The 139,763-nt window shown below is 53.7% G+C and overlaps 3 protein-coding genes across 4 annotated transcripts; 1 reads left to right on the top strand and 2 right to left on the bottom strand.

Moving 5' to 3' along the window:
• Positions 1 to 11,055: 11,055 nt before the first annotated feature.
• LOC143828347 (transmembrane protein 229B-like) lies at positions 11,056 to 12,015 on the bottom strand. Its single transcript, XM_077318711.1, has one exon. The coding sequence runs from the start codon at positions 12,013 to 12,015 to the stop codon at positions 11,533 to 11,535; it is 483 nt and encodes a 160-aa protein (XP_077174826.1). The 3' UTR covers positions 11,056 to 11,532.
• Positions 12,016 to 26,276: 14,261 nt separating this feature from the next.
• Positions 26,277 to 36,927, bottom strand: LOC143828259 (transmembrane protein 229B-like). The gene is made up of 2 exons (XM_077318541.1): positions 36,853 to 36,927; positions 26,277 to 27,399 (listed from the first exon to the last, which is right to left on the bottom strand). The coding sequence occupies exon 2, from the start codon at positions 27,387 to 27,389 to the stop codon at positions 26,895 to 26,897; it is 495 nt and encodes a 164-aa protein (XP_077174656.1). The 5' UTR covers positions 27,390 to 27,399; positions 36,853 to 36,927; the 3' UTR covers positions 26,277 to 26,894.
• A 28,407-nt stretch (positions 36,928 to 65,334) lies between these two features.
• PLEKHG2 (pleckstrin homology and RhoGEF domain containing G2) lies at positions 65,335 to 134,337 on the top strand. 2 transcript variants are annotated; one of them, XM_077318419.1, is made up of 19 exons: positions 65,335 to 65,574; positions 84,570 to 84,643; positions 85,277 to 85,641; positions 92,253 to 92,353; positions 97,699 to 97,765; positions 98,066 to 98,112; positions 99,364 to 99,514; positions 100,023 to 100,154; positions 101,712 to 101,894; positions 103,782 to 103,874; positions 104,782 to 104,868; positions 106,872 to 106,905; positions 107,281 to 107,376; positions 107,790 to 107,891; positions 109,832 to 109,870; positions 111,928 to 111,944; positions 113,060 to 113,335; positions 114,261 to 115,749; positions 127,382 to 134,337. In XM_077318419.1, exons 2-19 carry the CDS (start codon positions 84,595 to 84,597, stop codon positions 129,442 to 129,444), a joined length of 5,391 nt encoding a protein of 1,796 aa, XP_077174534.1. In that variant the 5' UTR covers positions 65,335 to 65,574; positions 84,570 to 84,594; the 3' UTR covers positions 129,445 to 134,337. The 2 variants fall into 2 exon arrangements, with proteins under 2 accessions (XP_077174534.1, XP_077174535.1); XM_077318420.1 differs by lacking the exon at positions 107,790 to 107,891.
• Positions 134,338 to 139,763: the final 5,426 nt, after the last annotated feature.

The following is a 139,763-nucleotide window of genomic DNA, read 5'->3' as shown; positions in this document are numbered from 1 at the left end:
TTTTAACCGTTAAGTTAAAAGTAAACCAGAAACTCTAAGAGCTTCTTGTGGCGCAGAGTGGTAAGGCAGCAGACATGCAGTCTGAAAGCTCTGCCCATGAGGCTGGGAGTTCAATCCCAGCAGCTGGCTCAAGGTTGACTCAGCCTTCCATCCTTCCGAGGTCGGTAAAATGAGTACCCAGTTTGCTGGGGGGTAAACGGTCATGACTGGGGAAGGCCCTGGCAAACCACCCCGTATTGAGTCTGCCATGAAAACGCTGGAGGGCATCACCCCAAGGGTCAGACATGACCTGGTGCTTGCACAGGGGATACCTTTACCTTTAAACCAGAAACTCTACTGAAGACAACATGTGTTCTATTGCAGAGTCTTTTTAGACTCTAGGGAGAATTCAGTGGGTTTGTCTGAAAAATACTTTGTGTTCTTTCTTTGGGGGTTTTGCTTTCATCGCTGCTTCTGTATTCTGGGGTGGATCTGGGGTTGTGTGTGCTGGCTGCTTCGGGCTGGAATGGCTGCTCTGATAGCCGAAGCGCACAAACCTAGATCCCACCCACTTTTCAGAAGGGACACCTTTGACCACCCACAAAAGACTGTGTTGGGAGCAGACCTGCTGGAACAAAATCCATGCCGGCACGGGACAATCTTAAATGTTATTCCATAGACTTTTTTGATGTGTAAACCTTTTGAGATACGTAATGAGAAATCCAACAGGAACCCATTACGGAAGCAATTGCTGGCTAGGAAAATCGAAAAGGCACGGAGATGAAGTGTGTGCTTCACTCAAGAGCCATCCTCCATACGGCACGGCCTCAGGCCGCAAGCATAACCCTCCAGCCTCGCATCACGATATCTCCATTCCTTTTTGGACCGCTTCAAAAATTAAAAAAAACAACCGTTTCATCTCATTAAGATTTTTCATCTGACATAAAAAACAATTGGACCTTAGGGATTGAAAAATTTAAAAACTAACATTCAAGAAAACCGGAGTTCTAACGTTTAATGTTTTGACGTACGTCTGGTACAACAATTGAATTATTTTTATTATTCATATTCTGTCATTCTCACTTGGACTCAAGGCGGAAGAAGAAGAAGAAGAAGAAGAAGAAGAAGAAGAAGAGTTGGTTTTTATATGCCGCTTTTCCCTACCCGAAGGAGGCTCAAAGTGGTTTACAGTCGCCTTCCCATTCCTCTCCCATTGAATCATTCAGTTTAGCAAAAGATTCAAATGGGTAGCCGAGTTGATCTGAAGGAGCACAATAAAATCAGAGTCCAGCAGCACCTTTAAGACCAACACAGATTTATTCTGGGCATGAGCTTTCGAGTGCAGGCCCTCTTCCTCAGACCATGACTTTCTGTTTAGCAAAGTTAGAAAAAAGGGGAGTCGATGGGGTTACATGGGAAAGTGGGTTGGATCCACTCATCTGTCTAGTTTTCATAAACGTCACAGTGTGTAGTTGTGGTTAAGAGCGGCAGACTCTAATCTGGAGAGCTGGGTCTGATTTCCATCTCTTCCTTCACATGCTGCCAGCTGGGTGACCTTGGGCCAGTCACAGTTCTCTGAGAGCTCTCCTCACCAAGCAGAGCTTTCGCAGCCCCACCTGCCTTACAGGTGTCTGTGGTGGGGAGAGGTGTTTGTAAGTCACTTGGGGACTCCTTTAGGTAGGGAAAAGCGGGATACAAAAAGCCCGCTCTCCTCCTCCTCCTCCTCCTCCTTCTCCTCCTCCTCCTCCTTCTCCTCCTCCTCCTCCTCCTCTTCTCCTCCTCCTCCTCCTCCTTCTCCTTCTCCTCCTCCTCCTCCTCCTCCTCCTCCTCCTCCTCTTCCTCCTCCTCCTCCTTCTCCTCCTCCTCCTCCTCCTCCTCCTCCTTCTCCTTCTCCTCTACTTCATAGTGATCCCATTTGAGTCGGGATCTTTCTTTCCCTCTCATGGATTTCGATCATTGGTGATTAGATGTCTCCTGAGTCAAGAGTGAATACAATTTAAGGAACTCAAAGCAAAGCGAGGGCTGGTCCCAGGGTACCTCCACGCCTCTTTGGCTGCTCCTCAGTCAGCACGCGATCAGGAGTCACTCCCAACTGGATTTTCCTGTATGAACCGGTCTGCTCAGGGATGCAACTGCAGCATTCAGGATCCAGCCGTGTGGAAATCCAAGGGGAATTTGCTTGCAGGGCTCTGAGCTAAAGCCCTAGGTATGCTCCTAACAAGAAAGGGGAGGCAAGCCAGACCCACCAGGATCCCTTTGCAATTTCACACTCCTTGACGAAGTGCCTGCCGTTCAGCGGCGTCTCTGTTCTGTCTGCGAGCCGGCTTAATAATGCCGCTTTCGCTCTGGGATATGCGGAACGAATTCCTGCAATGATGTGACTCCACGTGCTTGTGTCTTAAGTGCCACCAAATCACTTCCCAAACTGTGGTGACGCCAGGAATTACTTGTGGGCAGAATTTAAATATGCAAAGGGACAGAGCACCAGACTGCTCAAAAATTAACATAGTTTTATTAAGAGAAATAACTTCATATAGATTCAGGTGGGTTGTCGTGTATTGGAATAAGCATGTGTGCACACGAAAGCTTATTCCCTGTACGAAGCTTGGTCATAAAGCCAGCACTGGTCTCAAACTTTGTGTAAAAAGAGGAGAGAGAGCACACAAATTGAAAACCTGTAATTCTGCATTGATTCTGTTTGTTGAGGAGACAAACAGGGAGAAAGTGATTTCAAAGGAGCAGGAAGTCTTCAACTGAGGCAATCAGGGCTGATTCTGCACTTACTTAATTTTTTCCCATTGTGGATCCTGTTGAATTCAGATTGATTTGAACTCAGGTCTTCCTCTATTCCCCCCTCCCCAATTGAAACAGAAAGTGTTCTGCACTTGATTGGGGAAACTCGGAGTGGGGAGGGGAGCCAAGTGCAGCAGGAGTCTCTTTCTTTTCTTGAACGGGGGGGGGGGGGAGAGAGGACTGAAGACAACAGAGGAGGGGGAATAAATCCAAGAGGCAAATCTCTCCTGAAAGACGTTAGGGCTTCTGGAGCACAGAAACTTTAAGACAAGCCTTGCAACCAGGAACCAGGAAGTCTTTGAACTGATGCTCTGGCCAATCAGGGAAGACTGCTTTGATACCAGGCATGGAGAAGGAATTCACAAAAAGGAGAAATCTTCACATTTACTGATGGAAAATTTTCAAATATCGAGGGTTATATCCACTCCAGGATATTGCAAGGGTAACTACAGTAGGGTAACTCCAGATCAATCGTGCATGTTGCAGAGGGAAAATTTAAAGCCCCCCAAATCACAACGGAAATTGAATTCAGTGTAGAGGGAGGGATTTATTTGAACTGTATTTGAATTTTGGACTGAATGACCATAAATAAATATTGATTGATTGATTGATTGATTGATTGATTGATTGATTGATTGCCCAGTGCAGACTACACCCTGGACACAGGAGGAGGTTATCTGAAAAATTCCAGGGGCTATTCCGCACGACTTAAATGTAGCAGAAGTCTTACCTTTGGTAAACGCTACTAATTCAACGTTCCACATGATGTCGCACACAATCTGCAACACTCCTGCAACACTCCCGCAAAAATCGCTTCGTTGTAGTGCTTTTCGGGAAATCGGGAAAAGTGGATTCGCTACACTTCTGAGTACAAGCTGCAACACATCAGCGAAAGACATGTGCGTTCTCAATGTAGCGGTAGAAAGAATGTCTCTCCCCCGCTCTCGCCCCCGAACTTCCGGAGAAGTGATCGCCATTTTTTTTCCTTTGACCGGTGAAAGCAATGAATGAGCGAGGCTTCTCCAGCTAAAGTCCCTCCACAGAAGTGATTAAAAGTTAAACATAGCTCCCTACTGCAAGTGTCTTTGAAGTTTCCAAGCATAACACAGCCCCCTGTTCGGCACTGCCCGTAATTTCGGCCACAAATCGCGCCCATGGGCGATTAAACGATTAATCGCCAGCTCCTGCGCCAGCAAAAAAGTCTTTCTGAGACAATGAATGAACACAGATTCGTTGCTACGAATGAACACAGATTCGTTGCTACTGGTGTTTTCAGCTTTTAAAAAAACAGTTCTTAAAGGGAAAGGGGCTTTTTGGGAGCACGAACATAACAGTTCATTGGCTGTTCCATTTGATTGACGGCCAGGGGCGGGAAGAAGCACAGAAAAATATCGCTTCCTTTGTTGCGATTCCAGCAAGATCAGAAACATGTGGGGAATGAATACAACGCTACTGGGACTTCTATATTCCACTAAAAATAAAGGTGTGCAGTATGACGAAATTCCACTATTTAATATAGCATTGCTGCATTCTGAAAACATTTGGCAACATTGGTCCTTGTGCGGAATGGCCCCAGGAAGTTCCTTGTCTAACTATGCCAAATACACAGCTCCTCCAATGCCCCCTGCAGGACATCCCCCAAATTCCATTCAGTCGTGCACACTACAGATCTTGCATATTCCAACATGAATGACTTCGAATATGTCCTATCATGAACAGCCTTGCATGCGTCTTGTAAACTCAGCTTCCTTGACAGAATCCATCCCTCTCCTGTTCCATTTGTCCCACTGCCTTCAACTTTTCCCAGTATTATTGTCTTTTCTGGGGACTCTTTTGTTTATGTCATCAAAGTATGATAAACCTCAGTTTAGTCATTTTAGCCTCTAGGGAGATTTCAGGCTTGAGTTGGTCTAGGACCCACAGATTTGTCTTTTTCGGCAGTCCGTAAAACCGTATCTGTAAAACTCTCCTAATCAGTTGTCTTTGTTGGCCCACTTTCACACCTGTACATAGTAAAGGGGAATGGTGGGGCACGAATTAACTTGGTCTTTGTCACCAGCAGCACATCCTTACACTCAAGAATCTTTTCTAGCTCCTTCAGGGCGTCTTTTCCCGATCTCACTCTCCTTCTGATTTCTTGATCTTTGCTTGAATGCTTTTGTAGTCCTGATTTATAGCCTGTGGGAAGGGAAAATTAATTTAATACTCTTATTAAATATTACAGCAGTTAGCTTTCCCATCGCTTTTAGCCATCGGCTTAGAAATCCGGGCTCTCCGTTCAAAGTTCTGTCTTGAAGCATTTGCTAGGGGAGAGGAAAAACTACTATTCACCGTGACTTGAGGTTTGTAGATAGCCGAAATTGTGCAGCTAAGTCCCTGTTTCATTGGTCAGAAACATGCAAGAATGAGAGAAAACAGACCTTGGCTTATGAACTTGTAAAACCCAAGCTCATTATAATAGTAAAATACACACTCTCAGACCCAATGTAACACACACAACCCTATAGTCATCTTGGAGAGTGGTCCAAGCGGCTTGTGGGGGGGCTGGAGACCACCTGTGAGGTGCCGTCACTCTGAATGGTATAGGGCAGTGGTTCTCAGCCTGGGGGTTGGGACCCCTTTGGAGGTCGAACAACCCTTTTGCAGGGGTCGCGGCAGGGCGAGCAGCTTGGCGGGGGCTCTGCCGCTGTTGCTGCCCCTCCTGCAGGCACCCACGCTTGGCCACCAGCCGCTCCTGCAGTTCCTCCAGCACAGCGCAGTCTCCTGCCAGGCGCTCCAGGGGGCAGCACAGCTCGGGAGGACAAGAGGCAGAACTGAAATGAGAAACCCTGGAAAAAACCCAATTTCTATACAATCAGGAATGATGGATCTTCACACCATTGGTCAGTTTCGGTTTAATTTCTTTATCAAAGTCAAAGTCAAACACCTTTATTGGCATAATCATAGCAAAACATCTATATAAAAGACAAAGCAATTCAAATTTATGTGAAAGAACACTTGCATAGTTTTATGGTTGGGGGTCACCACAACATGAGGAAGGGTCAGCATTAGGAAGGCTGAGAACCACTGGCCTAGGATCTATCCTGCTTGAACACCTGAACACCTCTGCCTGCTGGTTTTTGGTAGGCGCCCTTATTTCACAGCTGCTGAATAAGAATGGCCTATCTTCTCACTCACGAACCTAATAACAACTGTTAACACTCCCAGTTTCTTCTCCCAGCCAGTTTGTTGTAGTGGTCAGGAGTGCAGACTTCTAATCTGGCATGCCAGGTTCGATTCTGCACTCCCCCACATGCAGCCAGCTGGGTGACCTTGGGCTCGCCACGGCACTGATAAAACTGTTCTGACCAGGCAGGAATCTCAGGGCTCTCTCAGCCTCACCCACCCCACAGGGTGTCTGTTGTGGGGAGAGGAAAGGGAAGGCGACTGTAAGCCCCTTTGAGACTCCTTCGGGTAGAGAAAAGCGGCATATAAGAACGAACTTTTCTTCTTCTTCTTCTTTGTCCACATTAAAGTTGTGTAATTCTCCAGGAGTGGAGAATTTGGGACACCATCGGGCAGAGAAAAGCGGCATATAAAAATCAACTCCTCCTCTTCTTGGTGTTCAGCTACAATTTCTGCTTTACCCTCCAGCAGGGGCTGTTCCCAATTCTTCTTCCAGCAATGGGGAGTCACCCGTCTATCTTGCCTTGTGACTGTTCCTTCCCCCAATCCTCACTCTCCCGTCATCTAAACCTAATCCAGTTTTCCTTATGATACATTCCACGCATGCTTTTGGGTTTGCAGTGAGAATTCCTGTGCTGATTGATTGGACTCTGGCGTGGGCCTAAGAGGAAGCGGTTTGCTCACCCCTGTGCACCAAGTGCGTTTCAGTCATTGGTGTGTGTGCAATCTGTGATGGATTAACAGCGGGAGAGGCCCCCACCCTCTCTAATTTGGTAACCTTGACCATTTTGGGAGGACCTTGATTTTTATCTGGGCTGGGCCGTGCAATAGACACACCTGTGGCAAGGTAGATAGACCTTTTCTGTCCCCTCCCAGTGAAAATTTCTCCCTCCCTGCCCTTCCCGTGTCTGTGTGTGTGTGTGTGTGTGTGTGTGTGTGTGTGTGTGAACACATAGTGCTGGTTCAGGGGGCCAGGGCACAACCCATTTTGGAGTCCTGCTTGATTAAAACAAAGCTGCTGAGGTTAGTTTCCGGACCCCTCTCAGTTACATCCTGTGGGAACGGTCTCCGGGTATCTGAAGTGCAGCTCCAACAACCTGGCCTGATTCTGCACTTACTACCCCCCTCCCCCTGCTGTTGATCCCGCTAAATTCAGGGTCTTTCTCCTTCCTCCCCTCCCCCACAAATTGAAACAGAATTCCTTCTGCACTTGATTGGGGAAGCTCAGAGTGGGGAGGGGAGTGGTGGTCACAAAGCTGAACTACCTTCCCTTAACTGGTGAGGGGAGGGGTTGTGTGAAGTCCAGCTGGCACTAGTGCTTTATTCCTTCTCTTTTGATTCCTGAGCCAGCAGCAGCAGTTCTCTCAGAGAACAAGGCAAATCTCTGCTGAGAAAAGTGTGGGCTTCTGGAGCGCAGTCACTTTAAAACAGGGAGGGAAGCCATGCAACTGGGAACCAGGAAGTCTTTGAACTGACACCCTGGCCAATCAGAGAAGACTGCTTCGGAGCAGAAAGTTAATTCGCAAAAATCTAAACTTATACTGGTGGCAGTTTTTCAAATATCGCGGCTTATATCCTGGATATCGTGGGGGAAAGGTGGGGTCACTGTGGATCAATCATGCATGTTGGGAGGCAAAACTTAAGGTGCCCAAAATCAAAATGGAAATCAAATTCATTGTAGACGGGAGGGATTTATTCAGGCTGGGAGTGGATAAAAAGCCCTGTGCAGTCTTGACCCAGGTTTCCAACGGGTTGCAGATGCAGGGGAATGCAATGTGGGGTGTTGTTCTGTTCAGTTTTGACAGTTTGTTTTTGAAAGGATAGCCCCCCATCCCATCATTCAAAATGCAACATTTAGCCAATGGATTAGTCACTGGAAGCTGAAACTCAGGGGGGAATAAACGGAGATGGGCTGCTCTTATTCACAGAGATGGTGAGTGATGTACATTTAATTTTTAAAGCAATATTGTGGCTCACAGCAAAGCTAACAGGGCAACATCTCACCGCACCTTGTGGGCCCACATGCTGGCAGGGGCTCATGGGAACTGTAGTACATGGAGCCCCAATTTGGCCACCCCTGCTCCGGGGGAACCGATCTTGGTCATCCAAAGATCAACTGTAATCATGGGAGATCACCAAGAGCCGCTGGGTTCAGAGGGGCAAAGGAGGTGCCTTAGTTGCCCAATTCCCAACCTTTGTCAAATAGTTTACGGAAAACAGGAAACAAAAACCTCTTTGAAACAAATAGTTTATTGATCATATTTTATTAATAGTGAGCTGTGTTGCTACAAGGGGGTTCCTTGGGCAGAACAGGAAGCTCTTGACGTGACCCCACCAACAGCCCCCTCCTCTTGTCCATAGCATCCTTCTTCCATGGCAAATCCCAGGCAGAGAGAACGGGGACATTCTGTTCCTTTCCCCTCTGGGATTTTTTTTTAAATGGCAGTCAAACATATTCATTTTTTTAAATTTATGTATTGAATTTGTATACAGCCCTCTCGTAAAGGCTCAGGGCACTAGTAGCTTGGCTTGGCGTAGGTGGCAAAAGGCCTGCCGTGCTACTTTCGTAACCTGTGCATCCATGGAGAGGGAGGCATCCAGGATCACACCCAGGTTTCTGGCAGAGTGAGCTACCGACAGCTGCCCCGTCCAGGTTGGGCAGATGCACTTCCTCACTTGGTCCCTTCTTGCCCATCCACAGGACCTCCGTCTTTGCAGGGTTGAGCTTCAGATGGCATTTACACTGCATGCCATGGGGACCAGGACAGTTCACAAGGCATGGCTTGTGCCCCACAAACAGGTTAAGAATAGATCTCTGGCTCGTCTACCAGGTTGGCTCCCAGAGCCAGGCAGATATTCCAAGTTGTTCCTTTTCCCAGAAGAGGCGGTCTGACAGCTCTGGATTGGGAAATACCTGGAGGTTTGGGTGGTGGAATAGGCAGAGGGTGGGGCTTGGGGAAGGGAAGGGCTCTGCCCCCATAGACTCCGCCCCCCAGGGCAGCCATTTCCTCCAGGGGAACAACTGACCTCTGTGACCAGGAGATCTCCTGTCATCTCAGGAGAACTCAGCCACTATGCGGAGGTTACGAGCAGACAAGGAAAAAACTTGTGTCTCAATAAATACTATCAGTTTCCGGAGAGTTCACACGCAATACAATGCAGAGTCTGTATTGGCACAAGGAAAGGAAAAGTTTCAGCCGCAATAAAATTCAATCGTTGATAATAATCACCAATTATTGCCAAAAACCACATATAAACAATTATTACAGAATAAAACTTTTAATGTTCCTCCAATTAAGATGTGTAAGAGGGGTGTAAAATCAAGGTCTCGATCAGCGTATCTGAATCTTTCTCTGGTTCTCCACGTGCTCTGTTATTTCGGGGATTTTGTCGGCTAATAAATACTGTGCCACCTCTATAGTTAGTTCCTTTGGGGCTTGCAAAATGAGCCCGATTAGGTGTGACCGCTTTTAGAAGAGTGGCGGAGAAATTAATAATACACGAACCGTCGTTTCTGGTTCACCAAGATGGCAGGCACATGCCCTTTGTCCCATGGGTCTGTTTTGGTACCTCCCTTTAACCACAGTTAGTATCTTTAGGTATAAACTCATTTTGTTGTTCTTCCTCAGTTGTATATTAATTGCACCTGAGCAAGATAAATTCTGAGGGGCTTTCCGCACCGGGATCCATGTAGCAAATTGTTTGCTGAACGAAAAATCGCCATTTAAAATAGTGGAATTCGTCGTTTTGCACACCTGGCTTTGTAGTGGAATCAGTTGCGTTTTTTAGCGTTTCCCACAGGCTTCCGGTCTCGCAAAAATCGCTAGAAAGGAAGCGCTATTGCCGAGCTCGTCCCGCCCCTGGCCGTCAAGCAGCCAATGGGCGGCCGTTAGCATGCTCCCAAACAGCCCCTTTCCCTTTAAGGAAGGTTTTTTGTTGTTGTTTTTTAAACACACCCGTTGCAACGAATCTGCGTTGATACGTTGCAACGGAGAGACCCATCCAGCTAGCGAGTGTGTTTGAGCTGCCGTTTCATCATTGCCATGCTCCCCCCGAGTGGAAAAAAAAAATCCCCCCCTCACAGGCACGATTTTCGGCCGAAAACAGTGTGAAAAATAAAGGGAAAATACATCAGCAAACGGGCTTCTGTGTTGATTGTGCTTAGTGACTGTCAACAGAGGGACTGCAGCCAGGGAAGCCTCACTGGCTAAACGAAGGCTCGCCGGTGCGTTGATCTCCACTCGCTCGGAGAAAAAAAAAGGGCGATCGCTTCGCCGGAAGATCAGAGGAGAGAGCCAGGGGGAGGGACTTTGTAGAAACCGCAACAATGGTAACGCACAGAACTTTCCCGCTAGTGTTGCAGATTGGTTGCAGGAATGTAGCGCTTTCCGGAGGGTGAATCCACTTTTTGGGATTTCCCTGAAAGCGCTACACTTTTTGCGGATCGGTTTCAGGTGTGTTGCAGATTGTCAACGACGTTGTGCATAATGGCAAAACTGTAGCGTTTTCAATTAGTAACCATTGTGCAATTTTGAAGGAGTGCGGAAAGCCCCTGAGAGAGCTCAAAGTCTCTTAAGCAGGGATTTCCAACCAGGGGATTGTGGACTCCTGGGGGTCTGCACAACTTCTGTAGGGGTCCATGGAAGCTCTGAAGTGACGTGGAATGGAGGGGGGGGGAGTCTGGACTGTCTTCTCGGCTCTTACGCTTTTTTCTGGCCTACATGAGGCAGAACCGCCATAGTAGTAGTAAAGGAGGGGAAAGGGAGCATCTCAAACCAGGGCCTCGCATGCCGTGAAAAAATCCAACAATTTGAAGAGCAATTAGTGCTCCAAACGGCTGTAATTCATCCGGAGACTCTTCCTATCCTGCCAGGGCCAGCACCTGTCAGAAGAAGCAGTCCCCAAAATGTCCACAGAACCTCAAGGGGGACATTGAGCTCCACTACACCCAGTTCAAAAAGGTGCAGGTGGTGATGTCACTTCCGGGGGTGTGGCAGGGGACATGTCCAGCTGACATCACTTCCAGGACTCCTCGAAGCCTGAACACTTATTTTCAGGGGCTCCTCTGCAGTCAAAAGATCGAAAAAGGCTGTGTTTGAGTAAGAGAAAAGAGGTCGTTGAAATGTAAGACTATATCACCGCAGTGGAAATGAATCCTCCGGAAGTATTGTTGAGCCATGTGTTGTTCTCTTGCCTGTGCTTAGCCTTCCAGTTGGCTGTTTTGATTTTCGCTTTCTGGAGGTTGCCAACCCTACAGGAGACGGAGAAAAGGAGGCTGCAAGAGAGAGAGAGAAAACACTCCAAGGAAGAGATACACCCACCCAAAACAGAAGATGGGTTCCAGAGAGGAAGGAAAGGGCCTCACTCCAACTCCTGACTCCCCCCCCCTTCCCCTCTGCTTCCCGGACCAACCCAGTTAAGCCATTGGGGTTGCCAGCTCCAGGTCAGGAAATACCTGGAGATTGGGGAGTGGGGGTGGAGCCTGGAGAGGGCAGGGTTGGGGGTGAGGAACTCCAGTGGGGGAGAATACCATAGGGTCCGCCTCCCACGGTCCCCGCAGAGCAGCCGTCATCCCAAAGACCTCCAGCCACCCCGCTAGGCGTCTTTCCGTTCAAATCTGGGCATCGTCCTCCTCTTGGGCTTCGACTCCTCGCCCAGCAGGAGCCGCAGAGCGTTACAGATGACCAGTTTCTCCATCAGGAGGGCGCCCACGAACCAGAAGAGGAAGAACTCCAGGGCGATGAGGCCCTTCAGGCTGTAGCTGTACTCGCTGTAGTCCCAGGGGCAGGCGTCGAAGAGGGACAGGAGGCTGCCCGTCCCGAACTCCCACGAGTAGATGCACAGAACGTACAGGACGCATCGCGTCAAGAGGCAGCACTCCGTCCGCAGGCCCAGGTAGATGGACTCCATGCTCAGGCCGCAGCAGGCGTAGACCAGGAAGGCGCTCAGGCTGCCGGCTCGCTGGAAGGGGCTGTCGTCACCCACCATGGCCGAGAAGGTCTTCTCCAAGAAGAAGCCGTGGATGGCGTAGATGTAGGCCCTGCACAGCCGGTTCAGGGGCTCGGCCGGGCTCCCCATGGCCGGCGACCTGCATGGAGGGAGAGGGAAAGGTTCAGGGGCCCTGTGGGTGCTCTCTGGTCAAGAGACCCCAAGAACAGGGGTAGTCGAACTGCGGCCCTCCAGATGTCCATGGACTACAATTCCCAGGAGCCCCTGCCAGCATTCGCTGGCAGGGGCTCCTGGGAATTGTAGTCCATGGACATCTGGAGGGCCGCAGTTTGACTACCCCTGGGCAAGAAGGACTAGAGGTCCCCAACGGGGACCCCCGCCGATAACTTTAGTGGCAACTGCCATTTTCTTTTTTAAAATGGGCGGAGCTTCTGCTCAGCAAGGTTTCCGATTTGCTGTTGGAAGTTTGATTGGCTGTGCAGATTGGTAAAATCACTGTTTTTGGCCCAAGGATCTTGGCTGGGTGACTGAAGGGAAACTGTAGCAGCCGTTCTGTGCCTCCCTCTGATCTGGCAGCTGCCGCGTTCCCAAATTCCTCAGGTTCAAGAGGCCCAAGAGGGTTGGGGATGCCTATCTGAAACTTTGGGTCATCATTGCTGCTAAGGGAGGGAGTAGGGAATCCTTCCCAGATGAGGACTGCATTTGCGTCTCTGACAAATTTTGGGGATCTCTGAGCTGCACGTTGGGGCTTCCTGTTTCCAGCAAGAGAAGTCTTGCCAAGGAGGAATTGTCAGGCTTTCTGGGGGGAGGGAAGATGTGTGTTTTTCTTGGCCCTGCCCACACTGGACCCATCTCCCTTCTGCCAACCCCTGGCAGCCATAATTTTGAAGGCCCATCTCCTTGCTTGAGACCCAGTGACTCTGGAGAGCCAGGTTTGATTCCCCCTTCCTCTTCCGCATGCAGCCAGCTGGGTGATCTTTGGCCAGTCACGGTTCTTTGAGAGCTGTCCTTGCAGAGTAGTTCTCTTAGAGCTCTCTCAGCCCCACCGACCTCACAGGATGTCTGTTGTGGGGAAAGGAAGGGAAAGGTGCTATGGGTAGTCAAAATTGGGGTACAGAAAACCAGCTGGTTTTCTTCTATCTAATCTACATCTGTAACCATGAGTGTCTAAATAAAAGGGGTAAGGGGTCATGGGAGGAGTTTGGTGTTAAGATTAGAGAAAATTCCCCTAGAGAAAATTGATGTTTTGAAGGGGGAACTCTCTGGTACTGTAATTGGGGATGCCAGTCTCCAGGTGGGACCTCGGGTTCATCCCTCGCATTGAGTTGGCACCCAAGAGATCCTGACCTCCCTTTCACCCTCCACCGCCAACTGTTCCCTCTCAAACTTGCATTCGTCATGACTATCAATAAGTCACAGGGCCAAACCCTTGACAGAATTGGCCTCCATCCCGAGGTGCCTGTTTTCAGTCATGGCCAACTGTGTGCCACCATGTCATGCGTCAAACGCTTCCAAGACCTCAGAGTCCATGTTCCACCTGGTCCAGAACAGGGCATGCTGCTCCCACTTTCAGACCTCACTGGTACAAGAAACATCGTCTACCCTGAGATCCTCCTGTGAGCTACGGAGAAAACAACTATGCCACGGTTGCCAAAAGTGAGTCATCTACCAACGCCAACAAGCCTTCCCCAGCACACTTTCTTCACACCCCTGTCTAACGCTCCACACCCTCATTTGCAGCCACCACCACAACCCCCGCCAAAAAAAACACCCCTTCATCCTCACGTGCAAGCCTAACCTTGTCCTTCCACTTCCCACCCCCAGGCTCCAGCACCTGTTGCGTTCCTGGATACAACGGGCTTTACCCCTAGTAAATCAAATAACTTGGGGCCATTCCGCACAACTTTAATGTAGCAGAAGGCTTGCAAATTGTAAACGCTACTAATTTGCAGTTATGCACGACGTTGCACACAATCTGCCACACTCCTGAAACAGTCCCGCAAAAAGCGATTTGTTGCAGCGCTTAAAGGGAAATCGGGAAAAGTGGATTCACCCTCTGAAAAGCGCTACACTCTTGCAAACAATCTGCAACACTAGCGAAAAAGACCTGTGCGTTCCCATTGTTGCGGTTCCAACAAAGTCCCTCCCCCTGGCTCTCTCCTCCGAACTTTCTTTTCACTCGGGGGAGCGTGGTAACGATGAATCGCCAGCTCACACGTCAGCTGCCAGCTAGATGGGTCTCTGTTGCAACGAATTAACGCATATTCGTTGCAACCTGTGTTTGTTTGTTTTTTTAAACCTGTGCTTAAAGGGAAAGGGGCTTTCTCGGAGCATGTTAACAACCACCCATTGGCTGTTTGTTTGATTGACGGCCAGGGGCGGGACAAAGCACAGAAAAAAATCACTTCCTGCCTAGCGATTTTTGTGAGACCGGAAACCTGTGGGAAACTAATGAAACGCTACTGGAGTCCACTAAAAAAGCAGGTATGCGTAACGCCGAGATTGCACTTTTAAAAATAGCGTTTCCGCTTTGTGGGACCAACTGGCAACATTGGTCCTTGTGCGGAAACACCCTTGATATTGCAATTAGCAGTCCCCAGCTGCCCGTACAAATCTCTCAAATAACCATCCAGGGTGAGACAGAACAAGCCCACTTTTCCTTTGCAAGCCCTGCAACATAGGCTGGGGAATCTGCTTTATGTGATTCCCCAACTACTGCTATAAATTGGAGGATGTTGCTTTTTGCTGGCCAGACGCAGGAGGTTGGTGACGTCGTGCAAAATGCCCAAAATATAGCGTCTTCATAAGTTAAGTATTGATGCTACATTAATAAAATCAGAGTCCAGGGGCACCTTTAAGACCAACAAAGATTTCTTCAAGGCGTGAGCTTTCGAGTGCTTGCACTCGAAAGCTCACGCCTTGAAGAAATCTTTGTTGGTCTTAAAGGTGCTACTAGACTGCTGATTTCATTGTGCTACTTCAGACCAACACGGCTACGTTAATGGCGTGCGGAAAGGCCCCCTGATAATTTAGTTCTTCATATGTAATTTATTTTCCTGCATTTCCAATGTAACTGAGGTCTACCAATATCAATATAACTACTGTGTATACTTCTTAATACATCTTTTGCTTTCTAGCTCATGTTTTAGAGAAAAGCCACTGAAGAAAACGTCTTTAACTTGAAAATGGGTAGTCTAGATCCCGTCTTGGCTCGCTACAAAACTATTTTGGCACTTACAGCTACTTGTACATATAATAATTTGGAAGAAGTTTGCTTTTTGAACAAGTTTACTGAATGATAAAAGAAATTTCATGGAAAATTAACAGTAAATACATTTATTTTTTGCCTGTACACCACTTTCTTATTTATTTTTTTCTTGCTGGTTGCTGTGGAAAGTGGTTTGTCCTTTGATTGTTCGGAAAACAATCCCCGGGGAGAGGCGAAGAATAAATCTAAATAACAACAACAACAATAACAGTAATGATTATGATGATGATGATGATGATACTCCTGGAGATACTCCAGCAGCACAAAAGGGTCTCTCTGGGTAACTGCCTGGTGGTAGAACAGATCTGCCTGCAGAGAGAATCAGGACTCCTAGCCACATTTCCACTTCTGAGGTCTCAACTCTGTGTCTCCCACAGCATAGTATGTGAGCGCTGTGGGGCCAGTTTACTAGAGGGTACAACCCTTCCCCCCCCTGTAAAAGGAGTAGCCAATTTCCAAGCTCCCTCCTTCCCCTTACACTGGACTAGCCTTTCTGAGATGTGGGAAGGTGATGTGGGTCACAGAAACACTGCCGGCTTATTTGTAAAGGATTTATTAAAAGATCAAGGTTCATAAGCACAGTTAAGCAAAAAACTTGATCAAGCACAATCCTTCTTTCCCTCTGCTAAAACATACCAGTTTGGTGTAGTGGTTAGGAGTGCGGACTTCTAATCTGGCATGCCGGGTTCGATTCTGCGCTCCCCCACATGCAGCCATCTGGGTGACCTTGGGCTCGCCACGGCACTGATAAAACTGTTCTGACCGGGCAGCGATATCAGGGCTCTCTCAGCCTCACCCACCTCCCAGGGTGTCTGTTGTGGGGAGAGGAAAGGGAAGGCGACTGTAAGCCGCTTTGAGCCTCCTTCGGGTAGAGAAAAGCAGCATCTAAGAATCAGCTCTTCTTCTTCTTCTTCTTCTATCTGATGTTAAATATAGAATAGAGCCCTTTGTTTAAGGAGTTCCAAGTTCTTATTGCAAGTTCCTCGGCTCACCTGGCAGCCACATGGTCCAAAATGGCTGCTCACCTCTTCTCCAAATAGAGCAACCTCCAACTTCAATGGTCAGCAGGTAAAAGAGTCCACTTCCTGTGGTCAGCAGGGACCTTTCTGTCCTACCCTCACCTGGATCCCCCAAGTCCTGTGGGGAAGAAGTACCCCCCCACACAGGAAGCTCCTTTGTGTTCTAGGGGATTCTGGGAAGAAGTCCCCCCCCCCTCCAGGTATCTGCTTCATGGCTTGTGGAATTAACAACTGAAGGCAGGTAAGCAAGTGATTAACACTGGCCCTCCTTTCTCTCCAAAACTCAGGGGAAAAGAAACCTGTATCATTTTTTTAATTCATTCATTTACTTTATACATTATATTATGTTATGTTTTATGTTACGTTGCCTGTTTTAAGATTCTAATGAGCTCCCCAAACAAGTTTCCTTATCTCTTGGAAGGAGCGTGTCTGCATCACATGCCAGGAATGCCCCTCAGTTGTTGGCATGAGCCAGGCTGTCTCTACACAAGGCAACAATTGGGCACAAACCAGCTCTCGTAAACTGGATATTCCCATTCAGATTTTAAGAAAAATGTTCCCAAGGGAGACTCCAATGTGAAACGGCCACGTCAGAATCTCCCTCTGCCTCCAGTACCTTTCCTCCTCCACCCTCCCTCCGGGACGGCCCGCATGATTCTCTCTTCTGCATTCCAGCTTCCTAACAACCCTGTGAAGTAGCCTAGATGAGAGAAGAAGATCTGGGACTTCCTGTTCCCTGGTATTCCCTACCGGAAGGAGTCCCAAAGGCATGCTTTCCCTTCCCCTCCCCCCACAACAGACACCCTGTGGGGCTGAGAGAGCTCTAAGAGAACTGGGACCGGCCCAAGGTCGCCCAGTTGGCTGCCTGTGGAGTGGGGAGGTGAGTCCAATTCTCCAGATTAGAGTCTGCCACTCCTAGACACCACACAAGGCTGAAGAAGAAACCGACCACCATGGGCCAAAGGGTCACCCCGAGAGCGTCACAGCAAGGTGGGGGATATGAATGCGGTTCGCCCTCAGCCTAGGCCGACATTCTGACCTCTGCCGGCAGATATGCTGCTCCAGCCTCATCAGGCTCATCTCATAATTATCTCGCCCCTGTCAGGCAGGATCCACCCCTACTCTGGTTCACCGGTTTCTTCTCCTGGCCACTCTTCCGGCGTTCGCCCGTGCCCTGCCCACCAAGCCGCCCACCTCCTCTAGGGGAGTCCCATCTCCTCGACATCAGCCTCCTAACCCTCCCCCCTCCAGCCCTTCCTCTTTTTTTACCCCAACTTTCCACCCTACCAAAGGGAGCCCCTCTGTGCCTCTGACAAAGCGGACTGTGGCGCCCAAGAATGTGCCCTGCGGCCAGGCAGATGGTGCCTAAGGTCGGGGTCCTGACCCCTTTCCGGTGCCCGCCAAATGCTTTTTGGAAAATGATGGGGGCCGACAGAGCTCCTGATTGGCCGTTGGAGATGGGATCGATTCTACCAGATGGATGTTTCTTAGCTAGCGGAATATGGTGCCCAGAGTTCATGCTGGATTCCTTCTGGCCTCAGTTGCCTTCCTCCTTGGGAGATCCCCAACAGGGGACATTCAAACGGACCCTAAACAGATCCAGGTTGGGAAATACCGGGACATTTTTGGGGTGGGGCCTGAGGAGGGGGAGGGACTTCAAATGGGGGATAATGCCCCCCGAATCCACCTTCCAAATCAGACTTGTTCTTCAGGGGAATGTTTCTCTGTCAGCTGGAGGATACTGGTCCTAGTGGGAGACCTCCAGCCCCCCCCCCCCTGTTCCATTCTTACCACCTGGAGGCTGGCAGCCCTGTAACCTTGGAGGTTTTATTTAGCTCTCTCAGCCGACCGTCCAGTTGTCACTCTGTGACTGGCTCTGGCTTACGTTCCTGCCAGGGAATTAAGGTCACAGAGAGGGGTCTGGGCTTGCCAGCCTCCAGGTTAGAAAATCAGAATCTGTAAACCACTCTGCAGGAGCGGTAAGAATAAAAGAGTAAGGCCTAGGTGGGAGGAGAAAGGGGTGGGGCAAGTCCAGGATAAAAACTCCAAGGGGCTACAATGGGCCAAAGGGTCACCCACATGGCGTGCGGCTCCCGATGGGTCCCTTGGCTCATCCCAGATGCACCGTCCCTGCTCAGGGCGGAGGGGGGCGGGTGGCAGAGACTTCAGTGTGGCCAAAGGAGCAGGCCTGCTCCTTTGCCCACCGCTAGCCAGGGACTCGTCCGGAAGGGGGACGGGGGGGGGAGACTTCTGCGCGAGTCCCCGAAGCCATAGACTCGGGTGGGAGGGGGGCTGGCAAGACCGGAGGGGGCCGGGGAGAGGGGGCCCCTGAGCTCAGGGAGGAAAGGGGGTGCTGGACTCGGGGGGGAGGGAGGTGGGCGGGGGGCGTAGGCGGGCCACCCTGCCCGCTTCAAAGCCCGTCCTAGCGCCCATTCCATTCCAACTTGCAATGGGCTTTGTTTCTAGTCATAGAATCACAGAGTTGGAAGGGGCCTCATGGGTCATCTAGTCCAACCCCCTGCACTATGCAGGACACACAATCACTCATCCACTGTCACCTGCCACCCCCTTGAACTTTCACAGAATCAGCCTCTTCATCAGATGGCTCTCCAGCATCTGCTTAAAAACCTCCAAAGATGGAGAACCCACCACCTCCCGAGGAAGCCTTTTCCACTGAGAAACCACTCCAACTGCCAGGAACTTCTTCCGGATGTTTAGACGGAATTTCTTTTGAATTAATTTCATCCCATTCATTCTGGTCTGTTCCTCTGGGGCAAGAGGGAACAACTCTGCTCCATCCTCCATATGGCAGCCTTTTAAATACATGAAGATGGCGATCAGATCCCCTCTCAGTCGTGCCTGGAGATCTACTCGGGGGGGGGGGGGAGCCTGGGGAGGACAGGGATCACATCTGGGTACAAAGCAACAAAGCATCCATTTTCTCCAGGGGAGCTGATCTCTGTAGTCAGCTATAATACCAGGGTGTCTCCAGGGCCCACCTGGAGGCTGGCATCCATGCCTTCAGGGCATCCATACAGACTCAGGAGCCCAAACATCACAGAAGGAGAGACTCGCTTTGAGGGTTACCTGTGAAGCCTCCTTGGATGCACATTTTGCACCTCCCCATCCAATCCAAAAGCCAGCTCCTTACCTTGGTATCCCTGCTTCCTTTTTCTCCTCCTCCTCCAAAACTCCTTCGTGAGACAACAGGGGAGCCTTTGGGATCCCTGTCCCCGTGCCGGGTAAGAATGAACACTGAAGGACACCTGGCATGGCTGAGTTTCTCCCTGCGGGGCCCTGGGCGTGCTCCTTCCGCTTCTGCGAGCCACAGTCCTCCACTTAAGGTGTGTTCCCAAGGGAGGGAGGCAGCATTTGTGGAAGGGATAATTAGATGCCACCGCAGGGAGTTCACACTGCAGCCTACCCCTCTTGTTTTCACTCCATCCTCTCATCCAGAACAAGGTCAAGGGAGAAAAGCCAAGTCACCCATACGCTGGGCTGGACCTACCTCACAAGGTTGTTGTGAGGGTGGAACCGAGGAGAGGAGAAGGATGTTAAGCCCCTTTGGGGAGAAAGGCGGGACCGAAAAACGTGCATGAACCGGAGGGTGGCTGGGAGATGCGTTGTGGTCCGGCTACCACGGACAACCATGGCTGATCTATAGAACAGCATCGAGAAGTTTGACTCTGTGTATTTTGGGGAAGATTGTATTTCCCCTCCCCCTCTTTTTTTTACTCCTAGGAATCTTTCTTCCTCTTCTTTCTGATGTCTTTGAGGACAGTGTCGGTAAGCCAGATGCTCCACGCCAGAAGGACAGTTCGCTCTCTATCGGGGGCTCTCTCCACTAACAGCAGGAAGCTCCAGAAGAATATTTGACCCTTTGGAGTCTGCAAGGTGGCCAACCTCCAGGCAGGACCTGAGGACACCCCCTCCCCCTGGAATCATGACAGATCTTTAGAGCAGGGGTGGTCAACCTGTGGTCCTCCAGATGTTCATGGACTACAATCCCCATGAGCCCCTGCCAGCAAATGCTACCCCTGCTCTAGACAACAGGGATCAGGAGAAAACGGCTGATGGCACTCTTAGAATCCTAGAGTTGGAAGGGACCTCCTGGGTCATCTAGTCCAACCCCCTGCACTATGCAGGACACTCCCAACCCTCTCGCTCACCCACTGTCACCTGCCACCCCCTTGAGCCTTCACAGAATCAGCCTCTCCGTCAGATGGCTCTCCAGCCTCTGCTTAAAAATCCCCAAAGATGGAGAACCCACCACCTCCCGAGGAAGCCTGCTCCACTGAAAAACCACTCTAACCACTCTAATCCCCGGGGATTTTTGATCTTGGTCCCCGTCTTGGAAAGATCTCTGCCCCATCCTGAAAGATTCTGAGGCTTCCCTGGGTTCTGCCCTTGCCCTGTTTTCTCTCCCTCTCGCAATAGCGGTTGTTGTTGTTGCGTGATCTGAAATGAACATTCGCCCACTCCCTCCCACGATGCTGTCCAGCCCATGAAGGTGGTTGACTCACAGTTCTTGCCACAGAATAAAGTCGGAGTCCAGGGGCACCTTTAAGACTAGCTGAATTCAAGGTCTCAGCGTTCATGTGCAGGCACACTTCCTCAGAGACAATGCAACCACATTTCCCCAGCCCTGACATATAGGGCATAAGAAGCAGGGTGATTATGGCTGAGATAAGATCAAGGCAGATAAAACCTGGGAATCGGCACACAGGTACAGTGGGAAGCCGATAAATACCAATAGCATCAGTCAGCAGGCCTCCCTCAACACGTGGCAAATCTCTGTACACCATCCAGTAATCTACTATTGCACTTTACCTCCCCCTCCCTCCTTGTGGACGGAAGGCAGCGAGTCCCTGATGGTTTGAAAGGAAATCTAATCATTTAAAATGTTTACAGTGTTTTAAACTATTGTTTTATTCTTGATATGTTGTGATCCACCCTGAGCCCTCAGGGAAGGGCAGCATATAAATTTGAAAAGAAATAATAATAAAAAAAAACAAATAAATGGCAGTAAATTAGTATGTAGCTCTCTTGAGAATGAATGTTAAGTCCAGGGATCGATGTTGATTTCATGACTATAAGTTTGTGCCATCTAATACAGACCTTGACTTGTGTTAGATAGTTAAGCTAGCTTTTTTGTTTGTTTTCCATCTTGCATGGTTTTAGAGATGTGTTGTCTATATAGATCAATTTATAATTTGAGAATTATTTCAACAAACTCTCTCTCTCACACACACACTCACTATTTTCTTGTGCACGCTTGTTCTGGGAACCCACGGGATCTAGGTCCCATCATTTGGGGGCCAGTAACAAAGGTCACGAGAGTGTTGTTGTGCCCACTCGGTCTTTGCGCATTTGTGTGCCTGAGCATAAACCTCAGAATCCTTTTTCCAAATTCATGAGGATGAATTCATAGCCATCTTTTCTTGCTGGATGTGGTAAGCAGCAGAGAACACCCAACTGGGTTTCTTGGTATTCTTGTTATCCTGGGTGCCGAGAGTTGCGAATTTGCTGCATATATTTCCACCCTCGCCCTCTCAGAAACAGGGGAAGAATTGCTCTGTGTGGTCATAATATCGATTGTGTGACCCTTTCTAAACAAAAGGTGGGGCTGCCCAACTCCCTGGCCACTGGCGGGAGATGGGAAGGGTTTGGTACCAGATCCAAATTGCGAAATTCTTGGAGAATTAGGGATGGAGCCTGGGAAGGACAGGGAGTCAGGGGGGTGCTACGCCAGAGAGTCCCCCCTCCTATGTATCCCTTTTCTCCAGGGGAACTGATCTCTGTAGTCCAGAGATGAGCTGGAATTCTGTGGGATCCCCAGGCCCCACCTGGAGGCTGGGACACCATGCAGCAAGTTTGGCTAAGTGGTTTCTTCCGAGGGAAAAGCTGTGTAAATAAACCATATCTGCAAAAACCTGAAGGAATTAGGATTTCTTCTTGTCAAAATGGTGATCAGCTTCTGAGAAGGAAACCCCTGGTCCTTAAAGGTCCAGCCTTTTGCTAAGGAAGTTTAGGCTTCTTCTGGCACAAGATCTATGAGCAAACGTCATGGGAGAAGCACTCTCTAAACTAGCACTGTGCACACCAACATGTCCATTTCTTCTGAGTGTGGGTGGGGCTGGCTTGTGCCAACTTTTGAAAAAGGAATGCATTCATCAGAGGAAAAATTGTGCCTTGACCTCTTTGTATTTAGCTCAGCCAGCACGTAGGAGATCAGCATGGATGACCTCATGGGGATCTGCACTGGGCTTTTTATCCCGAATTAAAGAAAGTCATCCGCACGTTATTTGATTTCCATATAGCGCTTTAATATTCCCCTTTGCAACATCTGTGATCAATCCACAGTGACCTACCCTTCCCCTGCAATATCCAGGAGCGGATATAACTCGCTACATTAGAGAAAAAAGCTCCGAAAGGCCCAGTATTAAGTGTAGATCTCTGTGTTTTGCTGGATTAACTTCCTCCCCATCTTCTGTGCCTCCAACACTGACGTAGCGAAGCAGTATGTCACTGATTGGTCAGGGCATCAATTCAAAGACTGCCTCGTTCAGCATTTCTGCACATTGCAAAAAACAGTGTTATGCTAGCTGAATGGTGTAGTGCTAAATATTATCATACCTCTGGCCATTCTTCACCTTCTTGCCATCTTGCTGCAGTCTGCCACCTTTTTACACTTCTTACATTCCGCAATGCGGTTTATATACGACTCTTTTCTACCTGTCAATCAAGCCAGGTAGCCGATCCCCTTTCTTCTTTTTTTAAAGTTCCCACCAATTTTTTTAAAATTAATAGTTCTCCATTGAAATGCCCATGCATCTAATCATAGATGCATAGTGCTTTTTATAATACCACCCTTATGAAATCACAAATCTTGAATTTTTAAACAATTTCGTTTCTGATTTGGGGAGGGGGGACTGTAGAGAGGCAAGCTTTGTGTGATGACATTGGGAAAAAATCTTTTTGGCCTTGCCTGCACACTTATATGCCTATTCGTTGCTCCAAGCAGTTCACTTTTTAAAAAAATGTCCCCAGGAGAAGGGAGAGGGAGGCAGGTGCAAGGGTGGGACATTGGAGATAGCGCTTATTTGCCTCCATACATTTCTTTAGTGTGTAGCGTGCTGGTTGCTGGGGGAAAGCGCTTTTAGTTTGGGGAATCCACTTTATGCAAATTCCCCTACTAGAGCTTTAAAATGGCAGATCTAGCAAGTGGTTTGCTGGCCAGACGTGAGAAGTTGCCGGTGTCATGTGGAGCAGCCAGAATATACCCCCATCACCCCCCCCCATCAAGTGAGAAGGAGACTGAAAATTGGGACAATGCAAAAGCAGAAGGGCAATGTGTTTAAAATTGGGGGAAAGGATGGCTATGGATACAGGGTGGCCATTCCGCACAACGGGCAATGTCGCTAAATCTGAGCGCTATTGAAAAGCGCTGCAAGCAAAAGCTGCAGGTTTCGGTAATGCACACAGCTGGTTCAATTGAAAAAAAGGCTCTCCCACTAGCGCTGCTCTCGTAACGCACAAGTTTCCAGTCTCGCTGAAATTGCAACAAAGGAGGCAATATTTTGCTGCGCTTTCTCCCTCCCCTGGCCGTCAATCAAACAGAGCAGCCAATGAACTGTTGTGTTCGTGCTTCCCTTTAAAAACTGTTTTTTAAAAACACGAAAACACCAGTAGCAACGCATATTCATTCATTCGATGTATCAGAAAGACCTTTTTTGCTGGCTTAGGAGCTGGCGCTTATTCATTCACACGCTCTGAAAGTAAAAAATAAACCCTCCCCCGAGTGCAATTTCTGGCCGAACTTATGGGCAGTGTTGAACGGGGGGCTGTATTGTGCTTGGAAACTTTACAGACAATTGCTTGTGGAGGGATTTCAGCCAAAGAAGCATCGCTTATTCGTTGCTTTTAAGGGGGGGGAAATGGCGATCGCGACGCCGGAAGCTCTGGCGAGAGATTAGGGAGGGACATGCTTGCTACTGCTGTATTGAGAACGCACATGTCTTTTTCAGATGTGTTGCAGGTCAAGAGTCAAGCGGTTTTTTAAGGGGGAATCCATCTTTGTGTATTCCCCAAAAAGCGCTACAACAAAGTGATTGTTGCGGGTGTGTTGCAGGAGTGTTGCAGATTGTGTACGACGTCGTGAATAACGAAAAATAAATAGCGTTACACAATAGTAACACTTCAGCAACATTAACGCTGTGCGGAATGGCCCAGGCTCCAATTGACCAGAATTCAGCAAGATTTACAGTGGGGGGAAATGTGAGTGCAGAATGTACCCAGGACTCAGCTGCCTGTCTCCTTTCCCCAGCACCTACATTTGGGGCTGCGGGAAGTCCAAATGACCCCCTATTTAAAGAGAGGGGGAGCATCATTGCCTTGGCCTGATCCAGCACGGTTTCCCCTATGTCTTTACGGACCTATTCTGTGAAACCACTGAGGAAACAAGCCATTTGTTTGAAGGGGGAAGGAATGTAAACTTGGGCAAACCTATTCTTAGTCTAGCCGAAGGGTCCGTAGACCGTCAAGAACAAACAAACCAGTTTGCCCAGAAAGCGCCCTCTTCCTGTCTGCTCCTCCTCATTAATCCCTCTGGAATCTCTAATTTAAGGGAGCGAGGCTCTGAGCCTCCTGCTGTCCAGATTCAGCATCTACCGGCTGCCGGGAGAAACACATCCACCTCTCCCAGATCACGGTCACAGGGAGTCTTTAAGGTGCCCCTCGACCTTGGCTGGATTGATTTGAAGTGTGTGGGGAGGCTTGGAGGAGACTTTTATCACATTTTTGAGCTTCACTGGAAAAGGCCTCACACCAAGGTCTTTCCCATCCCCTCCTGCCCATCCTTTTTAACCAGGGATGCCCAGTAGGGCCTCTGCCACAGACCCACAGCCCCTCCCCAGGACACAGGCTGTTTGTGTAAGGAGTAGAGTTAAAAATGACAACTGTGTGGTGCTTGGCCGGGGGGGGGGGGAGATAATCTCGCTTCTCAGGCAGCAAGAGACCCCCCCAAAAAAAGATCAGCCAGGGGGTCAGCCAAGATGGTTTCCTGCTGGTGGGTGAAAGAGGGCAAGCAGGGGCACAGAGAACTTCATTTATTTACTTCATTTACGCTCCCCTGTTCTGCCCCAGGGGGGGGTCCCAGAGCAGCTTACATCAGTCTCCTCTCCATTTTATCTTCACAACAACCCTGTGAAGTAGGTCAGCTGGAAAGCATGGAGCCAATTGGCAGGGGCCGTGACATGGCCAAGTGACCTTCCCTGAGCAGCTTTTACCGTTTTAATAAAACGTTTTTTCCCTTTTTGAAAAAATTAAGGGAGCGGAACAAGCATGGTTACATTTTTTTTTGCTGTGCATCAAAAAAGAAAAAGAAGAAAAGCTGGTTTTCTCGTGCCCCACACTTCGCTCTCCGAAGGGGCCTCCAAGCAGCACATAAACCCCTTCCTCTCCCCACCACAGACATTCTGTGAGGTAGGTAAGGTGGAGAGAGCTCTGAGAGAACTGGGTCACCCATCCGGCTGCACATGGAAGAGGAGTGGGGAACCAAACCCGACGTTCCAGATTGGAATCGAACCCAGTGCTCCATGCAGAAAAGGCAACGGGGGTGGGGGGGAGGGAGGGTTTGACGTTGTTTGTGTTCTTGGTAGGGTCGTTGTGTAGCGTCAGTTGTGAAGCTGGGCTTCCCTTTGGGTTGCCAGCTCTGGGGAGGGAAATTCTTAAAGATTGGGGGTGGGGCCCTGGGGGGAGGGGAGGGGCCTCAGGGGACAGTAATGCCAGACTGCCTCCCCTCCAAAGCAATTGTCTTCTCCAGGGAACTGATTTCCGTCTTCAGATAATCTATAGTCATTTCAGGAGATCTCCAGGTCCTGCCTGGAGGCTGGCAGGGGACAACAGCCCGGGGCCCCCCTTCTAAAGGGGCCCAAAGTCACCAGTTACATTTTAGTCGATCGTTTAACAGGGGTAGTCAAACTGCGGCCCTCCAGATGTCCAGGGACTACAATTCCCATGAGCCCCTGCCAGCGTTCGCTGGCAGGGGCTCATGGGAATTGCAGTCCCTGGACATCTGGAGGGCCGCAGTTTGACTACCCCTGATTTAGTAGATCATCAGATCCCTTGCTCTTCCTTTGAAGTTGGTCTTTCTTGCTACATTTCGATGAGTTCCAAAGGGGGGAGGCTGCAGGAGGGGTCTTGCAGGCGCTCCAATTTAATTGGAGAGTCGCCCTGCATTTCGTGCGCGGGGGAATCCTGCCCTCACAACTGCCAAAGAATTAGAACGGGCCAGCCAGTCCCTCACAAAAACGGCACTGCCCCCCCCCCCCCCGAAAAAAACTGGAAGTTGGGACCTGCCACTGGCTTGCAAGAATCCATCAATGCTGCTAATCATATCCTCCATCACGTTCCTACTCGCATTTGACTCCTGCCCTGAGTCGCTCAGGCTGGCACAGACTGGGTTCTCACCTTCATAGGACTCTCAGAACAACAACCCTGCAAGGTAGGTTAGGTCGAGAGAGCACGGTTGTCTTTCTGACCCATCCGGAGAATTTGAACCCTGACTCTCCCCCGGCGGGCAAAGGACAAAATGGGAAGACGTTTCCCGCTCTGTCCTCTTGCCTCCTGGGGAGGGAGGAAATGAGAAGAAAAAGAAAGCAAAGGAAGGCAGAGCTGGCAACAGCCGTGGAGGGGCACCGGCAGGTCACTCCCCCCCCCCTTCACTCCGGTTTGGGTTCCAATTTGGAGCAGGGCCCGTCTTTGGGCCTCCAGGCCTCGTCCAGCCGGAGGCGGAGGACGTTGTAGACCACCACCCTCTCCAGCAGGAGGGAGCCGACAAACCAGAGGGGGAAATACTCCAGGGTGACGAGGCCCATGAAGTTGTACTGGAGGCTGCTGTAGTCCCAGGGGCAGGCGTTGAAGCAGCGGAGGATGTAGCCCGTGCAGAACTCCCACAGGTAGATGCAGAGCGTGTACAGGATGCCCCGCACCACGAAGTTACAGCGTCTCCGCAGGCGGAAGTAGAGCTGCTCCAGGATCATGGCGAAGGTGCCGTAGATGAAGAGGGCCCAGACGCTGGTGACCCCCATGAACCTCCAGTCCCAGTGCACCACGAAATTCACCGTGGCCGTGAACATGATCTCCGCAAGGAAGCCATGGAGGGCGTAGAGGTACCACCGGCACAACGAGTCCAAGGGCTGGAATCTGTTACCCATGGCTGGTGACCTGCGTGGAGGAAGACAGGGAAACATTCACGCGCCATGCGCCGATTCTGCACTAGGGAATACCCAAGAGGGCCGGGCGTGTCTGCCCAGGGTGCAACACCTGAGAATTTATTTTGGGGTCCCTGGAGCAAGGCTGCCTTTGAGTGGAATTAGGGCATAGGGCGGTGGGCGCAGCCTCAAAATGGCGGCCACAGGATGCAGAGCCTGCCTTCCCTGCTGCAGCCAAGGTTCCTGTGGAGTGGGGCAGCCACTGCCAGAGCAACCCTTTTTGAACTATCCAGTGTCCAGTCAGAGGGTTTGCTCAGCAAAAGCCCCAAACGGCCCTGCCATCGTTGCCATGGTGCCCATGGGCACCACATTGGAGATCCTTGCCCTGGAACCGGGGCCCATGGGAATTGTAGTCCATGGACATCTGGAGAGCCACTGGTTAGCCGTCCCTGACCTGGGGTTTGGCATCTCAGAAAGCTTCCCCAATCTTGTATTTCCTGACTTCTGCATTTCCCAGTTTAGCAACGGGGACAAGACATGCTTGGGAGGAGTCGGATGGAGCGCCATGGCAGACCGGTCCCAGCTAATAGTTATTCACTACATCCCCCCCACCCGAGTCCTGGAATTAAACCGACCCAAATAAACTAGGCTGGTTATTCTGGTTTGGCCCCTGAACCTGCTAAACAGCTCCACTGTGGTGTATGCTAACTGATTGCACACCCTTTCCCTATAGGTAGGGACGGGTAGCTTCCATTTCATTGTATCTGAAGAAGTGGGCTTATCCCTTGAGTGCATCTTTGCAGGTCCTCAAGGAGCCCCTGTTCGGCTGCTTCCGGCTCTGTCTGCAGGACGGTCCTGGCTGGCATCAACAGGGAGGGAAGGGACTTTGGGGTCTCCATTTCTTCACCCTTGAAAACATGATTTCTCTCTCTCTCACGTCCACGCTGCCTTCTAGAAGTCTGACTTTATTGGATTAAAATGAAAGGGGGGCCCAAGCGCTTACGTTTCTGGATCCTCTCCCCAAACGCTGCCCTTTCACCATCCAAACTCAAAGAACCAGTTTGTGGTTTGGAGGAACTTAAATTGACTTGCTTTCTCTCATTCCAGTTCTGTTGTTCATGGAAAGGACTCCGCTGAACCGATCCCTCAAGTTCATTTCCCAAGGAGTTCAGAGCAGTGCCTGTGATTTCCTCCCCCCATTATTGCCTTCACAACAACCCTGTGAGGTGGGCTAGACTAGATGAAAAGCTATGGGACGGTGGGATCTGAACTCAGAAGACAGTGGCTGCTCTGCCATGCTGGCTCGCCTAGTTCCTGAAAGCTCCCCAGAGGCTTGCGTTTGGCTCCATACTGGGCACAGCTAGACTACTGTCACATGATGTGTGTAGGGCTTCCCTTGAGAAGAAGCAACTGCACCCAGGCCCATAATATTAATTTATTACTTTTAAAAAATGCACCACAAAAGCAGCCAACAACAGAATACAAAAGGCAATCACAATTTGGGGGAGAAATGTTTCTAGGCTGCATTCTCTCTGCCCAGGAACTGTACGGCCGGATCCATTTCTGCTTCTATGTCCCATGGAACATGCAGGTTTTTTATTTTTATTCATTATATTTATATACTGCCCTCCCATGGCTCAGGGCAGTTTACAGAGAATGTGTGAGTCCTACGATACCAATTAATAACGGTGCATCAATTAATAACTGCATCAATTAATAACGGTGACAACAGCATTTTGATCAAGAAAGCTCTAAGCCAGCATGGCATAGTGATTAAAGAGCTGTTCTTGCAAAGCAGTTCTCTCAGAACTCTCTCAGCCCAACCTATCCCACAGTGGGGAGGAAAGGAAAGGTGTTTGTAGGTTGCTTTCGGACTCCTCTGGGTAGTGAGGGGGGGTATAAACCCCCCAGCTCTTCTTCTAAACTAGAAAGGGGCACGCCTGGAGCACATCCAGCCTGCAGAGGGTTTCCTCATCGCCAGGGGTAGTCAAACTGCGGCCCTCCAGAGGTCCATGGACTACAATTCCCAGGAGCCCCTGCCAGCGAATGCAGGGAGAGCGCTGGATGTGTCCCTCTCTCCTATCAGCCAATTGCTGGAGCCCCATTCAGGGTGCATCTGCCAACAGGGAGAAAGACGAGGGATGCCAGCCTCCAGGTGGGACCTGGAGATCTCCCAGAATTACAGCTCGTCTCCAGACAGCAGAGATCAGTAACCCTGGAGGAAAATGGTCACTCAGAGGGTGAAGTGTATGGCATTATACCCCTTTGAAGCCCCGCCCTCTGCAGGCTCCACCCCCAAAGTCTCCAGGTTTCTCCCACCCCAGGGTTGGCATCCCTAAATACCCACAACTGTTCTTCTGCAGGAGGTTTGCCGGCCTCCTTCCAGACTGGAATTTGGGGACAAGCCAACCCCATGACCGAGTTTGTGGTTTTTTCTTGTTCCTGTTTCAAACTTGCCCCAGACTCTTTCCTTCCCAGCTGTCCTGCCGGCCTGGCTTCGAGGAACGCAGGTCGGTGCAGACCACAAACTGCACACGTCCGGTAATTGGTCTGTGGCAACCAAAACTCTCAACGCTTCTGCCAACTGAGCAGTGTGATTTTACCAGCGTGAGACACTCTGGGCGCTGTTCTTTTGTGAGAGGAGGATTCAGACAACTGGAGTTTCCCAGGTAGACTGCCTTTGGACCTGGAGGTTTCATCCAGCTAGCGGAGTAATTGTTAATGAGCCATGTTTTAGGGTCTGTGGCTCAGTGGCAGGTGCAGCGTACAGAAGATTCTAGGTGCAATTCAAATAAAAGGACCAGGGAGGGAGACCCCCTGCTGCCGGTCTGAGCAGGCAACACTGGCCTTTATAGACCAAGGATTTGATTCAGTATAAGGCAGGAAGAGGGGCTGAGGCTCCGTGGCAGAGCTTCTGTTTGGGGTGCTGAAGGTCCCTGGTTCAATCCCCGGCATCTCCAGTTAAACAGGACCAGGCAGGAAGCGATGAGAAAGACCTCAGCCCGAGAACCTGGAAAGCTGCTGCCGGTCAGAGTGGACAATACTGCCCTCAACTGACCAAGTATAAGTGTTTGTGCTCCATCCTGCCCCGGAGGACTTCCATGGACACACAAAAACTACGCTGCAGAGAGGCTCAAGCTCTCCTCCGGTGCCGTGCAAAGATTCTCTGCTTTTTTGTTGCTTGCAGTGGTGAGAGAACCCTTCCGAGGCCCTCTAAAGCTGCTCTCCAGGCTGCCCCCGCCCCAAGCCAAAGCGAGGGACTTACCTGCAAGGTGCTGCCTGCCGCTCCCCCTTCGATTACGGCCTCGCCAAAGCTGGGTGATTCCCAAGCGAAGACTGAAGCTCCTGGACTCCGTTTCCAGCTGCTGTCCTTTTGGGCAGATGGCACAGCTGCTGACAGTGGGATCCTCCCACCTGTTTGGCGACTGAGTCACTTCCTCAGTTTCCCCGTGGTCAGGAGAGTGAGCATCCCTTGAGCCGCCCGGGGCGACCAGGCGTTGTGCTGAGCACGGCCCTTCCGACTCCAGGCCCTTCTCGGCCCCATCCGCTCCTGACCTCTTTGCACAAAGGGGTTCATGTTTGGAACTCGGGACAGGAGGCTCTGCTCGGAGGACGGCTGGCCCAGAAATGAGCTCCAGCTTGGAACGAGCCGAGCCCGAAATGTGGGGATCAACAGCTCAGTGCCGTGGGAGAGGCTGCCGGTCGTGCCCCGTCCCAAACGGCTGTTTGTACTTGCTCAGAAGTGATCCCTTCCTTGGCAGAACTTGGGGCTAACTGGGGCTGAAGGCTCCAGATCCCAAACCTGGCCAAACCGGATTCGTTTTTGGCTGTGCATAGCTCTTCTGTGCTCCTACTGGAGTTAATTTCGTCGCCTGGCCTTTCTTGACTGTTTCTTTTCCTCTCTGTGCAGCCAGTTCCCCTCCTGCGGCCTAGCATTCTGCCCCCGGGGCTGTCGAGTTGGCACCTTCCCTGCTCCCTCTCGGGTCTCTCTGATGCCTGTACTGGTAAACAGGGTGCCGGGTTCCAGAGAGGCATCTTTTCTTAGGGAATGGCTCATCCTCTCCCGTTAACAAGGCTCCCAGGGGCTGGGGGAAGCTATTTTAGATTTGGGGGGAGTCACAATGGGGAAACTGGGGCCCTACGTCAAGGAAACAAACAAACCAGGAGGCCTTGGGGGGGGGTGTCAAGCTGAAGGGTATGTATGGGGGGGAGGTCAGAATGTTATGCATCTGCCTGTGATACTTCAGTGTGTTTTCGTGTTCTAATTATACTTAATATTAAAAATAATCTAGAAGAGGGGTGCAAGATTAATTTAAATTTTGCAGACTCGATGATGATGTTGAAATAGGGGCAGGTCCCCCCCCTCTTGCCTCAACCTGTGTTATTTATTTACCCCAGTTACACCCTGCCTTTCTCTCCAACAGGGACCCAAAGCCGCCTGCCTCGTTTTCCTCTCTCCTTCAGAACAACCCTGTGGGGTAGGTTAGGCGGAACGTGTGCCACTGGCCCAAGGTCACCCGCATGGGGAGATTCGCACCTGGCTCTCCCAAATCATAGGGTGACACTCTCCCCAGCAAGGCTACACTTAAGAAGACGCTCCCCACTGGATTAAAAAAATGTGTGAAATGTCCATGATCTTAATCTCCCAAGTGCTGTGGAACGGGGAGGTTCTAGTTTGTGCAGAAGTGAAAATGCCACAGAGCAACTCCCTCCCCAAGGTCAGACTGGACCATATCAGTGACGTCATCTGCCAGCCAATGGAAGAGACAAAACAGCCGATCTCTTCTTTGCCTCCCCCATCCAGCCTGCAATCACAGCCATCAAAGGCCCATGCAGGGACAGGTGGAGAGCCAATGTTTCGATTTATATATTTAAATAAACATGGGTGATTGCACCGGCCTCCCTTGCAGGATGGTTGTGCACAAGGGAAATCTACACTGATTTCGAACCCTGCGTTAGGGTTCCATTTGCACCCACTCCTCTCCTTCAGAGGAAAAAAGGTCCAGAATGCCCGAGAAATGCTGTCTCCCAGGTTTCATAGGAGCATCTAATCCAAGAGCAAGAACTGAGATCGGCAGCACCTTACAGAAAAACAAGATTTCCAGGTTTCCTGCTTTGGAGAGTCAAAGCTTTCTGGGTCAGATCCCATCGAAATCACGGGGCTGACCCCTTCAGCTTTTCCTCCTCCCCTGTCCAAAATGCTGTCAGGAGAAGCAGCAGGGAGGCGGACGTCCGGGTCAAAATCGCTGCCTGTGCAGCTTGAATGCCATTAGGGTGACCCAGGAAATGATATCCGTAGTGTCCCAATTAGCAGGCCCATGTCCGCCTTGGGAAGCGGGCGCGTGTCGCAATTTCCCGCTGAGCTGGCAGCTTGGGAGACATTCCACATACTTCCTCCCCCCGCCCCCCCCTTGCCGTCTGCATAACCGGCCTCCTCTGCAGGGCTGTTTGATTATGGATGAAGGGGACAACCCTGCCGGCGAAGCAGATTGTGGAGAGGGCAGGAAGCAAAATATCCGGAGCCCTGGAGCAGCACGGAAAGTGACGGAGGGTCACGGGTTGGGATCCTGAGTGTGGTTGACTGAGCAGCCAGAATTTCAGAGCAAAAGACGGCATGATGGGGTGGCCAAGCAGTGCTCCCCCCCAGAGGTCCATGGACTACAATTCCCATGAGCCCCTGCCAGCTGGCAGGGGCTCATGGGAATTGTAGTCCATGGACCTCTGGAAGGCCACCGTTTGGCCCCCCTGGTGTAGTAGTTCGAAAGTGCTGGGAAATCCAGGTTCAATTTCCCAATTGGTTAAAAACCAAGAGAGAGAGCTCCTTGAGTGACTGACCATTAATTGCTGTCCACTTGTCCTACCTCACAGGATTGTTGTGAGGATAAAAAGGAGAGGGGGGGGATCAGGCAACAGCCCTGAGTTTCTTGGGGGTGGGCAGCCCTACCCGGACTTGGGACATGACGGCCAACACGGAGGAGTGGGAGACCGATGGCTCTGCCCCATGGAAGTTCTCCTGCTGATAACATGCAGAAGGGAGCAGGAGATACACCAGGGGCCTCCAACAACAACCCAGTGGGGAAAGGACGAAGCGCTCTCCCTCCTCCTGCTGTTTCCCGACTCGAAATGGCATCGGATCAAAACCTTTGGGGAAAGAAGGACAGCTGCTTCTTCATACCCTGCTTTCACTTCCTGAAGGAGGCTTACAAACCCCTTTCCCTTCCTCTCCCCACAACAGACACCCCGTGAAGTAGGTGCGGCTGAAGGAGCTCTAAGAGAACTGCCCTGCAAGAACAGCTCTCAAAGAATCATGACTGCTTGAAGGTCACTCAGCTGGCTGCTTGTGGAGGAGGAACAGAGAATGAAACCAACTCTCTTTACCACGACAACAAGCTGGCTCTGAAAAGGGGCCAGGACCCTCTGGGTGGCCATGACAGCACAAGAAATTGGTTTGCCTCCACAGCGCTGGTCCCACAGCGAGCCACCCCTTCGCCCCTCCAAGGAAGCAGGATTCAAGCCCAGGGCTGCAAACTGGCCGGGTATATTTCGGGAGGCGCCTGTTCAGGGGATCTGAACCTGTGGCCGCTGCACAGTTCTTGCCTCCTATTGTTCAAAACCCCTGTTTCCAAAAGTCTTCCGTTTGGGTGTCACAGGAGGTTTGTCTGCGCCAGTCCCAGGGCAGGATCCGGCCGCGTCATCCGGTTGCGGTGAACTAATCCCCTGGCCGCCGGGATCGGAGAAGACGAACCAGTTTGTATTCAAACAAGAGCTGCGGTGGTCCGGGGCTTGTTTGGGATGGAGCCTCTTCTGTTTTCGTTCCGCGCTTGAGCTTTTGTCGGGAGTGACGGGGTCGCTGGATCAGCCAGGGCTCAGGCAACCCCAGCAAGGCTCAGACCAGACAAAAGCGTTTCTGTGATTCACCCCTCGAAGGCAGCCCTGCCCAACCAGGGCGGAGAGCAGCAGAGTGCAAAAAAGGCTCATGCACTCCAGGAAGAACCTGTCTCCCCCTCACGTCTCCTCCCCCTCTCAGGGTCATCTGGAGGCAAAGCGAGGCCACGGGTTCAAATCTTATCTCAGCCCCAAACTTGCCTAGGAGAACATGGCCTACAGGGCTGAAGCATGCAGCTCCAGAAGTGGGTCTCAGACCAAGGAGAGACTGTGGCTCAGGGGCAGAGCCTCTGCTTGGCATGCGGAAGGTCCCCGGTTCAATCCCCGGCAGCATCTCCAGTTGAAAGGACCAGGCAGGAGGGGATGGGGAAGACCTCTCTCTACCTGAGACCCTGGAGAGCTGCTGCCTGTCTGAGCAGGCAATACTGTCCTTGTTGACCCAGGATTTTATTTAGGATAAACCAACTTTACCTGCGTTCATGCTGGGCTTACATGTCCATGCAGAACCCCAGACGTTGCCCTCCCTCACCCTCTGCCATGTGGCCAGAGATCTGCAGGGCCAGTACAAGTCCCCCGATCTCACTCCTCTGCATCACCGGCCCCAAGGAGTCCAGTGGGTCCGGTCCTGATTCTTGCAGAATTGACAGTATCTAGCAACATTCACTAAGAGCCTCTTGTGGCGCAGAGTGGTAAGGCAGCCGTCTGAGCTTTGCCCATGAGGCTGGGAGTTCGATCCCAGCAGCCGGCTCAAGGTTGACTCAGCCTTCCATCCTTCCGAGGTGGGTAAAATGAGTACCCAGCTTGCTTGCTGGGGGGTAAGCGGTAATGACTGGGGAAGGCACTGGCAAACCACCCCGTATTGAGTCTGCCAAGAAAACGCTAGAGGGAGTCACCCCAAGGGTCAGACATGACTCGGTGCTTGCACAGGGGATACCTTTACCTTTTACCTTTAGCAACATTCACTACGGGCTCAGGGAACTTTTTATGTGGGACACATCTTCTGGCACGCCTCGTCAAGCGGAAATGAATATGGGAATGACCTCCATAGTCCTGCCCACGAAGTGCACCAGAAGATGACGAGGGCTCAGCCAGCGGCCGTGCCCACCCCGGGGGCCTAACCAGCTGCTGTGTGCCCAGTGGGGGCTGAGACAGAAGAGGAAAGGTAAGCAGAAAGAGGAGGGGGAGGGGGAAGGGGAGGGAGAGTGACCAAGTACCCCCAGAGCAGGTATGTGTCCGAGATATCCTCTGAGAGTCAGACTATGAGTAGATTTTTTTAAAATGGAGACTCAGGTGCCGAGTGCAAACCAAATCACAACTTTGCAAGCAGAAGAACTTTCCCAACCTTTGGCGTGGGTGAGGTCTTTGGGGAACGGCTGGTTCTTCCAGTAGGACTTGCTGAGAATCTCGTCCCAGTTTGCAGAGGCTGTCTTTGGGGGCACCTGCGATGGGGCCTTTTCAGTGGTGGCACCAAGACTGTGGAACTCACTGCTTTAGGGTGTTCATCTGTCCTTCATTGGGCTTTTAGCCTGGCCTGGCTTTCTCTGCTTTTATTTTATCCAGATTTCAAACCCCGTTTATTTTCTAAAAGCTTTTTTTATATCCTGCCTTTCACCCCAATGGAGTCCCTGAAGGAACTTACATCACTCACCTCCATTTTATCCTCACAACAACCTTGTGAGGGAGGCTAGGCCGAGAGGGTGAGGCCAGCCCTGGGTCAACCAGTGAGATTCCATGGCCCCAGCCAGGATTCGAACTTGGGTCTCCCATGTCCTAATCTCTTAACCACTACACCTGGCAGCTCCAATTTGTTCTGTTCCACACTAATGTATTTGTGGCTGTTTGGTCAACTTTTTTTGTCTTAATTTCTAATGCGTCACTCCTGGCTAGATTGACGCCTGGGGTCCCCATCTGGTCCGAAATCACAGGCACCTCTGGATTCCTGACACAGTTTGAGAGGGGCTGCCACAAAATGGCTGCTGCAAGGGGTGGAGCCAGCCACAAAATGGCTGCTCCGGCTTCCCTTCAGGCTCACAGTGAAGATTCTTGCGCTGCTGCCAAAGCAAAGTTGTTTAAGAAAGCGAATCTCCAGTGGCCAATCAGAAGGCTTGCTGGGCAAACGCCCCATCTGGTCCCTAAAAAGCACTTGGTAGGGCCCACGGACACCGTGTTGGGGACCCCCGGATCTACAACCGAGCCAGCCCTGGTCCCGCCTGCTGCTCTTTTGGGTCTGGGTTGAGGCCCCAGTTCTGAAAATGGACAGCAGAAGTCTGGGCTGGGGTAAAAAACACAAATAAACGTTTGAAATCCCCCGGATCCTGCAAAGAACCCTAATTGAACTCCAGGATGTGTTGGGCGTGATGTAAACCTGTTCACCCAGCCAAGGCACTTGCTTGTCCCAGCGGCGAGGGGAAGGAAGGCTGCCGACTTTCAGAGTGAGTTGGGGGGGGGGCTGTCAGCCCAAGAAGTGGGGCATTGCCCCCTCCTGCAGTGGCCTGTGGGACCCCGGAGACAGCCGTAGCATCTGGGAAGCCCTGGAGTGGCTCCCACCTGACCCTCCCAAGGGGCTTCTTGCCGGGCTTACCTGCTGCTCCGGAGAAACCCAGCAGGACTCCGGGTGAGCGGCAGTGGAAGGAGGCGTCCAGGCCATGTCCCGAGGTGCCTGTGGCTTCCCAAAGAGCCCTCCAGCTTATGTTTGCTCCCTCCACTTGACCCCCAAGGAGGACGGATGGGACTCCTCTGGGCTGGAGCAGGCGGACCGGGAAAGGGCACGGAGCCACCTGCTGCCGCTGCTGTGTTTCTCCTAGGAGCTGTCTTCCGACCAGGATCTCTCCGGACCCCATTTCACACGGGGAAGAAACGGAGCTGCTCTCCGATTTGGCAAAGGAACGTCAGGCTCACAGAATGTCACAGAATTAAACCTAACAACAGCCCTGTACGGTAGGCCAGAGTCACTACAACACATTTTACAGATCAAGATCCAGGGAGACTTATGGTGGGGTGTGGGCCGATCCTGTGCCTGCTTGCAAAACCCCAAATGCACTTTGTCCAGTAGGACCGATCCCACCCCCCTCCCAAGAAGACAAGCCCATGACTGCAACCCTTGTGAGTTCTTGATGAGATCTGAACCGGGAACATCGCCGTTTCCCCTACACGTTTCTTGCTGCCCCCTTTCTGGTGCAGATTCACACATTCCTCCCCACACGTGACCCTTGGTGTGTGCCGCCCCTTTGCTTCCCCTGGTGACTCCCCCATGTTCAGGGACCTCTCTGGTGCCATCTTAGGAGAGGCCAGTGTGGCATTTTAAGAACTAGAGGAGTAGCCAATTACAGGACCTTTGACCCACTGTAAAATTTTGAAAAGACTTCCCCCGGATTTTGGCCATCTCTTTCCTCCTCCTTTTGCTTCCACCTTTCCCCTCTTTGCAAACTCCCCCCCACCACCACCACTGCCCTCTCCTCCACCTCCCTGTCTCTCCCCCCAAATGGGGGGGGGACTGGGAACGGTGCCATCAAACCCTATAAAGGGAATCCGCTCTGTCCTCACGTGCCTTGATTTCTTCCTGTCTGGGGGTGCCAAAAGAAGAAGCCGTTCGTTGCGTTACTGAATCTGTAGATCTCCCCCCCCTAAATAGGGTTGCCAATTCCAGGTTGGACGATTCCTGGAGATTTGGGGGTGGAGCTTGGGAAGGAACCTCAGCGGGGTATAGTGCCCCAGGCCCCACCCTCCAAAGCAGCCATTTTCTGCACAGGGATCTGGCTGGTGCAATTGGGGTGGGGGTGGGGGGCTCTGGGCACCACCTGGAGGTTGGCAAGCAGCCATTCTTGCAGTTTCCTCTTCAAGACAACTCCCTGAATGCGAGGGGTTGTAAGTGTGCATGCTCAATGCAGGCTAAGGGCAGCTGCCCTGCCGTGGCACCTGCGGAGGGTGGGGGGGGGCTTTCGTGCTCTGAAATCGCTTTGGGACGCCCTCAAGACACACCAATTTGCCGTGGATTCCGTGGACGAGAGTACCATCAGATTGCTCTGGCTCTTGATGGGGGGTTTCAAGGTAAGAGGGGCAGAGAGGGGGTTGGCCCTGGCCTGCCTCTGCGTGGCAACCGTGGCCTCCTGGCCACGGTTGCCACGCAGAGGCAAGCCAGGGCCAACCCCCTCTCTGTTCCTCTTACCTTGAAACCCCCCATCAGAGGTTGCCAAGGGATTGCTGGTCTCCCACCCAAGGCCTATCCAAGGCTGATCCTGCTTGACATGCAATTTGGCGAGATTGGACTAGCCTGCCTCCGAGTAGCAACCGTGGCCTCCCTTGGGGGTCTCCCATCCACACCCTCTGGCCTATTACAGGACATGTACACTGCCTTTTTAACCTGGTGCCCAGTCCCTGGAAGGGTTAACTCTTCCCTTGCACAGGCGTCCTCCGACCGACTCCCCCCCCCCAGCCTGTCCAGCTGTTAAATGTTTCGCAAGAAGAAGCTGTTTGCAAGGCACTCCTCCTGCAACAAGTGGGCCCAGGCCAAGGGAACAGTAAACACCCTTAATTGCTCTGCGCTTTGCTTTCAAGCACGCCTGCTTCAAAAGCCCTCGATGGCAGGAGCTGGCAGCTCTGGTGGGCAAACTCCACGGCTGATGTCTCTCCCTTGCCCAAACCCTGCCCAGGGACTCTCCAATCTAGCCAGGAATTGGAATAGTTCAGGCCCCTCTCCAGAATGACCTCCCACACTCTCAGGGGCAGCCCTAACTGTGAACCTCCCTTATATTGAATCAGACTATTGGCCCACCAAGGTCAGTGTTGCAGGTTGTTCTCAAGAGTCTCGCGGAAAGCGCTACAATGAAGCGATTTTTGCAAGAGTGTTGCAGGAGTGTTGCAGATTGTGTCCAACGCCGTGAATAACGAAGAATAAATAACGTTACACAATGGTAACACTTCAGCAACATTAACGCGGTGCGGAATGGACCTCAGTCCTGAACCTCACAGAGGTATACTGCCTCTAGCTAGGAAGGTTCCATTAAACCCTCCAGGCTAACAAGAGACGTCTTTTCTTTTGCAGATGCTTCCAATTCCCCCGTAAGGACATTGTGGCAGAGAATCCCCTGAGTTGCTATGTATTAAGTCAACTTTCATTCTTCTCAGGTGACTTCCTCCCTGGAGCGGCGACATTTTGCTCTTTTCGCTGGCGGAAAATAGTGAGGACTTGAAATCACTCCTGGTGGAGGGTAAAGCAGGAAGCTCCAAAGTGGGATTACGACTGGACATCCAGAAGACGAAAGGAGTGGCACATCTCTTGCAGTCTGGCGATGAAGAACCTGAAATGGCTCGAGGTTTTCCGTTCCTTGGCTCCATCGCCGCCCACGAGGGTGAGGGAAGCCAAGGGCTGAGACTGGCAGGGAGGGCTGCCTGGAAGGAGCCAGGAAGAATTCCTGATGTGCCATTGGAGAGCGGGGTCCAGTCCATTCATACCATGACTGTGCCTGGGTGGGAAAGCCGGACAATCAAGAAAGTGGGGCCCTTTGAAATGTGGGGTTGCAGGAGAGTTTTACAGATGCCACAAGCGGGTTCTGGTCTGAAATCTCCCCAAAAGCGAAAATGGGTAAACGGAGGCTATCGTAGTGGCTATTGTCAGTTTTCCAGCCCGTGTGACCAAGGTGGCCTGGAACCTTTAGTCCCTGAAATTTCAACAGTAATTATGGCTGGCATCTTCAGAGGTAGAACATGGCAAGATGGGAATCTCTCCATGACAGAAAGTGGAGTGTGTGAACAGTTGCTGGACATTTTAGTGTGTGTTTGAAATGCATCACATTCCACTGGAACCAGGAAGCACTTCTGTGTCTAGGTGGAGTTCATTAGCAAGTCCATCGCAAAGTGTGTTTTTTTCCTTATCTGGGTGGAGTTCATTAGCAAATCCACCAGGAAGTGTTTTCCCTGTGGCTGGGTTGAGTTCATTAGAAAATCCATTAAGAAGTATTTTCTTATTTATGGGTGTGGTTCATTAGCAAGTCTATTAGGAAGTGCTTTCCTGTGTCTGGGTGGAGTTCATTAGAAAATTCATTAGTTAAGGCCTCGCCTGGCTTATCTAATGAACCACTACAGGTGTTTTTAAAGTTCCATTTTTTTATTCTGGTAATTTTTAGGACTGGTAGCCAGGAAAGCACCCCCCCCCCTGCAAAGTAAATAAAAAGCCTTGCAAACTGTTCAGATCCTTTACACTTTGGCATTAAGAGATGACCATCTTGCCATGTCTTAACTCTGAAGATGCCAGCCACAGTTCCTGGCAAAACATCACAGACTAAAACTACCAGACCACAGCCACGCAGCCCAAAAAACCCACAGCAGCCCGATGACTAACCCTAACCCTAACCCTAACCCTAACCCTAACCCTAACCCTAACCCTAACCCTAACCCTAACCCTAACCCTAACCCTAACCCTAACCCTAACCCTAACCGCAGCCATGTGTTGAGGTTATCCGACTTGGTGACATCATAACGAGCCACAATATACTGGGCAAGACGGGAGAGCTGGGGGCAGTGGGGGGCCATAGGAAAAGAAGAAGACCCAACATGAGATGGGAGAATTCATCCAAGGAAGCCCCAGCTCCCCGTTTGCCAGACCTGACCAAGGCTGTGCGCTTGTGAGAAACTTCAATTTCTAAATAAGAATGAAATTTTCTTTATTTAAGACAAATGAAAGCATCTACAACGAAGGCATAGTCAGGACTGAGGTACAAAGCATGGAACAAGCAATTTGGGGTTTGCTTCCCCCTCCCTTGGAAATTCAAATCAGGCACATTTCAAAGGAGTCAAAATGTCAAGATAACCACTTGGCCATTGGAACAACAGGTCTGGGAACTATGGATACTAACACAAGGGAGGGGAGGGATGTGGAGAGAGGCTAGAGCAGGGGTAGTCAAACTGTGGCCCTCCAGATGTCCGTGGACTACAATTCCCAGGAGACCCCTGCCAGCATTCGCTGGCAGGGGGCTCCTGGGAATTGTAGTCCACGGACATCTGGAGGGCCGCAGTTTGACTACCCCTGGGCTAGAGAGTCATAAAACATAGGGTCCCAGAGTTACCATCGGTGGATCCCCTAAAATTAGTTCAGGACCCTCGTTCCTAACGAAAGAGCTCCTGACTGCAGCAGGACAGGGGAGGGGAGATGGGGAGTTAACTCCAATGAAGAGCCACCTTTTACTGTACTGGGGGTTTTATGAGTTGGGTTGTTTTTTTCTTTTATTGTAAACCACAGAGGGTCTCTGAGAGCAGCAGTATATTAGTCCATAAACAAACAAACAAATCATTAGTGGAAGGAAACGACCTTGCGGTGTCAAACCACAGCATCTGTGTTACATCAGGGCAAGACGGGTCAAAGTAACACCTTAACAGGCAACAGAATCAAATCATTGAAACCGAATCAAGTCATGGCAGAAAACCTGAGGATTCTTGACAGCACTAAAAGACACTCCAGAGGTTGTTCATTCACGGGGGTCGCCATAAGTTGGAAGTTACTTGATGGGCACTTCACAAACACGTCGCCTCCCCCTCCCTCCTCCTGGCCCAACCTCTTCTGTAACACCTCCCACACACATACACACAAACTTATTCTGTAAAATCAGATTCCAGTAGCAGCTTTAAGACCCACAAAGATTTATTCAGGGCGTGAGCTTTCGAGTGCAAGCACTCTTCGTCAGACTATATCTTTGCTCTGTCACTCTTGCTTGCACTCGAAAGCTCACGCCTTGATTAAATCTTTGTTGGTCTTAAAGGTGCTACTGGACTCTGATTTTATTGTGCTCCTTCAGACCAACACGGCGACCCATTTGAATCTAAACTTATTCTGCGTTCTTGCAGAAGTGTGCCATTCCCGCAGTGACCTCTAGAGGGCAGCACACGCCTTTGGATCGGAATTTTTACCGACGCCTTTTGCCGGGTCGGGAGATAAAAGTCCCTATCGCAGATTTCCAATTCATTCCAGCAGCCCCACCCCGCCCACTAAGCAGACTTCAAAAGAGAGCTTGTTAAAATGGTCTTTCTGCAAAGGGCAAGCCGAAGCCGCAGGAGCTGGATGTGGGGGGCGGTTGAGCCCCCCACCCCACCCCGTGGCAGGACTCCATAGGTGCCCTCGGCCTAAAAACAACATCAGCGTGGTATAAAGCTATAAGTCTAGCCTCTAAAGCAGCCATTTCCTCTAGGGCAGGGGTGGGCAACTGTGGCCCTCCAGAGGTTCATGGACTACAATTCCCATGAGCCCCGTAGGGGCTCATGGGAATTGTAGTCCATGGACCTCTGGAGGGCCACAGTTGCCCACCTCTGCTCTAGGGAAACCTCTCACCTGGAGGTGTGTTCTGATGGAGAGAGAGCCCCAGACCTATAGGAAGCCAACCTACAGGGAGGGAGAGGGAGCCTTGGTTCCCCCCCACCCTGGGGAATGAGCCCAGAGCCAACAAGACCCCCCCCCCTCCCCAGTGGTTCAGCAGAAAGCTTTCTGCCAGCCAGCCTGGCTCTGGGTGCAATGTGTTGGCAGGGCTTAAATATGCAACAGAGCCCAGCACCAGCAGCTTAAAAGCATGTGAAGAGACATGAGTTTTGCGAGTCTGAGAGGAGAGAGGCAGTCCCAACTGGCTGACGTTCTCACGAGGGAAACAGGTGAGGCGTGTGCTGGAAGGAGCAGGACGTTCCCCGGTTCAGCTGAGAAGGGCCGCAGGAGGAGACTTTTTGAACATGCCAGGAAGTTTCTGATCTAAATATGCAAACCACACGTCTCGTGTGATGCTGCCTGCAGGATATTCTTATGCTGATGAATCGTGCACGCTACAGATCTTGCATGTCCCCAGACTGAGCAGTCAACATTTCGCCACGGACAACAGGAAGCCTCATGCAAAGCAGTCCCGTCTCTGTCCGTGCCTCCCAGCCGTTATCAGCAGCTCCAAAGGAACCTCCCGGCCAAGGGTAGCATCCGCACACATGTGACAACACAAAGGTGTCATTTGGGCACCAGGTTGGGGGGGGGACAGCCCAGATGATCCTTGAAAAGCAACAAACTTTCTGTTGTTCTGTGCCTGCTTTGAGGAGAGGTGTGCAGCAAAAGAGAGCCTCCATGTGCAGAGGCAGTATACCTCTGGCTGCCAGATGCTGGAGAGAAACAACAGGAGGAAAGTTGCCTTCTATGGAACCATCAGGGCCAGACTGGCAGCTGTTCTCCAGGGTCCTTTTACCTGCAGAGGCCGGGGACTGAACTTGGGGCCTTCTGCGTGCCAAGCAGAGGCTCTCCCACTGAGGCTCTCCCACCTCTCCACAGCTCTCCAGGGTCTCACGCTGAGGTTTTCCACTTTAGCTACTGCCTGGCCTTTTAAACGCGAGATGCCTCCAGGGATCCAACCCGGGACCTTCAGCATGCAAAGCTGAGGCTGCACCACTGAGCCCCAGCCCTTCTAGAATCATCGGGCTGGGCTGAACAAACCTTTGGTCTGACCCAGCAGGGCTCACCGCCCTTCTCCTGACATGGCTGGCAGACTAGATGACCTCTGGAGGCATCTCCTCCCACCCCCAGGCCAACTGGATAGCCGAAGCTGCGTCTCTGTGACCCCGTGCCCTCTCCGGAGAACCATTCCCATGTGTCTGGGCTGTCCCCCTTCTCCCCGGTGTCTGTGTCTCTGAGCCAAGGCCAGGACGAAAATAATGCCGTTATTTATGTTTCTGCTCCGAATTTCTCAGCTTGTAAACGGAGGGTGGGTGGTTTTTTTTTTTCCATACCAAAATTGGAAATGCCAGACGGGCCTCGTGTGGGTCATCCTCTCTGTCCATCTCCCGGTTTCTCAGGCCTGCCGCGCTGACCGAATTCCAGCCAAGTCACTGGAACAAACAGGTAGCACGCCACAAAAACCGTTTTGCTCTTTCCGGCACTGAAACGGCAGCTACCCAGGCCGGAAAAGCTGCCCCCCAGATCCTAAATTCTTGTTCTTTGGTGGAAGAGGCTTCCTCAGGAGATAGTGAGCTGCCTTCTTTGTAGGTTTTAAAGCAGAGGCTAGGTGACTGCCTAACAGCGATTCTGTGAATTTAGGCTAGGGTTGCCAGCTCTGGGATGAGAAATCTCCAGGGGAACTCACCTCTTTAGTCTGCAATAAAGCCAGTTTGGTGTAGTGGTTAGGAGTGCGGACTTCTAATCTGGCATGCCGGGTTCGATTCTGTACTCCCCCACATGCAGCCAGCTGGGTGACCTTGGGCTCGCCACGGCACTGATAAAACTGCTCTGACCAAGCAGGAATATCAGGGCTCTCTCAGCCTCACCCACCCCACAGGGCGTCTGTTGTGGGGAGAGGAAAGGGAAGGCAACTGTAAGCCACTTTGGGACTCCTTCGGGTAGAGAAAAGCGGCATATAAGAACCAACTCTTCTTCTTCTTCAATTCCAGGGGATCCCCAGGTCCCACCTGGGAACTGGCACCCCTAATTTAGGCAGATTTTCAGCCTGGAGGCAGAGGTAACCAAGGGAGGGAAGAAGGGTGGGAGAATTGCTGAGGGTTGGATTAGATGACCCTTGAGGTCCCTTTCCAGCTCTCTGTTTCTGTTTTTGTTAATATGGTGAAAATAAACCCCCATATTCAGCTTGGTTCTCTAGGGCTCTTCCAGGGTGTTCTTGGCCAATGGCTGTTTAACACCCTCTAGATCAGGGGTAGTCAGCCTGTGATCCTCCAGATGTCCATGGACTACAATTCCCATGAGCCCCTGCCAGCAAACGCTGGCAGCAAACACTGGCAGGGGCTCATGGGAATTGTAGTCCATGGACATCTGGAGGACCACAGGTTGACTACCCCTGCTCTAGATTGCCGATCCCAGAGGTCAGTTCCGGCTTGCTTTTGCTCCGCCAATACAAATTCTGCATCTGTACCCCAAAGACAGGCAAGCATATACTTCTGGAACTCCCTGCCACAAGACGAGAAACACAAGCATTTCATGGAGCAGATAGCCATCTTGGCCTCAGCCCAGCATTTGAATGGAACCTCCATGGCTGGAGGCTGTGTACCTCGGAATACCAGCTGTTGGAGCAGCAGCAACAGGGGGAGCTGGCCCGTGTGCCCTGCCTGGAGGGCTCCTGGGGGCAGAAAATGGGGCAGAACTCTCTGGACTTCTGGTCTGATCTGACAGCGGTCGACCTCCCTTCTCAGAAGACGGCTGTAACCCCACACCAGAATTTGCAGGATGATGTCAACTCCCTCCCCTCGCCCGCGGGGTGCATGTTGACTCTGTTTTGTGTTTAGACTGAAGACCTGGACCGTTTCATTCCAGACTCCCTTGATGGTCTCGGGGACGTTTGGTGAGGATCTGCTCCCACGGTTCTTGTTGCGTGGGGGGTGGGGGTGGGTTTTTCCGGAGGATGTCGGAAGAATGCGAAGGACAGGAAAAAAGAAAGACAGAAAAGGGATCCCTTGTCTGGAGGGGAGGGACGGGGTGGGTGGCTGGGAGGAATAGCCCAGTTCTCCTTCTTTCACAGGTGCTTGGGTGGCCAGACTTGGGCAGGAAAATACCTGTAAATTGGGGGGGGGGAACGTCCTGGAGAAAGGGGGATTTGAGAAGAGGAGGGATGTCAATTGGGCTATAATGCCAAACAGTCCCCTTTTCAAAGCAGACATATCTTCTTGGGGAGCGGATCTCTGTCAGTTTGAAAAGTAGGAGATCTCCAGGCAGGGATGCCAGCTACCAGGTGGGACCTGGGGGATCCCTTGGTTTTGCAGCTCCTCTCCAGGCGGCAGAGATCAGTTCCCCTGGAGGAAAGGGCTGCTTTGGAGGGGGGACTCCATACCTTTATCCTATATTGAGGTCTCTCCTGTCCCAAACTCTGCCCACTCCCAGCTCCACCCCCAAAGTCTCCAGGGATTTCTCAACCCGGAGCTGGCTGCCCTATCTCCAGGCTCCACCTGGAGGCTGGCAACCCACAGGTCTTCCAGTTCCAAAGGCACAACTACAAATGCAGGTGCACCAAAGACTGTGGCTCGTATTTGGACGGTGTCATGTTGGGCAGTGCTCCCATGTCCCCCGATGTTCCCCGGCTTCCGAATCCCCCTCGCGCAGAGCTCTGTGTGTGTTAAGTGCCGACAGGTTGTGTCCAGTCCAGAACACCCTCCTGTGAGCAGCCTTGCCCCCAGGTATTACGCGCAGAGGGTCCATCCATTCCCTGTGGGGGAAGAAAATAACAGAGGAAAAACTATAAAGAAAAGACCACTGATTTTAACTACAACTAATATGTGTACAACTAAAATTATGGCTAAGGCTCACTGACTTAGGACACATCATGCGATCAAACTCGCTGGAGAAATCATTCATGCTCGGCATGGTCAGTGGCAAAAGGAATCTTGGTCGCCAAAGCATCCGCTGGCCCGACACGATCAAAGCCGACACAGGGATGACCATGAACCAACCAAAAGAAGCAGTCAGAGACAGGGGCGCATGGCAAAGACTTTCCTATAGAATCGCTGAGGGTCGGACATGACTGAACGGATGACATCATCATCATCATCATCATCATCATCCCACATAAAAGGGAGCTTGTGATCAAGGATGGCTCACTAGTTAATGGGCATGCCCTGCGGTCCAAGGGATACGCCCAGCAACCACTGATGAAACCAGACTGCCTTTTTCCAGTTGGTGGAGTATCTCCCAGTCAGGCCCTTGCTCAGGATTCTGCACCTGCCTTCCCTTCAGGCCAGCTGAGATGGAAGACTCCAGACAGGGGTAGTCAAACTGCGGCCCTCCAGATGTCCATGGACTACAATTCCCATGAGCCCCTGCCAGCGAACGCTGGCATGGACATCTGGAGGGCCGCAGTTTGACTACCCGTGCTAGTAGCTACTGAGTGAAGCAAAGAGCACATCTCTCTCTGTGTCTCTCTGTGTCACGCCAAGGGGCACCCAGAGCGATGAAGGCATGTCCGTGGGCCACTTAAAACCCTGCTGTGGCTGGCCTTGCAGCTCGAAAGGAAACACAGTCAAGCCACGTGTCTCTTCCCCTCCCTCCGTGTTAGAAATAACTCTGTGGGTGATGCCTTGAGTTTGAGAGGAACTCTCTTTACCATGGTGAGTGAGGTAGATAGATAGAAACACTGACCGCTCACCTTTCTTGTCTCCTGACCTGTCCCGAGAGGGTTAAGTTCTTGTTTCCTCCTTCTCTCTCTCTCTTCTCCTCCATCCTTCAAGACGGCAACTAGAGCAGGAAACTTCTGTTTACCTTTTCATGTATAGTATTAATTCTACTAATAAATAGTTTGCATATTAGTTAAGTAGAATCTTGGAGAATGTGTTTTCCTTTGTTGTTTTCTGACTGCATGCTCTCTGGATCTTCTTCATCTTCTTTCAGGACCTTAAGACTTTACCACAAAGTCTACTAATCAGTATTCTTCAGGTTATGGGCCCATCCCATATAATATTCTTAAATAGATTTATGATTTTTGCAGAAAGTGTGCATGTTTACTGCAGCTGAGGTTTTTGGCACATGGTGATCTCTTCGCAGCCCTGTGGCCAGAGGCATGCTTGGCAGAAGTCTCTAGACAGAGAAATCAATGAACTCTCTTTGTTTTTAAAGAGCACGCTATTGTTGTTCAGCCATGAGTGAAATTGGGAAGTTAGACCTGATTCATTTGAGGGAGGATAAGTTTTGTGACTGGCTCGGCCATCTACAAGCGGAAGATTTGTGTGAGACGGCAGAGCAACCTGCACTCACAGCTCCAGGTGAAAATGCAACACAGCAGGAAAAGGAAAACTACACGCAATGGATGAGGCAGAACAAAAAAGCAGCAGTGATCATCTCCCTTGTGGGTACAACAGACTGCCCCGACCTGCGAGAACAAAACTCTGCCCACGAGATGCTGGAGTCAGTTCTTGTTACAAAAGGGATGGATTTACTCCTCCAGACTTATTAAGAAACTGCCCCCTGTGAAATGCCGGGAAGGGGAACCATTTGACCAGCTTGTATGGGGAATAAAAGGAATTACCCAGGAGTTAGATAGTCCGGGTGCATCTCAGCCATCTTTCAATCAAATTGCTATATAATTCTTAAGCGTGGCATAGGATTACCATCCTGTCGTAAATCAGATAGAGATGAAGGCTCAAGTTACTTTTGACAAAAATGCTTTGGGATGAATTCGCATGAGGAAATGCCCTGGGTGAACGTAGAGGAGCTGCAATTGGTCTCAAGCCTTTGCGTATCGGGCAGAGTCACGTGCTCACAGGGGGAGGTTTGCGAGAGGAAATGCAAACCAAGGGAATCCTCGACAGGAGAATAAAACTCGCTCTGTTATCAGAGGAACCAAAAACAAAGGGCAAGGTCACGTGACTGCTAAGGTCATTCCTGCAGGAGGCTTAATCACTCTGGCAGCCACGAGACAAAGCAGAGGACAGCTCCAGGACAGGAGTTGGGAACCTCACGGCAGCAGCAGAGGCCAGAAGCCCGGAACACAGAAATAAAATGCCATTTTTGTGATCAGATTGGGCACAAAGGATACCAATGTGCTCAAAAGATGCTAGCCGAAGGACTGTATCCCATAAAGCATTCTGTGTTAGTTTGGTTCCAGTGGGCAGTCATGTTGGTCTGAAGTAGTGGGGAGTGCTTCAGTGTGGTTCGGCCACCTCAGTGACCACCAGCTGGTGGCCACGCGCAGGCACAGAGCTCTGTACCTGTGTGCAGGCTCCAGCTGGTACACCGCCGCTGGCACTGCCCCTCCCTCCACATCGCGGTGCTGGCCACCTCAGGCTTCCGTGATCACCAAGGCGGCCGAAGCACTCCCCCCCCCCCAGTTTGAAGTAGCACAGCAGAATTTGAATCCAGTGGCCCCTCCTTTGTCTGAGGAAGAGGGCCTGCCCACAAAAGCTCCTGCCTTGAATAAATCTTTGTGGCTCTTAAAGGTGCCTGGCTGGACTCTAATTTTGTTGTGTTAATTGGTGACAGACCAACGGGAGATCCGTTCCTGATTCAGGTTCCACAAATCATATAAGCCACAACCACACCAGCATCATGGAATGGCATAGCACTACTTCCGCCGGCAGAAGCATAGAAGTGGAAGGAAGCAGCTCGGGAAGAAATACGCCCACTTCATGAGAAGAACACGTGGACACTTACAGAGCTGCTTCCAGGAAGGAAAGCCACTGGCTGTCAGTGGGTCTTCGAGCTGAAGCATGACGCAGAAGGTCAGATTCGGCGCTACAAAGCCGGACTTGTTGCACGGGGATACTCACAAAAATATGGTGTGGACTTTGATTAAACTTTTGCTCCAGTTGTGATACACACCACAGTGAGGACACTCTTAAGTGTAGCAGCTAGCAAGAACATGCAAGTTGACAACCTAGATGTCAAAACAGCTTTCTTTCATGGTAACGTCAGGGAAGAAATCTACATGCATCACAGAATCATAGAATAGAATCACAGAATTGGAAAGGACCCCCAGGGTGATCTAGTGCAGGGGTAGTCAACCTGTGGCCCTCCAGATGTTCATGGACTACAATTCCCATGAGCCCCTGCCAGCTGGCAGGGGCTCATGAGAATTGTAGTCCATGAACATCTGGAGGGCCACAGGTTGACTACCCCTGATCTAGTGCACAATGCAGGAACTCACAACTAGCTGCCCACCCACAGTGACCCCAGTTTCATGCCCAGTCTCCAGAATCCAGCCTGGCCTGGAGGAAATCCATCTATCACCCCTCAGTAGTGACCAGCAATTCCCTGGGTGTGCAAGGAAGGGCCACAAGGGACAAACGCTGGCATCAACCACAGGGCTTCCTAAAGCAGATCTTGTTTGTAAACTGCACAATAGCATCTACGGGCTCAAGCAATCCGCCAGAGCCTGGAACATGAAACTCAGTGACATGTTGCTACAAGCAAACGTCAAAAGAAGTGAGGCTGCCTGTACACCCTGCCTGTACGCCAACTGCAAGAACAGCAAATGCACATATATATTGGTTTATGTTGACGATTTGATTTTGGCTTCTGAAAATCCAGAGGACAGCAAGAAAATGATGCATCATCGAGGCAAAGACATGGAGATAAAGAATCTTGGGCCAATGAGCCACTACTGAGGAATTCAAGTACAAAGAGACAAAAATGGAAGTTTCCTCATCCACCAAGAGCAGAAAATTAAAGACTTGGTGACTCTTCTATACTATGAACGATCCTGCCATGTACCCGCACCCAGGGATGTCATCTGTGTGAAGCAGAGAGAAGAAAAAGAAGTGCTGGTTCTTATATGCCGCTTTTCCCTACCCAAAGGAGGCTCAAAGTGGCTTCCAATCACCTTCCCTTTCCTCTCCCCACAGCAGACACCCTGTGGGGTGGGTGAGGCTGAGAGAGCCCTGATATCACTGCCCGGTCAGAACAGTTTTATCAGTGCTGTGACTAGCCCAAGGTCACCCAGCTGGCTGCATGTGGGGGAGAGCAGAATCGAACCCAGCATGTCAGATTAGAAGTCCGCACTCCTAACCACGACACCAAACTGGCTCTTTGGGATGGGAAGTCAATGTCAAATGTCAAATATCGTCAAGCCCTAGGTCAGCTTCTGTACATCTCCACCCTCTCCAGACCAGACTTTTCCACCGCAGTTGGTCATTTGTGCAAAAAGACAGAGCAACCCATCGATAGACTGGAAGGCTCTTAAGAGAACTGCTCGATATATAAAGGGAACTGCGGAACTTAGACCAGCAGCTAGTTGCCCCCCCCCCCAAACTTGGGATTTTTACTGAAGCTGTGGTCTCTCTGACAGGCTACCTGATCTTTTGTGGCAATGCATCATCAGCTGGGCCGGTGGCAAGGGAGTGAGGAGGGCCACATCCACATCAGATGCAACAGCTCTTAAAGGACCTGGGCACCGATGTATCCCTGCCCACACCACTGCATGAGGACAACGAAAGCTGCATGCATAGGCCTAGGCAAGAAGACACGCAGAAACGCACCAAGCGCATGGTATAAGAAGTACCACCCACTGTGCAATATGCAGCAAGCTGGAACCATTGAAGTGATCTACTGCACATACGCTAGCAGATGTGGTGACCAAACTGCTCCCACAACCCAGATTCAGAGAAAGAAATCTTATGTGCTGAGGCAGCTGCATTGATCCGGTTCAAGGTTTTGGTTTTTACCTTTAAGGCCATACGCGTGTTGGGCCCCACATACCTGAGGGACCGCCTATCGCCCTATGCCCCCCGCAGGTGAGAACCTATTGATCGTTCCCGGACCTAAGGAAGCACGCCTAGCCTCGACCAGGGCCGGGGCCTTTTCGGTCCTGGCCCTTACCTGGTGGAATGAGCTCCCAGGTGAGCTGCGGGCCCTGCAGGATTTGCCAGCTTTCCGCAGGGCCTGTAAGACGGAGCTCTTCCGCCAGGCATATGGTTTAAGGCTGGGGTCAGCGAATCAGGGACATCGCCCGCCCCCCCCCCCCCCCCCGCGATTTGCGAAGTGTACATCGCTCCCTTCCATTGTCTTCGTTTATTCGGTAGGGGGGAGGTTTGGGGATTTTTGCCGTCATGTTGGTATTTTTAGTCTTTTAATGGGGATTTTAATGGGGTTGAGACTGTTGTGACCCGCCTCGAGCCTATAGGAAGCAGCAGGAAATAAATATTATAACTTCTTCCAAATGGAAGGGGGGTGAGACCGGGGCGGGACATCCTTCCTGATTGGCCATTTGTTGTATGGACAGCCAATCAGGAATGGGACAACCGGGACAGCCAACCTGATTGAGGGTTGGGCAGTGAGTCCCAGCTCCTCCCAGCGCCGTCTTACTGTTTTATTTTGAGGTACAGATACAGATACAGATTAAGTCTACAAATAAATAGTTCTTATATTAAAGTACGACAGAGGAGAATGTGTTTTTCTTTGTTTGTTGTTTTCTGGCCACACGTACACACCCACATGCTGTGCTTATCAGCCAAACCAGGCGCTCTGCTATCTTTCAGGATATTAAGACTTTACCACAATCAATCAGTATCTGTCACTCCAATCATTTCAGGCCTACTGCACAGGGTTGTTATGCAGATGAAACAGGATGGTGTGGCAGGGGTTCTTTTGCCTCCTGTTTCATCTGCACAATAGCCCTGTGCACCAGGCCTCAAATGTTTCATCTCCACAACAACCCTGTGCAGAAGGCCTCAGATTTTTCTTTTGCATAACGACCCTGTGCACCCTGCAAAGCAGCGACTTCCGCCTGGGGAGCTGACCTGTATAGTCTGCAGATGAGCTGTAGTTCCTGGAGATTGGATACCCCTGAGCTGGAAATATTCCTTGAGGTCTGGAGGTGGGGCTTCAAAACAGGACATTGCCTCAGAGTCCACCCCTCAAAACAGCCATTTCCGCCTGGGGAGCTGATCTTTATAGTCTGGGGAGCTGACCTTTATAATCTGGAGATGAGCAGGGATGGCAGAGACGCAAGGCGGCCTGCAGGCTGAGGTGGGGGCAGAGTGGTGTGGTTGTGCCCTCCTTGAGCCATGAGCTCTGGCCAGCCCTTACCTGCAACCTTTTATAGAGCCTGTTGTATCTCCCCCTGCAATGGGCTTTAATGCCAGTGATTACATAAAAGACAGGAGATCCCTCTTTTTTCTATAACATTTCCCCCTTAAATCCTCAAAACCGTATCCAATTCATTTCCCCTCATATCATGCATATATTCTAGAAGAGGTTTCCAATTAGCAACAAATATTTTGGCCACTTCTGCCAAATCCCGTCATTTTTGACTAACCGTTCGCCCCTTGTGGATAACGTCAAACTTTTCCATTTTTGAGCATATAACCGTCTTGCTGCTGAAAACATATGTGAAAACAAGATTCAGCGTCCTTTTTTCAAGTTCTTTATCCATTAATCCCCAAAGAAAAGTCTCTGGTTTCCTTTATTTATTAGTCTTTAAAATCTTCTGGATTAATGCCTTCATCTTGCCCCTGATTTCCAACGTCTGTGCAGGCAGCACAGACAAGAATTACGTGCTGGATTTTTATTTCAAGGGGAGGGGGGGAGAAAGAGAAAAGAAGGGGGGGGGAGAATGGGCAGCATCTTGGCCTGGCACTCGGACAATCTTGGAAGATCTAAGACAGGGTTAGTCAAACTGCGGTCCTCCAGATGTCCATGGACTACAATTCCCAGAAGCCCCTGCCAGCATTCGCTGGCAGGGGCTCCTGGGAATTGTAGTCCATGGACATCTGGAGGGCCGCAGTTTGACTACCCCTGATCTAAGACAACCAACTCCCAGGGGTGGAAATCAACTCCTAGCGCCCAATAGGTCTGCTGAATGAGGTGCAGGGGGAACAAACAGGTAGATCCCTAAATGCATGTCTGCCTCACCCAGTACCTTGTGGTTCTCTTGCTACAACCCTGCCTTGTCCTGCCTCCCATGCTAGATTTTGCAGGGTCAGCCCTGGTTGGTGTGTGGATGGGAGACCCTCAAGGAATGCCGGGGTCATGAAGCACCTCTGTGCCTCTCTTGCTTCGAAGAGCCAACATGGTGTAGAGATGAAAGCATCGGATTCCAATTTGGGAAACGCAGGTTCAAATCCCAGCCGTGAAGATCACCGGATGACATGCAGCCCCTGTTAGTCACCCCCTGTTAGTCACCCCCTGTTAGCCTGGCCTACCTCGTAGGATTATTGTGAAGATAAAATGGAGGTGAGGGGGATGACGTAAGCAGTTCTGGATCCCCATTTGGGATGAAAGGCGGGATGTAAATAAAGTCTATGAATGGAAACACCACAGGGCCACCATAAGGTGACTTGACAGCTCAAAAAAGGACCTTTGATTCTAGTCGTCTTCTTCGAGGTGCCACAAGATTCTTGATCGTAGCAGAAGGTCGTTGCAAAACCCTCTGAGGATGGGATGCGGGTAACAGCCAGACAGCAATCCATCACTACTGGACAAACCACATTTAACAAAACCCTGCAATTGTTGCTGGCTAGTTAGCAGACCGAGGACAGCAGTTTGGTTATGGCCAGCCATTTGCAGAGAAATGTGGCAGCCTCCACCTTTCCTTTGCGTCTTTTTGGGTCTTCCTTCTGTCATTCTTCCTTCCTTCATTTCTTCCTTCTGTCATTCCATGGACGGCCTTGTGTAAAGCACTGCTAAATCACAACAAGAAGGGCCCCTCCAGCAAGGGGCTCCCAAGGCCAGGGAGGGGCAGAGGGGGTTGGCTCTCCCCTTCCCCTGCAGAGCCTTCCTGGGGTCTCCCTCCCAAGGACTGACCCTGCTTAGCTTCCCACTTAGCTCCCCCCCCCCCAGCAAGGGGCTCCCAAGGCCAGGGAGGAGCAGAGGGGGCTGGCTCTCCCCTTCCCCTGCAGAGCCTTCCTGGGGTCTCCCTCCCAAGGACTGACCCTGCTTAGCTTCCCACTTAGCTCCCCCCCCCAGCAAGGGGCTCCCAAGGCCAGGGAGGGGCAGAGGGGGTTGGCTCTCCCCTTCCCCTGCAGAGCCTTCCTGGGGTCTCCCTCCCAAGGACTGACCCTGCTTAGCTTCCCACTTAGCTCCCCCCCCCCCCAGCAAGGGGCTCCCAAGGCCAGTGAGGAGCAGAGGGGGTTGGCTCTCCCCTTCCCCTGCAGAGCCTTCCTGGGGTCTCCCTCCCAAGGACTGACCCTGCTTAGCTTCCCACTTAGCTCCCCCCCCCCAGCAAGGGGCTCCCAAGGCCAGGGAGGAGCAGAGGGGGCTGGCTCTCCCCTTCCCCTGCAGAGCCTTCCTGGGGGTCTCCCTCCCAAGGACTGACCCTGCTTATCTTCCAAGATCTGATGTTTCACCCTAATTATCAAAAATAAAATAAAAATTGGAGTCAGAGGGTTGCTACTAAATTAACTGCCTCGGTGACCCTGCAAATACAGAGACCGTTTGGTGGATCACCCTATTACATGCCAAGTGTTTTGTATCGCTGCCTGCATGGCTGCTACTGCTGTGGCCATCTTCATCTGAAGCCCTCTGCGTATGACCAGAGGCACTCTCGGTTGGCCATTGCTCCATGTGTGGCAGAGTCCTCCAAACAGGGTTTTTAGGTGGAGCTCAGGGAAATCCCCTCCTGGACTGGTGTGAACCACCGCAGGGTCAGGAGTCAGAGGCGGAGGGGGACGCCTTCTCCGAGATTTTGTTTCCCATGACACGGAGGGGGCAGAGCGTGAGTAATCCGGCCTGCGGGTTCCTTAAAAAGGCAAAACATGCCTCTGGCCCTGGACGGAGAAGCGGGATTTTGTCAAATCCTGATGCTTACACAATTGCTTCATCGCTAGGCTGGGAAGCCGGGAGGGTTTTTTGCTAACTTTGGGCAAAGAAAAAAGCTGAAGCAGGAATGACCGGGTTGGGGGGGTGGGGAGAGAAAAACGAAATCTCCGGCGTCTTCAAAACTCACATTCAGGAAGTGCTGTGTTTTGTTTTGTTTTTTTTTCCAATCTTGATCCTGCCATGACACATTAGAGGCGCATGAAAAATATGACCCACCGAGCATTGCTTCTTTCTAGGTTATTTTAAAAAGAGGCCAAGTTCCTTCCACGGGGTGGATTTCTGAATTCTGGGTGTTGAGCTGGCTTTACAAAAACAAAACAAAACAAAAAACCCTGCAGCAGAAACAGACTCAACGTGTCCTAATTCTCGCGTCTGAGCTAGCGAGGTTTCCCATATTAAAAGAACTCCCGGGAGGCGGCTTGCAAATTTGAAACAGGCTCTTCGGTTCCAAGGAGGCGGCGTTCGGTTTTACAGATGACGCATCTGTCTTGACACACACGGGGGGGACACATGACACCGCCTGGTCCTCCGGGGAAGAATGTGCCAGGTAGTTTCCCATCAAAACTGACTTTGGGTGTGTGTTTTTTTCCTTAAAGGCCAGCAGACAACGGAGGTTTGGAACCGATACTTCTATTTTGCAAAAAAAAAAGAAGAGAGAGAGTAAAAGATGGACTATCTGATTTCGGGGGCAAACTGAAGCCAGGGGTTGGGGAAAGGTTACATGCATTCGGATCCCGATGATTTCAGAGCTGTTCTGGATTTCCAGACTATATTTCTTGTGTGTGTGTGTGGGGGGGGGGGGGCTGGAATAATCCTCAGAATGAAAATAATGGGAGAACAGGCTCCGTGGGTCCAAGGGGGGAGGCCCTTCAGGCTGTCCTCGTTTAAAAGTCTGAATTCGTCAGCGGATGAATTTGAATGGATTAAATTTTGCAGTCGTGGAGGAAAAAGAGGGGTGACCACATAGAACGACTTCTGCGCATGACCCCTCCCTTCCTTCTCCTTGTCCTGTGGTGTGAGAAGACAACTTGCCAAACTCCAGGTGCTGCCTGGAGATTTCCAGCCATGACAATTCCACTGGTGGAAATGGCTGCTTTGAAGTGTTCCCCCCCCCTCAAAAATAATTCTTTCCTCCTGAGGTTTCACCTCCCCACAAAGCTCCAGTTATTTCCCCCCTCGGAGCTGGCCACCTGGCTGGAAGACCTCTCAGCCCGCAGGGAGCATCAGGAGTGGCAGAGAGGAAGGTCTGGCAAAGAACTTCCATGTTCAGGGACAGTGTACCTTTGAATGTCAGTAGCTGGAGAAGCACCACGGCCTTGCTTGAAGGCATTTCCCACTGGCCTTGGTGGGAAACAGGAGGCTGAACCAGCCAGGCGTTCAGTTTGATTCTGCAGGACTTTTCTTATGTTTTGAAAGGGGGGCAGAGAAGCCCAGGGATGTGTGTACAAAATGCCACATGTTAAAAACACCAGGAGGGTCTATCGCAGGGGTAGTCAAACTGCGGCCCTCCAGATGTCCATGGACTACAATTCCCAGGAGCCCCCTGCCAGCGAACGCTGGCAGGGGGCTCCTGGGAATTGTAGTCCATGGACATCTGGAGGGCCGCAGTTTGACTACCCCTGGTCTATCGAGTCCAGCATTGGGGCCAGCCAGTTCCCCTGGAGGTCCAGCAATAGGGCAGGGAGGCCCAGCCTTTCTCCTGACGTTGCCTCCTGGCGCTGGATTCAGAGGTTTACCTGCCTCTGAATGTGGAGGTTCCCCTCAGCTACCATGTCCTGTAGATTTGTCCTCCATGGATCTATCTAACCCCCTCTTCTTGTGGCCATCACTCAGTTCTCTGGCCACAGACTCCACATTTGAATCACTCTGTGTGAAGAAGCACCATTTCCTTTTGTCCGTCCTGATCCTACTGCCCAGCAGCGTCATTAGGTGCCCTTGAGGTTTAGTCTTTGGAAGGAAATGTAGCCCTTAAGGAAACCATCTCCAGCTGGCTCCTAAAAATCGAGAGGGGGAGACTGGAGCGCATCCCTGGGGAAGCTGTTTCGTAATTGTGGGGCTGCCACCAAAAAGGCCCTGTCCTGTGTACACATTAAGTGACTTTCCTTTAATTGATCAGATGGTCAGGAGAGCTTCTCCCTTGGATCTTAATTCCTGGGCAGGAACATATGAGAGAAGGTGGTCGGTCCTACAGGCGTCCCAGTCCCAAATACAGTTTCCAGCTCCAGGTTGGGAATACCCAGAGATGGCTGAATACGGAAGATCTGTAGTGTGCATGATTTAGCAGCACAAGGAGAATATCGTACAGGGGCCATCGGAGGAGGTATGTTGTTAGCATACTTAGATTAGCTTCCCGATGATTTTCAGATAATCTCCTGTGTCCTGATTGGCTCTTCCTGCTCCTATGAACACACTTCCTTCTGCTTCCCCTCCAGAGCATCTAGTCAGTTAAACTGTTAGGACTATCTCCTTCTCACAAAGTTCGTTTCTCATCTGAATAAAACATTGGTGTTCTTTTATCCAGCTTGGCCTGCACACCTTTGCATATTTAAACACTGTCAACAGAGATGGGGGGGAAACCTGGAGGGAGTGGGGCCTGCGGAGAAGAGGGTATAATGGTTGATTCAGCAGAGCAGCCATTTTCTCCAGGTGACTAGATCTTGCTCATTTGGAGATCAACCGTAATAGCGGGAGATCTCCAGGTGAGGACATAAAGCTGCCTTATACCGAACTCCTCAGTCCAGGGGTACTCAAGCCGTGGTCCTCCAGATGTCCATGGATTACAATTCCCATGAGCCCCTGCCAGCAGGCAGGGGCTCATGGGAATTGTAGTCCATGGACATCTGGAGGACCACGGCTTGACTACCCCGTCCATCAAGGTCAGTATCGTCCGCTCAGACCGGCAGCCGCTCACCAGGGTCTCCGGCTGAGGTCTTTCCCAGCATCTCCTGCCTGGTCCTGGATGGAGATGCGGGGGATTGAACCTGGGACCTTCTGCATGCCAAGCAGAGGCTGTGGCTCAGCCTGGAGGCTGGCAACCCCCGGTCCCAATCCATGCAGAACTTGAAAGGACCTGCTGCATATTGGCAGCAACCGCAGGGCCTGGAGAACCCAGGAGGCTACGGTGTGCACCACCCATGCTCAGGAGGAGACCTTGAACCTGGCTGGCTCCCCCCCCGCCCCCCCCGCCCCTTTCTCTCTCTGTCTTCCCAGCCACTACTGTTTCCCTCCCCGCGGAGGATTTAGCCAACACGTGTTTTCTTTCAAGAGAATAATTGCTTTTCGAAGGGGAAGAAGCACAAAACCAGCCCCAGAACATTCCTGAACTGTGACTTCATGGGCGACGGAACGGTAGGAGGAGACAGCCGGATCGAGTTTTGAGATCGGCAGAGGGAGGGGCGGGGAGGGGGGGATTTGTCCTCCCCTTGTTCTGGCCTTTATTCCAGGGGATCAGAGCTTGGGGTAGGTGAGCAATGCAAAGCTCTTTCTCAAAGCTCATTTTGCTGGGAAGCTTCAGGGCGAGACTCTTGGGGCTTCCTTCGCTTAAATTCTGAGTCCTAGAATCAGGGCAGAGGGGGGGTGCAGTAATACCAGAATCTGCCGCCTGCAGAATCAGGCCCCTGGTCTATCTGAGGTCGGGGCAGTTCAGGGCAGAGGACATGGTGGGGCTACCTTGCAGGGAGACAGAGGGGGCCCTGACTCAGTTAATTCCTGGCCCACAACTGGGGACGCATCCGTCCGTTGGTCTCCCATCTTGACATGTTTATTTCCTTCACCCTGTCTATCCCCCCAGTTGAACCCAAATAAGCGATAACCTTATGACCTTAGCTTGTTATTCCTGTAGGGCCCTTGACTCTGTTCAGCATCTCGATTATGCTGCGTGGTCATTGACTGCTCATCCTCTGCCCCTGCGTGAGGACTGGTGAATTCCCATTCCATTGTGTCCAAAGAAGCCCACGCCTGGAATAAAACTTGGTTGGTCCTGAAGGTGCCGCCAGACTCAAACTGGGTCTATCCCAGTCAGTATTGCCTGCTCGGACTGGCAGCTGCTCTCTCCAGGGTCTCCCACAAAGGTCTTCCCCATCGCCTCCTGCCTGGCCCTTTTAACTGGGTGGGGACTGCCCCTGGGCCCTTCTGCTTGCCAAGCGGGTGCTGTGCCACCAAGCCACACCCCTAAGAGTCTGTTTAGCAAATGTGAGGAGGTTAAGCCAAAGGTGCAGAAGGCCAGGCCGGGCAGGGTCCCTTCTGGAGTCTGCTTGAAATAAGCAGGAATTGGAAGCTATTTCAGGAATATGTTCGCAGCCAGATGCCACTGCATTCCTCAGCAATGCCGTCTTCTCTTTACGCCGTAGCCCCCTTTGCATGTTAAACTGTCTTTATGGTGACATTTTAACCCTTTTGTACAAGGAACACATGTGCAAGAACACCATGCGGATTCACAGACCCTTAAAATTGCACCCCTCCAAAAAAAAAAAGAAAAAGCCCCGTGTGCAATGCAGATTTGAGAGGACTAAGTATTTCTTTAGAATGAAACCTTTCCCCTCCACTTTCTAAGGTCGCCAACTCTGGATTGGGAAATTCCTGGAGATCAGGGGATGGACTCTGGAAAGAATAGGGGCTGCGTAGGGAACTCAAGGACGTATAATGCTCTGGAGTCCTCCTTGCCCATCTGCCATTTCTCCAGGGGAACTGACCCCTGTTGTCTGAAAATCAGTTGTAAATCCAGGCCACGCCTGGAGGTTGGCAAGCTGTCAGTTCTGGCAAAGACACCACAGTCTTGGAGGTGGGTGAGGGGGAGGGAAATTCATACATGGGCAGAATATACATCTTTGTGTGTTGCCAATTTTTCTGCAGAGCTCTCTTTTGCACAGGATCAGAACACAGAACTGAAAGAACAAGGTTTACCTCCAGCCTATGTATAGACTGAACAAATTTTGAAACCAGTAGCATTTAAGACCAACAAAGTTTAATCCTGTTTAACAACATTTTAAGCTTTTCTGCGCATGCACACTTGCTGGATTTTGCATACACACGAGTCAGTTAAACCGTTAGGAATCTCTCTCTCTCCTCTCTTACTCACAAAACTTGTTTCTCTTCATAATAAAACTATTTTATTCTTTTAGGCAGTCCTGTGCTCTGCCCCTTTGCACATTTAAACTCTGCCAACACTTTTCACAGCTGCAGGCAGAACACTGGCACCCCTCTCCTCTCCTCTGCCTCTCTTGTCCTCTTCCTCCCCTCCCCTCCCCTCTGCCCCTCTGAGGTTCCACTAACCATTACTGACCTCTCCCTCTTCCCACCAGGGCTAAGGGCTGAGCAGAAGGCTGGGCTGCCTCGTAGCAAGTGGGAGGGGGGTGGCGAAGAAGGAGGCGAGGGTGAATCAGGGCTTTGTGCAGCGGCCGCTGCCAGTCCAGGCCGTGCCAGGCACCAAGGGTTGGCGAGGCGGTGGAGGAAGCGCCCATCAGCGTGCACAAGCAGAAGTCCTGCTGCTTCTCTCAGCCGGCCCCGAAGACTGGCTCTGAGCAAGCCCCCAAGGGGGGCAGAAGGCACAAATTGCCAGCAGCCCAAGCGCCTGGGAGCCAGCAGTGTTTCCTCCAGGAGCGGGCAGGGTCTGGGTGCCTGTGAGGCACGTAGGAAGGTCCCTCTGCCAGGCTCGCCCATTCGGCTGAGCCCATTCGGCTGCCAGGCTGGCCCATTCGTTCCTCGGACAGGCAGCAGGGGCTCTTGGCGGACTCCGGTGGGACCCACCTCTTCCAAATCCACTCCTCGAGTTCCTTGGCGTTGGAGATGCCAGGAAGAAAGCTGGGTACTTTATGTGCATGCGATCAGAAGCTCCCCCACTGAGCAACAGCCACTGCCCACGCCAGGGCAGGTCCTTGCTCCCTCTTGCCTGGGACTCTGGGACCCCCTACATTCTCCTGCCCCCTGTTAAATCCTGGCTGCCCCTGGAACTTGCTTCATGCTACCTGTGGGCTATTAGAAAACAGCATCATGAAAGACCCAATCGGAACTCTCCCTTGCGTGCCAAGTGGGCACGGGCCAAAGGCAACATCCATGGGCACGGAGAGGCACCCCACAGCTTGTCATCCTCCAGCCTCCGGGTTTCCTGCCATCGCTTGGGCCCCCCAATGGTCCCTGCAATGCGCTCCCTCTCCCCCTTCTTTCTTTCCTTCTCCCTGTCTGGTGTGTGTACACACGCAAAGAGCCAGCATGGGGCCAGGGTACATAGCGGCAGCCTCTAAGTCTGGAAAAACAGGTGTGATTCCCCACTCCTCCTCCTCCTCCACATCCAGCCAGCTGGGTGAACTAGGGCAAGTCACAGTTCTCTGGGAGTTTTTCTTACAGAACAGTTCTCTCAGAGCTCTCTGAGCCCCACCTACCTCACAGGGTGTGTTGTAGGGAGAGGAAGGGTGGGTGATGGTCAGCCTCTCTGAGACTCCTGGTAGAGAAAAACGGGGTACAAAAAACCTAGTTCTTCTGTTTTTCTTCCTCCTCCTCTTGAATCAAACCATTGGGCCATGAAGTTCGGCAATGCCAGATTTCTTTCCCTCCCAGGGGATAAAACGGAGAAGAATTTATTATTATTATTTATTACAATCACTCCGATCAAGTTATATAAGCAAAATCATAAGAGACCAAAACAGCATGGTCATTAGGTATAGTGCAATTAAGACAAATTCTAAAACTGAAACTTAAAAATTTTCTTTCTTCCAAACTTTGTATAATTATGGCAGAGGGGCAAAAGTTGCCAAGCTGAGTTGTTACCTCTGTGTGTGTTTGTGTGTATGTGTGTGTGTGTGCATAAGCCGGGCAGTGGGACAGATAAAGGCATGGGATACACCAAGTCAGAGGTGGGCAAACTGTGGCCCTCCAGATGTCCATGGACTACAATTCCCATGAGCCCCTGCCAGCAGGAAGGCCACCGTTTGCCCACCCCTGGACCAAGTGAATCTGTAGTGGGTCACTGGCTTGGGTGGGTCGCTGGCTTGGTCTGAAGCAGCAGAGAAAAGTCTGAGTCCAGGGGCACCTTGGAGAATGATAACGTTTTATTCAAAGCATAAGCATCTACTAAGAACAGAACTTTACTGGGCCCAAATTTTGTCCCAATAGATCCCAGATCCCAAGCAGATCCCAGCAGCACAGCCCAAAGAGCCAGAATTTTGTGATAAATTTGCAAATTGGGGGTGGCACAGGTTGAAGGAGGAGACCACTCTGGTCCAGGGGGAAGGCAGTTTGCCCGGCAGGGCTGGAGGGGCTTTGGAAATGAGAAAAGCAAGGCCGGCCAGAAACTGGACAGGGTTTCTCCTGCTGGGGGGTCCCACTGGCTTGTCTCTCTGCCATTCCGGCTTCCGCTTTTCCGCCGGCTTTTCTCCCACGCAGTGTGTGTGTGTGTGTGTGTGTGCACGTTTGGGTTTGGGTGAGCCAGCTGAAGAGATGGGCCCGGGCCACCGCATTCCCCCCTCCCCACCCATCTGGAAGGCATTTATTTCTGCTTCTACCGCAGCGGCCTCAAGAGTGGCCCAGCCTCGCTGCAGCTCGGATGGCCTTTGCGATGCCCCACCAACCTCCAGGACAGGCTGGAACAACGACCAATTTCCAGGCGGCAGAGATCAATTCCCCCGGAGAAAGCAGGGCTGCTGTGGGGGAAGTCTTCCCTGGGCCCTACCCCAAATCTCCAGGGATGTCTGAGTCCAAAGACGGCAACCCAAGAAGGGTAGAGAGTCTGAGCTGACCCCGGACTGCCCCCTTGCTCCAGCCTGCATTTTACCCTGGAGCTCAAGTTGTCCTAGCTCCAGCCCCCAGAAAGGGAGATGAAATTGAGATGTCAGCTCCCGGAATGGAAATATCTTGAGATTTTGGGGGGTGGGGAGCCCGAGGGGACGGGTCTGGGGAGGGAAGGGACTTGATATGTGAGTCCATGGTCCAAAAATAACTATATATAAATAAAATAAAACTATTTTCTCCGGGGGAACTTATCTCTGCCGCCCAAAGATCCCAGGAGATCAAAGATGGAAAAGGAGAAGACACTGATTGATTGATTGATTGATTGATTGATTGATTGGATTGAGTGAGTGAGCCATTAGTTATATACCGTTGTCCCATGTGACTTTTACATCAATAAAACATGGATACTAAGAACCTTAAAAACAATAAATTAAAATGTCAACATCTCAGTACCACCAAACAGTTATCCGAAAACATATCAGAGGATGTTCTCCAAGGGGGTAGTCAAGAGACGGCCATTGAATTGTAGTCCATGGACATCTGGAGGGCCGCAGTTTGACTACTCCTGCTCTAGGCCATTTAGTTGAATGTCTCAGTTGTCAGAGGGGAGGTATCGGGAGCCCAGACAGTGTTAAACCAAAAAGATCTTGAATCAAGAGACCAGAAACGGTTACAGAAACATGAATAGGAGGCCAGATATTGTAATGAAAAAAAAATATAGGAAAATGCAAAGGGTCCTTGCAATGGTCAATTTTAGAATTCAGAATTGCTTTTGTACAGGCTATTTTTTAACTTTCATTACAAATTAATACATGCATTTTTGTATATTTTAATTTTTCCTTTTTTATGTATTGCACTCAATATCAGGCCTCATATTTGTATTTCATTAACCTTTTTCACTTCTTGATTCATTTCAGGAGGTTTCCAGTTTCCACCAGGAGATTGGCAACCCTAAGGCAGCAGCACCCAGGGGTCCGGCTTGGCCCCCTGCACCCCCCCCCCCAGCATACACTTTTATCAGGACAGCCTTGAAGGCGGGGGTGGGGCCCCTGGGGTGGTCTGGGGGGGGCTTTGAGGAAATCAAGACACCTGGAATGACCGGGTGGGTGAGCAGCCCCCCTTCCCCCAAAACATGCCCACCCCTGGAGCTCTGCAGAAATAGATGCCTTTTTCTGGGTGTCGCCTTTTCCCTCCTCCTAAGAGCCAGCACGAGGTAGCAGGTAGCATTGCAGAGAATGATCTTAAAGACCCGGGTTCGAATCCCGATTCTGCCATGGGCGTTTGCTGGGCGACCTTGGGCCATTCATCCTCTCTCTGCCTGGCCTACCTCACAGGGTTCTTGTAAGGAAAAAAAAGAGGAGAACAAAACAATGGAAACCTTTTAGGGTGAAGGCCAGTAAATAGAAACCATTCAATAAAGACGAGTTAATTTGGCAGCGACCGGAGATAATGCTTTGCACACTCTCAGGTCCTCCGGAAGGCGCCACGGTGTCTCTGTCGCGTGGGAGGGAGTGCCTCTGGGCATGTGCAGAGTGAATCTCATCCCTGCCTGATGCCCACCGGCCCATCAAGGTGCAAATGCGTCCGTGGCCCAGCGGAGAGGGGCTGGGGTGGATGTCTGGCGGGGAGGGGGGGCTCCTCCTCCCGCCCCCACCCCTGGATGACCCGGAGCGCGTGGCGAACGGCCTGTCGGGGTTTTCAGCCGCGAAGGAGGTTTGCACTTTGCACGTGCGAATGGGAACGCGGGTCCCTTGTCAGGCTCAGCGGCGACAGCGACGGTTCCCACCTCCCGGATGGGAAAATGCTCGGGACCGGGGGTGGGTGGGGGGGTCTATGGGGTCCGCCCTCCAAAGAAGCCACTTGTCTCAGTGGCGTGGAGAGGCGCCATTCCAGGAGACCCCCGGCCCCACCTGGAGGTTGGCAACCTCAAGGGCAACGCACCACTCGCGGGGCGGGGGTGGGGACGGGAGCCCCCACTGGCTCTGCACCCGGGCTCCAGTCTCCGCCTTTGTCCCGCCCGAGAGGCGGCCGAGGGTCCCGCGCCGGGCAGGCAAGAGTTAAGCCCCCCCCCCTCCGGCGGAGCATCTGGGTCCGCGCAGGAAGCGAGGGGCCGGTGGGCGGGGGGACCCCTCCTCCCTGTGGCGGGGCTGGGCCGGGGGGCGGGCGTCGGTGGCGGCAGAGCGCGGTGGTCGCCCTCGGCAGCCCTCCCGGCGGACCCCCCCGGCAAGGCAAGGGAGCGGGAGGCGGGCGAGGGGAGGGGGGGCAGGAGCCTCCCTGCGCGGAGCCCCCGCCTCTGCCCGCTCGCCTCCCCTTGCCGGCGGAGAGGGGGTCCGGCGCGTGGGCGTGCGGGCGGCCGTCGGCTGAGGAGCTCGGGGACCGGCCTGGAAGGTAAGCGGCCGCCCCCCCCCCCGCCCCCCATCCCTTCGGCGAGGCCACCTCGTCGCTCTCGGGTCCTGGGCGGCTCCTGAGCATGCACCGAGTGCTTCTCCGCCCCCCGCCCTCCCCCCAGCGCCGGGCTCGGTGGGAGACCCCCGGGAGTCGGGCGCCTTCTGGCGTTCCCGGCGCGGAGACCCACCCCAAGGGATGCGCTTGCAGGCGGAGGATTCGGGGCCGGAACGGGGGAGCCCGCGGACTCCTCGCGAGTTGGGTGGCCCGTGCTGGGGGCCCATGGCCCAAATGCCCCCTCCCCTCCCCCCGCCCCCCCCCGCCCTGGGAGGGGGGGGGCTTTGGTCTTTGGGTCTTGCCCAACTTCCCAGGCGCCAACACGCCCTCGCCCGACCCGTCCCTCGGCAAGGCCCATAGACTTCAGCTCTGATTTCCCGGCGGCTGGGCTCTCTGTACATGGTCAGAGGAAGCTTCGTGCCTGGTGCTGCGCTTTTGATCTCAAGGAGGAAGAACTTTGGCATTTGTGCTGCGTCCCCCAGTTGACCTCTTGCACCCCTACCTGGCCACACCACACCCATGTGCCTCTCCTGTGCGGCATCCGTCATGTGGGGCTCCCTGCCTGGTTGCCTCCCCCCCCCCCCAATAAGCCCCACTGAACGGAGTGGGACTTTTTTCCAAGGACTTAATTCCTATCACAGAGATATTTTAAAAATGGCTCCTATTTTCAAAGACCTGTTTCTGGGTCCATGTTGAGGGTGAAGCAGTCATTTGTCGGGAACAGCCTGGCTTCATTGCAGGCCGAAGGTCCTGGATTCGAATTCCTCCATTTCCTGGGGGGGGAGGATTTTGGAGTAGACGTCTCCTCCCCTTTCCCTTCGGGGGGGGGGCTAGGCACAAAGCCAGGACACCCACCCGCACCCCCTTTCCTCCCATGTCAGGGGGCACCAGGACAAATGCTGAATGGGAAGGGAACTTGGTCCTGTTGACCCCTGGGAGGGAACGGTCTGGACATGCCATGCGCTTTAGACGCTTTTGCAATTCCCAAGACAGTGCCCAGAAGCCGTCATGCGGGACAGCCCTTGGATTTGGCCAGATGTGCGGGCGCATTGGCTGGGGGGGGGGTGTCCTGCATTGCTGCGCTTTGACTACCCTCTCCAAGGGTGGGAGAGGGAAAGAGAGGGATTCCTGGGATTCTAGTCGTCCTCCTTCCCCTGGATTTTGCTTTTCGTTGGGGTGGGGAGGGAGGATCTGCTCCCCAAAAAGTCCTTGGGATCCACGGGTGCCGGAAGGAGATGGCTTAATTTGGGTGGGCTTTGTGGGCGGCAGGCAATGGAGGGGGTGGGGTGGGGACAAATCTTGAGTGGGGGATGGGTGGGGATGGGAAGGAAATTGCTTGTGTGGATCCTGATGACCAGGAGGGGGCTGGGGGGTTCCTGACCCAGGTCTGTATGGGAAAGGTGTTTGTGGGAGGAGGGGGGAAGGAAGCCATGCCCCAAAGGGGCAAGTCTGACTTGAAGCGTGCGGAGGAAGGGGGTGATTATGGAAGGCATCAGGCTGGAATTAGGGGGGGGGAGCTTTCCGCCCTCCGACCTGAGCAAGGAAGACTGCCACTGCAGCTGGGGGAATGGGAAGAGGTCCTCCAGCATCCACACAGCCCACCCAGTTTCTCAGGCCACCCTGGAGGTTCAAGGACCGGCACCAGCTCAGAAACCTCATGGAATGTCTTCCCTTCAGGCCACCTGGTGGGAAAACGCTGGGATACTCTGTGTGCTCCCAGAGACCCTGTTGCCGCTTCACACCATCAAGGAAAGCTGTACAGCAGCCCAGAGGGGAAGGTGTCAGGATCTGACATGGAAATCCCCACCGTCTACATTCGAAAGATGACAACGGTGAGGACGGAAACACTCTGTATATCCTCAGAGACACTCCTTTGCCTATGAATCAGTCAGCGTGAGTGTTGGAAAGCAAGCTCTGGAGGACCTGGCTCTCATGCATGCAGGACACTTTTCGGCTTCGTCTCCGTATTTTGGAGCAGCAGGCGCAAATAGGCGGAGCCTCCATGAGCGGAAGCAGTCTACCTGCGGTTCCAGCTGCTGGGGACAGCCAGGGGATGCCCAGGACCACTTCCTCCTGCCTGTGACCGGGAGCGTCTGGCGGAAGATGGTCGCATTTTGGTGTGAATAGTTCTTGGAGGCAGGGGAGCAAAAGGACACCAGGAAGCCAGCAGCCACGGTGGAAGAATTGGTAGAATTGGATCCGGAAACCAGCATCCTACTTTTACAGGTGTGGGGCATGAGTGCGAATCAGTATCTATCCAAGCCAGGGGTAGTCAAACTGCGGCCCTCCAGATGTCCATGGACTACAATTCCCAGAAGCCCCTGCCAGCATTCGCTGGCAGGGGCTCCTGGGAATTGTAGTCCATGGACATCTGGAGGGCCGCAGTTTGATTACCCCTGCTCCAAGCCTTCAGTTCTGCTGAGACCTGGCTTTGGGCATCAGCGCTGGGGAAGGGCTTGGCTGGTGCCGTCTGGATTTCGCCAGCTGCCTTTTGGCTGTGAAAGGAGGCGACTGAATTCTCTTCCAAAGGACGGGCCCTCCCTTCCCCGCCAGCCCCTCTGGCAGCCTCAGCTTGGCCCCTGTTCTTCTCTGTGCACTTTCTCTACCTGGCCTCCCCAGAGAATTCTGGTTTCTAGGATAACCTACTTGCCTTTCTGAGCTTTTCAGTTCTTGCATATATTTAAGAAAACACACAGAGAAGCATTGTCGGACGGGAGCCGTTCTCATTGCACCAGCGCTGTCCCCTGCTCCTGACAGCAGTCCCTCAGTGGCCGGAGAAACATCTTCTGTGCATGCTCAGAGGAAGGGCTTTATTCTCGGCCAGTTCTCAGCTCAAAAACTGGAGACGGGGCCAAACTCCAGATCGGCAGCTTCCTTTGAGTTTCTACCTGCCTTTACCTCCAGAGTCGTCCTCCCAGATGCACCAAAACTAGCCGAGGTCATCCCGGGACACTCACCCTTGAGAACAGGGGCCTACTCCGCACGGAGGGATCACTTGGGATGAGGTCTTTGTCTCCGAATCTCCCCCACTTTTTTGCCAAAACTGAAGCCCCACAAGCGGGCCGCTTTCCTCTCTGGCTGGTGGGACATCCTGGTTTGTTGGGGGGGCAGAATTCCAGGAAGGGAGAGAACGGGAGACTTGTGTGGAGCCTATAAAAGCAAGACCCCAAACCCTCTTTGCTTGGGAAGAGCAAGTGGGGCCATGGCAGCTCCGTCCATGGTTGCTCCAAGAAATTCAGTCATTTTGGTCGGGGGCTCAGCTTTGTCTACAGAAGAGCCGCTCCTCTCCTTTGTCGCCACATCTGGCTTTTTATGAAGTCTTCCCCCATGCTGGCTCTTCCCCTGTCTCTCTCCCTCCCCTTAAAGAGAGTAGGAGATCCCAAATTGCACCACAGTGCATCCCACAAATCCCCCCCCCTTTTGGGAAGGAACCCGCTAATCTTGGCTCGTCCCTTTAATTTCCCACTTCCAACCGGAACGCGTGGCTGACCATCACACTCTTGAAAACGGCTACAAAACCCGCAAATGCAGCACGGTCAGAGGCTGGATCCAAATGTCCGTCAGCCCGTAGTCAGCATCAAAATGGAAATTGTCGTGTCAAAATGGAAGCATCGAGGAGGCCAGAAGTGGCCAAAGTCCCGGCCCTCAACCATCTCCTGCCAGAGCTGGGATGCCAAGGAGACAATCGTCACAGGAACAGTCTGGGACAGGGGTAGTCAAACTGCGGCCCTCCAGATGTCCATGGACTACAATTCCCAGGAGCCCCTGCCAGCGTTCGCTGGCAGGGGCTCCTGGGAATTGTAGTCCATGGACATCTGGAGGGCCGCAGTTTGACTACCCCTGGTCTGGGCCGTCCTCCAACTAATGGGATGCCTCATTTCCTCTCTGACAGCTGGACATTGAAGGTTTGGAGGGGGGTCCTCCCCAGCATCCCCGCTCCGTCGCCATGTCTAAACTGGCCCTGAAGACGAACTGAGGTTTGTTCTCAAGCCCACCAGCCAGGCTTCCAAATTCTGGTTCAGTCCTGGCCTCCTACGAGCCAGTCCACACATGACAACCCTGCCTGCGTCCTTCCTTCCCTTCAGCGTGTCGGGTTCAGAGACAGGTTCTGGCAGATCCGCACTTGGGACTGAATGCTGGGATGCTCTTTCCCCCCCACTGCACAAACCTACACAACTGTCACTCATGTGAATGGTTTCTTCTGAGATTCATTTTGACCAACCGTGTTTCGCTTAACATCCAAAAGTACCCCTGCCGCCCATCTAACCAGGACAGGCCTCAGACACGGATGCTGAGAGGTCAAGTGGGTCGGACACACCAACCTCTGGTCTACCTCACAGGATTGTTGTCGGCAAGATGAGACACGGGGATCTCTTGAAATCGGCGCGGTGTAACCTCACCGGTCCTCCGTCTCCCTGGAGCAGGAACAACGGCAAACCACGTTGATGGTGGAGCACAAATTGACCAACAACTGCGGCGGGGGGGGGGGGGGTGTCCCAGTCCTCCAGGGCAGCGAGAGATGGCTAGAGCGTCTCATGTCAGGATGGCAGGTAGCCACACTGCTTCCCTGCAGCTAGGAAGTTGGAGAACAACAGCTGTCAGCGCGGGGGGGGGGGGGGGTGGGAACGTGATCAAGATGAATGACCTGAAAGGCAAGTCAGGGGTGGCCACTGGGTGACTTCTCCTCAATCAACACTCCCCCCAGCCCATTTCGCATTTCTCCCAGGCCCCTCACACTTTGCTAGGAGAAGCGAAGCCGCCAAAATCTTTGCTGCAGAGCCAGGCTCCGGGTGGGAGGCCAGCGGAGGAGGAAGGGCAGAGGAAGTGCTTAGGGGGGCCCAAGACAAGGGAAGAGCGGATGCAGCTGCCCAAATTCCAGGCTTGGCCTCCAGGAAGGGTCCAGAGTGGGCTTCGCCACCCCTTTCTTGAGAGTCTCCAAAAGGGAGAGGCTTCCACAAGATTTTTTTGTAAGTGTTGGCCTACCTTACAAGAACGTTGTAAGGACTGAGATAAATAGATTTGCCAGGTCTTCTGAGGCCACCGGTAAGGGGTGGGGGGCATAGGGTTCCCAACTCCAGGTTGGGAAATTCCTGGAGATTTGGGGGTGGAACCTGGGCAGGGCAGGGACCTCAGAGGGGCCCATGGCCACAGAGTCCCCCCTCCTGAGCAGCCCTTTTCTGCAGGGGAATTGATCTCTGCAGTCTGGAGAGGAGCTGTCATTCCAGGAGATCCCCAGGTCCTACCTGGAGGCTGGCATCCCTAAATGTAAAGGCAAATTTATTATTCCTATATTATTATTCCTATTCCTAATTATGTTCTTCGGGTATCCTGAGGAAAAAAAATTCCCCACAGATACCTAATTAACGAATTAACGCGCATGTGATGCTGTAATGAAGATAAAACACTTGAATGGAATGGAGGGATGGGGGCACCCTCTTTCAGGACCCCAGGACATGGCAGGGGCTCCTGGGAATTGTAGTCCATGGACATCTGGAGGGCCACAGGTTGACTACCCCTGCTCTAGGGGACTGTTTCCATCTACTCTTCCTCCTCCTCCAGTCCATTCTGGGAGCCAGCCATTTGGGGCCGGCGCGGATACAGAAAGACGAACCCGAACCACGTCTTATCAGCAAGCCGATGGCACCCAGCCCCACATGAGCTCACCTGGCGGCTTCACGTAGACCTGCGAAGGGTCCATGTGCAGAGAAAGAGGGCGGGGGACTCGGACTGCAGGCTCCCCCCCCCCCACTCGCTCACTGTCTGCCGCCTTCAGCAGCGACCTCTGATCTGCAAAGCCAAGATTGATTCCCCACTCCTCCTCCACATGCAGCCAGCTGGACGACCTTGGGGATGTCACCGTTCTCTCAGGGCTCTCTCATCCCCACCTCCCTCACAGGGTGTCTTTTGTGGGGAGAGGAAAGGGAAGGCGATCGGAAGCCGCTTTGAGACTCCTTCGGGTAGAAAAAAGCAGCATATAAGAACCAACGTCCTGTTCTTCTTCCTGTTCCTGTGCAGGACTGAGTGACAGCTCCTCTTTTGTGGCTCAGTGGTAGGGCCTCCGCTTGACACACAGAAGGTCCCGGGTTCAATCCCCAGCATCTCCAGGTAAAAGACGCGGCGGCTGGATTTCAGTCCCCCAACTACTCCGAGACCAACAGGTCTCTTATCATCAAGCGAATAAAAAGGTTTTCAGGACGTGGCCCCGTTCCGTGCAAGGCAGCTCTGTGTGTTCCTTGAAAGGAGCTTCCTCCTCTTCCTTCTTTCTGAAATGTTGGGTTGGCAGCCCTCCTCGCAAGACCAGCTGCCTCGTTGCTGCCCGTTCCGGAAGACAGCTTTTGCCGAATGTACTCCAGATTGGATTTTCGAAAACAAAACCACCATCTTTCCCTGCTATTTCTCACCCCAACCCCCCCTCTGCCTCCTCCCCCTCAGCTGCTTTTCTGCTGTCAAAGAGGTTTTTTTTAATTGCATCTCGTCAGATTCCATTTTCAGCACAATTAAATCCGTACAATTCCTGTGCAAAAGAGACTTGGGTCCAATTTCTGAATGAGAAGGGGTCCAATCCAGCACAAGGTCATCCCTCCCCCCCCCCCCAGCATTTTTCTGCCTTTGAGCAATAGGGAAATGACCTTCGCTTAGATACAAAAACTAGAGATTGGCTGGAGAATGCCAGCCTCCAGGTATGACCTGGGAATTACCTGGAATTACAGCTCATCTCCAGGTGACCGAGATCCGCACCCCTGGCGAAAAGGGATGCTTTGGAGGCGGGACTTTAGGACACTGCACCCCATTGAGGTCCCTGCCCCCCCACCCAGTCTCCATCCCCAGATCTCCACCCTGGATCTGGCAACCCGACCCCCTCATCCCTAACCAGCAGCTGGGGGAAACCTGGAAGCCCCAGGCATATCACAGATTCTAGGCAAATTTCCTAACCCAGGCATTGGCCTGAGAGACCCTCCCCTCCCCTCCTCTCCCCCCTGAGTGGCCGAGCTGCTGTGACGTCATGGAATGTTCCTGAGCATTCGGCTGCTCCGTGCGGGAGCGTCCACAGCAGAATCACAATCAAAACTAGCGCTGAATCACTAGATGGCTCAGAAAGTAAAGTTTAACAAGGGGAGGGGGAGCTCGAGCAGGGCCTGGGGGCCACGAGGCGCCCTCTGCACTTTGTGGAAGGCAGAGACCGAGAAGAGGAGGGCTCGGGAAGTCCCCCAAGGTTAAGAAACCGGGGGTGCTTTTTCGTGCTGGAAGAAGAAGGCGGAAGATGACCATGGGAGCAGGCCAGGGGCCGTTTGTTTGTTTTTCCTCTGTGGGCTGGTCCTCCGCAGCGTTTCCCACGCTCAAGACGTCGTCGACATGAGAGAAGATGAAATGCTAAAAAAAAGGGAGGCAAAGATTCAACAGCAAAAGCAAAAATGTCCTCTGGTCCATTAACACGACACTTGCACATGGATCAAGGAGCCCGGAAGGACGCTGACCTGACTTCTGGGGTTCAAAGTTGGGCTGAATTGGTGGTGCCAACCTCCAGGCAGCACCTGGAGACCCCCACACTATTACAATTGATCTCCAGATGGCCAAGATCCGTTCCCTTGGAGAAAGTGGCTGCTTTGGAGGGTGGACACTCAGGCATTCTGCCCCATAGAAGTCCCTCCTCTCCCCTCCCCAAAACCTGCCGCCCAGAGGCTCCACCCCCGAAATCTCCAGTTCAGCTGGCAACCCGACCTCCCCATGGTCTTGGTTCCGAACTGGAACTCAGGTTTGGGGAAGGGGAAGCATGTGAAGAGTGCCAGCCTTTCAAAGAAGCCAAGGGGCTTCCAGTGCTGGCAACGAAGGGTCCCGAGTTCAGGAGAAGCGGGAAGAATTGGGCCAAGATCCCCAGAGGAGGAAAAGTGGGGCCTCAAGTGCCAGCAGGGGACGCTTGCTCTGGAGGAAAACCAAAGACGGCGAGTTCTAGACCCATCAGGACTAAGGATGCCATCCTCCAGGCAAGACCTGGAGGACGCCTGAGATTCCAGCTCATCTCCAGACGACAGAGATCAGTTCCCCTGGAGAAAAGGGAGGTCAGGGGAGGAAAGCTCTCTGCATCTCACCCCATGGAGGTCCCTGCAATCCCCAGGCTCCATCCCCAAAATCCCCAGGAGTTTCTCAGCATAGAGACGGCCATCCTGGCCCCACACACGGGGATGGGACCCAGCAACTCTAATCCATGCAGGGGGCACCACTGGCGTGGTAAAAGTTCTGTTTATTTCAGCCAGGGGCCCTTCCTTGCCTGGGCTCCTTTTGGCTTGCACCCAAATAGTTTCATATTGAGAGGCCACTAAGCTCTGGATCCCAAATGGAAGGCAGAAGAAAAAGGACAGCAGGGGTTTTATACTCCGCTTTTCACTCCCCAAAGGTGCCCCAAAGCGCCTAACGAGCACCTTTCCCTTCCTCTCCCCACAACAGGCACTCTGTGGTGGGTGAGGCTGAGAGAGCCCTGAGAGAACTGCTCTGTGGGAACAGCTCTGAGAGAACTGTGCTAGAAGAAGAAGAGTTAGTTCTTGTATGCCGCTTTTCTCTACCCAAAGGAGTCAAGGTGGCTTCCAATCCCCTTCCCTTTCCTCTCCCCACAACAGACACCCTGTCAGGGAGGTGAGGCTGAGAGAGCCCTGATATCACTGCTCGGTCAGAACAGCTCTATCAGGACTGTGACTAGCCCAAGGTCTCCCAGCTGGCTGCATGTGGACAAGGAGTGGGGAATCAAACCCGGCTCACCAGATTAGAAGTTGGTGCTCCTAACCACGACACCACGCTGGCTCTCTAGCCCAAAGTCACTCCGCATGTGGAGGAGGAGTGGGGAATCAAACCTGGTTCTCCAGTTAGAGGCTGCCACTCTTGACCATGATGCCATGCGGGCTCTCGGGGGGGGGGCTTCGGCAGGCCTCCCAGATGCCCAGTTTTGGTTGTGGTGCTCGCTTAACTGGCCAATGGTCAGGCCTTGCTTGTGCCCTGGTCATGGTGAATGGAGACCTAGAATGGCCCCCTCCCTCTGCCCCGGACGGGGGTAAAAGGGCAGAGAGCAGCACAAAAAGATTGTTGGCTGACCAGAGCAGGATCTGTCCCTCCCCGTGGTGATGAATGGAGGGAAACCCCCATGCAGATCAAAACAGCCTCTCTTCCTCTTTCTGGGCCGGCTCCGGCCTGCCGGTCTCCGCTGGCAAACTGCTGCCAACGGTCTCCAGGCCTGGCTCCCTGGTCCAGTTGGCACCGGGACCGGTAGCCCTGGCACCCACGGGGGGTCACGGGGAGGGCGGAAGAGCCAGGCTGACTGTAGATGTATGGCTGCCGTGGCCCGCTGTTCTGGCGAGGCTTGGGGTGGGCTGCTCCCAGTATGACGCCTAGTCTGCAGGTTCCAGAGACCCGTCCCCCTGGAGAACGCAGCTGCTTTGGGAGGGAGACTCGCTGGCCTTCTGCCCAGGTTGCCGACTCCCAGGTGGTCAGAGCCAGAACTACAAAATGGGGCGCCCAGGGTATTGCCGTTGTACAAAAGAAGAAAACCCCCTGTCGCCACAACAGAACTAAGGAAGAGTTCATACGATACGGGGAAAAATTTAACCAACGCTTTAAAAGCACAAACACGACACAGTAATCCTCCAAAAGCATGCAGCTGCAGGGATGTCACTGGAAATTCCAAATCCAAACAAGGAAATGGCAGATCCTGCATTTCACTTGGGAAGGCTTCCTCGGTGGACCCCAATCAAAAACTTCATGGCACAGTTGCCTGGAGGCCTCTAGATAACAGTCATCTCCTAATGAAGACCTTCATGATTTTGCCACAGAGTGACATCGCCGTGGAACGCATGTGCTAGGAGAAAGCATGGTGCTTCTGCATCAAAGATCTGGATGTTCCTAGTAGCTTAAGAAGAGCCTCTTGTGGCGCAGGGTGGTAAGTCAGCAGACATGCAGTCTGAAAGCTCTGCCCACGAGGCTGGGAGCTCGATCCCAGTAGCCGGCTCAAGGTTGACTCAGCCTTCCATCCTTCCGAGGGAGGTAAAATGAGTACCCAGCTTACTGGGGGGTAAAATGGTAATGACTGGGGAAGGCACTGGCAAACCACCCCGTATTGAGTCTGCCATGAAAACGCTGGAGGGCGTCACCCCAAGGGTCAGACATGACTCAGGGGAGACCTGTACCTTTAGTAGCTTAAGAGCCTTGGGTTACTCCAAAGTAGAGATGCCAGCTTCCAGGACTGGATGAAAAACAGGACTCACAATTTTTTGACTTACATATTATTGCATATATTTCTGTAAACACAAACTGGTTTTTTAGAGTTAACAACTTTGGCAACCGTTCAGTAGTCTGGATGCGACTCCAGATGCTTTCCTGTCAACACCCGACCTGGCCACTGTGATCCATGCAACAATTACCTCCAGGCTAGACTACTGCAACTTGCTCTACACAGGGCTACCCTTGAAGCTGCTCCAGAAACTCCAGCTGGTCCACATACAGCCTGCTGGGTGAACTTGGTCTAGTAACAGTCCTGTTAGAAGCCGTTCCTCCAGAGCAGTTCTCAGAACTCTCTCAGCCCCACCTACCTCACAGGGTGTTTGTTGTGGGGAGAGGAGGAGAATGTGTTTGTAAACCGCTTTGAGACTTCTTTGGGCAGTGTAAAGCGGGGTATAATAACTAACTTTTCTTCTTTTCTCCCAGCTGCATTGGCTGCAGATTGGAGACCAGATCAGATTCAAGGAGGTCCCCATACATCTCCCAAAGAGCTGAAAGATCTAGTGACCAAAATTTGCTCGGGATCCCTAGCTCCGGCCTCAACCAGGGTCTTTTTGGCCTGCCAGAGCACTCTCCCACATGAGAGCAAAGCCCTGGTGAATTTTGAAGTAGGCTACCAGGTTTCACTCAGAGCTGTTCCGGCAGGATGAGGCCTCCCTGCCAAAGGAGGGAGGGGACAGATCCTAGTTAATATATCAGCTGGCTCTAGAATGACCCTCCGGCCTCCTCTCACCTCCATTCCCAGCAAGCAGAAGAGCTAGGCCACGGCGGGCAGGAGTTTTGGACTCAGATTTTAACTGCGTTTCGTTCAGTCATTTTATTTCACCTGTCTTTGATCCTCGATGTGATTCCTCAGCCTCCGGAGATCAGCCGGGAAACAGATGTAATCGCAAAGACATAAACCGTCCTCCAGAAAGGGAGATCTAAAAATGAAGGGAAGGATCTGGGACCCTTGTCGGGCCTGCTGCACAATACGATGGCTTTGGCAACGTGAAATGGGCATTGCCAAAGTTGCTCACTAATTTATTCCCCCTGGGGTTGGGCGCTTCGGTGCGCCTTGGCCGCTCCAGCGACCGCGGAAGCCCGAGGCAGCACCAAAATGCCCAATCCTGGCCCAAACATTAGGCAGAATTCGCACAGGCCCCAGCGGCTTTATTGGGGGTGGATTCTTGGAGGCTCCTGCCTTGCCACTGAGGGTATCCCAGAGTTGATTTAGAGCAGGGGTAGTCAAACTGCGGCCCTCCAGATGTCCATGGACTACAATTCCCAGGAGCCCCTGCCAGCATTCGCTGGCAGGGGCTCCTGGGAATTGTAGTCCATGGACATCTGGAGGGCCGCAGTTTGACTACCCCTGATTTAGAGACACCTGTTTGCCCCACACGAGACCAGTCTTGACAGACCTGAGAAGCTTAGCAGAGCCAGCCATTTCTTAGTATTAAGAAATGAGGCCACCAGAGGCAGGCAAGGAAGGGCCCACTACCTCTGGTTGCCTCTTGCTTGACCTGGATGGGCCAGGCTGGTCCAACCACAGAAGCTAAGCAGGCTCAACCCAGGTTGGTGTTTCGATGAGCGTGAATCAGACCCTTAGACTCTTGGTCCATCAAGGTCAGGATTGTCTACTCAGCCAGGCAGCTGCAACTCTGCAGGGTCTTGGCTCTTTCCAATCAAGAGGTGTGTGGGATTGAACCTGGGGACATCTGCATGCCAAGCAGGCACTACCCCTTGCCCAATGCAAGAGAGCAACCAGGGAGTCTGGAGTGGCTACTCTGGTCGTCCCTTGCCGTGTCAGCTGCGACCTCATTTGTTGTTGTGTATCTGTTTGAATGGAAGATGGCCCTTATGGCCACCATGTTCGTGTAGGTTTTATCCTGCTGGTCCAGAAGCTAAGCAGGGTCAACCAGGGTGAGCTTTTGGAATGTGGGGTGGTGGTTAAGAGCACAGCTTCTGATCTGGCAAGCCAGGATGGATTCTCTGCTCCTCCACATGCAGCCAGCTGGGTGGCCCTGGGCTAGTCACAGTCCTGTGAGAGCTGTTCTGACTGAGCAGGAATATCAGGGCTCTCTCAGCCTCACCCACATGACAGGGTGTCTGTTGTGGGGAGAGGAAAGGGAAGGCGACTGGAAGCCGCTTTGAGCCTCCTTCGGGTAGGGAAAAGCGGCATATAAGAACCAACTCTTCTTCATTAATATCAGGGCTCTCTCAGCCTCCCCTCCCTCACAGAGTATCTGTTGTGGGGAGAGGAAAGGGAAGGCGACTGGAAGCCGCTTTGAGCCTCCTTCGGGTAGAGAAAAGCGGCATATAAGAACCAACTCTTCTTCTTCAGTAATCTCAGGGCTCTCTCAGTCTCCCCTCCCTCACAGAGTATCTGTTGTGGGGAGAGGAAAGGGAAGGCGACTGGAAGCCGCTTTGAGCCTCCTTCGGGTAGAGAAAAGCGGCATATAAGAACCAACTCTTCTTCTTCTTCAGTAATATCAGGGCTCTCTCAGCCTCCCCTCCCTCACAGAGTATCTGTTGTGGGGAGAGGAAAGGGAAGGCGACTGGAAGCCGCTTTGAGCCTCCTTCGGGTAGAGAAAAGCGGCATATAAGAACCAACTCTTCTTCTTCAGTAATCTCAGGGCTCTCTCAGTCTCCCCTCCCTCACAGAGTATCTGTTGTGGGGAGAGGAAAGGGAAGGCGACTGGAAGCCGCTTTGAGCCTCCTTCGGGTAGAGAAAAGCGGCATATAAGAACCAACTCTTCTTCTTCTTCAGTAATATCAGGGCTCTCTCAGCCTCCCCTCCCTCGCAGAGTATCTGTTGTGGGGAGAGGAAAGGGAAGGCGACTGGAAGCCGCTTTGAGCCTCCTTCGGGTAGAGAAAAGCGGCATATAAGAACCAACTCTTCTTCTTCAGTAATCTCAGGGCTCTCTCAGTCTCCCCTCCCTCACAGAGTATCTGTTGTGGGGAGAGGAAAGGGAAGGCGACTGGAAGCCGCTTTGAGCCTCCTTCGGGTAGAGAAAAGCGGCATATAAGAACCAACTCTTCTTCTTCAGTAATCTCAGGGCTCTCTCAGTCTCCCCTCCCTCACAGAGTATCTGTTGTGGGGAGAGGAAAGGGAAGGCGACTGGAAGCCGCTTTGAGCCTCCTTCGGGTAGAGAAAAGCGGCATATAAGAACCAACTCTTCTTCATTAATATCAGGGCTTTCTCAGCCTCCCCTCCCTCACAGAGTATCTGTTGTGGGGAGAGGAAAGGGAAGGCGATTGGAAGCCGCTTTGAGCCTCCTTCGGGTAGAGAAAAGCGGCATATAAGAACCAACTCTTCTTCTTCAGTAATCTCAGGGCTCTCTCAGTCTCCCCTCCCTCACAGAGTATCTGTTGTGGGGAGAGGAAAGGGAAGGCGACTGGAAGCCGCTTTGAGCCTCCTTCGGGTAGAGAAAAGCGGCATATAAGAACCAACTCTTCTTCATTAATATCAGGGCTTTCTCAGCCTCCCCTCCCTCACAGAGTATCTGTTGTGGGGAGAGGAAAGGGAAGGCGATTGGAAGCCGCTTTGAGCCTCCTTCGGGTAGAGAAAAGCGGCATATAAGAACCAACTCTTCTTCTCCTTCAGTAATCTCAGGGCTCTCTCAGCCTCCCCTCCCTCACAGGGTATCTGTTGTGGGGAGAGGAAAGGGAAGGCGACTGGAAGCCGCTTTGAGCCTCCTTCGGGTAGAGAAAAGCGGCATATAAGAACCAACTCTTCTTCATTAATATCAGGGCTTTCTCAGCCTCCCCTCCCTCACAGAGTATCTGTTGTGGGGAGAGGAAAGGGAAGGCGACTGGAAGCCGCTTTGAGCCTCCTTCGGGTAGAGAAAAGCGGCATATAAGAACCAACTCTTCTTCTTCAGTAATCTCAGGGCTCTCTCAGTCTCCCCTCCCTCACAGAGTATCTGTTGTGGGGAGAGGAAAGGGAAGGCGACTGGAAGCCGCTTTGAGCCTCCTTCGGGTAGAGAAAAGCGGCATATAAGAACCAACTCTTCTTCTCCTTCAGTAATCTCAGGGCTCTCTCAGCCTCCCCTCCCTCACAGGGTATCTGTTGTGGGGAGAGGAAAGGGAAGGCGACTGGAAGCCGCTTTGAGCCTCCTTCGGGTAGAGAAAAGCGGCATATAAGAACCAACTCTTCTTCATTAATATCAGGGCTTTCTCAGCCTCCCCTCCCTCACAGAGTATCTGTTGTGGGGAGAGGAAAGGGAAGGCGACTGGAAGCCGCTTTGAGCCTCCTTCGGGTAGAGAAAAGCGGCATATAAGAACCAACTCTTCTTCATTAATATCAGGGCTTTCTCAGCCTCCCCTCCCTCACAGAGTATCTGTTGTGGGGAGAGGAAAGGGAAGGCGACTGGAAGCCGCTTTGAGCCTCCTTCGGGTAGAGAAAAGCGGCATATAAGAACCAACTCTTCTTCTTCAGTAATCTCAGGGCTCTCTCAGCCTCCCCTCCCTCGCAGAGTATCTGTTGTGGGGAGAGGAAAGGGAAGGCGACTGGAAGCCGCTTTGAGCCTCCTTCGGGTAGAGAAAAGCGGCATATAAGAACCAACTCTTCTTCATTAATATCAGGGCTTTCTCAGCCTCCCCTCCCTCACAGAGTATCTGTTGTGGGGAGAGGAAAGGGAAGGCGACTGGAAGCCGCTTTGAGCCTCCTTCGGGTAGAGAAAAGCGGCATATAAGAACCAACTCTTCTTCTCCTTCAGTAATCTCAGGGCTCTCTCAGCCTCCCCTCCCTCACAGAGTATCTGTTGTGGGGAGAGGAAAGGGAAGGCGACTGGAAGCCGCTTTGAGCCTCCTTCGGGTAGAGAAAAGCGGCATATAAGAACCAACTCTTCTTCTCCTTCAGTAATCTCAGGGCTCTCTCAGCCTCCCCTCCCTCACAGAGTATCTGTTGTGGGGAGAGGAAAGGGAAGGCGACTGGAAGCCGCTTTGAGCCTCCTTCGGGTAGAGAAAAGCGGCATATAAGAACCAACTCTTCTTCTCCTTCAGTAATCTCAGGGCTCTCTCAGCCTCCCCTCCCTCACAGGGTATCTGTTGTAGGGAGAGGAAAGGGAAGGCAATTGGAAGCCGCTTTGAGCCTCCTTCGGGTAGAGAAAAGCGGCATAGAAGAACCAACTCTTCTTCATTAATATCAGGGCTCTCTCAGCCTCCCCTCCCTCACAGGGTATCTGTTGTAGGGAGAGGAAAGGGAAGGCAATTGGAAGCCGCTTTGAGCCTCCTTCGGGTAGAGAAAAGCGGCATAGAAGAACCAACTCTTCTTCATTAATATCAGGGCTCTCTCAGCCTCCCCTCCCTCACAGGGTATCTGTTGTAGGGAGAGGAAAAGGAAGGCGATTGGAAGCCGCTTTGAGCCTCCTTCGGGTAGGGAAAAGCGGCATATAAGAACCAACTCTTCTTCTTCTTCTGTAATCTCAGGGCTCTCTCAGCCTCACCCACCCCACAGGGTATCTGTTGTGGGGAGAGGAAAGGGAAGGCAATTGGAAGCCGCTTTGAGCCTCCTTCGGGTAGAGAAAAGCGGCATAGAAGAACCAACTCTTCTTTGTAGAATCATAGAGTTGCAAGGGACTTCCTGGGTCATCTAGTCCAACCCCCTGCACTATGCACGACACTCACAACCCTCTCGGTCTTATATTTTGAGTTATGCTTGTCCCTTAGAAAGGGAAGCCGATTGGAAGCCACTTGGAGGCTCCTTCTGGCAGTGAATAGCAGGGTACAAAAACCACCTTTTCATCTTCATTACTACTACTAATAAATAATAAAAGGTGGGCTGAGGGATCATGTGCCAATATTGCCCTGTGAGATGCCCACCGAGAGCCTCCATGCGGTGTGCTTAGCATTTGTGTGGCCCAACCCATGGCCTTCTGTTCTGCTTGCAGAATCTGGCTCCCCTTCCATTCTCTGCCTTCTGCCCTCCCTTTTGGTTCTCTGGCGGTCTCGGGGCGGGGCGGGGCCGAGCCTTCCCCCCTCTGACCTGCCGCCACTCTTGAAAGAGCACATTGTTTCCCAGACACAGCGGCCCTTTGCCCCCCCTCTCCCCCCCCCCCGCAGGATGGTGTGACGCATCCCCCTTCGGTTTTTATAAGGCTTCCTCCACGGGGCCAGCTGGGACAAAGAGCTTTGTGTGGGGAGAAGAATCGAGGCCATCAGAGGAGTCACTGGTTGAGCCAAGGCTTGCAGGTTTGGGGAGCCACAAGTCCCTCTGCAGGCAGCTCTTGCGGCCAGAGCATCAGGACAGCCCTGCTGGGTTGGACAACAGGCCCACCCACTGTGCACATTGGTCTAAAGCAGGGGTAGTCAAACTGTGGCCCTCCAGATGTCCATGGACAACAATTCCCAGGAGCCCCTGCCAGCGAATGCTGGCAGGGGCTCCTGGGAATTGTTGTCCATGGACATCTGGAGGGCTGCAGATTGCAGGGAGTTCCACATGATGGTGGGATGAAGGGCTTTCCGAGGCTTTGAATCTGTTCAAGACATGAAGATGCCTTGTACTGATTCAGAAGTGGTATTGTCCACTCAGACTGGCAGCCGCTCTCCGGGGTCTAGGGGAAGTGGACTTTCTCACTGCCCACAACTTGGCACGTCTAAGCAGAGGCACGTCTTCTGGCTGCCAAGCAGAGGCTCTGCCACTGGGCCTTGCCCCCTCCCGATCTGTAGCCATGGTCTTCATTTGAGGGCAACCTTCAGCTGAAGGAAGGAGCAGAGCACATTCTCCTTCACCCTGCACAATTTTAGGGACCTCTATCGTGTTCCTGGAGCCTGCTGGGGGCAGCGATTCAGAGTAGTGGGTGCATTCTGGAGGGGGCAGGGTTTGGCGACATTCCCCCTCCAAAGCAGCTCGTTTCTCCAGGAGAACTGATCTTCGTAATCTGGAGACCAGCCGTGATTCCAGGATATCTCCAGGCCCCTCCTGGAGGCTGGCAACCCTGTAACTTTTGGGTATGCCGCCTCTGTAGTGTGCATGATTGAACACAATGTAGTGATTGTCCTGCAGGGGGCATCAGAGATTTATTTATCCATTTTATTTTTCGATTTTTATACCACCGCTGTCCGAAGGTCTCGTTGAGGCAGCTCACAAGATAATAAAGTACAGTAAATTCCAGAAAATCCCATAAAAATAGCCCTTGTCATAACTAAACAGGTGGTGATCATTTCCTAAAAAGAATTCTAATCTCCCCGTTCAGCCCGGGAGCCAAGTTCTCGTCTGATGGGAGTGGGGAACTGGATCTGATTGCATCAGGGGATTCTCTGAGGGTAACACCCAGATGTGTTGCTAGTTTATTTAGGTCAGGAATATGTAGGTCAAAAACCCACCTGGCTCCACCAATCAGAACACCAACCAGCCCTCAGGATTAGAAACCTATAAATATTTGAAACTGTAATTAATTGAGGCTATAATTATTTAAACCTGATTATTTAATTTCAAATAGTGTTTATGCCAGTAAAAGGTTACTGACTGACTGAATTTCAAATTGTGTGTGTGTGTGTGTGTGTGTGTGTGTGTGTTTATACATACATACTAGCAAGAAAGGCCACTACAAGCAGGAATGCAATGGGCGCTAGGACCCAGGGGATACCAGGAGGTGCAGATCTCTCTCTGTGTCTCTCTCCCCCTCTTGCTGCTGTCTTGGTGTGCCTCACGGCAGAAGGCATAGCTGGTAATTAGGGCTGGTTTGTAGGAGGGAAGGAGGGCTGGTGTGCAGTTTGGGGCAGCTCTCTCTGTGTCTCTCTCTGCCTCCCTCGCAGCAGGATGGAGCGTCTAGGGAGGGAGGGAGCTGTAGGGGCAGGGCCAACCCTAATTGGCCCCATTCCAACTTGGGCAGCTGGACACGTACCACCCCCCAGGCTGTTTCACAAATATATGGAGGAACCATGGATAAGGATATAATTGTACTTATTGCTATTTTTATTGATGTTACCGGCCCTGAGTCTGTTGAAAAGGGCAGGCTGTAAAATAATAATAATTATTATTATTCCTGGCGTTTTTCAAATAATCTCCTCTGGGGTCGATCAGCTCAGTTGGTGACTTCCTGCTCCTTTGATCCTGCTTCCTCCCTGCTTGCCTCCACAAGAGAGAAAGAACATGGAACAACAGTTAAACAGTTAGTTAGGTCTCTCTGCTTTCTGTACCAAGTTTTTTTTTTCTCTCCTAAATTAAACTATTTTTTCTTTTAAGCCGTTTGGTGACCTGCCCCCCTTTAGATTTTTAAACTGCTTACAACAACAGCTGTACATGTGGAAGGGTGGGGGGGCTCAGCAATGCTTCCTCCCCAACATTTTCCTGATTCCAAGGGATCCACAAGGAGACCCCCCCCCCAAAAAAATGGCATTGTTGCCTTTTCCCAACAGGGACATGCTCGGGACTTGACTCATATCTAACATCTCCCTGTTTAACCATCCCAGGCCCCTTCTCAGGGACTCTGTGGAAACGTCATCCAATACTGAGAATCTTGTAGGAGTTTCTTCTTCCCCATAGGAAGGGCTGCTTCTGAAACCAGCTTGGGGGCTGGTGCAGAAGAGCCAAAAGTGGGCTGAAGGGGGAAATGAAAGGCCGAAGGGCACCAATTCCGCTGCCTGGGCTCCAGTCGGCCCTAGTTCCAGCCCCAGGCTGGGAGGCTTACCTTGGACTGGGGAGGGGAGGGGAGGGTCGGCTTCTGTGGAGGCTCACAGTCTCTCCTCCCTTGCAGGACGGGTGCCCAAGACCCCTTCATCATGCCAGAGGGAGCCCGCCGGGGCAGCAGCAAAAAAGGAGCCAAGGCAGGTGAGTAACTTGTGCCCCATGCAACAGGGTGGCCTGTTTTTGCTAAGAAAGGAGACCGGGGGGGGGGGGCAGCTTTCTGAAATCCTGTTTCGCTTCTGAAATTCACACCTGCCTGGCTTTTCGGTTGCTCTCTCTCTCTCTCTGTGTCTCTCTCTGTGTCTCTCTCTCTCCTGCTCCTGTGAGCTGCCGTGCTTTAAGTGTACATTTGTGGGGGGAGGAAGGGAAGGAGGGGGAGAGCAGAGAAGGTTCCCGGGGCTTTTTCTTCACACACGGCCTCCTCCCACAATGCGCCGCGGCAGAGACCACAGCTTCAAAAGGTGAGGGGGGAAAGCCACAAAAGGATGCTAAGAGACGGGCAGGGCATTCGTGGCACAATGAGAAGGGCCAGCGTCAGGGGGAGGCTGAGGCAGAGGGACGTGGGGGGCAGGGAGGGGGACGTTGCGCCCACCCCGGCTGAACCAGGACTTTGGATGTGAAACGGAAACCCGCTGCAGGCTCTCGCTTTGGAGACGGGGGGGCTCATTCTCCGCTCTACCTGACTAAAGCGAATTTGGAAAGCGGACGCCCAGGAAACCTCGCCTCTCCCTGGCGTCCGAGGAGCTCACCGTCCAACCTGCTGGTCTCTCCCCACAGTGGCCCGGCCCTCGTCCGTCTCTTCTCTGGGCGGGATCAGCTCCGGCATGGCGTCGGACCCCATTCTGGGCAGCTGCACCTCGGTGAACACCGTCTGCTCGGACAGCGACCGCCCCGTCAGCCTCAGCTCCTCCGCCTCCTCGGCTTCCCTGCAGGATGGCCAGAGCGGCTTTGGGGCCCCTGCCTCGTTCCCGGCCCAGAACGGCAGCGACATCAGCCTGGACCTCACCCCACTGACCCTGCTGGACGGCCACCCGGGTCGGAGCAGAGAGCGGCGGGCGAAGCCATCCCACCTGGAGAGGGTGGTGCTGGAGATCGTGGAGACGGAGCAGGCCTACGTGCGGGACCTGCGCAGCATCGTGGAGGTAGGAGAGAGCCCGCTGGAGGGGTGCAGATGCATCTCACGAGTGCACTTGCTTCCCTGCTCGCTCATGGGCCGGCGTGACCCAGTGGCTCCTCATTTCCGTCCTCACGACAGCCCTGCAAGGGAGGAGACGCCGAAGGAGGAAGACTGACCTCGTGGCTAACAATGATAATAATTGTTATTATTATTCCTGGTGTTTTTCAAATAATCTCCTCTGGGGTCTTGATCGGCTCAGTTGGTGACTGACCTCGGGGCTAACAACTTGAGCCGAGCCCGGCTGGATCAGGCCAAGGGTTGGCTTAGCCCCACGTGTTCTGTTCCTGGGGAGCCTACAGGCTCTGCACACCACAGTGGCGTATCTGGGAGGAGTGGAGGACCAGTAGCCAGGGGACCACGGGAGCTTGCTGGGTGACCTGGGGGCAGCCACAGTCTCTTGGCCTAACCTACCTCGCAGGGGTCTTGTGAGGGTAAAACTCTAGGAGAGGGAAAATGACATAAGCGGCTTTGGGTCCCCGTTGAGGCGGAAGGCGAGGCCCAAATGAATTCAGTCAATCAATCAATGGATGGTTTCCGGAGGGTAGGCTGCCTCTGAATATGGAGTCTCTATTCAGACCCCAATCAAAGGAAACCGTGGCTGTAGAGGGTGGCACATCCCCACAGAAGTTCCTCCTCGTCCTCCACCCCAACTCCTTCCATAGCACTGGTCCCCACGTCAGTTGGCCCCACAGGTTACCTGTTCTGCTGCATGAGGGAGGGCTTTCTCTTCTCTCCTGCCCACCAGCTGCCTTTCACATTGCCAGAATTCTCCTGATGTTGTAGGAGGTGCGTTTTCTCTTTACTGTGTGTCGTTTTTCTAAACCTCTGTTTTGTCCTTGCACTTGGTTGTCGTTTTTCTCGGTAGGATTTGAACCCAGGTCCTCTATGCCAGGGGTAGTCAACCTGTGGTCCTCCAGATGTTCATGGATTACAATTCCCATGAGCCCCTGCCAGCTATGCTGGCAGGGGCTCATGGGAATTGTAGTCCATGAACATCTGGAGGACCACAGGTTGACTACCCCTGCAATTCTGATCTTACAAAGCTAGCCACAGAGCAGGTGGCTCTGGCCCGCCCCACCCTCCCTAACCTTCTTAGCAAACCAGAAAAAGTCAAAATGCCCCCATAGGAAACCACATTCCTGTGCGGCCACCCATTAGGGGCTATCAATCCTTGGGTGAAGCCAGGAGTTGTCCGGGAATTACAGCTGAGCTGCAGTCATAAGAATGCAAGAGGAGCCCTGCTGGATCAGGCCAAGGGCCCATCCGCTCCGACACTCTGTGTCACACAGTGGCCCAAACCCAGGGGCCATCAGGAGGCCCACCGGCAGGGCCAGGGCTCCAGAAGACAAGAACTAGGGTTGGGTGCTTTGGTGTGCCTGGCCTCCTCGGGCTTCTGCAATCGCCAAAGCGGCCGAAGCACCCAGCCCTAATAAAAATATAAGAGAAGCCACGTTGGATCAGTTTATGGAGATCGGGTCTCCTGGAGATACGGGGGTTTTGGAGGGTGGACTCAAGGGAACATTCCCCACTAAAGTGTCTCCCCTCCCCCAGCCTTAAGACACATACCCCAGCTCTGACCTCAGATCTCCAAGAGTTCTCCAGCCCAGAACTGGCAGCCACCGATTGTGAAACCTGGTAGAAGCAGTGGTCTTTCCACTGGCCATTTCTTGGGCAAGGGCAGCACATGGGAACTCTGCCTCAGAGAGCTCCCATATGATTTTTGGAAAGCCCCAGAGTCAGCATGAGCCGGCAAATGTTTATGTTCCGCACTCGAACCCCGTCCAGGTCAGATTTATATTTCCTTTTCGATGGGCCAGACCTTTTCTAGAGCCTCCAAGGGAGAGGGACAGGGAATGCTTAACAGGCATTTCCCAGGCTCCTGGTGAATTTCATCAAACTGCTGTCGTTTTGCCAACCTTCAGGGGATCACTGTGAAGGCAAAGGGGTGGCAGGTGACAGTGGCTGAGCGATAGGGTTGTGAGTGTCCTGCATAGTGCAGGGGGTTGGACTAGATGACCCAGGAGGTCCCTTCCAACTCCTGCAGAGAATGGCATCTTTGAAATGTGGGCCTTACAGCATTACCTCCCTGCAGAGTTTCTTGCCTTCACCAAGCCCCGCCCTCCAAGCTTCACCTCCAGGAATCCTTCCAGCCCAGAGTTGGCAACCCTGCACACTCTGAATGCATGCCAGCTCTCTCAACGGGCTTGATGTCGTGGCTAAGAGGGGTGGCCTCTAATCTGGACAGCTGGGTTCGATTCCTCCCTCCACCTCCACATGCAGCCAGCTGGGTGACCTTGGGATAATCCCAGTTCTCTCAGAGCTCTCAGCCCCACCTACCAAGAGGGAGTCTGTTGTGGTGCAAGGAAGGGAATGTCATTGTAAGGTGCCATAAGACTCCTTTGGGTAGTAAAAAAACAGAATATAAAAAACTAGCTCCTCTTTTCATCCGGAGAACCAGATTAAGTGCCCCTCTCCTCCTTCACGTGTAGTCAGCTGGGTGACCTGGGCCACTTCCATTTCTCCTAGAGATCTCTTAGCCCCATCTACCTTACAGGGCGTCTGTTGTGAGGAGAGGAAGGGAAGGCGACCTGAAGCCACTTTGAGACTCCTTCGGGTAGAGAAAAGCGGCATAGAAGAACCAACTCTTCTTCTTCTTCAGTAATCTCAGGGCTCTCTCAGCCTCCCCTCCCTCACAGGGTGTCTGTTGTGGGGAGAGGAAGGGAAGGTGACTGGAAGCCACTTTGAGATGGTTCAAAGAAACCAGCCCTACGACCACTACTTGTTCTTCTTTGTTATGCTCAGTTTCTGTCCCAACCGGGAGCAGTCAGAAGTCCACCGCATGGCCATGTGCTGCGTTCCTCTAGAACAGGGGTAGTCAAACTGCGGCCCTCCAGATGTCCATGGACTACAATTCCCATGAGCCCCTGCCAGCGAATGCTGGCAGGGGGCTGATGGGAATTGTAGTCCATGGACATCTGGAGGGCCGCAGTTTGACTACCCCTGCTCTAGAATCTCCCCACGAGGCCCGACAAAGTGGAGCCACCTCTGTCTCCAAAGTTCCCCGCCATGGCGGTCTGCAGTTGTTCAGAGCAGGGCCTTCTGCGGGGCTCCTCATGAGGAAGTGGCTTGTTGCTGTTTCTTCTTCCGCTGCTTGTGAGCTCTTGCTTGCTTGCCTGCCTCTGTCGGAAACAGGATGTGGGCTGGGAGGGCAGTTGTGGCTTTCGTCAAGCAGAGTTCTCAGGTCCTTTAAGTCTAAAACAAGCCCCTCGCCCGCAAATTCAGTTCACATGTCCTTCTTTTCAACTGGGGAAGTGGCGAGGCTGAGAGAGGGCAGCTTGCCAGAATGGGAGCTAGATCTGGAGAGGAGATGACAGAGGAACATTAATGGGAGCCATCTTGAGCATCTGAAGAGCTGTCTTGGGGAAGATGGAGCAGAGGTGTTTTTCGCTGTCCCAGATGGCTGGACAAGATGCGACGGGTTGAAATTAAACTAAAATTCAGCTAAAAATTGGGAAGAACTTGCTGATATTTACAGCGGTTCCTCTGGAGAACAGGCTTTCTCAGGAGGATGTGGGCTTCCCTATTACGGAAGTATAGGGCCACTGATTCTGTGGATTTAGGCAGGTGGTAGGAGGGGTGAATCAGCACTTGGCTCTCATGGCCCTGTCTTATAGTGCCGGGGCAATACCCATCCTCACTTTGGGGTCAGGAAGGAATTTTCTTCCAGGCCAGATTGGCACAGGGGCCCTGGGGATGTGGGGAGGGAAATGTAGCTGTCAGTTGCCTGTGTTGTGCAGGGGATTGGACTAGATGGCCTTTGGGGTCCCTTCCGGCTCCCTGTTGCTGTGACCGATGGGGGCACAAACCTTTGAAGCTGTGGGTTGTGCCAATGAATGGCAAGATTATGTTTTTGAACCTCCCCTCCCACCATCAAAAACTCCCTGGCCGTAGGAAGTTAGGAGGCAAAATACTTCTTCTGCAATTGCTTGCAACTTATCTGCAGGGATTTATTTTTTCTTTAAGAGCCATCAATTGATTTATTTACATCCATTATTTATAAGCCCCTTTTCTCTCTGAGACTCAAGGAGGAGTCCGAAGATCTAAAACAATGTTATCTTTGCCTCCCCCCTGGAATCTTGGGATTGGGGGGGGGGTGAGCGCTACCACAAAATGGCTGCCGCAGGAGGTGGAGCCAAATGCAAAATGGCTCTCGCAGGAGGCGGAGTCAAATGGAATGCTTCCCTCTTCACAACTTGTGGGCAGAAGAAAGGGGGAGATAGCATCACACTCTGTCTAGGGAAATCCCAGAAGTTTACTAATCCTTCTCTTCCACTGGAAAACTCTGGCATTTGAATGAGGGTGGCCCAAAACAATCCTTATCTTACAATGACCTCGCTCTCTTTCTGAAAGCTTGGTGGGAGCCCAGGAAAGCACTGTGTAACCCTGGAGTAATCAGACGGCGTAAGGCAGCGGTGGCCAAACTGTGGTTCTCCAGACGTCCATGGACTACAATTCCCATGAGCCCCTGCCAGCACATGGCCATTATAGTCCACGAACAGTCTGGCCACCCCTGGTGTAGGGCCTCCAATAAACAACGAGGCAGGACAAGGATCAGATAAGTTGGAAAAAAAATAGTGGCAGAAGGGAAAGGGATGTTAATGACTTAACATCTGCAAAGCAGAAGACCTTCAAGGAGAAGAAAGGTCCGGGTATGTCCCGAATGTGGATCTGAAGGAGCAAAACAAATTTTGGGTCCAGGGGCGCCTTTTTAAGACCGACGAAAGTTTGATTCAAGGGAGAAGCCAAAGAAGTGTGCCAGCGCATGAACGCAGAAGAAGAGGCAGGGAGACGTGCAATAAACATTGGAATGGACTCCAGCCCAGCTCCTTCGCCTCTTCTTGCCACAAGCCCCTCTCTCTTTCAACAGATCGCCTTCCGCTTTCTGCAGCCGGAGGACAGAGCTCTGCCGCCCCCCCTTCCCTGCCTCCTTCCCCCCCCCCCGCCGCCTCTTCCACCGGCCTCTCCCTTTCGGGTTAGAATTTCTGGAATTCTTTCTTCTCCCCAGGGGCCACGAAGGGAAGGCGGGGCAAAGCAGACCCGGGGTCTGTCTGGCCCAAGAGATGGCATCTCATCTCCTCCTCCTGATTCTCAGGGGGCCAAGCAATCCAGCTGGGTCCTCTTCTGTTCTTGCACACGTCCCCTCCTTCCCCAAGGTGGGTTCCTTCTGCTCACACAGGGCATTTTTACAAGTAAAAACGCTACGCCCCCATCTCAAGTTCCTGTCTGCATAACGGGGGCTGATGCAGGAGAACATGGGGGGGGGGGGGGAAATGCTGGCCTGCTTTGTGGATGGAGAGGAAGGCAGGAATTGGAACACACGTTTTGAAGAAGCAGATAAAGGAGAACGCGAGGAGTCCCAGCTGGATTGAGACGAGTCTGGCTTTCACCCTGCCTCTTTTTCCCCCAGGGGCTAGCCAGACACAAGCAGGGAAGGGCGGAGGTCACGGCCTTCTACTTTCCTCTGAGGTAGACTGCCTCTGGACTAGGAGGCTCCACTTAGAAGACAATAGAATCCATGTTAGACCCATCTTACACACAGCAGCCGAAGCCCAGGGGCCATCAGGAGGTCCACCGATGGGTTACCCCATAGCTACAATGACTAAAATGCATCTGTCATAAATTTGCATGTTCTTCAGAAATGCAGAGATCGTGGCCATCTTATGGCAGGGGGAATCAAACTGCGGCCCTCCAGATGTCCATAGACTACAATTCCCATGAGCCCCTGCCAGCGAATGCTGGCAGGGGCTCATGGGAATTGTAGTCCGTGGACATCTGGAGGGCCGCAGTTTGACTACCCCTGTCTTAAATCTGATAATTATATGGTTTCACTTTACTTATTTAAAGCATTTCTTAGCCACCTTTCTACCTTGTGGAACTCAAGGAAGCTTACCATGTAAATAAAGCATCAGTTGGTGTGTGTGTGTGTGGGGGGAACACACTTAAAAGGCCATAATTTAAAATCTCCGTTAGGACTGCCGATCAATAACAACTAATTAGTCAAGCGCAGTCTTAATAAAACTGCCTGCCATCATTGCCTGGAGACCAAAGGGGAGGGGGATGCTGGCCACTCAGGTCAGGTGTGCTGCTAACACAGTCCCAGTGCTGGTTCAGAGGAGACATCTCGAACTGGAGCAGCTGCTGAGCACAGTCTGAACTGGAACTCGGGTTCCTGCAGCTTGCTTGCTTGCTTGCTTTCTCTCTCTCTCTCTGTCTCTCTTTCTCTGTGGCAATGTGCAGATAAAGCTTTTTTCCAATTTGGGGAAAATTCAAACACACGCTTTAACATTTTCAGATTTTTCTGCAAAGCTGGGGATGGCTCTTTTTAACAGCAGCATGGCCTCAGTCTGAAGATTTAGATATCCACAGATGGGGGCCAGGCTTCACTACTTGCTCTATAGAGGAGAGAAAAAGAGAGACAATATCCTTTTACTGCGTTTCATCATTGACATCAAGAGGCTATGAGGCCTGTGTTGTGTGTGCAGGAGGCTGACATCTCTCTCCTGCCCCCCCCCCCAGGACTACCTGGGATGCATCATAGACTGTGGACAGCTGCCCCTCAAGCCTGAACAGGTGAATGCTCTTTTCTGCAACATCGAGGACATTTATGAGTTCAACAGGTGAGCCCTGCCGCCTTCATGCACCCGGCCGAGGGGAAGGGATTGTCTGCCTGAGGGCCGAGACTCTGGGAATGTGCAGAGTGCGTTTGGAGAGTGCAAATTCCTGGGTGATGCGCATGACTCAGTCCGGGGCTATAAACTGTCCAGCTACCACCTGCTCGGGTTTCAGGGAAACAGAGCCTATGAGCTTCTGCTCGGAGGAACAATGGAAACTCCCTCCGGTCTGAGAGGGAACTCAGTGAGGGCAGCATAAGCAGAGTCTTGGTTAGAGCGGGCTTCCTCAGCTGGGGTTTTGGGGAACTCTGGGTTTCTTGAGGGCCCTGGAAATGTCTCCTGAGTGGGTGGGAGTTAATTTTGTATTCATTTTTAAAATGGTAAACATTGATTGGGTGATATGACCATATACAGCAGGGGTAGTCAAACTGCGGCCCTCCAGATGTCCATGGACTGCAATTCCCAGGAGCCCCTGCCAGGGTGGCAGCTGGGAGAGGCAAGACCCCTTGCTGCCCCTTTCGCCCCCGTGAGGCCCAGCCCCTGTGGTCTCCCCCAGCCCCTGAGCCCCAGGGGGGGCAAGTTCTGCAGGGGGCACCCCTCTCTGGGTCTCCCCTTTGCCCTGGGCGAGCGTTTCTGAGGTGGGGGAGCACGACGTGGGTCCGGGAACCACGACCCACTTCCAGTTTATGGAAGATTCATTACGAGAACAAGGTCTAAAAAGCAGATCTTTAGCACAGCACAGAGTGAGGCAGGAGAGGCACAAGAAAGGGGAGGGGCCACAATCCTCCTGCCCCCCTGCTGAAAACAGACCCTCGCTGATGGGAATACCTCTGCTCACGAGGGTCTCATTGCATCATCAGCCCCCCCTCCGCAGGCAGGGATCCAAGGTGGCTGCTCACCCCTTTTCCCAAGAGCAGGCTCCTTCCCTGATGCTCAGCAGGGGAAAGGCCGAGAGCCAAGCACCAAAAGACCCTCTTTCCTGGGATCCACCTCATACATACCTTCCGGCCCCCTCCCACGGGAAGCCCCTCACCTGGGAATTCTTATGAACAAGTCATGTCAGAGTAACCTTTTTTGAGAAACTCCCTTGCTAGATCTGGGGAATGCCGTGGACATAGTTTACCTTGATTTCACTAAGGCTTTTGAGACGGTTCCGCATGATATTCTTCTTGGCAAGTTGGTAAAGTGCAGTATGGATCCTATTACTGTTACTAGATAGATGATAGACAGGTACTAGGTAGATAGGTACTAGAGAGAGAGAGAGAGAGAGAGAGAGGGAGAGATGTTTTGGGGAGGGGGAGCTAGCCAAGTCCCAGCCCGCCCTGGGGGTCTGCAGCCTCTCTTCCGGGCCTCGGTGATCCCAGACTGTTTTTGCAGCGGGGGAAGCCGTCCAGCTCCCATGGAAAGGAAATGCTTTGAGTGCCGGAATTTGCTGAGCATGTAACTTGAGCGGGACTTGAGGTGAGGGGCTTAGAGAAGGGGCCAGCCGGTTGCCGCAGTTCTCTGCAAAATGGGCACTGCTGGGGTTAGACCTGGGAGGCTGCTGGCAGTTCCGGGGTCTGTGCATGCCCAGAAGTCTCCCCGAATGCCCCACATGAGCTCTGGCCCAGAGAGGAGCGATGCGGTCAGAGGTTTCTGGTTTCCCAGCTCACCTCCAGGCTGCACAGGTGAGTTCTCCCGGAGGAAACGGCTGCTTTGGAGGGGGGGGGGAATAATCTTCATAGCGTTCTCCTCCACTGAGGCCCCGCCCCCTCACTTCCGACTCCACCCCCAAAGTCCCCAGGGATCCCCCAACCCAGAGCGGGCAAACCTTCCCACAGACCTTCACCCAAAGCAGCCATTTCCTCCTGGGGAACAGATCTTTGCTGCCTCGAGCGCAATTCCCATCCCAGGAGGCCGAAAGCGGGCAGGAGAAAACCGAGTCTGCCAGCCCTAGTCTGGCTGAATGGGGCAGCAGTGGGGATCCCTCATCTGGTTCCTGGACCCCAAATTTTGCTTCCGGTAGCATCCGTGGGACTCGGGTGGGCTGAAGGCACCGTGGAATGGACAGCGCAGGGGGACGGGGACTCTTTGTCTCTGCCCTGCTCTCCCAAGCAAAGTTGCTGGGGTAGCCCCACAAAGGGGGGGGGTGGTAGGTCTCCCACAGTACCTGCTAGGGATGTGTCCTGGCCTCCTACATGCTGCCTTGGGTTTCGGTGATCGACAAGGCGGCCGAGCCGAAGCACACATCCCCAGACCCTGCTTCATTTAGTGTTGCCAACCCCCAGCCGGGGCCTGCAGGTTTCCTGGAATTGCAACATTCACTTGAAGAAAATGGTTGCTTCAGAGTGTGCATTCCCTGGCATCAGGACCTGCTGCCGCCCCTCCCCAAAACCTCTGTCAGTTCCCCCCTCCCAAATCCTTAGGAATTTCCTAACCCAGAGTTGATGTTCCCAGTTCTTATCCCATTCTTGATGGGTAGCCAGGATTTAATCTGTGTTTTGAGTGCGAGGATCCCGTCCTCGGATACACGAAGAGCATCTCTGTGCGTGTCCAAAGCAGATCGCCCCCTGCTGGATCACTCCGCAAACAGACTGGGCGCAGGATCTGGCCCAGTCTGTTTGCTGCCCAACTGGATCCCAGATCCCTGTTGATTTGGCGTATCCCACGTCTGCACCCCGGAACCTGCACAGCATGGGGCTGCCTGCTCTGAGACATTGGGGGTGGAGCCAGAGGAGGGTAAGGCTTGGAGGGGCCTCAGGGGGGCTTCATGCCAGAGTCCACCTTCCAAAGGAGCTGTTTTCTCCAGGGGAACTGACCTCCGTCGCCTGGGGAAGAGCTGAAGATTTCCAGCCAGCAACTGGAGATTGGCAACCGTATTTGACAGGGGAAGAAAGAAAACCTTCAGCTGTACTGAGAGTTTGTGCAGAAGAGATTTCTTAGCCGCTGAATCTCTGGACAGCACCAGCCAGAGCAGGGGTAGTCAAACTGCGGCCCTCCAGATGTCCATGGACTACAATCTTATGAGCCCCTGCCAGCGAATGCTGGCAGGGGCTCATGGGAATTGTAGTCCATGGACATCTGGAGGGTTCAAGGCCAGCTCACCCTGGAGTCCTGCAGAGGTCTGAGCAAACAGGCTGAAAGAGGGGGCAGCAAAGGGATTCTGAGTGACCTCGAAGCCACCACTGAAAATGCAGCAGGATGCAACTCCAGGAGTTCTGGTTTACAGAAAGGCCCTTTCTGGTCGCCAGCAGCCAAGGGGAGAGGCGGCTTCAAACGGGGATTAGAAAGATTCACACAGCACAGGGGGATCAGTGCCTTTGGGGACGGAAGGGAACCTCCACATGCAAAGGCAGTCAACCTCTGGATCCCAGACTCAGGAAGAAACATCAGGGGAAGGCCTCGGTCTCTCCTGTTATTTGCCCTGCAGAGGAACTAGCTGGCCCCTGGGTGAGACGGGAGGCTGGACTGGATGGGCCCTCCCTGGTCTGACCCAGCAGGGCTCCCCTGATGTCCTTAGGAAGGCCTTGGCCTCCCTGCCCTGTGGCTGGCCCTCCAGAGGAACTGGCTGGCCCCTGGGTGAGACGGGAGGCTGGACTGGAGGGACCCTCCCTGGCCTGACCCAGCAGGGCTCCCCTGATGTCCTTAGGAAGGCCTCTCTGGCCTGTGGCTGGCCCTCTAGGGGAACTGGCTGGCCCCTGGGTGAGGCGGGAGGCTGGACTGGATGGGCCCTACCTGGCCTGACCCAGCAGGAGAGGAAAGGGAAGGCGACTGTAAGCCACTTTGAGACTCCTTTGGGGAGAGAAAAGCGGCATCTAAGAACCAACTCTTCTTCTTCAGTAATCTCAGGGCTCTCTCAGCCTCCCCTCCCTCACAGGGTGTCTGTTGTGGGGAGAGGAAAGGGAAGGCGCTTTGAGACGCCCCCCCACTTACGAAAAGGGTTCTGCTGCCCCTCTGCTGTGTCCTAAGAGGACATTTGGGGTTTTTGCATATGGGATTGCATATGGTGTGTCTTTCTTTCGTTGATTCCTGGCCTTGGACTGCATGGTCCATGGCCCACAGCCCTTGTTCCCAGCCAGCCTCCCTGCATTTTTCCTCCTCCTGTTGCTTTTCATGATTTTTTTTTGAACATCTGCCAGCTTCTCCCTCCACCAACCTGCCCCCCAATCTGGGTCTGTTTAAGAGCTCAGGCTTGCTTAAATCGGTGGGGGGTACAGGGAAGCTGGGAGGGGGGACAAAGCCGATTGGCTGGTCCTGACACCCAAGAAGACACCCCCCCCAGCTACGTGACACCGTTAACCCTTTCAGTGCCTGGTAGGGCTTGCTGAAATTGGTGGTGGGTATTTCTCGCCCACCCGCATCTTAAATTTCCCTCTCCCCTTTCGGTTCCCCCAGATTCCTGCCACAGATTCTTAGCTTCTGCTCATCTCCATTCATTGAACTCTTCATTCACAAGTTACACTTGAAACTGCTGAATCAGAATCTTGTTCAATCAAGGTCTTTATTGTCTTCTCCAGGGGTGGGCAAACTGTGGCCCTCCAGATGTTCATGGACTACAATTCCCACGAGCATTCGCTGGCAGGGGCTCATGGGAATTGTAGTCCATGAACATCTGGAGGGCCACAGTTTGCCCACCCCTGGTCTACTCAGGCTGGCAGCTGCTCTTCAGGGTCTCAGGCAGAAAAGAGTGTTTCCCATCCCCTCCTGCCTGGTCCTTTTGAGCTAGAGATGCCACTGGGGATTGAACCTGGGACCTTCTGCGGGCCAAGAAGCACCTCTGCCGCGGAGCCACCGGCCTTCCCCTAGCCCTTGAAGTTCCCTATTGTTGAATTAGAACTTTAGTCTAATCAAGTTCTGTATCGTCTGCTCAGACCAGTATCGCATCTCCAGGGTCTCCGGCAGAAAAAAGATCTTTCACTTCATCTATTACCTGGTCTTTAACTGGAGCTGCGGGGGATTGAACCTGCGGCCTTTGGCATGGTGCACTGACACTCTACCACTGAGCCACAGCGCTTTCCCAAGTCCTAAATGGAGCTTCCATGTTCTATATAGCACTGCTGGTGGGAGACAAAATTGGATCTGTGCCACACTTGTAGGTTTTCCGGAGCCATCCCACCCCCCACCCCCATGAAACAGGATGCTGGGGGAGATGGACTGGGGTCCTTGCTCCCTTCAAAACAGTTTCTGCCACCTTCATTTTCCTAGAGCTGCCCCAGAAATTGTGGTAATGTTCCTGACAGCCCTGCGGGGTAGGCTGGGATGGTTAATTGGGCCAGGCCAGGTCAGCAGAGGAGCCGTTAGGTGTTGGCAAAGCGAGCTGCAGAATTTTTGCAATCTTTGTGTCGTGTCGTTGTGTCCCTTCCTCTGAGCAGTGAGCTGCTGGAAGATTTGGAGAGAGACCCCCGGGCTTGTGCTGTCGCAGAATGTTTTGTTCAAAGGGTAAGTGCCTTTCTGCCCCTACCTCGTGCTTCAGTGCGGTTAAAAACGGGTGTTTGGGTTGTCCCTCGCTCTGAAATGTCCGGGCCCGGAGCAGTCTTGTTGAGCCGGCACAGAGACACAAAAACCCCATGCCTTTTTTCTCCTGGTGCGGAAAGTCCGCCCGGCCCAATAATTTGTCATGTTGTGGGCCTGAGGAACAATTCCCTTTCTAGCCAGCTGAAAAAAAAACTACAGTTCTTTTCATTAGATAAATTGCATGCACTTCAGCACGCTTCAGCGCTGTTCAATCGCCTCTTGCAGAGTGAAGAGTTCGATATCTACACCTTGTACTGCATGAACTACCCCAAGTAAGTATGAATTCGGTGACCCTCAATAACTTCAGCCAGACCCTCCCCAACGTGTCTTATAGCACCATAGAGTTGGAAGGGACCTCCAGGGTCATCTAGTCCAGGGGTAGTCAACCTGTGGTCCTCCAGATGTTCATGGACTACAATCCCCATGAGCCCCTGCCAGCGTTCGCTGGCAGGGGCTCATGGGGATTGTAGTCCACGAACATCTGGAGGACCACAGGTTGACTACCCCTGATCTAGTCCAACCCCCTGGAGAATGTGGAATCCCTCTTCCTTCCACTGTTTTTGTTCTATCACTGCCCTTTTGCAAACACTGCGTCCCCTGTCCTCCATTTTCACCCCACCCACACCCCTGCAAGGGATGCAAGGCTGGGAGCGTGTAAATGGTCTTCTGTCGAGCTTCACGGCAGCCTAAAGGTTTGAGCCCAGGTCTTCCCAATCCCCATCCGACTAGAGAGGCAGCACGGCGTGGTAATTGGTTAGGCTCTGGCTGCCACTCACAGTTCAGCTGAACCTACCTCGCAGGATTATTGTGAGGATAAATAGGGAGGACGTTTGCTGGGTGACCCCAAGCCAGTCATACACTCTTGACATAACCTACCTCACAGGGCTGTTGCAAAGACAAAACAGAAAAGTGGAGGACAACGTAAGCCACTTTGGGGGGGAGAGGCGGTGTATAAATTAAAAAAACAAAAATCGAGGCCTTCTCCAAGCCTCTCCCCATTGCACGCTGCAGGTCCCTGTCCTCCCCAGGGTCCACCCCCAAATCCCCAGGATTTTCCCAACCCGGAGTTGGCAGCCTGAACCACCACCCACTCCTGGAAGCCATAGGTGACCGGAAGGCTAGAAACTTGCTTTTCTTCCCTCAAACCAAACAAGATTTAGCAAAGCTAGCATGGGGGAGTGGTTGAAGAGCGGCTGCTTCTAATCTGGGAGCCGGGTTTGATTCCCCACTCCTTCTCCACATGCAGCCAGTCACAGTCGTGTTAGAGCTGTTCTCATGGAGCAGTTCTCTCAGGGCTCTCTCAACCCCATCTGCCTCACAGGGTTGTAGGAGGAAGGGAAGAGGTTTGTAATGTGCTTTGGGATTCCTTAGGGTAGGGGAAAGTGGGGTATAAAACACCAACTCTTCTTCCTTCACGGTGGGGGCCAGGTTCTTCTTTCCTGGCGTTTTGCTCTTTTCCCTCCTTCCTGTCCTGCCCCTCTTCAGGAAAATGACCCTCCTTCTCCTCTCCCTCCCCCCCTAAGCTCTGTCTCCGTGCTGCGGGAGTGCATGGCGGACAACTCCCTGGCCCACTTCTTCCGCGAGAGGCAGGCCACTCTCTCGCACTCGCTGCCGCTGGAGACCTACCTCCTCAAGCCGGTCCAGAGGATCCTCAAGTACCACCTCCTCCTCCAGGTCAGTGCCTCCCCCTGCTGGGCCGCCTGAGAATTTCCCAGCACCCTGCAGGGCAGGCCAGTCCCAGCCAGGCAGGGATCATGTTTTAGCACGTTGGGACAAGGGGCAGCGCTGACCTGGGTGGCCCAGGCTATGCTGATGTTGCCAGGCCCCAGAAGCTAAGCAGGGTTGGCCCTGGTTAGTCCGTGGATGGGAGAACACCGAGGAAGTCCATATTTACCAGTTTGATTTAATGTTTTTTTTAGTGTGTTTTATTCGAAAAGCAATGGCTTGAATCCGATGCACTTAGGAAAAGCCGGATGGGAGGGCTGGAAATGAACCATCCTTGGAGATTTTTAAACACCGGCTGGAGAGCCCCCTAACAGATTCCGCGAAGGCTCAAGGGGGTGGCATGTGGCAGTGGAGGAGCAAGAGGGTTGTGAGTGTCCTGCACAGTGCAGGGGGTTGGACTAGATGTCCCAGGAGGTCCCTTCCATTGCATGATTCTAGATGATCTCTCCCTCCACAGGAGCTGGCAAAACACTATGACAAAAGCTGTCCCGGTTACGAGGCTGTGGAAGAGGCCAGCATCACCATGACAGCTGTGGCCTGGTACATCAACGACATGAAGCGCAAGCAAGAACACGCCACGCGGCTGAGGGTACGGGGGGGGGGGGGAATCAGGCAGCATCCCCCGTGAGACCGGAACTGGGCTGCGGATCCATTTGAAACCTGTGCCCTAATAGAAAACAGGACGGTGTGTTCCCATCAGCTGCTTCTGAACACACCCAGGAAGTTGCCTCCGGCTGAGTCAGACCCCAAGTTCATTGGGGTGGGTATTGCCAACTCAGGCTGGCAGCCACTCTCCAGGGTCTCAGGGTCACCTCCTGCCTGGTCCCTTTGACGGGAGATGCCAGGGATCGGACCTCGGGCCTTCTGCGTGCCCGAGCAGAAGCTCAACGTGGCATAGTGGTTTAGAGCGACAGACTCTAATCTGGAGAACTGTGTTTGATTTCCCACTTCTCCTCTGCATGCAGCCAGCTCGATGACCTTGGGCCAGTCACAGTCCTCTCAGAGCTGTTCTCGATGAGTAGTTCTCTCAGAGCTCGCTCAGCCCCAACTACCTCATAAGGTGTCTGTTGTGGGGAAAGGAAGGGAAAAGGGTGTTCGTAAGCCACTTTGGGACTCCCTCGGGTAGTGAAAAGCTGAATATTAAAAAGAGTCTAAGAGGAGATGAGTGTTTATCATAGACCAGGAACTTCCTGGTATTTTGCAAATCTTCTCCTTCTTGTGTGTCCTGGTTGGCTCAACGGGAGACGTGGTGCTCTTTTGAAGACCCTTCTTCCGTGCTCTGCCGTGCTTATTTTGAACTTCCAAAGGAAGAGAAACAAAGTGTTGTTATCATTATTGTTCTTCTTAATAACCACAAAACAACAAAAACCAGAACAGTAATAATAATACATCCCTTTTAACCCTTTCTCCAAAAGACCCCAGAGCAACACACCCAGTTCTCCTTTTCATCCTCACAACAACCCTGAGAGGTAGGTTAGACCGGGAGAGAGACAGGGAGTGACTGGTCCAAGGTCACCCAGCAAGCTCTTATGGCAGACTGGAGATTTGAACCCAGACCCTGATCACTGGGAAAAGATTCCCGGCCACTGGATTTTCATCGCTTGGGAATCTTTAGCATAGAGCAGAATTTGAGTCCAGGGGCACCTTTAAGACCAAGAAAATGTTGTTCTGGGCTTGAGCCTTCATGTGCAGGCACACGTCCTCAGCCAATGAAATAGGAATCATCAGAGTGCAGGTATGGAGAGAGTAAATGAGTCATTTGCATTTCATAAGAAATAGGACTCCGTCAACCTGACAAAGAAACTTGCACAGGTACAGACGGATCTTCCCCTTCTACTTCCAACCAACATGGCCACGTACCTGAATCTGCACTGTGTCAAGGTGTTCCCTCCCCCCTTCTCTGCATGTGTTTGATGACCACTTTGATGTTTTATTGCTGTGTTTCTGGCTTAAAACTGCAGGGAAATAAGCCGGAGAGACAGAGAGATATATCAAAGTGGCCACTAGAGGGGGCCAAACGTGCAGGAAAGATGCAGAATCGGCATGCAAGCAATAACCGTGTGGAAAAGCCCCTCTCTTTCCTCCCTGTGCCCTGAGAAGCATCTCTCATCTCCCGTAACCTCCTTGACCCCTCTGCCCTTTGCAGGAGATCCAGGGGCTGCTGGTGGGCTGGACGGGCCCAGAGCTGGGGGCCTTTGGGGAGCTGGTGCTGGAGGGGCAGTTCCGGGTCCCGCGCGCCCGCAAGGAACGAGTCTTCTTCCTCCTCAGCAAGGTGATCCTGATCGCAAAGCGGCGCGGCGAAGGCTTCGTCTACAAGAGCCACATCTTTGTAAGAAGGGGCCGGAGGGGATGGGCGGGGAGGGCAGTCAGCAGCTCCGGAGTTTGGGGGCAGGCCCAGTTGTGGGTCAGCAGGAAGATGGGAGAGTGGGTGGGAACGTGAGTCTGTGGAAGGGGACAGGGGGACACAAAGCACACCGTCAGTGATAGGGCTGTGAGTGTCCTGCATGGTGCAGGGGGTTGGACTAGATGACCCAGGAGATCCCTTCCAACTCTAGGATTCTAGGATTCTGCAGTCTAGTACCACTTCAGTGAAGGAGCCTTTAAAAAATATTTCAGACCTTTATTAGCCACCTTCTTTACAGTGCCCAGGGTGGCTTAAAGCCGAGATAAAAGGCATCATGGATACATTAAAAAAACCCAAATTTAGAATAATGATTTAGGACTGCGATCAACGTAATCACATGTGGCCCTCAATAAAACGGCTTCCTAAATATCGGAAGGGAGGGGTGCCAGATGTAGCTCTCTGGGGAGGGCGTTGGGTGCTTGTATTTGTGCAGGCCCTTACACAAGCGCCCAGGAACGGCAGAAGCTGGCTCAAAAGGAATACTTGGCCTGAAAGGACCCTGGGTTCGAGTCTCGCCCCCACCACAATCTGGTTCTGTTCGGAGACTCAACATTACCGCCTGTTGCATTTCTATCTCCTCCTCCCTCTGAGGGTCACACATGTAGCTCCTTCCCTTTCCCTGTTTTTGTCGAGAGGGAGAGGCTGGCCCAAGGCCCTCCAAGCCTTTCATAGGTGAGCAGGTCTTGAACTCAAGCTTTCACAATCCTGGTCTACAATCACAATGATAATAAGAGTAGTAATAATAATCATTATTATTATTTTCCTACCCTGCCCTTCCAGTATAGCTCAGGGTAGATAAACAACATAATAAAAGTACAACGTATACAGTAATTTAAGTTCAAACCATATAATCTAATTTCCCCCAACCAAAACATGCCAGGCAAGGTACGTTTCGGCATGAAGTGGTGAGACCAGTGCTTCCTAGGGGGTTGTTTTATTTTGCACCCCGACCAAACGCCTGGTGGAATAGCTCCGTCTTACAGGCCCTGCGGAACTGGTGTCGGTCCCACAAGGCCCTGATCTCCCTTGGGAGACTGTTCCACTTGACCGGGGCCAAGACCAAAATGGCCCTGCTTCATCTCCCTTCCTTCGGGCCAGGGATCCTGGGCAGATGTTGGTCCGATGTTCTGTGGCAGGGGTAGTCAAACTGCGGCCCTCCAGATGTCCGTAGACTGCAATTCCCATGAGCCCCTGCCAGCGAATGCTGGCAGGGGCTCATGGGAATTGCAGTCCACGGACATCTGGAGGGCCGCAGTTTGATTACCCCTGCTCTATGGGAGGTATAGACTGTCCCATAGGTACGCCGGTCCCAGACCTTTGAGGGCTTTGAAGGTTAGCACCAAAACCTTGAACCTGATTCAATCTCCAATCTGGAGCCAATGCAGCTGGGGTGAGCCCTGGTGTTATCTGTGTCCTGTCAGGACTCGTGGCACTGCATTTTGGACCAGTTGTGGAGCAATCTCGTGGGAAGCCCTGTGTGGAGCGAGTCACAATAGGTGACTGTCGCAGGGATCTCTCCGGCTAGGCCCAGTTCCGAGAGAGAAGGTAAAAGCTGTCTCACCTGGCAAACGTGAATAAGCACCAGGCGTGCTGCGTTCATGGCCTGAGCCTCCGTGGGTAAAGAGGCATCCAAGATCGTAAGCCGTGACTTCTTTGGGTCGTAACAAGATAAAGAGGCACCTGAGATCACGCCCAGTCTCTTGGTGGAAGGCACTGGTGTTAACTGGGCTCCGCTGGGAGCTGTGTCCACTGCCGCAATGGCAGAGGCGCCCCCGGCCCCTTTGACTCTGGCTCTTTCTTCTGGCTCCCCAGTGCTGCAACCTGGCCCTGCAGGAGAACACGAAGGACCCTCTCAGCTTCCGGATCTCAGACCTCTTCATCCCCAAGCAGCAACACCTGGTCCAGGTAAGCAGCTGCAGACAGGAGAAGGCTCTGCGCAGAGCGGCAGGAGGGGGAGGGCAGCTTCATTTCCCGAAATAAAGCCGCAAAGCGCTTTGTGGGTTTCTGAACCGTCCACCCCAGGCCCACTGAGCGTCGTGGTTCTGACCCACGGAGGGCGCAGGCCCCTGCACTCCACCCACTGAGACCCAAGGGGGTGCTGGCGAACTGACCGTTCTGTGGACTCGGGGGGGGGGGGGGGTCTGTGTTGGCCGGGACAGCAACCTGCTGAGGAGGGAGGGGTGCCTGCAGCCTTGATCCAGCAACAACCATCACGGGTGCCTGGACACAGTTTCTCCGGGGGAGGACTCTGTGTTCCAAAATCAGTCATTCGTGGAGCATTTCTGTGAGGAGAAGGCTGCCTCCTCTCCCTAATTCCCCTCCTCTTCCAAACCCCTTTTGGTATCCCGGCTTGGCAGAGGAGAGGAGCAGCGAAAACTTTCTTGCATGTCTCTTGCTTGCCCCCCGTAGCTCTTTTTGCTGTGCAAAACTTTCTTCAGACCTGAGGAGTTTATTTATTTACTTGTTTACTTTATATATATCCCTGGGCGTGCCGCTCTCTGCTCCTCCGTTGTGTCCTCACAACCACCCTGTGAGGTAGCCTAGGCTGAAAGGGTGTGAGTGGCCCAAGGTCCCCAGGCAAGCTTCCAGGGCACAGTGTAGATTTGAACCTGGAGTTCCCCGGAGGCAGCGACACTGGGGCTCATGGGAATTGTAGTCCATGGACATCTGGAGAGCCCCAGTTTGGCCACCCCTGCACCACCCATGTCTACCCACAGCCCCAATTCCCTTCCTCGGTAGGCCAGGAAACTGGTCTCTGTGCCCTGAGCCAGCAAACTCGCACAAGTTGGCCTGCTTCCCTTCTCGCCCGCAGGTAAAAAACCAAGAAGAGAAACGGCTGTGGATCCACTGCCTGAAGCAACTGATCATGGAGAACCATCCGGCATCCATTCCTCAGAAGGTAACCGTGGCACTGGGGAAGGCTGGCATGGGTTGCCAACCTCCAGGAGGAGAATTCCTGGGATTACAACTGATCTCCAGACGATGGGGATCAGTTCCCCTGGAGAAAATGGCCACCTTAGAAGGTGGGTTCTGCAGCATTAGATCCCCTTGAAGCCCCTCCCCTAACCAAACCCTCCCCTCCTCCGGTTCCATCCCAAAAATTTCCAGGTGTTTCCAAACCCAGAGTGGGGAACGTTTAGTTTTGCCTCCTCTGTTGCTCAGGAGGAGGAGAGTGGCCGACGTGTCCAAACAGTGATGAGGCCACGATATAATTTTTCAACTGGAGTCCCCTTTGCAATTCTGGGGGCCTCCCTTTAAAAAGGCCGTGGGCCAAATGGAGAGGGGGCAGAGGAGAGCGACGAGGAGGATCTGGGGCCAGGGGACCGAGCCTTAGGAGGAAAAGCCAAAGGGGAACGTTCAGCCTGCAGGAGGCTGAGAGGGGACGGCTCTCTTGAAGGATCTGAAAGGTTGTCTCTTGGTGGAGGCTAGAGAAATGTTCCTGTGAGCAGCAGAGGAGGGGACCCTCAGCAGGGGGTTTAAACTACGTGTGGACCAATACTGGCTAGATATCAGGGGGACAATTTCACAGTCTGAGTAGTTCAGCAGTGGAATGTGTGGCCCCTTCCCCCTCTAGGATGCCCTGAGTCTAGTTCATCAGGGGAAGGGGCTGCCTGAGGAGGTGGGGAGCTCCCCCTCACTGGCCGTCTTCAAGCAGCGGCTGGACAGATCCTTCTCCTGGATGCTTGAGGCTGATCCTGCACTGAGCAGGGGGTGGGACTAGATGGCCTGCAGGGTCCCTTCTGAGCCTCCCCTCACTGGCCGTCTTCAAGCAGCGGCTGGACAGATCCTTCTCCTGGATGCTTGAGGCTGATCCTGCATTGAACAGGGGGTGGGACCAGATGGCCTGGATGGCCCCTTCCCACTCTAGGATTCTAGTTCAGCAGTGGAAGGGGCTGCCGCAGGAGGAGGTGAGCTCCCCCTCACTGGCCATCTCCAAGCAGCGGCTGGACAGGTCCTCCTCCTGGATGCTTGAGGCTGACCCTGCACTGAGTAGGGGGTGGGACTAGATGGCCTCTATGGAACCTATGGGGCCTTCTCAATCTAGGGAGTTGTACTAGATATCCCTGGAGATCCCTTCCAACTCTATGATTCCTGGGTGCAGCACCCCAGAAGAGTAGCTGCTTGCCAACTCTCTCCGCTGACCCTGGGCCTTCCCTTTGCACTAGACTGGCAATTCCAAGACAGGGGATCTTGCTGTGGATAGAGAACCATTGCCAGCTTCACATTTTCGCACGAGTTATTAAAAGAACAAGGTTCATAAGCGTATCTTTAGCACAGCACAGAGTCTAGCAAGATTCAAAAGAAATTGGGTGAAACACAATCCTTCTGTCCCTCCGCTAAAACATGCCCTATCTGATGTTAAATATAGAATAGAGCCCTTTGTTTGAGGAGTTCCAAGTTCTTATTGCAAGTTCCTCGGCTCACCTGGCAGCCACAAGGTCCAAAATGGCCGCTCATGGAGTAACTTTCTACTTGGATGCTCGGCAGGGGAAAGACCCCACGACCTGTGGTTAGCAGAAGGCAGGCCTCTCTGCCCCCTCCCACCGGAATGCCCCCAGGCCCTGCTAGAAACAAATACTCCAGATACTGCTTCCTGGCACTTGAAGGGAGGCGAGCCAGCGATTAACATCGCCCCTCCCTTCTCTCCAAAGCACAAAAACTTGTGCCATTTGGAAACAGCCAGGAAAAGGGAGGCATTTCGCCACACAAGGTACACACTTTCATGTGCATTCGTGCAGGATCCCCTGGCTCCGAATGTTCACAGGCGTGCCAAAGGGAGGGGTTACTCCTTGAGCATGCACCTTGTTGGAAACCCAGTGGTGCTCCTGCCCAAAAATATGCAGAGTAGCTGATCCTCTCTCTCTCTCTCTCTCTCTCTCTCTCTCTCTCTCTCTGATGCAGGCAAAACAAGTCCTTCTGGAGAACACCTTCCAGAGTAAGTGATCCCCTCCCCCTCCCTTCACTTTCCAGAGATCTTGATGGATATCGGGGTGCAAGATCTGGTGTGGGCCGGATTCAACAGTATGTGAAGTCTGTCCTGCAGGGAGGCCTCAGAGGTGTGCGGTCAGCACAATTCAGATTCTTCCTGGTTCTGTTCAAATACCCGATGAGCACCCTTCCTCCCTGCATAGCTCATCGGTTCGTTAAAATGATCTCTCTCCTCCCTCTGTTTTAAAAGTCGCTTTTTCTCTTTAAGCAGCCATTGCTACCCTCCTTTGCATATTTGAACTCTGCCCATGCACATTTCTCTGGTCCTCAGTCTGAACGCTGTGCCTTCGGTCAGGCCATCCCATCTCCTCCCTCCCTGCAGATTCCCCAGAGGTCTTTGCGGACTCCCCGAAGAACCCCCTGCCATCCCCTCGGCTGGACGAATCCAAGGGCTGCCCCCGCGGTAGGCGGCAGTCAGGTAAGCGACAATGGGGGAGTCAGAAACACTTTGAAAAAGACTCTGGACCAGGGGCAGTCAAACTGCGGCCCTCCAGATGTCCATGGACTACAATTCCCATGAGCCCCTGCCAGCGAACGCTGGCAGGGGCTCATGGGAATTGTAGTCCATGGACATCTGGAGGGCCGCAGTTTGAGCTTTTGGCCGACAGCGGGACGCTCTGCCACAAGATGTGCCTGAGACCGCTGGTACCGACGGCTTTTAGCATGGACAGGACGGGATTTGGCGGAAAGGGAGTCCGGAGGCCCTCCCTGGTCGCCTGAGAGAACCGGCTGTTCACCAGAGAAGACCAGGCCGGCGGCGCTGGCTGAACTGTGCTGTGGGCAAGGCCAGCTCCTTCCAGACACGGCAGCCCTCTTCCTCTCCCCTTCCAGAGCCGCCGGAATACATGTGCAGCCCCGAGAGGGCTCGTCGCAGCTGCCCCGTCCTGCTGCTGGAGAAGAGCGGATCCTATCGCCGGGGGCGCAGGCAGTCTGGTGAGGGCATAGGGGAAGGGGGGAGGGGGGGCATCGCCGGCCAAGGCATGCTGGAGCCGGACGTCCTTGGGCTTTTCCCAGCAGTGCAGCATACTCTGCCCAGCACCACTAGAGGGGAGTGTGTCACGAGGAACGGGCTGGGAGAGAAACTCCCTTTCTAACCTTCTCTCAATGGGAGTTCAAAATCTTGCTTTCCTTCCTTCCCTCCCTCCCTCCCTCCCTCCCTCCTTCCTTCCTTCCTTCCTTCCTTCCTTCCTCCCTCCCTCCCTCCCTCCCTTCCCTCCCTTCCCTCCCTCCCCCCTTCCCTCCCTCCCTCCCTCCCCTCCCTCCCTCCTTCCTTCCCTCCCTCCCTCCCTCCCTCCTTCCTTCCTTCCCTCCCTCCCTCCCTCCCTCCCTCCTTCCTTCCTTCCTTCCTTCCTTCCCTCCCTCCCTCCCTCCCTCCCTCCCTCCCTCCTTCCTTCCTTCCTTCCTTCCTTCCTTCCTCCCTCCCTCCCTCCCTTCCCTCCCTCCCTCCTTCCCTCCCTCCCTCCCTCCCTTCCCTCCCTCCCTCCCTCCTTCCCTCCCTCCCTCCCTCCTTCCCTCCCTCCCTCCTTCCTTCCTTCCTTCCTTCCCTCCCTCCCTCCCTCCCTCCCTCCTTCCTTCCTTCCTTCCTTCCTTCCTTCCTTCCCTCCCTCCCTCCCTCCCTCCTTCCTCCCTCCCTCCCTCCCTTCCCTCCCTCCTTCCCTCCCTCCCTCCCCTCCCTCCTTCCTTCCCTCCCTCCCTCCCTCCTTCCTTCCTTCCTTCCTTCCTTCCTTCCCTCCCTCCCTCCCTCCCTCCCTCCCTCCCTCCCTCCTTCCTCCCTCCCTCCCTCCCTTCCCTCCCTCCTTCCCTTCCTCCCTCCCTCCCTCCCTTCCCTCCCTACTTCCCTCCCTCCCTCCCTTCCCTCCTTCCCTCCCTCCCTCCCTCCCTCCCTCCTTCCTTCCTTCCCTCCTTCCCTTCTCTCTTTCTCTCTTTCTCTCTTTCTTTCTCTCTCTCTCTCTTTCTTTCTCTCTTTCTTTCTTTCTTTCTTTCTTTCTTTCTTTCTTTCTTTCTTTCTTTCTTTCTTTCTTTCTTTCTTTCTTCTTCTTTTCTTTCTGCCTGCCTGCCTGCCTGCCTGCCTGCCTGCCTGCCTTTCAGTGGAAGTTCAAAATCTTGCCCTTCATTCAGCCTGTCTCCTTCCTTCCTTCCTTCATCCTTCCTTTTCCTTCCTTCCTTCCTTCCTTCCCTCCCTCCTTCCTTCCCTCCCTCCCTCCCTCCGTCCCTCCTTCCTTCCTTCCTTCCTTCCTTCCTTCCTTCCTTCCTTCCTTCCTTCCTTCCTTCCTTCCTTCCTTCCTTCCTTCCTTCTGTAGTTCAAAATCTTGTCTTCCTTCCTTTGTCCCTTCCTTCTAATGGGAGTTCAAAATCTTGCCTTCCTTCCTTCTTCCCTCCCTCCCTCCCTCCTTTTATAATGCATCTTTCTCCCCAATGGGGACCTGAGATGACTTCCCTAATTCTCCCCTCAATAATTTCCTCCTCACCACAACAACCTTGTAAGGCAGGCTGGTTCACAAGTGTGCCATCCAGTGAGCTTCCATGGCAAAGAGTGGGGATCTGAACGGGGGTCTCCCCGATCTTATTCCAGCCCTTTTTACCCCCTTGCCATGTTCCACACCAAGACTGATCATCTAGTCGGGGTAGTCAAACTGCGGCCCTCCAGATGTCCATGGACTACAATTCCCATGAGCCCCTGCCAGCCTTCCCTGGCAGGGGCTCATGGGAACTGTAGTCCATGAACACCATATTTGTTGCAACTCAACAAGAGCCCATTCAGTCCCAAAGCTACTCTTCCTGACCCTCAATCTCTGCCCCTCAGTTTTATTATTATTATTTATTATTATTATTTGTTATTATTATTTATTATTATCTTTTCCCCACCCCCACAGAACCAGCCAAGGAGCCTGAAGGCTCATTTCATCAAACGAGTAAGCTCTTCCTTTTCTTTATTCTGTGCACATTTGGGGTTTGGATTCGGACCTGCTCCACCTCAGTCCTCCCCCCCACACACCTGTCCGATACTGAACGCCCTACCCTGCAAGGTCATTGTGAAGCAGTGACTAATTCCTCCTGCCCTCCCTCTCCTCACAGTCCCAAGCATTGCTGGGATATTTCTAAGAATTACAAACCCTTCTGTCCCCCGTCCCCCGTCCCCGTCCCCCCCCCCCAGTGTTTGTGAGTGTGTGGTCTCCAGAACTCGCAGGTGATTCCCCAAAACTGCATCCGCTTGGCACCCAGGTTTGGTCCCTAAATGAGGCTGAGAAGGGCCTCTGTCTGCCAGCGACCCCGGAGAGACGGGGACCGAGCTGGAGAATATCCCCGGCAGTTCCCCAAAAGGATCCCGGTTCGCTCGGGAAGTCTTGGCCAGTTGAGATGAAGCAGGGTTTGGCCACGGGGTCCAGGTGACCTTTAAGGAGCTGTTTCTAAGGAGGGTGCCGAAGAGGCTGTTAGCGAGGCTGCCAGACTCCTCACCGAGGCCAGGAGAACGGCCTGCCGAGGCTGCCAAGTTGGCTCCCCCTCCTAAGAGGAGTCTGGGACTCCTCAGTGGAGAAAAGAGAAGGCTGAGACAGTTCCTTTCGTTATGCACGGAGTGGAGAGATTTGCCGGAGAGGAATGGTTCTCCCTCTCCCCAAAGGCTGGAACTCCGGGACATACAAGGAAACGGATGGGCAGCAGGTTCAGGACAGACAGGAGAGGGATTACGCTGTGGGATTCGCTGGCAGAAGGTGTTGTGATGGCCACGGGAATAAACAGCTAGAAAACGGGATGAGACAAAGCCATGGGGGAGACGTCTACTAGCCACATTGACTGAGAGGAACCTCAAAGTTCAGAGGCAATAAACCTCCCAATCCCAGAGCCAGAAGGCAGCTCCAGGGGAAGGCCTGTGGCTGGCCCTACAGAGGAACTGGCTGGCCCCTGGGTGAGACGGGAGGCTGGACTGGATGGGCCCTCCCTGGCCTGACCCAGCAGGGCTCTCCTGATGTCCTTAGAAAGGCCTCGGCCTCCCTGCCCTGTGGCTGGATCTCCAGAGGAACTGGCTGGCCCCTGGGTGAGACGGGAGGCTGGACTGGATGGGCCCTCCCTGGTCTGACCCAGCAGGGCTCCCCTGATGTCCTTAGGAAGGCCTCGGCCTCCCTGCCCTGTGGCTGGCCCTCCAGAGGAACTGGCTGGCCCCTGGGTGAGACGGGAGGCTGGACTGGATGGGCCCGCCCTGGTCTGACCAAGCAGGGCTCCCCTGATGTCCTTAGGAAGGCCTCGGCCTTCCTGCCCTGTGGCTGCCCCTCCAGGGGAACTGGCTGGCCCCTGGGTGAGACGGGAGGCTGGACTGGATGGGCCCTCCCTGGTCTGACCCAGCAGGGCTCCCCTGATGTCCTTAGGAAGGCCTCAGCCTCCCTGCCCTGTGGCTGCCCCTCCAGGGGAACTGGCTGGCCCCTGGGTGAGACGGGAGGCTGGACTGGATGGGCCCTCCCTGGTCTGACCAAGCAGGGCTCCCCTGATGTCCTTAGGAAGGCCTCGGCCTCCCTGCCCTGTGGCTGGCCCTCCAGAGGAACTGGCTGGCCCCTGGGTGAGACGGGAGGCTGGACTGGATGGGCCCGCCCTGGTCTGACCAAGCAGGGCTCCCCTGATGTCCTTAGGAAGGCCTCGGCCTTCCTGCCCTGTGGCTGCCCCTCCAGGGGAACTGGCTGGCCCCTGGGTGAGACGGGAGGCTGGACTGGATGGGCCCTCCCTGGTCTGACCCAGCAGGGCTCTCCTGATGTCCTTAGGAAGGCCTCGGCCTCCCTGCCCTGTGGCTGGCCCTCCAGAGGAACTGGAGGATGCTGTGAGGCAGGATACACCAATGAATGGTCTTATGCTTTCTGGGGTTGAGTCTAAAATTAAGTTAGAAATCTAGCTGCTTTATCTCAGTCACTGACGGTAGATTTTCTTTTTTTCTCTCTCTCTTTTTGTTTTCTCATCGTCTCTTCCCTGCTCGGAACATTCTCAGACATGTCCAAGTTGAAGGTATTTACTGTCTGTGGACTCCCACTTCTGATGGGGGAAGCAGGTGTCTTTCCTGTGGCGAGATGTCCCCTCCCAACTCCCTGGCTGGCTCTCTGCCCGGCAGTATCCCAAATGGAATGAGACCCTAAGCATCTGGCAAGACCGGCATGGTTTTTTAAATTGGTTTCAAAAACTCCCCACATTTCTCTAAAAGCATTTTTTCTAAAACCCATTAAATCCATAATATTGTTATGCAGGTCTCTAATTGCAGCATTTTAAAACATTTCCAAGGCTGAGAATCCAGATTAAGAATATACTGTACTATGGGTTTGTTAGGAAGCGATTTTCCCCAAGGGGCCCTCTTGTGAAAAGACCACCAACTGTGAGAGTGGACAAGGGGTCACCAACTTTTTTGAGCCTGCATACACCTTTCAGAATTCTGCCATAATTCTGACTGCCCCAGGAGGTGGAGCCAGCCACAAAATGGCTGCCCCAGGAGGAGGAGCCAACTACAAAACGGCTGCCCCAGGAGGTGGAGCCAGCCACAAAAATGGCTGCCACAGCTTCCCCTTAGTCACCCAGTCTAGATCCTTGCATTGTGATGGAAGCTGCTTCCAAAAGTACCTTTAAAAAAGCCTGAACCACCACTCAAATCTCCTGGGGCCAGTCAGAAGCCGTGCTTGGCAGAAGGCCCACTTTGCCTTACCCACTTTCTAAAAACACTTAGTAGGCTCTGGGAAAGGGGCCAGTGGGTGCCCCGTTGGGTTCCCCAGTGGCAGAAATGATATTGCTTATTCATACAGAAAAAGACCAGCGTTTCTCGTCATTCGTTAATATCTGTAATGTCCACTGAAGTCAACGTCCAGGTGATTAATTTACAAAATGCTTTTGCCAGAATATTGATCAGGGGACCGAGTGTTAGGGGACCCAGCCTGAGAAACTGGGTTTCTCATTAAGTCATCCCCTTGACGTTTAGAGTGGACCTTTTACAAATCCAAAGGAGATCCCCAGTGCGGAAATACTCCCGGAGGACCACCCCCCCACCTGGGATCCCTGCCGTGAAGTATTAGGCTAGGTTAATCCCCCCACCACCACCACCGAATGCTCATTGACGATGCCGTGTTCTGTCTGTGCAGCATGCCGGCAGCGATGGGGAGCTCTTCCCAGGAGCTGAGCCTACTTGCCTCTCCAGCAGTTCCTGCACACTGGCTTCCAGGGCGACGGAGCTGGAGCCAGGAGATTCGGAGCCGGAGGAAGGGGAGGTGGAGTTCTCTCTGCCCGGAGAGCCCATCCCTGCCAGCCTGTCCATCACGGAGGAGATCCTGGAACTGCTGAGCCAGCGAGGCCTGGACAAGGACAAGGGGGCTGCGAGGGGCCCGGATAACCTGGAGGTGTCCAGCGTGGGGGCACAGGTAACCCCGGAGGGTGGGAGCTCTGGGGAGGAGGGGGAAGGGGGCTCCTGATCCCTGTTCCATACTTGGGGACCAGGTTGTCTGCAGACAGGTTACTGTTCAAGAGGGGCTCAAGGGCATGCCTGGAGGCTGGCGAACCTGGCCTAGACCCCCCGCTAAGCTTTGTGTCGTTAAACAAAAGCAAATACTTACAAAAAAAGGGTCATTCCCTGCCAAAGGATGTAGTGATGGCCGCAGGAGTCGACGCTTTTAATCTATCTAGACTCATGGGAAATGTGTCAACCAATGGCTGCTAGGTTCTGGTGACCGAGGAGAACCTCCATGTTCAGTGGCACTAAGCCTCTCAATCCCAGAACCAGAAGCTAACACCAGGGGAAGGCCATGGCCTTTGTGCTCTGCTATTGGTGGTCCAGAGGAAACGGTCAGACTTTGTGTAAGACGGGAGGCTGGACCAGATGGACCCTCCCTGTTCTGACCCAACAGGACTCTTCTGACGTCCTACTTGAACCAGGTGACCAGCTGTAGATCATTCTGCTGCCCCCCTAATGGCTATTTTGGGCTACTTGCCACCACAGGGTATGAGTTGATCCACCACTGTGATGCCAGCTGTTCTCCAAAGGTCATGGCACAATGAGTCCTTGGCTTTAAAGCAGGGGTAGTCAAACTGCGGCCCTCCAGATGTCCATGGACTACATTTCCCAGGAGCGAACGCTGGCAGGGGCTCATGGGAATTGTAGTCCATGGACATCTGGAGGACCACAGGTTGACTACCCCTGCCCTAAGGGACAGAGGGGGTCTTTGTTAGGCAAACTAAGATTCACACCTTCACCCGTGAGCCAAACCCAGGGTCTGCAGACTAACTGGGGTTCAAACAAACATGGTTTTGTGTGACGTCTGAAGCGAGCCTCTGTGTCCTTTTGCCTAGGATCCGTCCCTCCAGAACGATGCCCTGGAAGAACTGGAGGAGGAAGAGGAGAAGGAGGTGGACTTTCAGGGGGACACGCCCTTTGAGCCGCTGCAGGCTCCATCCCGAACCGACTCCCTCCAGGAACGGAGTCCCCCAATGCTCGGCCCCTCCTACGCCAGCGACTCCTCGGAAGGAGAGGAGGAGCAGCGGCAGGCAGAGGAGAACGGCCCATCGCCTCTTCACGTCTTGGAGGAGCTGGTCTTAGAGGAAGTCTGCAACAAGCTGGAAGATCCTGGCGGCCCCGTCTACTCTGAGCAGGAGTCATCGGACAGGGAGAGCGCCCCCCAGGGGGAGGGAGACCAGCCCAGCCAGCCGGCCCCGTGCACCCAGAGCTCATCGGTTGGCCTGGACCAAGAGGAGAAAGGCGCCAAGTGGGAGTCTACACTAAGCAAAGAAGACTGGCTGCTGATCAAGAAGATCAAGAGTTATTACGAGGGTGCAGAGGCCCTGGCAAAGGTGCCCGGGGCGGACAAGAAAGACAGCACTCCTACTGTGCCCACTGGTGTGGTGCGCCAGTCCGTCCTTCGATTCAATAGCATCTTGAGCCAAAACAATGCCCAGGACGGGGGAGTGGGCAGGGCCAAAGCCAGAAAGCTCCGCCCACCATCCTGCACCTCCAATCACGATCCGTCTGGCAGGAGCAGGAGCCAATCCTGTGGCACCCACGAGGATTCCAAGGAGGGGCAGATCTGGCTGGCCCCGAACTTGGAACATTCCAAAAGGGGGCGGAGCCAGTCTGACGGGGCCCAATCGCCGGAAAGGGTGGAGCTTTCCCCTAGTGGGGAAACTCAGTTGTTGCATACCAGATGTAAGAATTCTGGGAAGGGGCAGGACTCACCTACGGGCATCCAATCGAATAACGCCCAAAACGATGCTGGCCAAGAAAGGAATTGTCACGGGTCCAAACATGGGAGCAGCTTAGAGGAGGAGGGGGAGCCCGAGTTCAAGTCCTGCGCAGAGATCCGGAAAGCATGGCAGGAGAAAGAAAGAAGCATCCTAGACACCCCCAAGAAAGGCGTCAAAACAGGCAGTAGAGAATTTCACTCCCCTCAGGAGACTCTGGTGTACGCAGAACCATTGTGCATTGTGGAGGATTCGGACCTGGAGGACCCCCCACCGATCCCAAGCCGAAATCCAGAGCGTGAAGCGCGTGACGAAGCAGTAGAGGGAAGGCCCGTGACCACGGAGGCTGACGGGGCTTCTGGCTACCTCCCGTCCCTGGGCCTGTACGAGAACGGGGATCCGTGTCTCTTGGAGAACTCGGAACGGATCATCAGCAAGGTCCACGCCTTGGCCAAGATGTACAGCGAGAAGATCAGGAAGCTGAAAGCTCAAAAGAAGGGGCTGGAGAAGCCGAGGGGCCGGCCCGGGGCTGCCTCGAGGAGGGCTGCCAGCAGAAGCCTGGTCGGGGGGCAGGACGGGAGGACGGCAGCCAGCGTCCCCCACTGTGAGTGAGCCTGTGCATTTCGCGGAGCTTCTTTCCCTCCTGTCCCCCCACCGTCCTATCTGGGACACAGCCAGATAATTCCTGGGGTGCTTAAATGGAATGCCAGGGCTCCAGCTCACCATTTCCCTGGTCGTGCTTCTGGGGAAGGTTCAGGACAGAGAGAAGCGTGGCCACGTGCTTCCCTTCTGGTCCAGGCTGCTCCCACCCTTTCCCCGGGCAAGAGAAGGGCTGGGGGGAGGGCAGAATTCAGAGTCTCCCTCCGGCTTGGGTGAGCTCAGGAGCACCCCTTCCCCAAGGAATCCAGGCGAGAGCGGGAAGGAAAGCGGAACAACCGTGTTTCCCACTCTCCTTTGCTTGAGAGCGGCCTCGGTTTGCCACCGAGATGGTAAAGGGGTTGGAACGAGGGTTGGGCACTTTGGCATCCGTTCACGCCTGAAGCAGCCAGTGCCATGGCATGAACGGATGCCGAATGCCCAGCCCTCGTTCCAACCCCTTCCCCAGGAGGAAAGGCAGAAGAGATCACGGTTGTCACTTGGAGGAGGGCAGGATGCTGTTTCTGCTGGCTGCAGAGGCAGTAATGGGTTTAAACTTCAAGGACAACAATATAGGCTAGATATCAGGAAAAGGTTTTTCACAGTCAGAGTAGTTCAGCAGTGGACTAGGCTGCCTAAGGAGGTGGGGAGCTCCCCCTCACTGGCAGTCTTCAAGCAAAGGTTGGATGCACACTTTTCTTGGATGCTTTAGGATGCTTAGGGCTGATCCTGCGTTGAGCAGGGGGTTGGACTAGATGGCCTGTATGGCCCCTTCCAACTCTATGATTCTATGATTCTAAGAGATTGGGACATTTTGGGTTAGAAAAGAGATGACCGGAGGGGGGACGAGCGGGACTTGATTGAGGTTTATCAAATTGTGCAGGGGCTGGAGAAAGTTGGCCTAGATACATTTTTCTCTCTGTCCCAGAATAACTAGAACTCGAGGGCTGCCACAGAAGCTGACGGGCAGTAGGCACAAGACGGGCAAGAGGAAATGCTACTTTATGCTGAGAGTGGTTCAAACGTGGGGCTGGGAAAGGCCGCAGGGATAAATCGCTTAGAGCAGGGGTAGTCAAACTGCGGCCCTCCAGATGTCCATGGACTACAATTCCCAGGAGCCCCCTGCCAGCGAATGCTGGCATTCGCTGGCAGGGGCTCCTGGGAATTGTAGTCCTTGGACATCTGGAGGGCCGCAGTTTGACTACCCCTGGCTTAGAGTCATGCAGAGGAGATCGATCGATGGCTACCAGCCATGTTGACTGAGGGGAACCTCCACGTTCAGAGGCACTAAACCTCTGAATCCCAGAGCCAGGAAGCAACATCAGGGTAAAGCCTCGGCCTCTCTGCCCTGTGGCTGGCCCTCCAGACGAACCGATTGGCCTCTGTGTAAGTCAGGATCCTAAATGGACCCTCCCTGGTCTGACCCAGCAGGATTCTTCAGAGGTCCTTATGTTCCCAGAGGTCAGTCTTGTGTTCCCTTGAACACCCCTTGAGGGTGGCTTCACAAGATTTGCGTATTTTAAAAATGGAAAGGGGGAGGCGAATTCTTTGGAGGGGTCAAAGCCCACTTCCTAGGAAAGGAACCCTTCAAACCAGGTGGGAGGGGGTCTGCATCCTCAATTTTAGGGTGCAGTTTTCTTGCATCCCACCAGTTGCCGATCCCCAAAAATGCACTTCTTGGGAGCACTAAGCAGAGACACAGGACCCTCGCCTGCATGGCGTAAACCCCCAAGACATAATTGTCTCTGTGTGGCTTGGTGCCAGCAGCCCCCCACCCCACCCACCCCCACCCCCGTGCCTCTCTTCCCAGGCAGTCCCAGAACAAAAGCCCTGTTCTCCGGCTGAGGGACGCCTAGCTCCTCATGGGCCCAGGCGCCAGGGCTTGGCTAAAATCAGCACAGCTGCCTCCCTAACCAAATTAAGGCTCCTGTGCCCTCGTTAGAGCGAGACGTTAATTAAGATGCAGGGGCTGAACGGGGGGAGAGGCTGGGCTTGCTACGAGTGGGAGAAGGCAGGGAAATGCCGAACCTCAGAAAGATTCTTCACTGCTGGTTGGAAAGATCCATCTCCTCTCTGAATTCGCACACAGTGCCAGGGAGAAGCAGCCCTGAATATCAAGGGTTTTGAGCAGCACTTGTTGGGGGCAAGCAGATGTAGGCCACAGGTGAAGCTCCCTTGCAAGCCACCCTGGTCTGAATGAGCTGCACAAGGGAACCAAGCCCAGGAAAAGTTCCCAGGATGGGTGCCCCAGGGCACGTCTGAATGTCAGTTTGGTGGAGCAATTACAGCAGCCTTGTTCAACCCTTTTGCCATTGAGAAACCCCTGAAACCTTCTTCAGGCTTCCAGAAGCCCCAGAAGTGGCATAATTATGCAAAAGAGGGTTGGGAAGCAGAGCTGTGGACACGCCCACCCGTGGCCCCTCCCCTTCCCACCTTCTCCAGGCCCATCATTGGCCATCCTGGGAGTGGGGAAACACGTCCTAACACCCGACAAATATTGTAACAAATTAAAAATATATATATTTGAATCATAAAATCATAGAGTTGTAAAGGTCCTCCTGGGTCAGAAGGGTAGTCAACCTGTGGTCCTCCAGATGTCCATGGACTGCAATTCCCATGAGCCCCTGCCAGCATTTGCTGGCAGGGGCTCATGGGAATTGTAGTCCATGGACATCTGGAGGACCATAGGTTGACTACCCCTTAACTCCCACCCATTTGGGAAACCCTCCCAAGGCCATCAAGAAACCCCAGAGTTTCACGAAACCTGGGTTAGAGGGTCAGACCAGCATCTGGGAGATGAAGGTTCGAGTCTACACTCTGCTGAGTTACCTTGGGCCAGTCACAAGCTGTAAGCCTGACCCTACATTGCTGGGTAAAGATTAAATGGATGACAGGAGAAGGATGGAAGGAGCTTTGGGGCTCCGTTAGGAGCAAGTTTGAGGTATAGATTGTCAGATAAAATCAGAGTCCAGTCAGGCACCTTTAAGACCAACAAAGATTTATTCAAGGCGGGAGCTTTCGAGTGCAAGCACTCTTCCTCAGACTGTGAACTCCCTATCCATGTCGGCCAAGTTTTAAAGCCATGTGGGTAGGGAGTTCATAGTCTGAGGAAGAGTGCTTGCACTCGAAAGTTCACCCCTTGAATAAATCTTTGTTGGTCTTAAAGGTCCTCCTGGACTCTGATTTTATTGTGCTCCTTCAGACCAACACGGCTCCCCATTTGAATCTAAATTGACAGATGGTCTACTTGTTCTCATGGCGAGCTGGGTTCGATTCCACACTTCTCCAGATGCAGCCTACTGGGTGACCTTGGGCTAGTCACAGCCGTGTTCTCACAGAGCTCTCTCAGCCTCACCTCCCTCACAGGGAGTCTGCTGTGGGGAGAGGAAGGGAAGGCGATTGTCAGCTGCTTTGAGACTCCTCTGGGCAGTGAAAAGCGGGGTATAAAAACCAACTCAAAAGAAGAAGTAGGGTGGAAGGCATGACAAAAACATAATGTCTAGCTAGGCCCCAGGGGAGGGATGGTCAACAAGAGTCGGATGGCATTTTCTGGGGTTGGTGATCTACGTTCAGAGGACATCTCTCGATTTAATGCCCTAACAACAAAGCCCTGTTCCTCCCTGTGGGTGGCTCACCTACTGGTCCTGATCCACTTTACCAATGAAACCGTCTCGTCTTCAAAGGGCCACAGAGAACAAATGCCCTTCTTTGCTCACCGAGAACCTCCCCAAACGGTGCTGATCTAAACTGAGAGATGAGAGACCAGGGAAATCACTTCCCCAGCCCCACATTTTCCAGGCCTCTCCTCTAGAAGGATCCCAAAGTCACCCCATGGATGGTGTTCGTACAAACCATTTGGGGAACAAAACTCTTATTTGCAAAAAATGTTTAAAGAGAAATTAAAAACTGCAAAACTAAGAGAGAGGAAAAGGAAGAAAAGGGCCCTGGATGGAAAGACTTGTGGTTTTATCAACAGCGAGTCTAAGTAAAAGTTACAGAATTTTTTAGTTATTTCGTTTTTTTCTTTTCCGTGCAAACAGTCCGTAGGGAGCGAGGAGCAAAACTCTTTATTGATGCGGATTTCTCCTTGTTCCCTCTGCCGAGGGGGAAGAGGCAGATTCGAATCCAGCAGGGAACCGTCCCTGGCATTCGCGGAAGCCTCCTCCGCCCGGGTGACCTCCTCTCCGCTCCCTCCATGCAGCTGTGTCAAACATCTGGAAAACAAAACCCCCCGCAGAGCTCTTTTGCCCCCTCAGTCCAGCTTTATGACTTTCCCGACAGGAGTCTGTTCTCCTTTCGTAGAAAAGGCAGGACAAATCCACAAGCCCCGAAAGAAGGAGGCAGATTTTCCCGAGGAAGCCATGACTATCTCCCTGGAGAACAGCAGAGGAGAAACAGAGCACAGTTTGAGACCCCCTCCCTATTAGAGTCCCCTCCCCAGGACTCTGATTTATTTACTTCATTTATACCCTCTGGGAACCCAAAGGGGTTGGCATCCTTCTCCTCTCCTCTGCTCTATTCTGACGACTCTTGAGAGTTAGATTAGGCTGGGAGATTGGCCCAAGCTGCGTGGAAGAGGGGGAACCTCCCAGCTAAGAAGGACTAAGTCGCTGAATTCCAGAGCCAGGAGACAGTCCGGGGAAGGCTCCCTGCCCTGTGGCTGGCCCTCCAGAGGAACTGGCTGGCCCCTGGGTGAGACGGGAGGCTGGACTGGATGGGCCCTCCCTGGCTGACCCAGCAGGGCTCTCCTGATGTCCTTAGGAAGGCCTCGGCCTCCCTGCCCTGTGGCTGGCCCTCCAGAGGAACTGGCTGGCCCCTGGGTGAGACGGGAGGCTGGACTGGAGGGGCCCTCCCTGGTCTGACCCAGCAGGGCTCCCCTGATGTCCTTAGGAAGTCCTCGGCCTCCCTGCCCGGTGGCTGGCCCTGCAGGGGAATTGGCTGGCCCCTGGGTGAGACGGGAGGCTGGACTGGATGGGCCCTCCCTGGTGTGACCCAGCAGGGCTCCCCTGATGTCCTTGGGAAGGCCTCAGCCTCCCTGCCCTGTGGCTGGCCCTCCAGAGGAACTGGCTGGCCCCTGGGTGAGACGGGAGGCTGGACTGGAGGGGCCCTCCCTGGTCTGACCCAGCAGGGCTCTCCTGATGTCCTTAGGAAGGCCTCGGCCTCCCTGCCCTGTGGCTGGCCCTCCAGAGGAACTGGCTGGCCCCTGGGTGAGACAGGAGGCTGGACTGGAGGGGCCCTCCCTGGTCTGACCCAGCAGGGCTCCCCTGATGTCCTTAGGAAGGCCTCGGCCTCCCTGCCCTGTGGCTGGCCCTGCAGGGGAATTGGCTGGCCCCTGGGTGAGATGGGAGGCTGGACTGGATGGGCCCTCCCTGGTGTGACCCAGCAGGGCTCCCCTGATGTCCTTGGGAAGGCCTGCCTCCCTGCCCTGTGGCTGGCCCTCCAGAGGAACTGGCTGGTCCCTGGGTGAGACGGGAGGCTGGACTGGATGGGCCCTCCCTGGTCTGACCCAGCAGGGCTCCCGTGATGTCCTTAGGAAGGCCTCGGCCTCCCTGCCCTGTGGCTGGCCCTGCAGAGGAATTGGCTGGCCCCTGGGTGAGACGGGAGGCTGGACTGGATGGGCCCTCCCTGGTGTGACCCAGCAGGGCTCTCCTGATGTCCTTAGGAAGGCCTCGGCCTCCCTGCCCTGTGGCTGGCCCTCCAGAGGAACTGGCTGGCCCCTGGGTGAGACGGGAGGCTGGACTGGAGGGGCCCTCCCTGGTCTGACCCAGCAGGGCTCCCCTGATGTCCTTAGGAAGTCCTCGGCCTCCCTGCCCGGTGGCTGGCCCTGCAGGGGAATTGGCTGGCCCCTGGGTGAGACGGGAGGCTGGACTGGATGGGCCCTCCCTGGTGTGACCCAGCAGGGCTCCCCTGATGTCCTTGGGAAGGCCTCAGCCTCCCTGCCCTGTGGCTGGCCCTCCAGAGGAACTGGCTGGCCCCTGGGTGAGACGGGAGGCTGGACTGGAGGGGCCCTCCCTGGTCTGACCCAGCAGGGCTCTCCTGATGTCCTTAGGAAGGCCTCGGCCTCCCTGCCCTGTGGCTGGCCCTCCAGAGGAACTGGCTGGCCCCTGGGTGAGACGGGAGGCTGGACTGGAGGGGCCCTCCCTGGTCTGACCCAGCAGGGCTCCCCTGATGTCCTTAGGAAGGCCTCGGCCTCCCTGCCCTGTGGCTGGCCCTGCAGGGGAATTGGCTGGCCCCTGGGTGAGACGGGAGGCTGGACTGGATGGGCCCTCCCTGGTGTGACCCAGCAGGGCTCCCCTGATGTCCTTGGGAAGGCCTCAGCCTCCCTGCCCTGTGGCTGGCCCTCCAGAGGAACTGGCTGGTCCCTGGGTGAGACGGGAGGCTGGACTGGATGGGCCCTCCCTGGTCTGACCCAGCAGGGCTCCCGTGATGTCCTTAGGAAGGCCTCGGCCTCCCTGCCCTGTGGCTGGCCCTGCAGAGGAATTGGCTGGCCCCTGGGTGAGACGGGAGGCTGGACTGGAGGGACCCTCCCTGGCCTGACCCAGCAGGGCTCTTCTGAGGGTCTTCTCTGGGGAAGGCCTCGGCCTCTCTGCCCTGTGGCTGGCCCTGCAGAGGAACTGGCTGGCCCCTGGGTGAGACGGGAGGCTGGACTGGAGGGACCCTCCCTGGCCTGACCCAGCAGGGCTCTTCTGAGGGTCTTCTCTGGGGAAGGCCTCGGCCTCTCTGCCCTGTGGCTGGCCCTGCAGAGGAACTGGCTGGCCCCTGGGTGAGACGGGAGGCTGGACTGGAGGGACCCTCCCTGGCCTGACCCAGCAGGGCTCTTCTGAGGGTCCTCTCAGGGGAAGGCCTCGGCCTCCCTGCCCTGTGGCTGGCCCTCCAGAGGAACTGGCTGGCCCCTGGGTGAGACGGGAGGCTGCACTGGATGAGCCCTCCCTGGTCTGACCCAGCAGGGCTCCCCTGATGTCCTTAGGAAGGCCTCGGCCTCCCTGCCTTGTGGCTGGCCCTGCAGAGGAACTGGCTGGCCCCTGGGTGAGACGGGAGGCTGGACTGGAGGGACCCTCCCTGGTCTGACCCAGCAGGGCTCTCCTGATGTCCTTAGGAAGGCCTCGGCCTCCCTGCCCTGTGGCTGGCCCTGCAGAGGAACTGGCTGGCCCCTGGGTGAGACGGGAGGCTGGACTGGAGGGACCCTCCCTGGTCTGACCCAGCAAGGCTCTTCTGAGGGTCTTCTCAGGGGAAGGCCTCTGCCCCTCTGCCCTGTGGCTGGCCCTGCAGAGGAACTGGCTGGCCCCTGGGTGAGACGGGAGGCTGGACTGGAGGGACCCTCCCTGGCCTGACCCAGCAGGGCTCTTATGAGGCTCTTCTCAGGGGAAGGCCTCGGCCTCTCTGCCCTGTGGCTGGCCCTGCAGAAGAACTGGCTGGCCCCTGGGTGAGACGGGAGGCTGGACTGGAGGGGCCCTCCCTGGCCTGACCCAGCAGGGCGCCCCTGATGTCCTTAGGAAGGCCTCGGCCTCCCTGCCTTGTGGCTGGCCCTGCAGAGGAACTGGCTGGCCCCTGGGTGAGACGGGAGGCTGGACTGGAGGGACCCTCCCTGGTCTGACCCAGCAGGGCTCTCCTGATGTCCTTAGGAAGGCCTCGGCCTCCCTGCCCTGTGGCTGGCCCTGCAGAGGAACTGGCTGGCCCCTGGGTGAGACGGGAGGCTGGACTGGAGGGACCCTCCCTGGTCTGACCCAGCAAGGCTCTTCTGAGGGTCTTCTCAGGGGAAGGCCTCTGCCCCTCTGCCCTGTGGCTGGCCCTGCAGAGGAACTGGCTGGCCCCTGGGTGAGACGGGAGGCTGGACTGGAGGGACCCTCCCTGGCCTGACCCAGCAGGGCTCTTATGAGGCTCTTCTCAGGGGAAGGCCTCGGCCTCTCTGCCCTGTGGCTGGCCCTGCAGAGGAACTGGCTGGCCCCTGGGTGAGACGGGAGGCTGGACTGGAGGGACCCTCCCTGGCCTGACCCAGCAGGGCTCTTATGAGGCTCTTCTCAGGGGAAGGCCTCGGCCTCTCTGCCCTGTGGCTGGCCCTGCAGAGGAACTGGCTGGCTCCAGGGTGAGACGGGAGGCTGGACTGGAGGGACCCTCCCTGGCTTGACCCAGCAGGGCTCTTCTGAGGGTCTTCTCAGGGGAAGGCCTCGGCCTCCCTGCCCTGTGGCTGGCCCTGCAGAGGAACTGGCTGGCCCCTGGGTGAGACGGGAGGCTGGACTGGACCCTCCCTGGTCTGACCCAGCAGGGCTCTCCTGATGTCCTTAGGAAGGCCTCGGCCTCCCTGCCCTGTGGCTGGCCCTCCAGAGGAACTGGCTGGCCCCTGGGTGAGACGGGAGGCTGGACTGGAGGGGCCCTCCCTGGTCTGACCCAGCAGGGCTCCCCTGATGTCCTTAGGAAGGCCTCGGCCTCCCTGCCCTGTGGCTGGCCCTGCAGGGGAATTGGCTGGCCCCTGGGTGAGACGGGAGGCTGGACTGGATGGGCCCTCCCTGGTGTGACCCAGCAGGGCTCCCCTGATGTCCTTGGGAAGGCCTCAGCCTCCCTGCCCTGTGGCTGTCCCTGCAGAGGAACTGGCTGGCCCCTGGGTGAGACGGGAGGCTGGACTGGAGGGGCCCTCCCTGGTCTGACCCAGCAGGGCTCTCCTGATGTCCTTAGGAAGGCCTCGGCCTCCCTGCCCTGTGGCTGGCCCTCCAGAGGAACTGGCTGGCCCCTGGGTGAGACGGGAGGCTGGACTGGAGGGGCCCTCCCTGGTCTGACCCAGCAGGGCTCCCCTGATGTCCTTAGGAAGGCCTCGGCCTCCCTGCCCTGTGGCTGGCCCTGCAGGGGAATTGGCTGGCCCCTGGGTGAGACGGGAGGCTGGACTGGATGGGCCCTCCCTGGTGTGACCCAGCAGGGCTCCCCTGATGTCCTTGGGAAGGCCTCAGCCTCCCTGCCCTGTGGCTGGCCCTCCAGAGGAACTGGCTGGTCCCTGGGTGAGACGGGAGGCTGGACTGGATGGGCCCTCCCTGGTCTGACCCAGCAGGGCTCCCGTGATGTCCTTAGGAAGGCCTCGGCCTCCCTGCCCTGTGGCTGGCCCTGCAGAGGAATTGGCTGGCCCCTGGGTGAGACGGGAGGCTGGACTGGAGGGACCCTCCCTGGCCTGACCAAGCAGGGCTCTTCTGAGGGTCTTCTCTGGGGAAGGCCTCGGCCTCTCTGCCCTGTGGCTGGCCCTGCAGAGGAACTGGCTGGCCCCTGGGTGAGACGGGAGGCTGGACTGGAGGGACCCTCCCTGGCCTGACCCAGCAGGGCTCTTCTGAGGGTCTTCTCTGGGGAAGGCCTCGGCCTCTCTGCCCTGTGGCTGGCCCTGCAGAGGAACTGGCTGGCCCCTGGGTGAGACGGGAGGCTGGACTGGAGGGACCCTCCCTGGCCTGACCCAGCAGGGCTCTTCTGAGGGTCCTCTCAGGGGAAGGCCTCGGCCTCCCTGCCCTGTGGCTGGCCCTCCAGAGGAACTGGCTGGCCCCTGGGTGAGACGGGAGGCTGCACTGGATGAGCCCTCCCTGGTCTGACCCAGCAGGGCTCCCCTGATGTCCTTAGGAAGGCCTCGGCCTCCCTGCCTTGTGGCTGGCCCTGCAGAGGAACTGGCTGGCCCCTGGGTGAGACGGGAGGCTGGACTGGAGGGACCCTCCCTGGTCTGACCCAGCAGGGCTCTCCTGATGTCCTTAGGAAGGCCTCGGCCTCCCTGCCCTGTGGCTGGCCCTGCAGAGGAACTGGCTGGCCCCTGGGTGAGACGGGAGGCTGGACTGGAGGGACCCTCCCTGGTCTGACCCAGCAAGGCTCTTCTGAGGGTCTTCTCAGGGGAAGGCCTCTGCCCCTCTGCCCTGTGGCTGGCCCTGCAGAGGAACTGGCTGGCCCCTGGGTGAGACGGGAGGCTGGACTGGAGGGACCCTCCCTGGCCTGACCCAGCAGGGCTCTTATGAGGCTCTTCTCAGGGGAAGGCCTCGGCCTCTCTGCCCTGTGGCTGGCCCTGCAGAAGAACTGGCTGGCCCCTGGGTGAGACGGGAGGCTGGACTGGAGGGGCCCTCCCTGGCCTGACCCAGGAGGGCGCCCCTGATGTCCTTAGGAAGGCCTCGGCCTCCCTGCCTTGTGGCTGGCCCTGCAGAGGAACTGGCTGGCCCCTGGGTGAGACGGGAGGCTGGACTGGAGGGACCCTCCCTGGTCTGACCCAGCAGGGCTCTCCTGATGTCCTTAGGAAGGCCTCGGCCTCCCTGCCCTGTGGCTGGCCCTGCAGAGGAACTGGCTGGCCCCTGGGTGAGACGGGAGGCTGGACTGGAGGGACCCTCCCTGGTCTGACCCAGCAAGGCTCTTCTGAGGGTCTTCTCAGGGGAAGGCCTCTGCCCCTCTGCCCTGTGGCTGGCCCTGCAGAGGAACTGGCTGGCCCCTGGGTGAGACGGGAGGCTGGACTGGAGGGACCCTCCCTGGCCTGACCCAGCAGGGCTCTTATGAGGCTCTTCTCAGGGGAAGGCCTCGGCCTCTCTGCCCTGTGGCTGGCCCTGCAGAGGAACTGGCTGGCCCCTGGGTGAGACGGGAGGCTGGACTGGAGGGACCCTCCCTGGCCTGACCCAGCAGGGCTCTTATGAGGCTCTTCTCAGGGGAAGGCCTCGGCCTCTCTGCCCTGTGGCTGGCCCTGCAGAGGAACTGGCTGGCTCCAGGGTGAGACGGGAGGCTGGACTGGAGGGACCCTCCCTGGCTTGACCCAGCAGGGCTCTTCTGAGGGTCTTCTCAGGGGAAGGCCTCGGCCTCCCTGCCCTGTGGCTGGCCCTGCAGAGGAACTGGCTGGCCCCTGGGTGAGACGGGAGGCTGGACTGGACCCTCCCTGGTCTGACCCAGCAGGGCTCTCCTGATGTCCTTAGGAAGGCCTCGGCCTCCCTGCCCTGTGGCTGGCCCTGCAGAGGAACTGGCTGGCCCCTGGGTGAGACGGGAGGCTGGACTGGATGGACCCTCCCTGGTCTGGCCCAGCAGGGCTCTTCTGTCGTTCCTATGTTTAATTGAGTGAATTTTTAGTTCCGAGCTCTTAACCAATTAAAGCATTTTAATTGATTAACCGTCTGTCTTTTGCAGAACCAGTTGATTAAAGCTATATGCACAGCTGCATGACTCAGGTCTTTCTTTAGCTGCTGGAGACCAACTAAAGGTTGGATCAAGCCACAGCTAGACCACTCTTGGTTACGAGGAAAGGCCGTCTAATATCTTCTGCCTTTTTCATTCCCTGTGAAGGTGTTGTGCCACAAACGCAATAGCTTCAGAAATTCTCAGCCCCAACAGCTGAAGAAAGTCCCTGAGAATACCTCTGTTAAAGCTTTCATTGCTTATTCTACTGATTCTACCCCCTTGGAGACTAACAAAATTTTCAGGCTATAAACCTCCAAGAGCCAAAGTTCCCTTCATCATAAAAAAGCAGATTTCCTGCAAATGTCGTTAGTGTTTAAGGGGCTGCCGGGTCCAAATCACCCTCTTCTACTCAAGATCAACCCTCTGAGAATATGAAACAGATTAGAGATTACCTTTTTCCCTCCCGAGGTTTCATGCTTCCTCTTGTCTCCCTGCAGGCGAGCCACGGATCTACGGCCACGTCCTCATCCACGAATCCCTCCAGCACGTCATCGGAGTCCAGGAGAATATTCCTCTCCAGGCGGCCACCCGGGGAACCGCGCTAGACCTGCGCAGCGAGAAATCCCTCCTGCTCCTTTCTCCGGACCTCCTGGGTCCCCTGAGGCAGGCATCACGGCATCCCGAGTCCCCCAGCGGAGGGGTCGCGCCTGATGTCTTGTCGCGTGTGGGCAGCAAGGAAACTCCCGCCACCGATGGAGAAACAGGGTGCCCAGGAGCAGATCCCTCTTCTCTTGCACGCAATGTGGAAGGTGGGGTGCCAGGAGACCCCACCAATGTGGGGGTCCCTCCTCCACACCCCGGGGCCCCGGACAAGGCAACCATTGAGGTCACAAATACGAGGGGCTCTGCAGATACACCCGAGACTAGGAGGGAGGTGAAGGAGGCCAAGCGGTCATTTGGGGCCCCAAAGAGCCCGCCAGGGGTCGCCGTGGAAACTGTGATGTCCAGCCGCGCCTTAGCATCCCAGCACAGCGACTTGAGCACAGAAGATGTGGCCGTCTCCTCCTGCCCCACAGGGGAGCTCAAGCGCAGGTTCTCTGGTCCCGCCACCGTCTCTGTGGAGGACTGCAGCTTGCCACAGACGCAGGAATCGGGCCCTTCCCTCCGGGGCCACGGGCCAAGGCAACCGTCCCAAACCGTTTCGGAGATGGCTGGATGCAAAGCAAGGGAAGAACCGATGCTGAGGTTGAGCAAGGGGGACGACAAAACCGTGTTGGGGACCTGCACCCAGCCAACCCCAAACCCCTCCCCCCTCCCCACGGCTCCCAAAATCTCGGTTCCCCTACCGCTCCCCCCCTCTGGAAGCCTGAAAGCTTCATTGTCCAGTAACGACCCACACTCATCGCCTCCCAGGGCGGGGAACTCTGCCTGGGAGCCCCCGATGCACGGCGATTCCCAGCCCGTGGCCGAGCCCCTGCTTTCCACCCCTGAGCAGCATCCGTCCTTGCCTCTCCCCAAGTTGCTCCCCCCTTCCCCGGTCCGCCGGTGCCTGTCGTCGAGCGCGGCCGCCATCTCACGGTACATCGCAGCTTCCTGTATCAGCCAGAGCTTGGCCCGGAGAAACGGAGCCCCTCAGCCGGAGGAGCTGCAGGGCCCGAGCAGGTCTCCTGCGTCTGTCGAGGCCCCGCCGAGACCGAAAGCCAACCCGCTGGCTCTTCTCCCCAAAGCGGCACCCAAACCCCCCGGCGGCTTGGGGAGGGCCGAGGCCTGGTCTCTACAAAATGCTCTTTCGGCGAGTTGTGCCCCACACAGCTTCAGCCCGGGGCCTTGGTCCCCCACTCGCCAACGGGCCCGGTCAGTGGCAGGCCCGGTCTCCGAGGGCCGTACGCTGTTCTCTTCCGTCTCGGAGCCCAACTCCCGGGTGCAGTCGCCCTCCCCCATGAAGCCCCGGGTCTGCTCCCCGCCTCCAGTTGGTTCCCAGGCGTGCACTTTCACCCCTCTCTGTGCCTACCCTCCTGGGCAGTCGCCGACCCACATTGCCTCCCCGGTGCCTCAGACCCTGGCCTCTGCGCCGTGCGGCTGGAGGCCTCGAGGGAACAGCCTACCCCCCAGCGGGCTGACGGGGAGCACGGCCTCAAACGGCGAGCAGGGGTCACCGTGGTGTGCCGTTGGTTCACCCTGCCACAACCCCGGCCTGCCAAGCGGGGCTCACCTCAGTTCCCACGAACTGGGCAGCATCAAGTGGCCCCACGTGCCGGGTCTGCGTTCGAAGTACGGGAGCGCCGAACGTCGGCCTGGCCCCCCGCAGAAGGAGGCGGACGGGGACGGTTGCCCCAGCCCGGACATGCTTGGAACCGTGGATGCGGCTCAGGGCGCCGAGAAGAGCCACCCGAGGGCCAGCTACTCGACGACGGTCAACATCCAGATTGGTGGCAGCGGGAGGATCGCCTCCTTCAGCAAGGCCCAGGTCAGCTTGACCCACCCGCTTCTGCCCACGCCGGAACCGCCCGTCGTCAGGAAGGTCAACGGCAGTGCTCTGGAGGCCCTGCAGAAAACGTGAACTTGGGGGGGGGGGCTGTGGCTGGGGGCCCTCCTTCCAGTCCCAGGACCAAACCAGATGCCGTGCTCGGAGAAGGCTGGACGCTGGCAGGGGTGAGGGAGATCACCGGAGACGGAGGATGCGGGGTCAGCTCGGCTGGTCCTGGGGGAAACTCCAGTCCCGTCCAGGCAGAGAGAGGGGGGTCACAGAGATGAATTCCAGTCGGCCATAAGGAAGAACCTTTCTCCTCCTTGTTCCAGCACATCATGGCCTTTTCCAGCACTGTTCTCTGCTGAGAGCTGCTTAGTGAGTCAGGTTGCCAGACTCCAGGTGGGGCCTGGAGATCTCCCAGAATTACAATTCTCAGTCTTCTCCTGGAGCAAATGGCAGCTCGGGGGGGGGGGGGGCTCTCTGGTGATATATTCCAATGAAGTCCCACCCCAAACCCTAGCACCCCCAGGCTCCACCCAGGTATTTCCCAAACTGCAGCTGGCAATCCTGTTTAGGAGACGCAGGGAGTTCTGTCTTAAAGGGCTGCACAGCCCAGTGGGGCAGCAGTCAAGGGAAGCTGATGCACAATCCGGAAAATATTATTTTTCACAAATCTGTTTTATTTTTCTTCCAGCGTTCAAGTTCATTTTAGGAGAGAGAATGGCAGAGACTCGAGGAATCTTGGCAAGAAAAAAAAAAGCTATTTATATACTGTGTCCGAAGGAGTTTAAAGAGTTGGAGCAGACAGAAGAGGCAAGCCCCAGATTTTGTAAAAGAAGTGACGATTGTTAGCCAAGACTCAAAACCTTCTTCCCTAAAAGCCCTGAACATCAGGGGCCCCCGTCTCTCTGAGCCTGCAGGCACCTTTAGACACAGCATGGTGGATGCAGCCACAAAATGGCTGCCCCCGGAGGTGGAGCCAGCCACAAAATGGCTGTCTCACCTTCAGGAAGACCCACATGCTGTGGTGGCAGCTGCTGTCACAGAAACTTTTCCCAAAACTCTGAACAGCCAATCAAATCTTCAGTAGCCAACAGTTAGAACAGGGGTAGTCAAACTGTGGCCCATCAGATGTCCATGGACTACAATTCCCAGGAGCCCCTGCCAGCACTCCTGGGAATTGTAGTCCATGGAATTGTAGTCCATGTGGCACCACCCACTTTTTAAAAACAGCTGGCAGGCATCTGGAAAGGTGCCAGTGGGTGCCAGTGGGTGCTGTGGGGCACCCCGTTGGGGAACCCTGTTCTACATGAGGATGAGCAAACCACCCTGTAACAGTCTGGGAGGAAAAGCAGGAGAAAGATGTGAGAGTCTATCAGACATGCCCTCTCTCTGTGTCAAATAAGTATCCTGTTATACCAACACTTTATTTAGACCAGTCAAGCCCACTTGAAATAAACCTGAATTTTTATGCCCCCCCCCCAGTACTTTTGAGGCCTCTGCTGAGTTTTGCGTAACCCTCTGGCCAGACCAGCATTTGCAATTTCTCTCCTTACCTCCCACCCAGGTGTACTTTTGGAAGTCCATCTGCTCTCGGAGAACTGTAATAAAAGAGAAGACGTCCACTGAAATAACTGTGATTTAGATTTCCTAAGGATTTAATGTTCCTCCTCCCCATGTAAATCTGGATTGCTTAATGAGACTTGAAAATGAAAAGTCTTTCTGGGGAGCGCCCCCATCCCTCGTGGACAAGCCACAGATGACTCCTTGACCCCCTTTTGCTTTTCTTATGGCGATTAAACAGGGCGGGTTCCCATCATTTGGACTGCAGCAGATGCATTATTTGGGGGAAAGGTGGTCCTGATCCACTGAGACGGAAAAGGCTATGCATGTTTCCTTTCATTGTGGCTCACTGGAAGAGCCTCTGCTTAGCATGCAGAAGGTCCCCAGTTCAATCCCTGGTATCTCCAAATAAAAAGGACCAGGCAGGAGGTGATGGGGAAGATTTCAGCCTGAAAACTTAGGGAGCTGCTGACAGTACGAGGAGACAGTATTCACCTTGCTGGACTGAGGGTCTCGGGCAGCTTCATGCTAAACATTCCAGAACAAAAGTTAAAGGGTCAGGGAATAAAACGTTGGGTTCGAAGAACATCTATCAGTTAGAAAAAACTAAAAATATTTAGTCAGAAGAATATTGGGGGAGCCCTGCTGGGTCAGACCAGGGAGGGTCCCTCCAGTCCAGCCTCCCGTCTCACCCAGGGGCCAGCCAGTTCCTCTGCAGGGCCAGCCACAGGGCAGAGGGGCCGAGGCCTTCCCCTGAGAAGACCCTCAGAAGAGCCCTGCTGGGTCAGGCCAGGGAGAGACCCTCCAGTCCAGCCTCCCGTCTCACCCAGGGGCCAGCCAGTTCCTCTGGAGGGCCAGCCACAGGGCAGGGAGGCCGAGGCCTTCCTAAGGACATCAGGGGAGCCCTGCTGGGTCGGACCAGGGAGGGTCCCTCCAGTCCAGCCTCCCGTCTCACCCAGGGGCCAGCCAGTTCTTCTGAAGGTCCAGCCACAGGGCAAGGAGGCCAAGGCCTTCCCCTGAGAAGACCCTCAGAAGAGGCCTGTTAGGTCAGACCAGGGAGGGAACATCTAATCCAGCATCCTGACTCACACAGGGGCCAACCAATTCCAGTGGAGGGCCAAGAACAGGGCAGAGTGGCCGAGGCCTTCCTAAGGACATCAGGAGAGCCCTGCTGGGTCAGGCCAGGGAGGGCCCATCCACTCCAGCCTCCTGTCTCATCCAGGGGCCAGCCAGTTCCCCTGGAGGGCCAGCCACAGGGCAGGGAGGCCAGGGTCTTCCTAAGGACATCAGGAGAGCCCTACTGGGTCAGGCCAGGGAGGGCCCATCCACTCCAGCCTCCTGTCTCATCCAGGGGCCAGCCAGTTCCCCTGGAGGGCCAGCCACAGGGCAGGGAGGCCAGGGTCTTCCTAAGGACATCAGGAGAGCCCTACTGGGTCAGGCCAGGGAGTGCCCATCCACTCCAGCCTCCTGTCTCATCCAGGGGCCAGCCAGTTCCCCTGGAGGGCCAGCCACAGGGCAGGGAGGCCAGGGTCTTCCTAAGGACATCAGGAGAGCCCTGCTGGGTCAGGCCAGGGAGGGCCCATCCACTCCAGCCTCCTGTCTCATCCAGGGGCCAGCCAGTTCCCCTGGAGGGCCAGCCACAGGGCAGGGAGGCCAGGGTCTTCCTAAGGACATCAGGAGAGCCCTGCTGGGTCAGGCCAGGGAGGGCCCATCCACTCCAGCCTCCTGTCTCATCCAGGGGCCAGCCAGTTCCCCTGGAGGGCCAGCCACAGGGCAGGGAGGCCAGGGTCTTCCTAAGGACATCAGGAGAGCCCTACTGGGTCAGGCCAGGGAGGGCCCATCCACTCCAGCCTCCCGTCCCACCCAGGGGCCAGCCAGTTCCCCTGGAGGGCCAGCCACAGGGCAGGGAGGCCAGGGTCTTCCTAAGGACATCAGGAGAGCCCTACTGGGTCAGGCCAGGGAGGGCCCATCCACTCCAGCCTCCTGTCTCATCCAGGGGCCAGCCAGTTCCCCTGGAGGGCCAGCCACAGGGCAGGGAGGCCAGGGTCTTCCTAAGGACGTCAGGAGAGCCCTGCTGGGTCAGGCCAGGGAGGGCCCATCCACTCCAGCCTCCTGTCTCATCCAGGGGCCAGCCAGTTCCCCTGGAGGGCCAGCCACAGGGCAGGGAGGCCAGGGTCTTCCTAAGGACGTCAGGAGAGCCCTGCTGGGTCAGGCCAGGGAGGGCCCATCCACTCCAGCCTCCTGTCTCATCCAGGGGCCAGCCAGTTCCCCTGGAGGGCCAGCCACAGGGCAGGGAGGCCAGGGTCTTCCTAAGGACATCAGGAGAGCCCTACTGGGTCAGGCCAGGGAGGGCCCATCCACTCCAGCCTCCTGTCTCATCCAGGGGCCAGCCAGTTCCCCTGGAGGGCCAGCCACAGGGCAGGGAGGCCAGGGTCTTCCTAAGGACATCAGGAGAGCCCTACTGGGTCAGACCAGGGGTCCATCCAGTCCAGCCACCTGTCTCACCCAGGGGCCAGCCAGTTCCTCTGCAGGGCCAGCCACAGGGCAGGGAGGCCGAGGCCCTCCTAAGGACATCAGGAGAGCCCTGCTGGGTCAGACCAGGGAGGGCCCATCCAGTCCAGCCTCCCGTCTCACCCAGGGGCCAGCCAGTTCCTCTGCAGGGCCAGCCACAGGGCAGGGAGGCCGAGGCCCTCCTAAGGACATCAGGGGAGCCCTGCTGGGTCAGGCCAGGGAGGGCCCATCCAGTCCAGCCTCCCTTCTCTCCCAGGGGCCAGCCAGTTCCTCTGGAGGACTGAGAACAGCATAGCAGCTGAGGTTTTCCCCTGAAGTTGCCTCCTGGCCCAGGGATTTAGAGATTTAGTGCCTCTGAATGTGGAGGTTCCCCTTAGCCATCACGGCTGGTAGACATTGATAGGCGGATCCTCCATGAATCTCTCCAGCCCTGTTTTAAAGTTTTGTACTCCTACGGCCATCACTGCATCTCATGGCAGGAAATCCCCTGTTTTAATCACTGCAGGTGGCTAAATGCTTAACCTTGGAGTGAAGCCAACATGTATGTTCAGCTGGTGTCATTGCTTAACACTGCCAACTCTGTTGGATCGGGGCCTCATGAGAGCTCCTAATCCTTGAGCCTTTCATTGTGAAGTATTTATATGCACTTGTAATTTATTTCTGCTCACTGGGGGGGAGGGGGGGTTAAGAAGGGGTGCAGCCAACACCTTCCCTTCCCCCCAGGAATCCCACCTTTTTACCTGCTTTTGTCATCTTCTGTCTTTTGGGACACACGTAGGAGCCATCCGGGGCTTGAAAAGGGAACAAGTGTGGGGAGAGGCTCACAGCAGTTCTTATTGCTGAGCCAAGAGATTTAGGGCATATTTTTTATACCCTGCTTTTTGCTGCCTAAAGGAGTCTCCGTGCGGCTTACAGTCGCCTTCCTTTCCTCTCCCCACAGCAGGCACCCTGGGAGGTCGCTGGGCTGAGAGAGCTCTGACAAAACTTCTCTGTGAGAAGAGCACTATCAGGGCTATGACTAGCCCAAGGTCGCCCAGCTGGCTGCCTGGGGAGGAGCGGGGAATCAAACCCGGCTCGCCAGATTAGAAGTCGCTGCTCTTAACCATGGCACCAAACTGGCTCTCGGATTCTTCCGAACCTCGCGGGGTCCAGGAGGCACCCTGTGGGGTGGGTGAGGCTGAGAGAGCCCTGAGATTCCTGCTCGGTCAGAACAGTTTTATCAGTGCTGCGGTGAGCCCAAGGTCACCCAGCTGGTTGCATGTGGGGGAGTGCAGAATTGAACCTGGCATGCCAGATTAGAAGTCCACGTTCCTAACCACTACACCAAGCTGGCTCTCTTGGAAGGAATGAGTTCAGATTAGCTGGAGAATGGAAACAGCATTATCGAACCTGATGATCTTTATTGGCAAGGATTGGAGGGGGTGGGACGGGGGCCCTACGGTCTCTTGCAGTAGATCTTTGACGTGAAATACAAAGTTCTTTGAAGGAGAGGTTGGGGTCTGGGTGAAGGTTAATGCCACTTTGGTTGGGAAGGCCCCAACGATGTCTGGTCTCTTGGACCAGGAGCCGTTCCGAAAAGCTCATTTGCAAGTCAACGGGGAGGGTGAGAAGGTATGCAAGTGTACCAAGGCAGAGGACTGTCTAGGCGTGCGGGGAATGTGAGAGTCTGACAGCAATGCCCTGCCAGGACAAGGAGGGAAGGGCCATAGGGGCAGTGGGGAGGACTCAAGAAAGAGGGTCCCAAGAAGGAAGTCTCCTATTCGACCCCCATGGAAATGCATCACCAAATGCCAATTTCTGTTCCCGTGGAGTTTGTGCAAAGAGAGCTTCCCTCTGGATCACGTCTGCCATATGTGCATGCAAGGGGTGGCTTGGGGGGGGTGTAATTCAGATTGGTCACCTTGAGCCCCCAAATGCCTCTGCCCCAGCATGGAAATAATCCAGGGGGTCACCGACAGGCTCCAGAATAGTGTCCTGTGGTCCACAGAAGGCTGCCTCCCATTTTGAGTGTAATATTTCTTGGAGGTTGCTCCTTCTCTTTACAAAAGAAAGGTCTCCTTTCAGAAATCCCGGTCCTGAAGGCATTCTGTGTCTCTGTCTAGAGCAGGGGTAGTCAAACTGCGGCCCTCCAGATGTCCATGGACTACAATTCCCAGGAGCCCCTGCCAGCATTCGCTGGCAGGGGCTCCTGGGAATTGTAGTCCATGGACATCTGGAGGGCCGCAGTTTGACTACCCCTGGTCTAGAGGGTGGCAGAACCGCTGGGGTTGATCCGTCCCCAGGTGAAAATAAACTTTTGCACTTTGCGGGGCAGGCCGTGCCAGTGAGGAAAGCCCCACAGCTGGCAAGATGGTTGTGTTTTTATATGTCTATTTATAACAGCACCATCCTTTTGAAAAATTTAAATCACCGGGGGAGGGGGGGGATGGCGTAGGTACTTGGGGGAGGGGCAACATCCTCCTTCCCACCCCTTGTAAATAACTTTTCCGCCCGTATTTTGTATCTCAGCCCCGTTCTTTTGGTTGTTTCCCTCTTGCATCCTGGACTTAAAAAATGAATTTGTAAGAAGATTTTGGCGCGTTCTCTTTCTCTCTCTCTTTGCTAAAATGCCTTTTGGAAGGGGAGGGGACGGGAAGGTCAAATCCCTAGAACAAATAAACACGAGTTTTTCGATGAACCACAGCCTTGTCCTGTCTTTGTCGAACGTCCTCTGCAGGATGCAGCTCCCTACTGTTTGCAGATCTTTTTCTCTTCTGCCCATCTGACCACAGCAGCTGAATTGGCACCAAATTCAGGGCATTCGTTTCTGTATTAATTCAAATGTTTCCATCCCACTGGTCCTAGTTGTTTGAGGCAGCTCGTGTTAATCGTTATAAAATATATCTTCAGTTTAAAACTAAAAGTGAAATAACAAGCCTGGCCCTGCAGTGATAAGGAGAACTGCGCTTGCAAACTTACATCCTTATTTCTGATTCACTTTGAGCAAGAACGGTTGGGTCAGGACAGCCTATGCAGAAAGCGTTGCATGCGAAAATTAGCCAGACACTGGCTCTATGTGAGGTCCATCTCAGTTTCTGGCTGTCACAGGAGGGATGCAATTCATCTGCATACAGTTAGGGCTGGGCTGTTTGTTCTCTCCCCCACTCCCTTCCTGGCACATCAAGAAGCATCAGCACCTGGCTAGTAGCTAACCGCCTCCATGGTCCTCCACCCGTGAAGATACTGTGTCCCTTAGTTGTGGCCCTCCAGCTGTCAATGGACTACAATTCCCATGAGCCCCTGAAAAGACAGCTGGAGGGCCACAATTTGCCCACCCATGCCTTAGTGTTAGGCACCCTTCCAGTAGCTTCTTCCTGTCCTTAATTGCTGGTACATCGAATTCCCATTAAGATGGTGTCCGCCATACCCAGGCATCCCCAAAATGCAAATATGTCCAACAGACCTGCCTGGAGCGTTATGCCATCTCTGGGGGTCTCTCAATAAGGTTTCTTTATCAAAACCTAGCTCACCCATTAGCAAAGTCCCCACTTCTTTAGTACTGCCCCAAATATCATCAATGTAGAATCAAACTGCCCAGCAGGATGTGTCCAGAGGAGGGCAACAAAGAGGGTGAGGGGTTTGGAGACCGAGACGTATGAAGAAAGGTTGGGGGAGCTTGGTCTGTTTAGCCTGGAGAGATGACTGAGAGGGGATCTGACAGCCATCTTTAAGTATTTAAAAGGCTACCATGTAGAAGATGGAGCAGAGCTGTTCTGTCTTGCCCCAGAGGGACGGACCAGAACCAATGGGATGAAATTTATTCAAAAGAAATTCCATCTAAACATCCAGAAGAAGTTCCTGACAGAGCAGTTCCTCAGTGGAACAGGCTTCCTCGGGAGGTGGTGGGTTCTCCTTCCTTGGAAATTTTTAAGCAGAGGCTGGAGAGCCATCTGACGGATGATTCTGGGAACGTTCAAGGGGGTGGCAGGTGACAGTGGAGGAGCGAGAGGGTTGTGAGTGTCCTGCATTGTGCAGGGGTTGGACTAGATGACTCTTGAGGTCCCTTCCAACTCTATGATTCGATGAATTGCGTCTGGCAAAACTATGCCAAATAAAACATAACAAGGATAAAAATGTTCCCCAAGCAATATTGTTTGCAATAGTTGCAGAATAGTAACCAACAGTGACTAAAGAGTTCTAAATAATTGTGATTGGAAAAGCCACCTGTTAGAGCTTTTTTTTTTTTTTTTTTGCTAAATGCTAATAAAGTTGCCCCTCCAAAACTGTAAGCCCTTCTATTTTAGTAATAAAGTCAGAGGTGTCACTTTTCATAACTGCTGGAATTAAGAAAAATTTTAAATATTTTGAAATACTCAATAAGCGAGTTAGAAGCAGATATGATTGGCCTAATCGGACGTGGGTTTATACCCTCATGGAACGAGAACCTTGGAACCCAAGTCAAGAATCAAGAACCAAGTAGCAGAGGTAACAATGACAGAACAATTTTGGAAAGCTGGCCACCGAGCAAGACTTCATAGAATCATAGAGTTGGAAGGGACCTCCAGGATCATCCAGTCCAACCCCCTGCACAATGCAGGACACTCAAAACTACCTGCCCACCCACTGACAATCTACCTAAGTTCATAAAATCAGCATTTCTGTCAAATGACTATCTAGATTCTGCTTAAAAACTTCCAAAGAAGGAAAATTCACCACCTCCCGAGGAAGCTTATTCCACCGAGGAATGGCTCTCTGTCAGGAACGTCTTCCGGATGTTTAGCTGGAAATTATTTTGAATTGATTTCAAGTTGGTTCTGGTCTGCCCCCCTGGGGCAACAGAAAACAACTCTGCTCCATCTTCTACATGACAGCCCTTCAAGTACTTGAAGATTGTTATCATATCAACTCTTAATCATCTTTTCTCCAGGCTAAACAGACCAAGCTCCCCCAACCTTTCTTCATACGTCTTGGTCTCCAAACCCCTCACCCTCTTCACTGCCCTCCTCTGGACACGCTCCAGTTTGTCAACATCTTTCTTCAGTTGTGGTGCCCAAACCTGAAAGCAGCACTCCAAGTGACATCTTACCAGAGTGGAGTAAAGTGGTAACATCACCTTGCGTGATCTGGACACTATACTTATTTTAATACAGCCCTAAATCCTGTTTGCCTTTTTAGCTACTGAGTCACGCTGCCAACTCATGTTCAGTGTCTGGTCTACTAAGACCCCAGATCCTTTTCATACGTACTACTGCCGAGACAAGTTTCGTCCATCCTATAGTGGTGCATTTGATTTTTCCTACCTAAATGCAGAAGTTTACATTTATCACTATTAAAATTAATTTTATTCAATTTAGCCCAGTTTTCTAGCCGGTCAAGATCATCCCGTATCCTCATTCTGTCTTCTAGTGTTTGCTACCCCTCCCAGTTTACTGTCATCTGCAAATTTAATAAGTACCCCCTGTATTCCTACATCCAAATAATGTACACGTATGTTGATCAACACAGGGCCCAGGACAGAATCCCTGAGGCTCTCCACTCGTCCCTCCTCTCCAAGAAGATGACAAACCATTTCCAAGCACCCTTTGGGTGCGATCCGTCAACCAGTTCTCGATCCACTTAACAGTAATAGGATCCATACCACATTTTACCAACTTGTTAATAAGAATATCATGTGGAACCTTATCAAAAGCCTTACTGAAATCAAGACAAACTTTGTCCACATCATTCCCCTGATCTAGCAAGATAGTAACTTCCACAAAAAAAGAGATAAGGTTAGTCTGACATGACTTGTTCTTGAGAAAGCCATGCTGACTCTTAGTGATTACAGCCATCCGCTCTAGCTGCTCAAGGACTGACTGATTATTTGTTCTAAATTTTTGCCAGCTATAGACAGCAAGCTGACAGGTCAGTAGTCACCCGGATCCTCCTTTTCCCCCCTTCTTGAAGATGGAAACAATATTTGCCCACCTCCAATCTTCTGGCACTTCACCTGTTCTCCAAGAATTGTCAAAAATAATGGACAGAGGCTCAGATGTGACATCTGCAAGTTCTTTTAGTATCTTCGGATGCAATTCATTTGGCCCAGAGAATCTGGTTTCGTTTAAAGAAACTAGGTGTTTATGGACTAACCCTACTGTGATCCTGGGCCACAACTCCCCTCCCTCATCATGTGAAATGATTTTGCCATGTTGATTTTGCCATGTAGCAAGAGAAGACTGAAGGAATTGAGCAGTTCAGCTCTTTCTTAATCACTTATAACAATTTCATTTTCTGGTCCCCCCGCAATGGTCCTACCACGTCCTTATTCTTTCCTTACTTTGAATACAACTAAAACAACCCTTTTTTGCTGTTTTTAG

Source organism: Paroedura picta, unplaced genomic scaffold, assembly GCF_049243985.1.
Source record: "Paroedura picta isolate Pp20150507F unplaced genomic scaffold, Ppicta_v3.0 Ppicta_v3_sca21, whole genome shotgun sequence".
NCBI classification, from domain to species: domain Eukaryota; kingdom Metazoa; phylum Chordata; class Lepidosauria; order Squamata; family Gekkonidae; genus Paroedura; species Paroedura picta.
This window is presented reverse-complemented; position numbering and strand designations above follow the sequence as displayed.

What these genes read in the sequence shown, in the direction of transcription:
- LOC143828347 (XM_077318711.1), bottom strand. Translation starts at nt 12,015, where the DNA reads ATGGGGAGCCCGGCCGAGCCCCTGAACCGGCTGTGCAGGGCCTACATC.
- LOC143828259 (XM_077318541.1), bottom strand. Translation starts at nt 27,389, where the DNA reads ATGGGTAACAGATTCCAGCCCTTGGACTCGTTGTGCCGGTGGTACCTC.
- PLEKHG2 (XM_077318419.1), top strand. Translation starts at nt 84,595, where the DNA reads ATGCCAGAGGGAGCCCGCCGGGGCAGCAGCAAAAAAGGAGCCAAGGCA. An exon ending in CAGAATGTTTTGTTCAAAGG is followed by an intron (nt 97,766 to 98,065) that starts GTAAGTGCCTTT and finishes CGCCTCTTGCAG; the next exon opens with AGTGAAGAGTTCGATATCTA. An exon ending in TACTGCATGAACTACCCCAA is followed by an intron (nt 98,113 to 99,363) that starts GTAAGTATGAAT and finishes TCCCCCCCTAAG; the next exon opens with CTCTGTCTCCGTGCTGCGGG.